Source organism: Pelmatolapia mariae, linkage group LG7, assembly GCF_036321145.2.
Source record: "Pelmatolapia mariae isolate MD_Pm_ZW linkage group LG7, Pm_UMD_F_2, whole genome shotgun sequence".
Taxonomy (NCBI): Eukaryota; Metazoa; Chordata; class Actinopteri; order Cichliformes; family Cichlidae; genus Pelmatolapia; species Pelmatolapia mariae.
The window spans coordinates 40976937-41121115 of NC_086233.1; the positions used below are offsets into that span (position 1 = coordinate 40976937).

A 144179-nucleotide genomic window follows, 5' to 3' on the forward strand; every position below is an offset into this window, starting at 1 on the left:
AAACAAAGGATGAAAAATCTCCAGCTGCTTTGATGAACAGAAAGTTTAACAGTAGGAAACATTTTCTAGCTCCTGTGCAGTCTGACTAATCTAAGGTAAGTCTATGTGATGTGATCATTCTCTTTGTATATACATGCCTGAGTCAAACCCAGGGTGTTTCCTCCTGTCATCATGTGGCTTTTTAAGTAAAATTTGGGAAAAATAAACTTTCTCAAACTTACTCTTTCCATATTCAGTCAAATAATTTAAGCAGACTTTCCAGAAGCGCCCATAATTATAGAAATGTCTCTTCAATAAAATGTCCTTTTTTATCTTATCTGTTATGTTTTTGAATGTGTTCTTGAAGCGTATTTTGACTTCAGATATTTAGTAAGATGACAACTTAATAAATATCACAAAATTCACAAACTCCGTCTGTGCAAAGTTCTATTTACAATGACCTGGCACTTAAAAAACATTATTCTCTTTATGCTTGCTCTTCTCAAATTGAAAGCTATATGGTTAAGTACTGCCTCCTAAACTTTACCTCTGTGCCATGAACACATAGCACAAAGCATCAGAAAGGAAATGTAATGTGTTGAGGGTGTAAGTGGGCCCATGGATGGTTTGGTTTTTTTTTTTACTAAGCAAATATCTATATCTATAGTATTATGGAAACAACACCAGGCTGCAGAACACAAAAAATGTACTAATTGATTAGCAATATGGGTTATCACTGTAGATCAGATTTAATTCTGCATTTAGTGAAGGGGCTGCACCCAATCTTAGGGTTCTTCCATCTGTTAAATCCCAATTTAATTGACATAAACACAAATTAAGCTTGATGTCAATGTTGATTGTCTATTAGAATATGATCTCTAGCTATATGAGAGCTTTATCCTCTCCTGATGGACTGAGAGCAGATTGAATACTGCATTTACTTACTATCACCTCCTTAAACAAAGTGCATACCTTTTTGTGCATGTTGTGGACTAGAACTGCACAACTTCCCTCTGCCTTTTGCGATAATGACTAATAAAACAGTGGTGAAGGACACACTTTTAAGATATAAAGATGCAAATGTTTCTGAACCTACATGTGCTCAAAAATGATAAAAAAAAATATATTAATCAAATTTCAGGTTTCAATAATAATCAAAACTTGAGAACTACAAAAAGTTTAAAACCATATAACTGGGGGGGGGGGGAGAAAGAAAAAAAAAACCTCCTTGAAAGAAAGTAAACCTCATTTGTAGTTTGAAAATGTTTAGCAGTAAACATCAAGTAACATTTCTCTCAGAATGCTCATAAAGAATTCATGTTTTCTGTCTGTTTTCTGCCTCAAGCTGTGAGTTCAGGATGAATAACTGTGTAATGGCTCCAAATATGCTATTGTGACTTCATGAAAGTATATGTAAGACTTAAGAATGAGAAAACAAAATGTGCATATACATTATACATGAAGTCATCTTAGTTTCCTCAGACTGTGCTTAACTTTTCATATCAATATGCATGTGCTAAGTTTCTCATTAATACTTCAGATACTTCAGTACGCATATATGTACATGTACTATTACCTCATTGTGAATGTTTTTGTTCTCTCAAGGATGTGAAAATCAAAACCCTGTTGGCCAGTAGAAAACAACACAAATTTGGTATAAATGGGGAGCATATTGGAATTTATTGTGTGAAAAAACCAAAACAACTTCTTCTATGTGGCACTGATGCTGCCATTTGGTTGATATACATACAAGAGGAGACTGAGAGTGGTGAGCCTCAGTAGAGCCATTGGTATAACTTCAGTTATGCACTGAAGTTAACTAACAATTTTGTGAAGAAGGTATGTTTTATCAATCTTAATCTGACCCCTCGCTCAGCACCAAATACCAACTGCCTGGAGTTGCTTCCAACAGCATAGCTCTAGGGATCATGCAGATACGCAAAGTCCTCAGCCATAAAAAGGTAGCTGTCTTGATGGACACGCTTCTACAGCATTGCATGGAAGTTGGGGACAGTACCTGGGTTGGCAGACTGGAAAGGTGGACACATTTTCATAAAGGAGGATGGGAGGAAATCTACCTGGCACAGACTTACATCCAGGAGGAGCAATATGTTTTCTTTCCAAGTTATGGAACACTGAACCAGTTCTTTATCTTTTTGAAGTTGTGAGAGGGTGGATGGGAATTTGCCTAACCAGTCTCCATGCCTTTTCTGCACTTGGAGAAAACCTTTATTTCATCTCTTGAGACATGCAGTTTTGTGTATTTTGGCAGTATTGGCTCACTAGCCATTCAGTCCTAGTACAACCATACTAAGAGTTGGCACTTTATGTAGTATGTCAGACCCATTGGTAGTGAGAGTTGGACTCCTATAGGGCGGTCTTTTTTCACTAATTCTGTTTATAAGTTCTATGGATAGAAAGGTTTTATTTCAGTTTAGTTTTATCACTTAAAAATCTGTTTAATTATTGATGTATATGTTGTATATTGTTGTGCATAAGTCAGACGCAAGATTTAGGAAAATCAGCAGAGGTGTCACAACAAAAACACACAACTTTTTGAAGCAGTTGACTCAGAGTCTTGTATACATCCAAAGTCTCAAACACATTCATAAATGCTGATCAGGCAAGTTGTAATAACAGTTTGTTTGTTTTTTAAACCAAACTAATTATTCTCAAAAGTCTGTTTTTATTGTCATTTTTGTTAACTGAAGGGATTTTTCAAATCTAGTTTTCGGTTTTAGTTTAGTTTTAGTTTAATATAATAACCTTGATCAGCATCTTAGAGTCTGAGATCATGGTCTTTTGCTGGAAAAGGGTTAAGTCTGGGTCAGGAATGACTCACTGACCTAAGTCTCCCTTTATGAGTGGATGCAGATGCTGTAATCAACTGTTGTAGTAAAGAGTGTTGAGTGTGGCTGATTTGGGTTCCTACCCTCACCCATAGCTCTAAGCCTTAGACAGTGACTGAAAGAACGATATTGCGGATGCAAAAGGTGGAAAAGAGCTTTCTCTAAAGTAGGGGTGCCGAACTCCAGGCCTCGAGGGCCGGTGTCCTGCAGGTTTTAGATATCACCCTGTTTCAACACACCTGAATCAAATGATTAATTCATTACCAGACTTCTGAAGAACTTCAAGACATGTTGAGCATGTAATTTAGCCATTTAAATCAGCTGTGTTGGATCAAGGACACATCTAAAATCTGCAGGAAACTGGCCCTCGAGGCCTGGAGTTTGACACCTGTGCTCTAAAGGGTGGCTGAGCCTATCTTTAGGCTATGTCCACACTAGACCGGATAGATTTGAAAACGGCGTTTTGATCTGAAAACGCTACGCGTCCACACTAGCGTTTTCAGTCGTTTTCACAGAGTTGTGCGTACACATTGAAATGGCCGAAAACGCTTACGTTCCAGTACTGCACATGCGTGAAACGCAAGAAGATTCGACCTGCCTCATTTAGTCTGCCACTTATTTTATATACTGTGCAAAACAACATACGAAGTCAAAATTGAAGGGAGGAACATTATCACTTATTTTGAAACTAAAGTTAAAAAAAATATGTGCCATTGTCAATCTTTATATCTTATTAGGGAAATACCATTTACATAAATGTAAATTTCAAAACTCAACCCCATCATTTAATTTGTTTTTGATTGAAATTGAATATTACTTAAACTCTCATAAATTAACTTCAAATAAAAAAGGTTTATCATTGATTGAAATTCATTCAGAAATTGCAAATGAGCTGTCACAGATACAACTTTCAAGTACAAAGTTGTTATGAAGTCTGTCACATCCCTCTTTTTTTTCTTTCCTTTATTTATTTACCCCTCTTATTTCATTGTACTGGTTATTGTTACTCTTATTTGCCCTGTATATCTACTGTACAAACTGAACTGGAATGACTGACTGTTCACTTTATAATTTCAAATAAAGTTTGGAGAAAAAAAAAAGTCTGCCACTTATTTACTTTCCGGCTCTTTGAAACGTCGCAGCAAAATGTTGAGGAAAAGCACCGAGTTTTTTAAATGGACTAACAATGAGGTGGAGTTGCTGCTGCGAGTAACACAGAAGTACAAAGTTGCAAAAGGGAGTGAGAATTAAAGAATTTGAAGAAAAGCTATCTGGAGCATGTACAGACTGATATTAATCTTTAATAGGGCTGTCAAAATTGAGAGCAAACAAAACAACTGCTCTATAATGCCCTCCGCTATCTTAGTTTAATTGGTCACATGACTGCATCATATGACTAACATGCGTCATGGTTTTAGCAAGTCTGCGTTTTTGCTGTCCACACTGCGACGCGAAAGCACCGTTTCCAAATGTATGCGTTTTCGAGAGCGTTTTGAAAACGCTGCGTTTTCCATCAGCGAAAACGATGGGTTTTCAAACAAAAATGCATTGGTGTGGACGTAGCCTTACTCATCAACAACGCATTAAGATTTGTTTAAAAGGATATAAGGAAATCCAAATGCAGATGAATAAAAATCTAAGCATTCACTGATGACACAATGCAAATTTTCAGGCCAAGTGAAGCATTTCATTCTGTCCTCTGTCACAGTTGTGATTTGCTAAACACTGGTGTGAAAAAAATGTCAAATGTAAAAAAGGAGCGCTGTTTGGTGGGAAACAGAGTTGCTGAAAACGTTCAGTCATCCATCACATCACATGAAAGCATTTTCTAATTTATTACTCACAATGAGTAGATGAGATCTAGACTCAGCAATCAAAAACTGCTGAATCCCACTTACTTGTGATAAGACACTCAGATTAGTTTCACATGTTCCCTGTCTACATCATAGTCTTGTCTTGGTTTTATTAGAGTTATAAATTTATGGGCACATATGGAAAACAGTAACATACAAATGGGGAAATACGTATAAACAGGAAGCCTGTGAAAATTCTGGAGGCTAAAATACGACAGACATCAGTCCAACATTTTGAGTCTACAGTTTACATGTGTGTATGCATATGAGAAAGGGCTTAATTACACTTGCATTCTCATTTTCTTTCTTCTTTAACAGCTCTGGAAAAGTGTGAGATGTCACTGGAGCTGCGATATGTTATTATTAGTTTCCCTTGTCAGTGTTGCTGTCGCACCTCTTTTAGTGAAGCTATTGGAAACAGAAACACCACCCACCTGTTACTTCATGGATACATGTGATTTCTAGTGAGAGGTCATGAAATTTGGGAGGTGGTTTAGCTGCAAGTACTGCCACTTACATGTGTGTATTACTGTGGTCAGCAATATTCCAGCAAAATTTAGAGGCTGTTTTTTGTTCTGTGCAATGGGAAAGTCAAGTCTGATGGGAAGCAAACTTTAATACACAGTAAGCATAAATTCAGATTGAAATAATGTGAGCAGATACCAAAAAAATTAAATAAATAAAACCAAATCCAGACAATAACGCCCAACACATTCACTTCCCAGGCAATGAAATACTGAACTGCTAAACTGAAGCCCTGAATGTTTGTTGCCATTACCCAAAAGAGATGAAAAATGCAAATATACAAATCAGTCATGATGACATATGACATTAAATGGTCTTTATCTTTTTAGCTCTGCCCAAGTCAGTGCAATGTCTAGTTGAGTCTATGTGAATACAAAGCAAGTAGTTGTCTGGAAAATTCACTTTCATTTCATTTGCCTCCTACAAACTCTGCCCTGCAACCACCTTGGTAGAGGTGCATGAAAAGGCCAGTTTTGGACAACTTAATTGAACGCCATTCTCCTTACATCCTCAAGAGTTCATACAACTTTAAAACAACACGTATCTAAACTCTTGTTACTGAACTGGTTCTGGAGTTTCTCAGCTGTGGCCATAAAATCTGGAGAAGCAGAATTTAAGCACAACAATGCTACATCCAAAAAGGAAAGGGAACTTAAGACGGTTGCTTTAGGAGCACAGAAGTGGCATGGCGGTTAGCACTGTTGTGTCACAGAACAAAGGTTCTGGGTGCAAATCCAACATTAACATACCCTATATATTACCACAGCAAGCATGCATATTAATGAAGTATTTGACAGTAGCCTTTATCTCTTATTAAGTAGCAATACAGGGAAATTCCAAATCCTTATTTTAGATTTACAGGAAATCCTCCTGCCTGTTCCAGTGGCACATTAAGGCTAAAGAACATTCTGCACACAGCTCAGCTTCTCGATGCAAGTAAACAGAATCTGTCACAGCCAGCAATTTCACCATGTGTATATCCACACCTGTTTGCCAGTTTTACCAGGTAGTCAGCATTAAGACTACTAAGATATACTGCTATAATTTGATTCATCATTTATGTATTGGCATGATTAAGTAGGAATCTGGTAGCTAAGCATGAATAAATGAATAAATAAAAATATTGCTTTGCGTTCTGCATTTATGCTCTTATTGTTTTTACAGCTTTTTTCACTTTTTCATATTTTTCGCACATATTATTATGATTAACAGCTTTATTTATGTAGGGTTAAGGATTTTCATGTTGTTACTATCAAGTGTTTCATGTTTTGACCAAAAATGCAAGAATATTTGATTGTTTAATCGTAAATTTAGAATTGCATTCTAAACAATCTTGACATTTTAAAGGGATATTAAAAATAAATAAATAAATAATATGAGTGAACAGTGAGTAAAAGTAATGTTGGGAACAATGAGGAGGGAGGGGACAGTGCAGAATGTATGGGTGGAAGAATAAAAATCCTGAATCAAAAGGAGAGAAGAAAGTGGATGACTGCAGAAACAGGAGGAGACACCACTCACAATGCAACATAATGTACAAGTGACGAAGGGAAAAAGAGAAAAGGAGGGGGAAGAGTTTGCTGGTGGTTGTGGGGTGGTCTGATTCATCCTCTCCCATCGGGTATTTATTTTTAGTTGGATGGAACAACAAAATCCATGAGTGAAGTTCGGAAGGCTCTGCAGGAGGACGTAAAAGGGATGTGTGTGTTTGAGAGGTGACTGGGGGGTGAGTAGTGAAGGTTTGGGGGTGGGGGTGTAGTCACAATCAAAAGTAGGCCATCGTCTTAAATTAAGGGAAACCAGCAAAGAAATTACTCATAACACAACCTTACATAAACTTGTATCTGTGTATGCTACTGGATACAATTTACAAAAAGAGAGGACACCCTGTTCTTTAAACACAGCAGTAACATATGCCATAAAATTACACAGTATCATTGTTTATTAAACAAAAAGTAATCCAAAATGCAGTTGATTGTGTGAAAAACAAAGTAGCCTCTATGATTCAGTAGTTTGCTGAATCACCTTTAACAGCAATAACTTCAGGTAATTGTCTTCTGCATAACATTATCGGTCTCTCACATCATTGTGGTGCAATTCTGGCACCCTCTTCTTTACATTGTTGCTTCAGTTCAATTGACGTTTTCAGGCATTCATTTATGTACAGCTCTTTTTTTGTACAGAGTTTAAATTGGACTTTGACTTGCCCTGTTGTGATGATGCAATGGTCCAGTCAGAGGCTACCACCTGATGAGGGCAATAGAACCACATTATCTGCAAAAAACAGAAATTATATTTTGAGACCACTAAAATTCTTTGCTACTTGGCCACTTGGAAATTCTAATCACATCCGTAAAATTCTGAACAGCATTTATGACGAAGGCAAGGTCCGGCAAAAGGACTTTTTCAAAGTAACTTGCCCACTGCCCATTTTATGCTCCCTGAAAAAGGCCTTTTTGTATAATTCTGAAACATACATTATTTTTCAGATTTGTGTAACCTTACCTTTTTTAACCTCTGGCAGTTCTGGCACTTACCTTTGTACCATTTCAAGCTATTCATTGGACTTGAATGACTTGAATTGCAATAAATAACTGGAAAAACTGGGGTGTTCTAAAACTTTTGACCACTAGTGTATGGATAGGTATATGTCTATGTATGCCTGTATGTTCAAAAATAATAACTGTCTGCTCCTTGCTATCTAAAATATAACAGAACACTGGTGTAAATTCTCGACCATCTCACACTTCTGTTTAATCAGTTTTCTGTTTGACATTTATTCAGCTGTGTGAAAACCACCCAGGGGATTAATAAAGTTTTATTTTGTCTAATCTAATAACTTTAATCTCAGCCAAACCGATTTACTCACGAACAAATAAAACACTGAAAAAGCCAAACAATAACATTTTTAGGTTGTCTAAGTGACTTATATATTACGTTTAACCTGAGTAGCGAAAGTCCGCTGTGATCTGAAAATGATGTGCCGGGAGTTTGCCGTTCTCGGCGCCTCTAGTGACCCTCGAGCTCACGGCTAGCTATCGAGCTGGTGGGTAACAGACGTCTCCGAAAACGTCGGAGCACTTTTGCAAATATGTGATATCTTGATAAACCGAGCAGATATTTGAAGTTTCCACAGCTACATTCTTGCCTGAAAATATGTTAAAAGTTTATTTTGTGACCCAGAAAGAGTAATAAGAGTAATATTAAAAACTTAGCAGCGGCGCTATGAATTCTGGGATATGGTGGGCCACGAAGGATACACCATCCTTCAAATTCGGGGAAAAGGAGGACACATTTGTCGGCTGCATTCGGAGGAGTCTACGAATTTGGACAGCCTTCGTCGCGTCGCTGTGACGTAATCAGCCTACAAATGCGACCTCAGGAGGATGCAGCCCATGAATTTGGGCACGACCATATTGTTTCTTTTATATATATGTGTATATTTCAGAAGCATGAATGAAACTTGTATCCAACCTGAAAGTTGAGCAATATTTGATACATTTAAAATGTATCAAATGAACTATGTAAATGAACTATGACAGAGTCCAAAAATACCAATATCTTTGATAAGGCCCAGTGAAAGTGCAAGTCCTCCCCATCTAACTGAGTCCAAACCTCAGTGCCTTTGTTGCATCCACACAAGATACTTTTCATCTGTGTTTTTCAGTCATTCATCTGATAAATGTCTGACTGAACACAATGACATTTAAAGAGTGATAGCCTTCTTATAATAAGATACACATACACAGGTATTATGAGGTAATAAATGCTATTAGTATTTATACAGGAGTAGATTTTGAGGAGGGCACAGTGGGTGGCTTACAAAAGCTTTTTTTGTGGGCGCTTGCTGTCAAGCAATAAGGATTCTTAGACTAGGTTATGCAAGACGTTAGTCATCGCTGTATGATTCATCCCTTGGTTCACTCGCTTTCATTCTCTCTTTCGTTCCCCCACCCTTAAACTCTTCTTCTGTTTCATATCTCTTTCCAGTGAGGTTACAGGAGGTGACATGCAATAAGATACTGGCCGCTGTGTATTTGTTATTAGGGGTGAGAAAAAAACCCCTATTTGGGTCAACCAAAAAACAAGTCATCTTAATTCAAACATGTGCTGTGAAACGAAGCACAGCAGCACTTCACAGCAAACAATTCATCACTAAAACAGAATGTGTTGCATCTCCAAAATGACTTAAAAAAGCCTAAAGAAAAAAAAGATGGGTCACTGAATAAGTTTTGGTCATACCAGTGCATAGATAATTCCACAGTTCAAGGCCAACAAAACAAAATACCCAATAAATCCCTTCTATAAGCAATTCTTGCCACCCTGCAGCCTTTTTGACAATGCATCTGGCCACTTGTACAAAATTGGCAGGTATTTTTTGATTATTTTAATCTACATATAACTTTAATTCCAGTGGTCCTCAGACATGTATAGATCGACCAGTTAAGTCAGGCAAAAACTGTTTAACCCTTCATTTAGCTAACATATAACGCTTTAAAAAATAATCTTCACCTGGAGCTCTGGACAGAAAAGCTGTAATGCCAAAGTGTATGAGACTTTAATTGATATTTAATATCTTCCGGTGTCACCTGTAGATTTCAGTTCAAGATTGTGTGAGTGCCATGCCTGTCTTTTAGGATGTGTCTTTGTCCATTTAAAACTGGATTTTGAATCAGACTTCAACAAAGTTTGGTTATAGGAAATTTGAGATTTATTTATCCTTGTGCTGATGATGTCAAAACATGGAAGATATTTTCAAATCCATTTTGCTTTGGATATTTTCTTTTACATATCTTTCAAATGAAACAATAGCAAAAGACCAGGTTAGATTACATTGTGAACACGCATGGGACTGGGAGAAATTGTATCTCCACCACCACTGCTAAAAAACAAACAAACAAAAAAAACAAAAAACAAAAAACAAAACACTGGGATACTAGGTTCCCAAACACGGTACTGTTTTCTCACATTATGTGCAAGCGCATGTGTAATTATATCTGAATGAAAAAGAAAATTCATTAATATAATATTACTTGCTTATCTTACTATTAGTCAAGTTCATAATCCATAAAGCTATGGGAGTCAGCATTTGAAACACTTTTCCGTGAGCTACCATATCACTTCTATCAGTCAAAATAATAGTTATGAAAAGCTTTTAGGAATGATTCATCATTGATGTAAGATCATGTTTGTATTGTGTGTATAAGTAAGCAAAATATGTAACACACTGATCAAGTCATGCTTGCTCTTTTAATTTGGAAATGTGGAACACATTTAAATGAGCAGTCTTTAAGATTTACTGGCTATAGAATTGTTGCAGACCTGAATACCCTGGCTACAAGCATGGCAGCACAGAGACTCAGAGAATAATGACCTGCCACTATATTTATGAAGCCAATAAAGTCAATAAATAACACTTTGAAGTTACAGATTTGTTCCACAATAATGTTTATGGAATATTACTAAAGTACATCCATAATAATCCAATAAATGGATACCCATTTTTTAGCTTAATGGAATATAGACAGACAGCTTTGTGTTTTTCACAGTTTATGCATACAGTGAAAAATCAAATTAATTTTCATTACTGCAGCACTTGTCGACACTTTCAAGAATGGCTCTGCAGGCTTCCATACTGCCATAATATTTTCCTGCTTCTGCCCTTTGTTGTCCTTTGTCAGCAAACTAAACTTAACTTCTAAAAGTAGACATCTGGACAAAAATGTGTACTGAATCTTGCTTAATTTTTGCAGCAGTTTGTACTATTTTTTTCTTCAATCCTCTCAGTTTTACTCCTCTTAAGTGCATGTTTCCTTTCATCTGAAAGAGGTACCTTACTGTGATATACCCATGTAGCTAAATCTTACAGTCTAAGCTTTGAAACGTTTATTTGAAGTACTAATTTTTGTTTTTTTCAGATTAACATAATATAACAATGGACACAGATTTCTCCTACAGTCAAACAATATAAACAACAGCTTCTGTGCTACATGTACTATGCCACTACATTACTGTAGACATCATCACAATAAATGAACTGCATTCTGATTGGCACATTAGGGTAAATGTGCCAGTAGTGAAAGGATCAGATTATTTTTGTTCTACCATCTCCATCCTCCTTTACCTGACTTAACCTCCTGTTGCCCCTCCCTTCTAACAGTTCTGCCTCTTCATCCCTTCTTCCGCTGCTTATATAATCGAGTGATCACGGCTGTCCACGGGGCTAACAGGCAATCTGAATGAAGAGGAAATTATGAATGAAAAAGCAGCCATTCTTAATCTTGTCTCTCCTTGCTGCCTTTGCATCGTTCGCATCTCTTGATCTCTTACTATAGCTGTCTTTCTTTATGATATCGCTGACTGAGTCTTGGCATTTCTCCTTTTTTTCTGTCTCATGCTTTCTTTTCCTTTCGTGTCTCCTCCATCTCTTTCACTCATTCTCCAGTTCAGCATTACAGCAGCATCTGGGGGCTATTGCTGTGCAGATTAAATGCTGTAATCCTGTAATGTAGGGATGCTGTGCGCATGCATGTCGGAGTTTTGTGTGTATGTGCACATGCGATTGTCTGGAGACAACCGGATGTTTCTGGTTGCTGTATATCATAGCAACAGCAGTGGTTTATGATGATGATGATGATGATTTCAGTGCTCATTCAGTAAAACAGCAGCTGGATGAAAGAGGGGGAAGGGAGAGCAAACCCTGGAGAGCCTAAGTGGGAGGGAAAAGCATGTCGTCATTGGGGGAAACATGCTCATTCAGAAATAAGAACAAAGGAGGGATAGCAACAGCTAGCACTGCATCAGTGGGACGAAAAGGAAGAATTTTAGTGTTATTATAAAAACAACAGACGCAAGAATAGGAGATAAGAAGAGTTTAAAATTGAAAAGTGGAACACACTTAAAATGCTAGTTTATATCCTAGGGAATTCAGCAATTTAATTATAATGATTGTGCAACACTGCTTTGGTGCAGACAAGAGAAGAGGAAGATCAAATTTGAGAAAGGAGGAGGGAATGTAAGGAGAGCTCTACATGTATTGTGATGAGAAATGCAGGGTGTACTGTACTTTTTTTTTTTTATCAGAGAGCACGAATGAACTAATACTAATAAAAGATTTTGAAGGCCTCAGCTACAGAGTGAACAGTGCCTCTTTTCTCAAAAACTGCTTCTTGGAAAAATATGTTTTTGGAAAAAAAAATTTCTGCAACCTGAGGAGTTACACCCTGCCAGACATAAATATGTTTAATAAAAAAAAAAAAAAAAAAAAAAAAAAACCTCTGGTATAAGAAAAATAACCTTTGGTTCTTAATGTTCAAATTCATAACAGCCACAAGAGTAATGAAGTCACTCATTTATATATAATAGGATATAGTAGTGGTGGAAAAAGAGAGGAAGACAGACTTAGTGCCGTAGTCATAGTTTTAGCAATACCAAGTGATAGAAACATCAGGAAGAAGGAACATGAGAAGCCCGTGAAAGCTTTACATTGTAAGGCACAGACCCTACATCGATATCATTGATGTGTCACTCTTATACAGCTTTTCTTGTTCTGCTTGTTAAAAAATGTTGCGTCAACAGTAGAGGAACTGAAGTTCACTTTAAAATGCTCATTTTATGAGGGCAATAAGCATAAGATAATCTTTGCTAAATGCCTTAAAACATCGTTGTAAACTGGGTCAGCTGAACTCACTGTGGCCTGAGGCCTTTTTTGTTGACCAATGGCTCAGTCACACTCTCACATACACACAGAGGTCAGAATAGGAGTCAGGGAGTGCATGTGATGTCTGTGTGTTTATGTCAGCGTTAGGGTTAAATTGGATAAATTGATTGTTCCCAATGGCTCATGTGCTTGTTTGCGTCAGTATTGAGTTTGTTTGTTAAAAACACAGATACAAGGAGGGCATGTTAAAATGTGTCCACCTAAGAAGAAAAAACAAATAAATAAAAGCAACATAGTGAGCAATAACAGGACACAAAGTAAACGGATTTACTCTAGGTACCTGTAAAAAGTCAGTAGCAGAGACGTGTTGTACTTATGTGCTCTAAAACTCAAAAATGAGTGTTCAGTCAGATTCACAATTACAGTTTGTTTATGAAATCCTAACTATGTGTGTAGGGTGGGGGCTTGAAATTTTACCCAAGGTGTTTGCCATAAAATGTTCTGATGCTTGGCTGGGGTCGGAAATATGCTGTAGACGTCTATGATTTATGTAAAATAATAGCTTCTTCCAAGTAATCCATAAAAACAACTGAAAAAAGAAGAAACGAAAAGAAAGACTGACTTAGGTTGTACTGCCATCTTGTGGTCAGACATGAGATTAAAGCCTTTTAAGGGGGTACGTTTCTAACTTCGCCTAATTCAATGAATCGATTAAGTTCAACACTGCATAATCATTTTTATGTGTGGATAATAGATAAAAACAAGACATATATACATACATACACAAAATAAAGATGATGTCAGGAGCTGGATGAGATGAGAAAAAAACTTACAGTGATTCACATGGTATGGTATGATGATAATCATATGCATAGAATCAAAAATAACATCACACTCATTTAATCTCAACTACGTTTGATGCACTGATTCAATATTGTGTGAAAGTGTGAAATCATTTGGTCATGAAACAAAGAACATCTGCAACTTCCTGCAGTAACCCCCAAATTGCCTTTGAGTTAATAGTGGACATTTGGTTGATTTTGCCATTTAAATGATTAAGACTCATAAGCAAAACATAAAAAGATACATAAGATGAGTGATTATAAATTATAATAATATAATAAAAATATAGCATATTAGTATGTGCAAAAAAGAGGAAAATGACAGACTGTTGTCTGGAGCTTGTTGCCTTGGTATTTTCGTTTGCATTGTTTGTTCCCTCATAAAAGGACAGCAGCTGTCCACCCTTCATTTCAGTTCATATGTTTGAATTCTACTATAGTCAGAAAGCACAGACTAATTGAGCAGAAAACAACAGAAAACATTCACTGTGATGGCAGTCATGAATTTTTTTGGCGCTGTATTTGGAGGAGCAAACATTTGATCCTCTATGAAACAACAATATGGTTTCAGTACAAAAAGATGCCTCCCTAGAGCAACATACTAAAGTATAATTAGTGGTGGAAGTATTGGGAGCTTATTTTCAGCTTGTGCATAAATCACAAAAGTAAGGAAAAAGCTGGATAAGTGTCTCTTAAGCATAACGTCTTCAGCAGCTGTGTTTAATCATCAGGGCCATCATGTGTTTTCCGTAATGTGGTAGAAACTGTAGCAGTCACAGTATTCACATTCCACTTGTGAGCATTAGCATTTCCCCTATCCCTTATGCAAAATACCAAATCAAAAAAGACACATTATTCTCTCACATAATTTACAATATTTATCAATTAAGTCACTAATTGATTAATTAAGTCTATCTCTTGGTTTCTTATAATGTTCTTTATTTTGATATTGTTTTGTCTTATCGTTCTCTACCCAGTGTTTCTATTATAGTTTGTTAACTATAGCTTGGTAATTTTTATTGGCAGTTGGCAAACAGCAAAATTGTACATTATCGCCACCAACTGGTGTGGAGTGTAATATCCCTCCACCAAAAAGACACAAATAAACCAAAGACATTAGTCTGTCTTATAAAAAACACACATGGACTGACTCAATTCTTTCGCAGCAAAGCAATAAGATCCAGTTTCATTTTCATGATACTAAGATTTTGGATCAAATGCTTTCTTAGCCTAATATTTGACAGCTAACTTGGTGTTAGCTATTAGTTAGTTGTTGTATGTTAGTATTTAGTCAGTAGTTATTCTATGTATTGTATGTTAGTTATTGTATGTTATGTGTTCCTTTTCCAAAGACTCTATACTGAATTCCCCATTTTACAAAGTTTATACATCCTACTTCATTATCTTCTCCTTTGTCATTTTAACCAGGTTTCCTCTGTACAGATATTTTCTGTTGTCCTTCCCACTTTTCTTTTTGCTTTTGCTATTGTCCCACTCTAAAATAATCACATTGTCCTCTCTTTTGGTCCTCCTGCCTTCTTATCTGCCTCAGTTCACTTATTAACTCCCAGAGCGTGTCTTTTATACAAAAATTTAATCTAATCCATTCTCAGTTTTTTCTGTTGTTCTGTTTCTGTCTTGCTGTTTGGTGTTTCAGTTGGTCCATGCAATTTATCAGTTAAGCAATCAACAAAATCATCTTCTGCAATGTAAGTGTACAATGACTTTCCTGTCAGTCATATGTCTATTTGACAAACCTTTTTTGCTATTTTTTACAGCTTCTATGCAACTTATACTGTGAACTTCTTTAACTTCTGTTTCTATTTCCATATCTTTTCTCCTAACCTCACATCCCCCATAGGTCACCCTGTGCTGCCTACCACAGTTATCTTTTGCATTATCACATTCTCCATATCTGTGCTCACCCCCACACTTAGAGCACCTCTGCTTCCATTTGCACACTGCAGTGCTCATATCTCTGACATTTGTAGCACCTGAGGGGAGGAAGCACATAAGGTCTAACCTGAAAGTTCATGCACCCCCCCTTGACTGTCTAATCTGTACCTTTGGAATTCCAAAGGCACTGATAAGCTATCAGCTCTCTCCCCATAATTGTTTTAGACAATTTCTTCAGTCAGCAATTCTCACTATCATGTATATTTTGTTTGAGTTTCTCTAGATCGCTGCCCACTGGCATTCCTGTAATCACTTCCCACATTAATTTATTCCCTCTAATATTCGAGAAGGTTGATTCTGTTCATCTGGACATAGTGTTTTCAGTGGGAGAAATGTTTCATCACTTATCCAAGTGAACACAATAAACTTTTTAGGATTTCCTAACCTGAATGACTGAGCATGCATAAAGACACCCTCTCCCATTATCTTTGACAATTTTAGTTAGTTGCCTCTCCAAACTTCTTTTTCGGTTCCCTAGGCAAAACTACTGAGTATTAATTAATCTTACTTTCTAAATTTTACATCCTTTACATCTATTTCTATTTTATCAACCACCCCTCCAGTTTCTTTGATCTGTCATTCACCTACAAAGTCATCCCATATAGTCATGTTAGTGAAATATTCAACTCTGGTCGCTTTCAAGACAGTAAATAAAATTCTTGTCCTCTCTGCTGAGTCTCCAGACATGATCACATTTTCTTTAAACTGACCTCCCCTAGCCCTAAACTTTGCATGTCTCTACTTGGCTCTCTTCTTGCTTCACCGATTTCCCTGCATGAAATCAAAACGTGTTGTACTATTTATCTTTCTTAACACTGATTACAGTATTAAGTTGCATTCTTACGCAATTTACGTGCCATTTAAATTACTGCATCCAGCTTGAAGTCTGCTGATGATCACATGCTCCTTCCTCTTAGAGCCCCTGCTTCTCTACACACATTAATGAGATGTTTTTTGCCTGTTCAGTTAAACGTGAATTATCTGATAAAAATTCATAAACCATCTCTAGGTGCTTGCTTGCTGTCCCTGTATCAATAGACAATAATGCTGACAGTGAGTGAATTACTACATTTTAGCTTCTTACTATTCCTCACACCTTCAAGCCACTGCACACAAATCCTCTACATATACACTTGAATTAGATGTTCTTCTCCCAGTGATGATCTTATGTGGAAATAACAGTTGTTGCTGTCTGTGGCTCCTTAGACCCATCTGTGAAAATCTGAATGTAATCGCTGTAATCTCTGTGCCTGTGATGTTCCCGGACCAAATCTGGTGCTTTATGGTTGTTCTTAATATTTAACAATTCAGTTTCTGTATTTCTTGCACTACCACTGCACCCTATAATACCAATTTGGCTAACGATCCATACACTACAAATTCATACTCTGACTTTTGGCCTTATCAATGTGACATATGTTCTTCAGCAGCATCTTATCAGCTCCCCAGCATAGATAATATTAATAAATGATTTAATAAAGCATTGCTTTATTACTCTGCTAAACTGATCTGTAGGTTAAAATCAAAATACAGCCACAGAAAGCAAAACTATTTTAACTGTTTGAGTCATTTCTTTAAAATTCTTTCTTCCATTTTTTTCTTGTTTTCAGAGTTCATATCTTTATTTATTTTTTTCACTAAGAATTTAAAACTTCACTCTGGTTCCCATGTTTGCTCTTGGCAATTTTCTTCCTACAACTTAACAACTTAACTGTCGACCCATCGATTTGCACTGCTTATCTTGTTCAGGGTCACTGGATATGAACAGGTCAGCAGCTTGTTGCACTGCTAACACAGACAGACAAACAACACATCACATCTACAGGCATTTTAGATCATTAGCCAATTAACCTAAACCTACTAACTGCATGTGTTTAGATTGTAAGAGGAAGCTGGAGCATGCCCTGGTCAGGACCTTCTTGTTTTGAGGGAACAGTGCTAACCACTAAACATCAGATGTTCATCGAAATTAGAAGCAACTCCCTAGCAGCAATATTTGCAAAAAATATCAGTAAAAAACAAATCTAAAAATACCAGCTATACCAGCTATACAGCTATAAATGTAAATGTAGAAAATAGATGACTGAAAAATAATAATAATAGAAATGAAATTATAATTTAAGGTAACCTTATGTTACCTTAAATTAACTGACAGTGACTCTTGTCACTGATGGATGCTTTGTTGGTAGATTATCCACCTTTTTTTCCTGTGATTTTTCACCAAGGATTTAAAAACTATATTCACTAATAAATTATATGAGTTGACCTTAGCTATGTAAGGAGCACATGCTTGTAACTTGTTTTCACTTGGATATGGGGCTACTGTGTGAATGCCTTTTGTTTGGAGGATCACAAGGATCCATGGTTAATCAAAACCTTGAAGTAAATCTCTGATCCATTCTTTTCACGTTTCATTCATTCGTCGCTGTCTGGCAGAACTGTCCTAACATTAGAATGTTTTTAACTATACTATATGTTTACCTGCAAAATATAAAATATTTTAATAGTACATTTTTATATAAAACCTGCAAGTGTGTACACTATATGAAAAATCCTTTATTCAAATTATGAAAATCAAAACAATTACAGCAACCTTAAATTTTCTTCAGCATTAAATAGTTGTGCTCTTTTGGCTTATTACACTGTTAAGTGTGAGCTGAGATACCAAAGAAGTAAGATGCACTAAAACCAGCATCAAAGGGAAAATAAATAAGTACTGAACTGGCATCTTTAAACTGTCCTGCTGACTGTTACTTCTTATCTCTCCAGACATGAATACAATTCAAGCATTATTCAGTTTTAAACACCTAGGCAAAATAGACACCATGACCAAGGAGTCTCTTTGTCTCTCTGTTTGAGTATGTTTTGTAGTTACATAAAGAAAGCCATAAATAAGTTTTAAAGTCAGCAATCCCAAGCTGTTTTACCTCCTTTCAGTCAGTGCAACATGGTGCGGTGCATACTGAGAAGAACATTAAACCAAATCCTTTCATAAAAACAGTTGCACTTTTTCTTGTCAAGCAGACTTCTAATAGCTGCGACTTGGAGACCACAACTTAAACTTCAAGGCAGATAATGGCATACGCTCTAAAATATAAAGTGATATAGAGTGATAACATTCCAAAATGAGAAAAAATAGTTTGTATAGTATGTTTTGCATACTGTGAAAAGGGATTAATTTATTAACCAATAGAGCTATGAATTGAAAAATGAATGTTGTTTCACACTTATTTTTCAATTTCTTGTGATGTGCTGTTTAAAATGCCAGAACTAAAAGCCTTAGTCATTTTGTGCTCTTTGGTCAGCAGTGCTATTTAATGTCAGTCATTAATATGACATAATCTAAAATTTCAACAGCACAAAAATTCTGTCAATTAAAAATAAACAAGAATAAAAACATAGTCTATTACACTAGATTTACACATATTAAAAAAACAAACAAACATCCATTCACCTACCCATTCCCTTCCACTTACCCTTATCAGGGTCATGGGGGAGTTGGAGCCTATCCCAGCTATCAGAGGGTGAGAGATGGGGTAAAAAATACAAAAATAAAACTATAAATATATATTTATAACCATCGATTCCTACATATCTGTCAGGGTCCTGGGTCTGAGCGACCCAGGATCCCTGAGCAGTCATGGACTTGTTATATTGTATGTATATTTGGTGTTGCTGTCCCTCTTCTCCCTGTTTGCGGATGTGTGTATGTGTTTCTGCGGGCGCCTTCAGGCCTGGTGGGTGTGGCCCTGCTGACGGACTGGCCACACCTGAAGCCACACACCTGCTGCTGATCAGGGCTCGTCGGGGGAGCTACTTAGGAGAGTCTTGGAGCTCCCACCGACGCGGGATCATTGCGTTAGACTCCCAAGTCAGTGTGTGTTTAGGAAGTGCAGATCGTGTGTGTGCCCGCGGGGGTCAGTGTTTAACGTCTGCCTCTATTGTTTTCCTACAGGAGGAACGTGGAGAGGAAGGGCAGCACGCACAGGGTGTGCACAGTCACGACAGCAGGGAGCACGAACACGGACGCCACTGGAAGACACACACGGGAGTCTTGGGGAGCACGGGGATTAATTGTGCATCAGTATTTACCACTCTGTAAATAAACGCACTGTCTACACACAGAGCTCCGCGCCTGGGTCCTCATTCCCTACATCCCCACGGTCTGCCAGCCAGACCGTGACAATATCAGACTATCGGAACAACCTTAGGTAGCCAAGTTTAACTAGCAACAACAATAAAATCTTAACCATTAGAAAAACCATTAAAAAATTCACATCAGTTCCACAGATGTCATTAATAACAGCAACATTAATGAATGGTTTATTCAGTCAGGATTTATAGTATATTATAGCACAGAAACAGCAATAGTGAAGGATATGAATGATCACTTATGGCCTCTGGCAGTGGAGTCATCTCTGTGGTTGTTCTACTAGACCTCAGGGCAACGTTCAATACTGCTGACCACAGTATACTATAGAGTTTTATTGCAGAGATTAAAACACCATTGCTACTAATGGAACTGCACTGCAATGGTTTGTATCATATCAATCTAATAGATTCCAGTATATGCATGTAAATAGAGTCTTGCTCACACACAACAGTTAGTCACAGGGTTCCACAGGGTTCAGTGGTGACATCGATGCATTTTATATTCTAAATGCTTCCCTTGGGCAATATAATTAGAAACCTGCACATATTTTCTATTGCAGGGTCATCTGATCCAGCTGTAAATATATGCTTTGTAAAATTAGAGAGGATGTTTGTCTCCCAAATCCAAGCTGGAAGCTGGATTTGAAAAAGGGCCTGAAAGCTGAAGGCTCTGCTTCCCATCCTACATTAAAAAATGTCCCGAAAAAGGGACATGGGCACACATTTCTGTAGGCCCACCACCTGCAGGAGGTGCTGTAGGGGTTGGGTGCAGTGTGTGCTGCGCACCAGCCAGGGTAAGACCCTGCTGGATTGATCCCTGCCCACCAAGATTAGCGATTGGGACATCCCTCTTGTGGGGGAAGGTATAGCTGGGTTCACCTCAATGCATGGCTTGGACTCCGGAAACAGTTTCCTGGAGAGGGGCTTTCTTTCAAGTCTGGAGTTGCCCTTAGTGAGAGGAGGTGGTTCCACGTGGTTCAGTGGTGTGTGGGTATAGTATCTCTTCGGTCTGCTGCCTGCATATTGGAGTTTTCCCTTGTGGGCAAGAGGGTTTGTTCCCTGTGCCTTAGGGTCAGGGAACAGGTCCTGCCTGTCGTCTGTGCCTATGCGCCAAACGACACTGGGGTTATGCTCCCATCTTCAAGAAGGGTGACTGGAGGGTGTGCTCCAACTATACGGGGATCATACTCCTCAGCCTCCCTGGAAAAGGCTATGCCAGGGTGCTGGAAAGGAGACTTCATCTGTTGGTCAAAACGCTGGACCAGCTTTTTACCCTCCCGAGGATACTTGAGGGTGAGCCTGCCAGGACTGCCCCTTGTCACTTATTCTGTTCACAAATTTTTTGTGAACAAAATAAGTGACAATTTTTATTGCACAATTTTAAAGCATTTCTAGGCATAGCCAAGTGGTGGGAGGCTTCCACTTTGCCAGTCTCTGAATATCCTCTCTGTTTTTCGTGGATGATGTGGTTCTGTTGGCTTCATCAGGTGGTGGCCTCCAGCTCGTACTGGAGCAGTTCGCAGCCGAGTGTGATGCGGCCGGAATGAGAATCAGCACCTCCAGGTTGGAGGCCAAGATCCTCACCAAAAAAGGGTGGTGTGCCCACTTTGGGTCAGGGATGAGTTACTGCCCCAAGTGGAGGAGTTTAAGTATCTTGGTGTCTTGTTCATGAGGGAGGGGAGATGAGAGCTGGTGCTGTGGCTGCAGTGATGCGGACATAGTACCAGTCCATCGTGGTGAAGAGAGAGCTGAGCATAAAGGCAAAGCCCCTCTACCAGTCGATTTACATCCCCAAGCTCACCTATGGTCACGAGCCTTGGGTAGCCACCAAAAAAATCAGATCATGGATACAAGCAGCTTAGCTTATTTATTAGCTTTCTCCAAAGGGTGGCTGGCCTCTCCATTAGGGAGTCTGCCAGAGTAGAGCTCAAAGTAGAGCGGCTCCGCCACATCGAAAGGAGCCAATTGAGGAGGTTCGTGCATCTGACAAGGATGCTTCTGTTCCGGGTATGTCCCACCGGGATGAGGCCCCAGGGTAGAGCCAGGACACGCTGGTGAGATTATCTCTCTTAGCTGGCCTGGGAAACCCTTGGTGTTACCCTGGACAAGCTGGAGGAGGTGGCTGGGGAGAGGGAGGTCTAGATTTCTCTGCTTAGGCTGCTGCCCCCGTGACCCAGCTCCCGATAAGTGGAAGAAGATGGATGGATGGCTGGATGGTGTGTGTTGTCTGGCTTCTGCATAGCAGTGAAAATGTATGCTTTGCCTTCTGTGCCTATGCCTTGGGGAAGAATGCATAACCTAAACAGAACTAGTCCTAGAACTCCATAATTAACCTTTGTGCATAAAGAAGACTTTGTTGCATAATATCTCAAATTGATGCTGAAAAGGTAATTCATGCATGTATGCATGCATTTATTACTTCTGGGCTGGATTGCTGTAATTCATTATTATCAGGTGCTCACAATATACACACAATATATTATTATTCTAACACAGCACTTTGCTTTAAGGTGTAAATATTACTGTAAATTGGTGATATATAAATTAAACTGGACTTAAATACTTTATGCCTTACTGTTATTAAAACAATAATCAGACAGACAGAAAATAACAAAAAATCATATCACTCTAATGGTCTACACCAGCGGTCCCCAACCTTTTTTGCGCCACAGACCGGCCTTTAAGGTGTCACGGATAAATACAACAAAATAAAACTAGTACCGGTACCGGAAAAAAAAAAGATTTATTCATAACACACGTGAAAAGACCCAGGAAAACCGAGTTAACGAAAAAAAACGATAACAAAATAACGCTGAAAACCAATAAAAACCCTGAAAACCATACATTTCACACCCGAGTCTCAACTCTCGCGGCCCGGTACCAAATGACTCACGGACCGGTACCGGTCCATGGCCCGGGGGTTGGGGACCGCTGGTCTACACAATTAATTTTGTGCAAAGCATTTTCATTACTTGACCTCACCTGTCCCTTGCTTAATACAGCCATTTCTCTTTGATTGCCACTCTCATGAGAATCACACATCTATGCCATGAGACCGAGACTGTAATTGATTTTGAGTTCCTTTAGCAAAAAAAATTTTTTTCCACTTTGGCACGCGGGACAATTATGTTAAATGTAGTATTCATGTTTTTATGAATGCATTGCATTTCAGAACAAAAAAAAGTAACTTTAGTGGTTGAATGTTATGGGTGATTAATTAATTTTCCAGTTTATTGTTTTCCCTAATAAATAACAATATTAGTTTTAGTTTTAGTTTTAAAGAAGGTTTAGACAGATTTCTAAAACGTTTAAGTTTTCTTGTTTTACGAGAGTTGGTCAAATAAATTTGTTAAGCACTGTTACAGTGAGTTGCATTTTAGTCATAAAAAGACTGGAACACCACAAAATGCAGAATCAAGTGCACAATTCTAGTTATAAGGTGTTTAGTTAAAGAAGGCAAGGTTTCTATAGGAGAAATACAGAAATCTGCATTTAATCTTCTGAAATGCTTTATTGTTGTGTGAGCACTTCATTTTTTCATGTTGGATGTAAAATGCATAATTATGTAATGTCTTTGAACTAGTTTGCTCATGATAGCACTCGAGGTCAATCTCTTTATCACTGAGCTGTTGCAAATTAATAGACCACAAAAAAATTTTCTAGGAGAAAATAAATTATATTGCTTATAAGGTAAGATTCCCCATATGATTGTGCATCACAGTAAGTTTCAAAAGTTATGTTTTAAATTAAGTTTTTGCCTCAGTGTAGTGAGCAAAGTACAATGATTTGTGATTTATTTTAATACAGCTGCAATTAGTGTCAGGTATCGTAATGTGTCAAGTGGAAACATGGTATCCATGGATCCAATCCAAAGATGAACATCAAAAGCTGAAATCTGACCACTTTCTTAAATTCCTTAAATATTTCACCTGCAAATATTTGATAACAGTATGATTCATGTGTAAATAAAGATGCATGTGACAAACTTGCTTCGCTATTCTCAATAGGTCTATCATCACACAACAGCAGGCACATGACCCAAAGTCAGAGTAACTAGAGCTCACACTCACCCAGCAGCAGCCCAGAAAGTTTTCAGAGCCAAAGAGGAGATTACAAAATAACTAAGCCGTTCTCTTTCTGACTGCAATAGTCAGCATTCCTAGCGAAACTAGGGAAATTATTAATGTTGTCCCTTTTATTTTTGTGCTCAACTAGAGATTTACTCCCACCTTGTGTGTTTTTGTATTTATGCGGAGTTTACAACACCTTGCCTGATTTACCACAATGCATCTCACGACAGAAGAAACAATAGAGCTTGGACTCAATGACCAGGGGACAGACAATCCTGCATTTGGGGTAAGTGATGTGTTGTCTTTATCTGCTCTAAAGTTTCCAGATTGACATTGTTGATTTTTTTGATGTCATAAGACTCCAACTCTGTCACAAAGACAAATGGAAAACATATAATAACACAGTCACTACTTAACATTTTGACAATGTTGTACATTTGCTTATATTAGCAGACTAAAGTGAAAAGAGCTACAGTGTGATATTCTTTCAATACAGCACTAAGAGCTAAATGTAAGCCACTCTGGAATGTGAAATCAACAAAGGGTGCATGTGTTGCCCAAAAGGAGGGATATGTAAGTGGAGCTGACTCCATGGCTGTTTGTGTATAAATGGGAAAAAAAGTTTAGACTGCATGTGGTGTTCAAGTGTACACAGCTGACTTTAAGGCTGATGTTTTCCTCTTCCTACCCATGGCAACTGACTGAAGAAAGAAAAATTAGAACATAAACTCCACTGCAGATGGGCAAGCACGTGAATCTGTCATCATCTGCAAAACTGGGCCTTATTTATCATATTTAGCTAACCTTGTATTATATATCGAAGCCTCCTCCTTTGGGGAAAATCACATCTTCATTTCACTTCTCTCTTTTAAGTTAGTTTTATTAAAGTGGATTGTACACAACACACATCTACAATTGTCAAAGTTCTGTTTAAGTCTTGTTGGAAGAATTGTCTACTTATATTTTTCTCTTAAATTTTATCCTCTGCAATAGTTCTCTCTTAAAAAAATGCTAAAAAGTAAAATTATCCACGTGGAAAACTTGCAATTAATTGTTTAATTTAATCATTTTAACTTCTTGTTTTATTGTCCTCTAAATCCAATTTTTATGTATTCCAATAGCTCTGGAGCAATAGTGGTGTGGTGTTGTATTAAAATTACCCTTTTTTGTCTGTTTAATGTGATCAAACAGTGTTGAGATTACTTTTAATGGGAGAATGAAAAATCTAACTCAATATATCAAAATCATCCATCCATCCATCTTCTTCAGCTTATCCGGGGCCAGGTCGTTGGGGCAGCAGTTTAAGCTGAGAAGCCAAGACCTCCCTCTCCCCGGCCACCTCCTCCAGCTTATTTGGCACCAAGGTGTCCCCAGGCCAGCCAAATAAGAGATATGATCTCTTCAGTGTGTCCTGGGTCTGCCCTGGGACCTCCTCCAGGTGGGACATGCCCAGAACACCTCACTCAAGAGAAGCCCAGGAGGCATCCTTATCAGATGCCCGAACCACCTCAACGGGCTCCTTTCGATGTGGAGGAGCAGCGGCTCTACTCTGAGCCCCTCCCAGATGGCTGAACCTCACACGCTATCCCTAAGGGAGTCACCCTTGGGAGGAAGCCCATTTTGGCTGCTTGTATTCGCAATTTCTCCAATCCTTCTGTCTATCTCCCGCTCCCTTCTCCTGTCACTCGCGAACAAGACCCTGAGATATTTAAACTCCTCTACTTGGGCAGGAACTCGTCCCTGACCCGGAGTGGGCACTCCACCCTCTCCGGGTGGAGGTTGGAGAGGGTATCAAAACCCAGACATGTTTTTGTAGCATATTGTTTGCCTCAGTTTTGAAAGGATGTAGCGTATAGTCATTTTATTAAGTAGCATCTTACATAATAAACAAACCTAAAAACATTATCAAATAGACTTTTGGCAGTTCACATTGAGATGTCTGTAGAGTGAAAAGCATTTTAAACATTAAAGTGAGAAATCTGACTCAGTAACTCAAAACCCAGACAAATAAAAACAACACAGCAACAACTGAAGATTATGCCGACCCTGAAGTGAACAGCTTACCCATGTCCAGTCATATGTATTTCTGTTATCTGTAGATGCTGGGTTACAGGAAGATAGCCACTAGATGGAAGCAAATAATAACTGAAGCAAATGTCTGAAGATGCTTCTTGCTGGAGAGGAAATGTGGTACAGATGGGTTTGCAACTGAGTGGTTGAGACTGTTGGAATGGTGACGTTCACACAACAAGGTGTCAACTTTGAAGAGATAAATGAGTGCAGAGCACAACCTTTGAGACACAGCAGGTTTCAAAGATAGTTGTGTTCCCCACTGTGGACCTAGGGATGAAGACTTTAGTGAATTTCAGAACCTTCTGGTTCTAATATGTGAAACATGTAGGAAGAATGCTGTTGCAATAGTATAGACCCTGTTAATACATAGTGATTAAGTACACTGACAAAGGGATGGATAGTTTAAAAATATGCCTTTACGTTTCATGAAGATTCAGCCATAACAATAGTGTCTTTTCTTTCTCTTTTTTCTTTTTTTCTCTTTTTGGGGGGTGGGGTGATGAACGTTGTATAAGGACAGATGTTGGAAATAAAATATTAACCGAATCACTGGATGATAATGAATGACATAGTGAATGAGATGAATGACATGTCCATACCTGTTTGGTCGGGGGCCAGGTTAAAAATGACTTCATCTGATAATGTTGGCCAATAGGGTGTTGTCAGAACGCAAAAGGTGAGAAGGGGGGGAAGGCATGCTAGGAGGAAGCAAGAGAGAAATAAGGCCAGAAGTGCAGAGGTGAAAGTAGTGAGATTCTAAATGAAGGGACTATGACTGGTAAAAGAAGATTGAAACTTGGCTGATATAATGGAGAGAAGGAAGCTAGAAAGATTGTATAACATGTATAACAAGGTCAGACATTTCTGTACACTCATTATGGGCATGTATGTCATGGTAGTTTGGGGTTTTTAATGCTTTCTTTGAATTCTACATCTTTCTGCATTTAAAAAAAAACAAGAATTAGGAGGACAAGTTTGAATTTATATTGGATTTCTTTAAACCATACAGGGTTAAGAACATACACACAGGCTCATATATAGACATACACTCACTTAGATGTTTTAATAAATATGCTGAAGGTTCTCAAGTGTCTTTTGATTTGGCAGGTTTGAGGACTGTTAACTTTTTATTAGTGCATCATGATTGAATAGAATTCGTAGTTTCTCTTTGCAAGCATGAAAAGGATTTCTTTGAAAGAACTCACTGGTTCAATAAATACTCAGATCAATTTGAAAATTTTAAGGAGGCGGCGTTATTCTTAGAGCTTGACTCAGTGAAGCTCTATGATCTACAGAGTTTAACATCGTCATAAACTGGGAGGATGCAGACTAAAAAGGAAGCCCCTGCTCCAGTATAAATACCTTCAAGCACAACTGAAGTGTGTGCTTTCTGGAGAAGAATTTTTAGGGTAAGGCAAGACAACAGTTGAGCTATCTCGCCAGAATGGCAAGAGGTATACTGGTGGTTTAAAGGTGAGGCTTTCAAACCTCCCAGTATCAGCTATCAAGGATGGTGTTTTTTTCACTTAATGGTGGCCTTCTTCACATGCCCCAACAACTGTTTGAACTTCATTTTGAGAGTTCAAGTGAAATGTTATCAAAAAATGAAATTCTAATCCAAAATCAAGTACCTAGGCATGCAGACTGCTTCTAGGTCGACTGCTGCTGTGGTCAACATGCTGTGTCGACCACAGCATGTTCGGCTGAAGGGCTGCCGCTCGGATAACATCCTGAGCAGCACGGGGGCGCCACAGGGGACGGTCCTATCACCCTTCCTCTTCACCCTCTACACGTCTGACTTCAGGTACAAGTCACAGTCATGCCATCTGCAGAAATTCTCTGATGACTCTGCCATTGTGGGCTGTATCAGGAGGAGGAGTACAGGAGTGTGGTGGACAGCTTTGTTGAGTGGTGTGAGCTTAACCATCTACAACTTAACATCACAAAGACAAAGGCACTGATCATGGACTTTAGGAAGCATGCTCCTCCTCCTACCCCTGTCACCATCAGAGGGGCTGATGTAGAGATCGTGGAGGACTACCGGTACCTGGGGGTACACTTGGACTGTAAACTGGACTGGACCAAGAACACCAATGCTGTCTTTAAAAAAGGGCAGAGTCGGCTTTTCCTACTGAGGCGGCTCAGGTCCTTTAATGTTTGTAGGAAAATGCTGACAATGTTCTATCACTCTGTGGTAGAGAGTGTTGTGTTCTTTGCAGCTGTGTGCTGGGGCAGTGGGGTGAAGACAGCCGATGCCAACAGGCTGAACAAACTGATTAAAAAGGCTGGTTCTGTCCTGGGTGTCAGACTGGAGAACCTAGAGGAGGTGTCCGAGAGGAGAATGCTAAAAAAGCTTCTTTGTATCATGGACAACCCCTCCCACCCCATGCACGCCTCCATGATGGACCATCGGAGCACATGCAGCAAAAGACTCATTGCCCCGAAATGCAGAACTGACTGCCACAGAAAATCCTTTGTACCGGTGGCAATAAAATTATACAACTCTTCCTCACTCTGTAGGTGATTTTCCTGAGGATTAATAACAAAGCTATTCTGTTCCCATTCAGACCGTGCAATATCATCCAACAGTTTTTTCATTGAATGTTTGATTCATCTCCCCATCATATGCTGCTACTCTTGTATCCATTTGCACAATACTATGTCACTTTTACAATCACCTGCACTGATAGCTAAGCTAAGCTATTTCTTTTTCAGGATATAGTTATACTGTTACTTGCTACAGTTACTCGATATTATATTTTGCACTTCCTACTGTATATTACTGTATACTTGTATTCTATTGTACATATTGTATATCTTATTACTCTGTTCCTCTGTCTCTCTTGCTGCATTGAGCATGTGTATGACAAAAGAATTTCCCTCGGGATAAATAAAGTTCTTCTTATCTTATCTTATCTTATTTTATCTTATCTTATCTTAGAAATGTTTGTGAAAGAATGGGTCGTTCTAAGGGGCTCAACAAATTCCAGTGTGATACTGTGATAGGATGCCCTGTGTACCAAGTCCAGTCATGGAATTTTCATACTATTATTCCACAGTCAACTGTTAGTAATATTATAACAAAGTGGAAGCGATTGGGAATGACATCCACAAAGTGGTATTCCACATTAAATCACAGAGCAGCGTCAGCTGATACTGAGGTGCATAATGGACAGAGGTCACCACTTTTCTGCAGAGTCTGTTGCTACAGACCTCCAAACTTTATGTAGCCTTTAGATTAGTTCAAGAACAGTGCATGGAGAATTTCACAGAATGGATTTCCTTGTCAGAGCAGTTCCATCTGAGCCTTACATCACCAAGTGCAATGCAAAGCATCAGATGCAGTGGTTTAAAGCATGCTGGCACTAGACTCTAGAGCTGTGGAGACATGTTCTCTGGAGTAAAAATTGTGCTTCTCCATTTGGCAATCCAATGGACAGGTCTAGCTTTGGTGGTTGCCAGGAGAATGGTATTTATCTGGCTGCATTGTGCCATGTATAAAGTTTGGTGGAAGGCGAATTATAGTGTTGAGTTGTTTCTCAAAAGCTGGGTTCAGCCCCATAGTTCCAATGAAAGGAACTCTTAATGGTTCAGCATACCAAGACATTTTGGAAAATTTCATATTCTTAACTTTGTGGGAACAGTTTGGGGATGGCCCTTCCTGTTCCAACATGACTTTGCACCAGTGCACAAAGCAAGGTCTATAAAGATATGGATGAGCAAGTTTTTTTGTGGTGTGGAAAGACTTGACTGGCCTGCAAAGAGTCCTGACCTCAACCCAAAAGAACATAGTTGTGATGGATTAGAGTGGAGACTGTAAGCCTGTCTGGCCTCATGAATTCAGTTCTGGAAGAATGGTCAGAAATTCCCATAAACACACCCCTAAACCTTGTGGAAAGGCTTCCCAAAAGAGTTGATGCTGTTATACCTGCAAAGGGTTGGGCAACACAAAATTAAATCCTATGGATTAAGAACGGAATGCCACTCAAGTTCGTACAGCTGTGAAGCCAGACGAGCAAATACATCTGGCAATATAATGTCGCTATAGCTTTGTGTTAAATGAGGTTAAACTGTGGTTTATTTCTTGTTTGAGCTGCTCCAGGTTTTCATATTATTTTATAGGACTTTGTGAATGACACTTTTCATTTTGGATTTTAGGTCTCATATGTCCATACTAATGTTCTCTAAATCCAAACAAACTTTGGCAGCATAGGTGGTTGGACCCATTCGGTCTCAGCACCCCTTTTGTTTGACCTGACTGTCTGTTGGCATTACTATGAGGGTAAATATGTTGTAAATGTGAGAGCTTGTAAAATAAAAAAGGAAAATGTGAAGAAAAAATATGAACTTGTAATTTGAAATGTTTGCGTGTAAAAAATGTTCACATACTTGTGATTTAAATTTATAGAAAAAAATATTCACAAATTCAAGGATGGATATTTTCACAAATATACCGAGAACTGCAAATTTTTGTATTGTTATTTGTTTTACTATGTACAACTGCAACTCTGTGATCAAAACCAGTCAAAAATAGAGTCTTTGTAGAAATGGTGCACAGTGGCACTGCTTCGGGATATTGTGTTGCATAATCCACCAGAAATAATAAAAAGCACTATCCGCTTGGATGCTGGTGAAATTGCTCAACGAGGTCCATGCCAATGCACTCAATGGGACCTTCATTAATGGTAGCAGGTGCAAAGACGCTAGATGCCAGGACCGTGGAGAGATATCAGAAGTGGAAGTGTGATTAAACGTTGGAGTCTGCTGGCTGCAATGGGGATGCACCACAGGGCCTCCTTGGAGCTGGGATTGGCCATCAGCTGTGGGTCCCTGCCAGCTCCCTCGGCCGTGCTGCGAAGTGATCCTTAGCTAGCATTATGGCCAGCTTGAGGCTTGCTGGCTGATGACAGCCAAACCGACTCCGCTGTTTATGCTGGGAACCCCTCCATAAGCTGCATGAGTGTCAGCATATTCAACAGCTAAGCTTCCCCCAGGCTACTCAATTGTGGAGCCTCCTAGTGTAGGCGAATGGCTAATCTCTCACCCCCATCTAGGGGTGAGAGATTAGGAGTGAACCAATAGCAGTGATGCTCATGCAAGAGCCCCAGTCGGTCCATGATGATTTGCTGGATGTTGAGAAAGCAATTCCTATCTGCCACTTAAAAGCTAAGCTCAAAACTTCCACTTCTAGAAGAGGCAGCAGCCACAGTGAACATTCATTCTCGGGCGGCCAGCACGTCTCCGCCGTGGCCTGTAAAATTTCAGGGAAGGCCTGGGGGTCCTCCCTCTTGTCCATTGGGTGGAGTGTCAATGCTCAGACTCTGGGGAGCAGGAACAGCGGCAGTGAGGAGCCAGCCCAAGCAAGCAGACATTTGAGCAGCCTTATCTGCCGCTCGGACCTTTCCTGCTGCTTATCTAGAAGATGGCGCTGTGCCCCCACCAGGTCAGTTGCTATCTTGGCTTGCACCTCCACTGGCTGAGCAGACCACGGATCCATCGTGATATGACTAAGTTTTTGGAACACTATAGCAACAACCCAGACAGTTTATCCAGTTTATATAATGCTTTTTAAACACTCTTTCTCCAGCCGACACCACAAAACTGAACACACTGGTCCATCCCTCCCCTAGAGCTGAGCCACAAACCACACGCCGCCACAAAAGTGTGATGTACTGATGCCCCTGAGTCACAATGCTGTGATACAAAGTGAGGGCTCTGAGGTGAAGTAAAATGCTCTTTTACTGCCAACAGTGGAGCAAACTGAGTAAAAAGACACGGCTGACATATGGACAGAATGTCTGTCAAATTTCAGAGCGAAAGCTAATGTCAGGGCACTGATCAGTGTATTTATGGCTAGTTAGCTAACACCTTTACCATTAACTAAAATAGTCATGAAGGAGTTTCATGTCTGTGTTGGTTTCCTCATTAATCACAATAGTGATGTACTAAATAAATCTTTGAAGGAAACTTACAGTGGCTCTCTGTGCTCTGTGGCTGTGAATCCACCATGGCAGTCAAGACAGCGGGGAATGAGACTTCTTGGTCTTCTTTTTCTTTGATTGGCTGACGCCCAATCTTGTCACACTCTTTGTGGTTTTAGTCATATTATTAAAATCTTTAATCCCTTTGTTTCTTTTCTCGCCACTTATCTTGCGTCCACACCTTTAAATATTAAGTTGTATGGGATATTTTCATGATAGGCTATCAGGGGTTCTGACCCTACACTATCTTCTCCATCATAGCATAACCAGATGTCCAGTAAGAGAGATTCTTGTGGTCTCTCCAGAAGATAAATAGCTGATCAATCCCCTCCAACCAGCGTTTGCACTTGTCTAATGGTAGCATTACACTCCCAGTATCTCACATTTCCCGACATCATATTTCCTTTCAGCAGGACACAGACGCTGGGAGAAAAAGCCACATGGGTTTAACTTACCATCTGGGACCAATCACTTAAAGGCCAGTTTAGTGAGAGTACTATTGTTTTTCATAAATTACTGGTAATAAATAGCAAAAAGAAAGCACTGATAATTGCATGGAGGATGTCTGTGCAATTTCAGAAGGAGCAGAAATGCTATTGTTTGGACATTTTTTCTGCTTTTACATAGACCAGCAAGGGCATTACTAAGACCAAATGGCATCACCAAGTATTCAAAATGTCCCAAAAGAGTGGTAAAAGTAGTTCTCCACTCATCCTTTTCTTTTATGTTTATAAGCATTACACAGATCTAATTTTGTAAAAAAAAATTATGGCGTCATGTAAAAAGGCTCAAAAGCTGAACTGAACAGAAGTAATCTGGTGATTTGGTTTAACCTCTGGTAACCCCCAGCAATCAGAAAATGGCCTAAGAGTCTTACTCTTCTTTTAGACAAAGAAAAACTTCATGGAAGGGAAAGTTTTAACACTTTTTAAGCTCTCACAATTGATACCAGTCACTGTGGAAGAAGTGAGGCGAATGGCTGTGGTGAATGGCACTGCAATGACAATGCCTGCAGCGACCCCACCAATTGGCACAGAAGTGGGAGAGGTCATGTGATGGGCACTGAGGCCAGAATTACTTGTCAGAATTACAGTGCATATTTGGTCTATAGCTGCTCCATGAATAAATGGTGCACATGCTTGTGTTGGCCCAAAGACAAACCTTGTTTAGATAAAGCTGTATATGTATGGCAGCTGAGTCTCTTGAGTCCAGTGTTTGGCCAGATAATTCTGTCATGTTTTGCAAGAAGTTGTTAGCAACAGGTAAATACTCAGGTAAGATAGGGGAGCTGTTACTGGCAGGCGAGAGGATCCCAGGGACAGTAGAGGAAGAAAGTGGTGGAGACTGGACAGGCAGTTGAATAAAAGGGGAATATGTCTTTTATAAGCAGGCAAGCAACTTAAAGAGACAGGTAAGTGAGGCAGTGAACCTGAGCTCAGTTTTCCCACAAAGCACAGGCATTGCATTTTACCAGGAAGTCACAGACAAACAAGAATTCAGGATTCATAACTGCCAAAGCAGGGGCAAAGCAAGAGGATCACAGAGCCACATTACTACCATGCATGTAGTAATGCCATCTGGCAGAGTGTGGAAGCACAATACTACTGCAAGCAGTTAAGGAAATGGAATACAAGTATGACAGAAAAACCAGAAGCTCCAACTGGAGGCAGCATCTGTAAGAAAAAAATGCGTCCCACAACTCCACCTGAGAAAGCAACACTTTCACAGCAATTTGCAGGAGCACTTATTAAAAGATTTGCGTGTATATTGGCCTTTTATGTAAATACATACATACAAGCTCAAATATATACATACATAAAAAAATTCCTAAATAAATTCAAACTTGTGCACACAATTAATTGGTATTTAAAGTAATTAAAATTTCAAAACAGTTGCTGAAATGATGCAGAGGAAGAAATGCATTGCAGTGGATTAAACTAATTATTGCTAAATTGATGACTAATTAATGACTAATGACTTTTGCTGTGCTTCTTTTAAAGGACAAAGATGGCGAACAGCCACAGCTGACAGCTGATCCTGGGGAGTCTCACACAGAGGAAACCCCAGAAGGGACAACAGGAAAAAAAATAGATTTAGTTTACTCCCTCAGTGACAGGCCACCATGGTACCTCTGCATTTTGCTTGGCTTCCAGGTAAATTTATCTGATGACTTGTTTAGCCCAGTGTCACAGCAGAAAACTGTATCTGACCTTGCTACTACTGCAGGAAAACATTCTGCTTTCATTTACTGAACATCTTTGATTGGCTGTAGCTCTGGAGGTAGAGCCGGTCATCTACTGATTGAAAGGTTGGTAGGTCAAGCCTGCCTGCTCGAGTCTGCGTGCCAAGGTATCCTTGGGCAATATAGTGAACCCCAAGTTGCTTTCCGATACATTCACTGTGAAAGTGTGACTGTTAGAAAGACACCACTTAGGTGCAGAAAAAAAAAGTGCTTGTGTGAATGGGCGAATAAGTGCTTTGAGTGCTCAAATAGAAAAGTGGTATATAAGAAACAGTCCATTTACTCTTATAATGAAGCATCTTGATGTTAGATCGATGCCAAAGCAGGGAGACAAACCTACAGCTCTGTAAAAATAAAGTTGCATTGGCTAAACCAATTCTCATTTACATCTACAGCAAATGCAAGGTCAAATTAGCAGTCATTATTCATAATCCCAAATTCCCCATCCTTCTCAATTTCTTTTTGAGACAATTAAAAACCTTCTATAACTCAGTAACTTAATGATAGATATTGCACCATCAGCTTCCTTTATCTGCAGTTTAGTGCTGGTGTAACCGGTGTGGTTCTGCGTTGTGTCTGATCCTGACGATAAAAGGTAAAAGAAAGAAAGACCTCCAAATAAATAGCTTGCCCAATCCAGCTCCTCTCCCACAGGGGAATTGTAGAAAGGGGGCTGGCATTTATTTTTTACATTAAACATAAAGTATGAATTTACAGGTAACATATTTGACATAAGATTAAAAACAACAACAACACGAAATCCGACATACCTGACGATAAAAGGTAAAAGAAAGAAAGACCTCCAAATAAATAGCTTGCCCACTCCAGCTCCTATGACCAAATACAGTGGGGAAGAGGGTTAGCTCAACCCACCACAACTTCCAAGCTAGCAAGAATTATCTATTCATGCTAGCATTCACGTTCCCTAGAACACATATGTGGCACACACATACTACACATTTATAGCATCTAACAAAAAAACAGGCATAATGATGACAATAATTGAACTAAAATTGCAATCAGAAACATAAGGGTGGCTAAATATGAATTATATGTGTGTTTTACAGTGTTGGAAAGAAATGACACCCACCTCTCCCACAGGGGAATTGTAGAAAAGGGGAGAGGCAAAAGGGGTACACTGTATTTATAGGGTTGCACCAAAGAAGAAGAACAATGAGGAGGGGCTCTAACTGATAATGAACATAACTACAGGCTTGGAGGTCCTAACAGTCAGGTATAAAGAACACATTTTGTGTAATTATAACAAGATGTGATTTATGACCCTGTTACACTGGACAGTTAGGAAAGTGGGTTTGTCAGTGTTTTCCCAGCTGTATGTTTCCAGCTTCCAGCTTTTTTAATACAGAGAAAGAGAAGTGTGACTAAAGCTGAGGTAAATGTAGTTGAAATTACAACTAGAAGATTTCCATAATCCTGACAAGTTGATGGTAATGTTTTTTTTGTTGTTGCAACATTTACAAACTAAAAAATAAACAATATTTCAAAATTCAAAAAATGACATTAATGTAGTTAAAGAAAATGTCTCACTTTAAAAATGGGTGATAATTAATGTATGTTGGCAACAGTATGTATTTACTCACAATAAGGCCTGCCAATAACCCTAACCCTGATTCTTTAGTGACTCTTTAGTGACTTTAGTGTAAAGTCGCTAGCATGTGAGTGCTTGTATGTGTGAGACGGTTCTAGACATGAGCAGAAATGACAGAGAAAGGGGGATTTTGAGTAAAAAGGGAGGGAAAGCTAAATATGACATGTAATTTTCTTTACACTTTTCGTTAAACTATTTTAAGTCGTTTCAAAACATTTTTGGAAATGGGACTTTATTTTATTAATAACATACAAGAGTGTGGGTAAGACATGCACCTAAGACTAGAATGTCAAGAGTTAATTTCATGGCTGATTAGCAACAGCATTTCAATCATTCAATAACATTATTTACAAGACCTGCAATATGGTTAAAATCCAAAGTGTGGTCATAAGTTAGTAGTTTAGATATTTTCAAGGTTATAATAATACCAGTTTTCTTTCAGGCTGAGTGACCTTGGTTGAACCAGGGACAAGGAAAATATGATCATGCTGTAAAAATATATTAAATTTAAGCTCCAAGGCTGGGATGTTGAAATGACCAAAGATATTGGTGACTTTATTTTCTCCTGTAGCACATTATTGATTTGTATTTATTTGAAAATAATCTGTTAGCATTTTAGCATATATGTATATATGACCACTCATTCAAATCTTTTAATAAGTGATGCTGAAGGTTCTATTGTGTCTTTTAACTTGGCATGGCAAAAGGCCATTTATGTTACTGATCAGGATTGACCACAAAATATGAATGTTGGGCAAAATGTAAAATCTTTTAGGTTTATACATCTGGAAAGAGTAACTTCTACCAGCCTCTCATTAAGGATGACTGGGGGATAATTGTCAGCAATCTTCCACAAGGAATCCTCACTGCCATGGAACTGATATATCCCTGATTCATGTCTAAGAGAGTTGCAGGTTTGGAAAAGGATTAAAACAAACAATCTGCCAAGTCAGATCAGAATCTTCCTTCAGTGTTTTGATGCCCGTGTTTTCCACCCCTGTGTGAAGTATAGTAAAGCCTTGAATGTCAGCTGCAAAGACATAAAAGGATATGACATTTTTGCCAATACTTGTGGCATTACCTTCTTTTGTCAGCATTGCTGAAACACTAAGGATACCCGCTCCATTGCCCATATTATTTTATTTATTTTTTTTACAAATCACTTAACATTTTTGGACGACATTGACAAACTAGGTTGTGTTGATAGGAGAATTAGCTCTGACCACACCGATGGTGTTGTCAATGACATATAATGTGTTTTGTACTTCAGGCTGAAGCCTGAGAACCAGCCTTAGTGAGTCCAGATATATGTCTGTGCATCACTCAAATTAGATTAAAGTGTGAGACATCTGAGACTGAACATATCCTGCCAGCCAGGCCGTTGTGTTTTGATGTAGCAGATACAAGATTGTTATTATTCTAGCTGACCACACTAGTTTTGAGTTACAAGAAATAGCCTTTGTCATAATGATTTAAAGCAAAGAAACACTGATATAGGGAAACTCTTATTGCTTACTGAGTAGAGAACATCAGATAAACCAGTATTACTGTTTTAGATTTAGACATTTCCTCAATTACACTTGGCATTAGCATCTGATCTGTACGCAGATATTTTGAGATAATGACATCCAGTACAGTCTGGTATGAAATTAATTCTCATCTATGTCATTGCACATTGTGACTGTTTTTCAATAAAAAAACAACAACACAGCAAGCATTAAAGTCAAATAAAAAGGAGTTTTATGAAAATAAAAACACAAATTAATCTGTATAAAAAGAAAATATGTTCAACCCTTTAAAATCTCTCTATTATTCCACTTTCTGCAGCATTACATTCTTGCTTTCGGTGGCATCATTGCAGTTCCACTGATCTTGGCTGAACCGCTCTGTATAAAGGACAACAACATTGCTAAAAGTCAGCTGATCTCCACCATATTCTTTGTGTCAGGATTGTGTACGCTGCTGCAGACGACTGTTGGAAACAGGTAACACCCTTTTATGATTTCAGTGAACCAAAGCAGACAAAGACACAAGTGTTCACACAAGACTTTCCACTTGTGTAATATCTTTTGGCACTAGCTTTGCAGTGCGTGTGTGTATGTATTCTTGTTTTAAATAGGGTTGTCAGTATGTTAAGATTTGTGGCAAGTGCAAACTGAAACAATGCCCCACCTAAGAATGAGTGAGCGTTTTATTTGTTTGGCACACCTGATATTGGGGAAGCATTTCTTTGTTCAGTGAGGATTATTGAGGATTAATATAAGTCTTCCTAAAACACATCCACAAAGGATCTAAAGTAACAGCCCAGCTCCTGTAGTGGTTCATGTGGACTTAAACTGTGGGTTAGTTTATTGTGGGGCTCTCTAGAACATCTAATGTCAGTAGTAAATAATTGCCTAGCTAGGGCACTTTCTGAAAGAGGGCACCTTCACTTTTCAACACTTTGACACACATATCACTTTTTATTATGATTATTATGATTCACAAACAAGAATAAGAACAGCAAATGATAGTTACATGTTTTGTTATTTTGCTGTTAGATATAAAAGTTACAATACCTTGCGAAGGCCAGGGGTTTCTTTTCTTCCAAGAACTCCACTGATTGGATTCCGATTTCTTTCCGAGTTTATTATGAGAGCCAGTTTTCTCATGCACATTCTTTTTCTTTAAGAATGTGGCGGTATGTGTCCTACATGTAGCATTCTCAAATCTTTTAGCGGCATCCTCTGTAGCAGAGTAGTTACTTAGTTAACAGATAATGTTAAATGATATGAAATTTATATCCAACAGGAAGAGTCTGTTAAATAAATAGCAGCATTGCCACTGGCAGAGCAATCAAATAAAACTGCTTGGGTGAAAAGGAGGATGTTTTTCATAGTGATGTGTCGGTCGCGAACGAAACGGCTCTTAGAGTCGACTCTTTGAACTGAACGACGCAAGCTGACTCCTTATTGGGAGCCGTGGGGTTTTTTTCTTTCTCTCACCCTCTCTTTCACACTTTTTTTCCGCTTCACTCAGCACGCGAGTCTTGTGCTTTGCGCTGGGAAGAGGGGGGAGGGGCGGTAGTTACACTGCAGTAGCACAGGAACAGAGCGGGAGGGAGGGAGAGAAAGAGAGCCAGGGGCAACAACGTCACATTAGAAAGGTGTAGTGATCATCCACAACTATTTTCAGTTGCGGATGATAAAGGATTCAAAGTTTATTCATGCAGGCCCATATGACAGAGAATGTGCATCTTCTTTTTGTTTTCATATTTTTTCATATTTATATTTAATTGTGTTGTGGTTTGCAGTGTTTTGTGTTGTTTCACTTTAAATTTGTTTAAAAGGAAAAAGCTGAAAATTTAAATAGTTAAAAGTTGAAATGTGAATAGTTGGTTTTTATATTGTATGATTTATTTATTACATTTTATGTGGAGTGAATAAATAAAAGTATATTTACAGTGGCCCCTAGAGACAAAGCACGTACAAACTCCAAAACATGTACAAACTCCGAAGCACGTACAAACCCCGAAGGACGTAAAAACTCCAAAACACGTAAAAACTCCATAGCGCGTACAAACTCCAAAATACGTACAAAACACAACAGAAATGCTCCAGGATGTTGAGCTTTGTTACCTAGTGGCTACACAAGCCAGGAAGTACCAACGACCGGATTTGGTGTGTGGTAGTAACAGGTCAATTAACATTTTTTTTAATTATTTGAATATATATGAGTGCCTGTGTATAAATACACAAACAATACACATATGCTTTCAATTGTGTAATTTAAGTGATCTAGGTAGCTCTGTTTTGGAAGTTCAGTTAACGCTAGAAATGTGTTTTGGAGTTTGTACGTGGTTTTTGGAGTTTGTACGTGCTTTGTCTCTAGGGGCCACCGTATATATTTATATATAAACATATATATATATAAAACCACAGGGTTTTTTTACATTAGTAATTCATTTTGTGCATAATTTTATATTGTTGTTAAAAATAAATAAATTAAAGCAACAAAACAACCTGAAGAGCCGGTTGTGAGCCGAAAGAGCCGGCTCTTTTTAGTGAGCCAAGCCGAAAGAGCCGGTTCTCTAAAAAGAGCCGGAAATCCCATCACTAGTTTTTCAGTTTCAGTTTAAGTTTCAATTTTATTTCTATAGCACATTTAAAAGACCAAGGTACATCAAAGTGCTTCACACAAGAGCAGCAATAGAGTGACGAAGAAAATACAGTTATCATTACGGAAAAGTTTCAGATAAGTGGCATGGCGCAAACGCAAACTGAGTAAAACTTTAAAATCGAATTTGCTTCAAAGGCTAGCTTGAACAGGTGGGTTTTTAAACGTGATTTGAAGGATTGAATGGATTCCGACGCATTGACAGTTTTTATTATCAGGCTACAGAAAACTTAAAATGAGCTTTTCAGGTTACTGCCAGGACTTGCTGGGAAGTCCTACCAAGGAGGGGTTAACATTAATATCGCACTACAGCCAAATCCTTTGTTTAAAGAATGAACACTATGGGTGTATTTCATTTAGTTTGAAATTTTTTCTCTGGATGTTTGAATTTTAAACACAAACTGCATTCTCACTCTTCATTATGAGCATATGGCAAGGGGAAAATAGGTACATAACTATGACACAAGTGTAGTCTAAACTAAGAGGAAAGAAATAACATTTGATTTCATTCCCAAAAAATACATTACAGGACTCTGTGATAGTCAAAGCTTGACTACCCTTTGGCAGATTACAATATAATAAAACTAATGGATTGTACACTATACTATACATTTGCACATACGTTTTACAAGCACTAACTGATTTGGAAAATGCTGTAAATTAAATTAAATCAGAAAAACACTGTTATATCATAGATAGACTAGAAAATAAACAAACGACTGATCAATACGGGCTGTCGTAAGCTCTATGCAGACAGGTACACATACCACCAAGTCAGATAACGATTGATGTGTCTAAGGGAGGAAGACAGGATGAATAAAATGTCACATATGATATTTTGACAAACTTGAAATATCAGGAAAGGGATTCCATTCGTGATAATCAACTGCCAATTCCTAAAGTGTCTAAATGAAGAATGAACCATGGTTCCTCCTCAGCTATAAATAATAAATCCACCTAATCTGTGTAGCAATTTATTTTGACAGTTAAATGATTATGTGTGGAGAAAAACATCAGCATGATTAATGTCCGTTTGCCACTTAAGGTTAAAGTTAACTTTTAGGCCAATCTTATGGATTGTTGTTTCATGAGATTGATCTATATACATACATACCTGTGTGAGAGTAAAATCAGTGTAGTTATTTTGAAATTTGATTAAAATAATCCTTTTGAAACAGAAAGACTCATTTTTATACTTTTCTTTCTTTAGTTTTATCATGTTTGTGTGGGAAGCAGTGTAGCCATATATCACAATGCAGTGTGGTGCTCCACAAGTAAGCTCAAGCTTACTATTGTAACACTAAGCCCGAGCAATTAACTAAGAGTTAAGTGTTCCTCCTACACAGTTTGGCAAAAGCTTGAACATACAACAATGGAATTTGAGAAAATACTTTAAGTGAAGTACTTCAGTACTTTAAGTTTCTTTGGTTTCATTCCCCTTTGAAAAAGAGAAATGTTTCATTGTATCATGTATCATTTTGGAAAACAAGAAAATAAAAAGTTAACAGCATAAACATCAAGGCAAAAAAAGTGCATAAAAAAGTATTACAGCATACAAAGTGGTAGCAATTGAAACAGACTCTTGAAACCATAGAACCTAGTAATAATACTGTTTTGTTTTCTAAGGAGAAAACAATCTGCTAATAAAAATTCTCTTCAGGTTTGCTTTGAGTATACAAAGATAAGCGTAATCAGAAGAGACTTTACATCATTTGGTCAAGTGACCTTTGACCTTTAACTTTAAAATTATTGACTTGCAGGTTACCAATCCTCCAGGGTGGCACATTCAGTTTCATCACTCCAACCCTGGCAATTCTTGCATTACCCAAGTGGCAGTGTCCTGTGCCAAATGCACCTGTGAAACCACTGGTGCAGTTTCATAATGGCACCAGTCCACTACAAATGGAAAATTCAGATGAGGTCTGGATGACAAGAATGCGTGAGGTATGTTCACTTGTGTGGTTAAAAAACAAGGTGGGGGGGGGTAAATAAGCAAAGAAGTGAAAAAAAATGTTGTCAAGACTTAACATTTAAATGTGAAGTTGAATTAATTTTAAGTCCCTCAACAAAAAGGAAAAAGGACAGTGTGAAGAACCCAACGAGAGAAAAGCTACATTAAACGTGGCTTAATATGTATATATATATATATATATATAAATATATATATAGATAGATAGATAGATATTTCTCATCAGAGGCCGCACAGTACATGCTATTTAGAAACTGTGACTAGCTGTCAATGTGAAGCTCTTTGTTAGCATGTGCTCAAATTACACGACTGCTTGAATTCTGCTATTTTTAAATCGCTAATAGACAGTCTGTTTCAATTTTATCTGTCCCAAATTTCAGATTTTGGGTCAAACCAGTGAAAATTTCAGACTTTTAACTTGAACAGTTTTTAGATTTTCATGTTCTAAAACTATGTTCTGCAAAAGGCCTAAAAATTAATTTTAAAAGGTTAAAGTCAAACTAAAGCATTATAATGGCAAAAGATGCACAACATTTAATTTTAGATATGAAACCTTCATGTTGGCATAGGGAATGACATTACATCCTTATTGTCTTATCTTCCACAGATCCAGGGAGCCATTCTGGTATCCTCTCTCCTTCAGCTCACACTAGGCTTATCTGGGCTGGTGGGCCTTGTGCTAAGATATATTGGTCCTCTGGCTATCGCTCCCACCATCAATCTCATTGGTCTGTCACTGTTTACTGAGGCTGGAAAGAAGTCTGGAGGCCACTGGGGAATAGCTGCTCTGTGAGTTAAAATCCTGATTAGCTTTATGTTGGAAAAGATGTTGAAAGACGTCTCTGAGCTCATCAGAAGTGTCTACCAGTCCTAATTTTGTCTTTATCATATCAAAGCATATAATTCTAACTGGACAGGAAGCCCATATTCACACGTTGCTTTACTTGCCACTTGCCTCTATGGTTGCTGTCAAAAGACATAGACTCACCATGGACCTGAATGTTTTGGTAATACTGAGCTTTCCATAATTCCTCTGAAGTGAATGCTTGCAAAGAAAGGTTTTATGTTCAAATTAGACAGAAATTAAGTTGACCATAGTTACCACAAGTATTGTTGGAGGAGTGAGGCTCAGGCATTCAACCCCAAATAAAACTATACCAGCTGTTAAGCACAGAGCTATAACAACATACTGCAGTGTACCAGTGGAAATGGTACAAAACACAGTGGACTTAATAATTACAGTGGCAGACTACTTCAGAGTTCTTCAGTATAGCTCGAAAGCATCAGTTGTAACTTAGATACAATTGGGTATTACAACAGGGCAATGACCCCAAGCACACATTAAAGCTGGTGTAATGGACTGGTTGTGAAATGGATAAACCAGGGCAATGGTAAGCTTTTGCAACACCTTTCTCAAATCTTAACCTTAAACTACAAAAATGTGAACAATGCTTGAAAGTCAGGCAAGAGCTACCAAAGCCATCTGTGAAATATGAAACTTGCTAAAGGACATTTGATCAAATATTAGATGTAAGACAGATTTAAATGCATCACACATTTATATTTGAGCACTTTTTGTGCACACGGTTCATAATTGTAAGTTTATAAGTTTGCTTTCAGGAGTGTAGTTTGCAAATATCTGTTGCTGCCATTCAGGCTGTCTCTCACTCCTTGCAATTCCATTAAATGTGCCAAGGCAGCGTTAGCTCACCTCTGAGTGAGGGGCCTCCACATTTTAGCCTATCTACATGATTGGTGGGTCAGAGTATGTGCAGAGATGCAGCTGGCTCTGTCTGTGTTAAACATCCAGGCTCTGGGTTTCTCTGTAAAATTTCAGAGGAGCTTCCTAACCCCAAGCCAGCAGAACATTTTCCTTGGGCTGGAAATATCTTTGATTTTTCCTTTTTTTGTTTGCCAGTGGCTACATTTGATTGTGACACATTTCAAAATGATCTTAAAGATGGTATCTGTCATTGTCATAGTGCCACTCACACTGTTAAAAATGATGTTACAGTTCTGTACTCTTTCTCACTGTGGGCATTGTATCACCTTTAGTTGAGGGTGACAATAACCACATCTTCTATGCTAGCTCTCTGCCCCTGAAGGGAGTCCAGGATGCTGCACCAGTGCTCTCAGACTCGGAGGATGTCACTTTCCAAGGTGGTATGCACAGATGTCTCTGTGCAATGGTGCATCCATGAGAAGAGTCTGAAATGCAGTGCAGCATGAGCCGCATACCAGTGCTTACCAGCACTCAAGCATTTTCTGTCTCTTGAGAGCCACCCATGTTACAGGCCATTTGAACCTGGGGCTCTTCTCTCTGGAAGGACTCTTTGTAGAAGCTCAGGCATGGGATATATTTGGCCAGGCGAAAGTAGATCTTATTGACTCCAGGGCGAACACTCTCTCCTTCTGTTCTCTGCCGGCAGAGAACAGAGACCTGCTCTACCTATGAGAGCAAGTCACCTACTAATCATGAGGTTGGTGGTTCGATCCCTGCCTGCTCCTTGGGCAAGATACTAACCCCAAGTTGCTCTCCGATGCATTGTGTGAATGTTAGCTAGAAAGCTCTTGTGTAGAAGAAGCATACAAAAAGAATTCTTGTATGAATGGGTGCGAATTGGTGAATGAGTCATAATGAGTGTATAGTGCTTTGAGTACTCAGAGCAGAGTAGAAAAGCACAACATAAGAACCAGTCCATGGGAAGACGTGCTCTTAAATGCATATCTGCCAGTAGAAATGATACTTCCAGTCAGTGCTTTAAGTGGCCCAAAAGAGGTGCCGGTACTCTATTTTTTTTCCGCCTCCCCTGAGGTAACAACAACTATATTGAATGGGTTTTATATACAACAGTCAACAGACAACCTTATACAAAATAATAAATCATTTTATTAGTTTGTGGATTTGCTTGAGCTAGAAAGAGCTACTGAACATAAATAAAATGTGCACAAGGTTATTGAAAAAATACCCTTAGAAAGAGCTACTAGAAAGAGCTACTGAACATAAATAAAATGTGCAAAAAGGTATTGAAATTTTTTTTTAACAAAATGTACATAAAATAAATTATAAACTAATTTGTATTTTGCTCTCTCTTGAGTCACTGCTGCTATCAGCAGCAGCACTTGTAAAGTGTTTTTTTTACACAAAATGTATATAAAATAAATTATAAAATAATTTGTATTTTGCTCTCTCTCTTGAGTCCCTGCTGGTATCAGCAGCAGCACTTGTAAAGTGTACCTGCAGAGCTTGGTAGTTCTCCCATACTGCTTTCACTGTTCTCTCACTTGAAGCAACCCAACGCACTGATAAAACACGGCCTATCACAAGGAGACGTTGTCCAACATTGTGAGCACTCTCGGTTAACTCCCTTTGGTTTTTTGGTGATGCATGGTAGAGGGAGTAAAGCTGATCTAAGAATATTTTAAAGTGGTTGATTCCTCCTACCTCCTTCAAAACATCACAAACTGCCAGTTCCAGTCTGTGATTGGAACAATGCCAGACAAACAGGTAAGGGAATTTGGAACAAAGCTGCGCAGCAACTCCTGCTTTCCTCCCAAGCATCACTGAGGCTCCATCACAAGCAAATGCCAACAAATGTTCCTGTAGGTAGTGAGGGTCAAAGCCATTATTATGAAGACATCCTAATAGTGCTTCAGTGATGTCCTTTGCTGTGGTCCCCTGCAGCTCAATCAGTTCAAAAAATATTGTGTCTGGATTTTCACTGGAAATAGCTGACCGCAGGCACACGACAAGCACAGACTTTCCACTTATTGTAGTGGATTCATCAATGAGCACACACAATTTTCTTTCATTCATCACTATGTCATTGACTACCTTCTTTTTCATTTCAGCTGCAATGTGATCGAGTATATTTGCACATGAGTTATTAGAGTGCAAAACTCTGCCCATCTTGACACCATTTAAGATTTGCAACTGGACATCTATTGGCATGTCTGTAAAGGGACGCCCATGCTTGCCAATCTTATAAGCTGTTCTAAACACATTGCAAGTTGAAGCGTAGTCAGCCTTTCTCATATCTTCAATGTGTTTTTGCATTGTATTTTGTGTTGCCTTCTCTTTTATTTCAACTGCTTTCTTGTGATAAATTGAGTCTCTGTGCTCTTTTATTTTCTTTCGTAGTGAGTTTTGTTGTGCAGCCTTGTCCCTTCCAAAAGACGAGATTAAGCACCCACTCCACTCCTGCGACACTCTCTGCCCTTGCTGCATGTCCACGCGAGCACAAACTTGACTACACACACTACAACCCAACTTTTGATTTCTGCTGATCAGCCACTTGTAATTTGTGGAGAAATACCGGACTTGTGCTTGGGACCAACATTCTGGCCACTCATGCTCGCTAACGCGGCTGTTGTCATCGGTAGAAATGGTGTCATTCTCGTCCTTGTCGTCGCCAAAAGTGCCGTCGTCCGCGGCTGCGGCACTAGTGCAGCTTTCATTAGCTTGCGTCTGACCTGCAGCGATATCATTCTGGCTTGGTGGGGTGTCAGCCAGCGAGTCCTCTGATTCTGACCTTGTTCTTTTACTACTTAGAGTCTGAAGCCAGGAGAGCATATTAAGTGTTCATTGTTTTTGTATTTTAACCGAGCAGCTGTTTGCGCGTTTTACACACCCTCTCCGGACCACGTTGAGTTGTTGACATGACAACGGCAAAAGCGACGCATGCGCTTTTCACTTGTAAAACACATTGGTGTATGGGTAATGTAGTCTCTGCTCTCGGTGGGACGAATTAGGAAGCGTGCTTGTGAAGGGCGCTCTGAAAAGCGGCAGCGCAGCCAAACGATTATAACAGATGTGCAAATGAGAGTACCGGTACGCTAAAAGCACGTTCTGGGCGCATGGAGAGGTGGCGGTACTCTCAAGAGCTATATTTAGAAGTGGCGGTACTGAGTACCAGCGCGTACCGGCCCACTTAAAGCACTGCTTCCAGTTCTAGAAATTATTTTTATAGTTGGGCGCTGTTTTGTTTTGAGGTCCTCTCTCTCCTCCAAGCTGATCATTCTGAAGCCAGTCTCCTCCTCTTTGGGTGGAGTTTTGGGTTTTGTTTTGTTCCCCCCTCAAGAAAGTCTTTCCCTCATCAAACCTAAAGTATGCCCCTTCACTCATTTGTCTACTCTCTCACCAATCTCTGTTACTGTGGATTTTGACTGAATACTTTTGTCCTCTCACTAGAGGAAATCTCCCCCCAGACCTGGAAGAACTACCTGAACAAACTCCCATGACCCCTGTGTACTTATATCCATCTTTTCTGTGTGCAAATAAAGGCTGCGAAACTTTTTGATTACCTTTTCCATTGGCTCTGCTTTCTGGTTCACCTTTGGTATTTAATCACACAAATGATGCAAACCTACAAATAAAACTACAAGAAGCCAAAAGAGCCTGACAAACATGAATGCGCACACTTTGAAATGGACACTGAGAGAAATCAAAACACCAAACCAAAATCCTAAAATAAAAATAAAAATCAAATCTTCAAATACTAGAACCACCATGAACATCAACCATTAATCAAGACTGAAATATGGGGTCAAATTCAAAAACCACAATCAGTCTCAAGCATCATGACGTTGATTCTATATTGACAAATTTACCCTTTTTTGTTTTTAAAACATAAATGCTGACTGTGTTAATCCACATCTCCAGCTAAGAATTGTGCCCTGTCCAGTGCTACCCTGTGAAATCTGTCTTCATTTAACATTTCTATCTTGAGATAATGCAGACTAATGCTGTTATATAGAGAGATATTTGTGGGTTTTAAAAGGTCAAGCACATCCACCTCCTGGTGCCATATATGGATAATAATCAGTCATATCCTTCATAACTTCAGCAGTCTCTCTGGCCCTCATCCATCAATAGAAGTGTCAGTCCATATCCTGCAGCTTGTAGAAGCAGACATAGACAGCTTATTTGTAAATCACCTCTTCACTTCTATCTGACCAGTATTCATGCACAGTATGACATCTTTCATCACATTTGAAGTGTTACAAAAACATATTATTTTCAGGTGTCAAGTACCAGCCATGCCTGTTGTGTAAAGTGACATGTTTTCACTTGCCCTGACCTCCCTGTAACTGTGAACCATGCCCTGCTAAAAAGAAATTCCACAAATAGCTGGAAGCAAGGGGCAAGCCTTCGGGGAAATTACTATGATTGACACATTTTATCCCATTTTCTTTTTTCCTATAGCACAGTGGGTCTGATTCTACTGTTCTCCCAATATCTCAGCAACATTGATGTTCCAATGGTTTCTTACAAGAATAAAAAATGGATGGTGTTCCAGTACCCACTCTTCAAGCTGTTCTCTGTGAGTTGTCAAAATTTCCAAGTCTAATATGTTTCACTTGCTTTCCGTTGTGATAAAAAAAGATCAAATGAAATGATGGGACCCAAAAAAAAACTGTTTCGAACATCCTAACCTTGCTTCATAAAAATTTAATGAAAAATAAGTTGTGAAATCATTTGGAGTCAAGTCAAAGTCTGCCGGTCAAGTTAGACTTGAAAAAACTAAATGTTGTCTATTTGTATAATAGACAACATTTGTATACTGAAAACAAGTTTACAGTTTGACTTTTTGTTAAACACTAGTATGTCGAATCTGCCTTTTATCTCTGTGTAGGGATGATATTGCTTCTACTTTTAAACATGATTATGGCAGTCTATAGTGCTGATAACATTACACTGGGAAAAAAAGTCTTTTGAAAAAATCTTTTTGAAAATAGAAAGAAAAAGAAAAAAAAAGAAAAGTAAAATAGCAATATCTGTGAATTACCTATTGTGATAATTACCTACTGATAATGTAATTTCTTTTTATGTTGTTCTTTCCTCTTTTATGTTCATGCAATGGGATACCTTGAAAGTGTCAGTGCTCAGCTGAACCACAGTCCTTTTGTGGCTCCCAAGAAGACAACAAGCATCATAACTTGGCATGCTTTCAATAAACATTTTTCTAGAATGAGATCTGTTTCATATCTGTAGCTACATCTCTGCTGCAGATAAAAGAAAATAAAAAAAAGTTTTGATGACAGCATCATCCATGGCTTTCTTTTTAAGCTACTCAACAAATAGAGATTTAAAAGAATGGCAAAACATCAAATGGTGGGTAGAAATATTTCCAGAAAAGTCTGAAAAGACCAACAACATCTAAATGCCTCTTGATATTAAAGTAAACAATGCTTAACTGCTCTAGCTATTCATCAGTATTCATTATCATAAAATACGGTATTTTTCTTTCTATCTAAGAAAAGATTCTGCTATTGTGTACACACAATGTGTACACACAAACAAAAGTACACACAATCTTCTGTCAAGTCATATTCTTTTTTAGGCTATCATTATAATGGATATGATACTCGGTAACTGAAGTCCTCTAGAATTAATTATCTCAAGTTTACCCATGAACTTTCCATGAATCCCACTCAGTTATCTTCATTCATGGATTCTACAGATCAATGTATCATGATGACTTTAAGGCAGAAATTTAGGAAATATAATCAGCACATTCTGCTTGCATGTTTGCCTGACTATGAGTTATGCGTTCACTTTCCTCGATATGTCCTAAATAAAAGCATTCATGTGCACAGTTCTTTTCTCCCATGTAATCTCTGTACAAAAGTGATGATTTAAAAAAAAAACACTGGAGTCCCAGACAAACTGTATGCACATGTATTCAGGCTCATATTTATGACAGCTGCAGAAGTACATCTACCAAATTGATCAATAATGTGATCGTGCTTACAATGACAAGCTGCCACCACCATCTTACATTCGATGAAGGGGTGTGGATGGAAAGGACTGGTTTATTGGTTTTAAGATAGATTCGCGTGTAACATCTTATCACCTCAAAGTGTTACTGAAAACAAATTCAGACTTGCATTTTTTGTATTACTTGAATTTTTTTGTTTTTGTTTTTCTGTTTTTGATAACAAATTCCAGGTTTTGTTTGGCATGTGTGGTGGCTGGCTTATCTGCTTCTTGCTGACCATTTTTGATGTCCTGCCTTCAAAGTCTGAGAAGTATGGCTTCTCAGCCAGAACCGACATAAACCTGGATGCTGTTACAAACTCTCCATGGTTCCATGTGCCTTACCCTGGTAAGTGAATAGGTATCATACTTCAAACAGTTATTGTATTATACTATATATATTTTTTGGTTTACTTTTTTAATTTTCTTGAACACCTTTCCTCATAAATCTTTAATTTTAGTAGTTGTAACACTCTTATTAGGGAAACTACTTTGCTTCATAAACATATAAAGTTGCAAAAGTCCTGTAGTAACTGCATTATTAAAGATCTGCCATTTATTGCTGTATTATAAATAAAGTAAAAATTCTTAGAAGCTATGTTTCTACAAACCATTTAGCTTGCTTGCTTCTCATTAGGCTAAGCTTGATAAACATCCAAAACTGTGGTTAGTTAAATGTTGCACAATTTCTGATTCACACATGATTAGATATGAAATTAAACCAGACATTTATTTATGATTGATTGCTTAATGCGTATCTGCTAAAACCTTGGTATGTAAGTGAAGAGTAACAGATTGATTGACTGTATCATTTAGGACATAAACACCTAGTGCCAACAGTCAGTTGGCTCTGACTGCTAAGAAGTCATGTGGGATTTGACTGTGGAATGTCTATTTTGTAGTTTGAAAGAACACATGTTTGTAGAGGAAAAGGACCTTTTTTTAAAAAACAAAAAGGAGATCAAAGCAAAACAATATCATTTTGTAACAGGAACAATATATAGTCCAGGTAAGGGTATAAAATGCATTTCCCTTTTGGAAACTCACAGGTTCAGCTTGATGTCAGTATTTTTTATTCAATAAACATGCTGGGAAAGTCAGCTGTAGGACTTTAGTTGTTTGCACGTATCATCTGCTGTTTACAGATGGTACAAAAGTATCCATATTATTGAGTTCAGGTATTCCAGTCATGGCCATAGGCATATGAAATCAAGCACCAAAGCATACAAACTGCATCTACTCCTTCTTTTCTTCTGAACGAATGGGTCACTCTCAGGAGCTCAGTGAATTCCAGCATGACACAGTTATAGGATGCGACCTGTGCAACAAGTCCAGGCTTGAAATTTCCTCGTTATTAACTATCCCACAGTCAACTGCTACTGGTATCATAACTAAGGTGAGGTGCATAGTGTATAGAATAGAATAGAATAGAATAGCCTTTATTGTCATTGTACAGGGTACAACGAAATTCGAGTGCCACTCCCATGGTGCAAAATACAATAATAAATATAAATATAAAATATAAAAAGTACAATAAAACAATCGTAAGTACTCAAACAATAGTAAGTACGATATATACAGGATAGCAGCATTAATATAATGACAGTATGAATAGCAGCATAATATTGTGACAGTGACAGTATGGTATAGTTAAGCAGGTTCAATTGTTTTTGTGCTTATTTACTACGGTGATAGCTCTGGGAAAGAAGCTATCCCTGAATCTGTTTGTCCTGGTTTTATGTGACCTGTACCGTCGGCCTGACGGTAAAAGTTCAAACAGTTGATTACTGGGGTGAGAATGGTCCTTGATGATATTGCCAGCTCTGCTGAGGTACCGAGAGTTTGCAATGACCTCCAGGCTGGGCAGAGAGCAGCCAGTGATCTTCTGGGCTGTGTTGATGACCCTCTGCAGTACTTTCCTGTCTGCAGCTGAGCACCCTGCATACCATGTTGTTATGCCGTACGTTAGGATGCTCTCTATGGTGGCTCTGTAGAATGTCACCAGCAGCCTCTCCTCCAGGTTGTTCCTCCTGAGCACTCTCAGAAAGTGGAGACGCTGCTGGGCCTTTTTTACCACCGCCGTGGTATTTGCAGTCCAGGAGAGATCATCAGAGATCTGCATGCCCAGAAACCTCATGGAGTGCACCCTCTCCACACAGTTCCCGTGAATGTAAAGTGGGGCCGGGTCTGCTCTGCCCTTCCTGAAGTCCAAGATAAGTTCTTTAGTTTTCGTGGTGTTCAGTTGGAGGTTGTTAACTGAACACCACTCAGTCAGTCTGTTGACCTCATCTCTGTAGTCCGACTCATCCCCCCTTGAGATGAGTCCAACCACTGTAGTGTCATCTGCGAACTTTATGATGGTGTTTGAGAGATGGGTAGGGGAGCAGTCGGATGTGTAGAGCGTAAACAAGAGGGGACTCAGAACACATCCTTGTGGAGACCCGGTGCTGAGTGTGATGGTGCTGGACAGGTGGGGGCCGAGTCTAACAGACTGTGGTCTATTTGTCAGGAAGTCCTTGATCCAGAGGCAGATGGGGGTGGAGAGTCCCAGGTGAGACAGTTTCTGGACCAGGATCTCCGGGATGATGTGATTGAATGCTGAGCTGAAGTCCAGGAAGAGCATTCTCACATAGCTTCCTCTGTGCTCCAGGTGACTCAGCGCAGTGTGGAGCGCTATGGTGATAGCGTCCTCGGTGGATCGATTTGTCCTGTAGGCAAATTGGTGGGGGTCCAGAGTGGGAGGCAGACCGGCCCTCATGTGCTGACAGACCAGTCTCTCAAAGCACTTCATCACTACAGGCGTAAGTGCAACAGGCCTGTAGTCATTTGGGCTGTCCACAGCTGTCTTCTTGGCGATGGGGATGATGGTGGAGGTTTTGAGGCAGGGCGGGACCGTGTTTAATGACAAGAAGATTTTAGTGAAGACTCCGGTCAGTTCGTCAGCACATGCTCTGAGAACCTTTCCATGTATTCCATCAGGACCTGCCGCCTTCCTGGGATTCACTGACCTTAGAACACACCTCACTTGATGCTCCCTAAGTGTTAGTGTGCCGGTGCTGGAGGCGGGTGGAAGTGGTGTGACAGCTGAGGGCCTGGTCGTCTCAAAGCGGGCGAAGAAACGGTTTAGATCCTCAGCCAGCGAGGCATCACTCCTAGATGTCGCCAGGTTATTGCTTCTGTAGTTGGTAATGTGATTGATCCCCTGCCACATTTTTCTGGGGTCGTTGTCAGCAAAGTGATCTTCAGTCCTCCTCCTATAGGCAGCCTTAGCTTTCCTGATGCCTCTACTCAGGTCTGCCCTGGCCGCCCTATACGCAGCCCTGTCCCCTGACTTGAAGGCAGTGTTGCGGCTTTTTAGGAGGGATTGCACTTCGCTATTCATCCAGGGTTTTTGATTTGGAAACACCCTGACCCTTTTGTTGACGGTGACATTGTCAACACAGTTCCTGATGTACGAGAGTACAGTGTCCGTGTACTCCTGGAGGTTGTGGCTGGAGAATAAATCCCATACAGTTGTTGAGAAGCAGTCCTGCAGTTGAGAGAGGGCTCCTTCAGGCCAGGTTTTTATTGTCTTTGTCTGGGGCTTTGTTTTCCTCAGCAGGGGGGTGTAGCTGGGGGTGAGGGACATGCAGAGGTGGTCAGATCCAGCCAGGTGGGGGAGGGGTGTCGCTCTGAAAGCATGCCTGATGTTTGAATAGACATGTTCCAAAGTGTGTTCTCCTCTCGCAGCAAAGTCCACAAACTGGACAAATTTAGGAAGCACAGTCTTTAGGCATGCTTTGTTAAAGTCGCCGGCGACAATAAAAACCCCATCGGGGTGGGCAAGCTGTTGTTTGTTTATGGTGTTGAGCAAGAGGCTGAGAGCCGTGCCAACGTTAGCATCCGGCGGTATATAAACAGCTATCACAATAACTACTGTAAACTCCCTCGGGATATAAAAAGGTCTGCACGAGACTGCCAGAACCTCCAAATCAGGAGAACAGTGTGTGTGAATGATCCTGCTGTTACAACACCACTCGTTATGCACGTAAACACATAGCCCCCCTCCTCTGCTTTTACCTGAGTTGCTGTTTCTGTCATGCCGGTGTAGCGTGCGGCCTGCTAACTCGACTGCAGCGTCGGCAATCAGTGGGTGAAGCCACGACTCCGTGATAAGAATAATGCTGCAGTTACGTGCAAAGCTCGTGGTGGCTATCCGTAGCTCCAATTCGTCCAATTTGTGGGTGATGGATCTGGCGTTCGATAGGAAAAGGCTCGGAAGTGCTGGCCGATGTGGTTGTTTGCGTAGCCTAGCATCTGAGCCCGACCGGCATCCCCTCTTCTGCTTTCTCTCCCTCCGTCGCCTCCTACGCTTGCTGGGCGGGCAGACCATCCACGGTGACCCTGGCGGTCTCGCTATCTCCTCCAGGATGTTGTGTGTTCGCTGATAGTCGCCAGAAACAGACAAACTATATTTGAAACCTAGGTCAATTAGGTTCTGGCGACTGTAAGAGATGGCGGCGTTGCACACATTCAAAAATATACACAGTAAAAGTAAAAACGAGCACCAAACTGGAGAGCTAAGAGCCGCTGCACCCGTGCGCGCCGCCATCTTGGAAAAAAAATAAATATATATATACGACACCAACCTTCTGCCCTCACTACAGAACTCCAAAGTTCATGTGGCCTTCAGAATAGTGCAGTGTATATAGAAGAGCAGTTTATAGAGAATGTCATGGAATTGGTCTCAATGGCCAAACAGCTGCCTCCGAGCCTCACATCACCAATCACAACGCAAAGTACAGAAGGGGACAAGGTCCTGACCTCAACCTTACACCTTTGGGATAAATTAGAGCAGAGACTGTGAGCCAGGCCTTCTCTTACAACATCAGTGTCTGACTTCACAAATGCACTTCTGGAAGAATGGTCAAAAATTCCCAGAACACTTAAAGCTGTTATAGCTGCAAACGGTGGGCCAACATCATATTAAACCCTTTGATTTAACCATGGGATGTCACTCAAGTTGATGTGTGTGTGAAGGCAGATGAGCAGATTAGCAAATACTTGCCGATACTTGCCAAACAAATAAACAAAATTGTTTGAAATGATGGCAGGAAAAACACTTGCCTTTTAACAAAGAAAACGTATGTACAATGTTTTTGACAGGTATTGTTTATTGCGAATAAATGGCTGTCAGTTGCAGGTATGTTCATTAACAATAATAACAAGATAACATATAAAAAACTGTTAGTTTCACTCTGATATCCTATTGTGAACCCAAAGAATTTTGACAGCACATGATAGTTTTTAATGTTAGAAGTTGAAGACTGAAAGCAGTATTGACTGCAATAGTGCAGACATTGATGAAGATAGTGGATGTTAAATAAGTTTAATTAGGATGTTTGGGTTTTATTGGGTTTAGCTAGTGATAATCTGAAAATTTTGGTACAGTAGAAATAGTTATATACCTTTTATACCTTTAATCAATGGAAAATTGCTCAGGAGATTGCTAAAGAAAGAGATTTTCCCAAATATCAAGGAACTGAAAACAAAGTTTTATGTTGCAAATTCTCAAAGATGCTGGGAAAATCATCTTTTCAATAGCTAAAAAAGTCTACTGGAGGGCCAGATTTAAAAATAAATGCATCCTCTAGTGCAGCGATGGGGAACTCCAGGCCTCAAGGGCCGGTGTCCTGCAGATTTTAGATATCACCCTGGACCAACACATCTGAATGAAGTGATTAGTTCATTGCTGGGCCTCTGGAGAACTTCAAGACATGTTGAGGAGGTAATTTGGTAATTTAAACCAGCTGTGTTGGATCAAGGACACATCTAAAACCTGCAGGACACCGGCCATTGAGGCCTGGAGTTCCCCACCCCTGCTTTAGTGCCTGTTGTGTTACAGTTGTGACAATGTTGTATGTAATGACAAGGATTTTAAATTTGATTCTGGATTTAACAGGGAACCCATGAAGAGAAGCCAGTGTGGGTGAAATATACTCTCTTTCTAGTCCCTGTCACTACTCTCTTTGCAGCATTATGGATCAACTGAAAACTTCTCGGAGAGCTTTTAGGACATCCGGATAATAACAAATGACAGTAGTCCAGTCTAGAAGTAATAAATGTATTTACTACTTTTTCAATATCTGAGACAGAATGTTTCTAAATATTATAGATATTGTGCAAATGGAAGAAACCACATATCTTGTCCAAAACCAACTCCAGGATTCCTGACAGTGTTACTGGAGGTAATGCCATCCAGAGTAAGCATCTGGTTGGACACCATATTTCTAAGATTTTTAGGGTCAAGTGCAATAACCCTAGTTTCATCAGAATTTAGAAGTAAAGTGAAATTAGAAGTCACCCAGGTCTTTATGTCTTTAAGACACTCCTGGAGTTGAACTAATTGGTGTATGTCATTTGGTTTTGTGGATAGATAAAGTTGGGTATCATCTACATACCCAACTTTTTCTGTATTTAAAAAAAAAGTATGCTATGCCTAATGGAATAATACTGCCTAATGGAAATATGTACATTGTAAACAGATCCAAGCACTGAACCATTGAAACTCAATAATTAACCTTTGTGTGTGAAGAGGACTTGCCACTTACATGGACAAATTAAAGTCTGTTAGATAGACATGATTCAAACCACTGTATTGCAGTACCTGTAATACCTAAAGCATGGTAAAATCTCTGTAAAAAAACATTAAGGTGAACAGTATAAAATGCTGCACTGAGGTCTAGCAGGACAAGCACACAGATGAGTCCACTGTCAGAGGGCATTAAAAGATCATTTGTAACCTTCAATAATGCTGTTTCTCTATTGTTTCATGGCTGAAACTCTTCAGTTCTCTTTACAACTACTTTTTCAATAATTTTTGATATTGGGGTAGGACTTTGAGTAGTCTTGTGGGAATGGGCTCTAAAAGACATGCTGATGGTTCAGAGGAAGTAATTACTGAAGTTAAGTAAAATAGATCAATTAGGGAAATAGTCAATATATAAATATAATCTAGTAAATAAATCAGAAGTAAGGCTACATTAAAATATGCAGATGAGATGCTGACTTAGTCTGATACTATGGTTAAATTATACATCTTGCTGAAGGCTGACGACAGCCTTCCTATTTTAGATGGAAGCGAACAGGGGTGAACCTAAAGGGGGGCATGGTGTGTATTTCAAGGTTTTCGTAACATTTTTCTGATTGAAAGTAAAATAATATAAAATACTGTCTCAATTAAATTGCATTAATAATTAAAAATATAAATATTAAAGCTTTTTTCACAAGCCAATAAATTCCACCTGTAAAATTCCACTGACCTGAGGGATTTTAGGTTGGACCATGAATTATTGTTAATATTAATTAACATCTACAGCATCATAACGTCTTGTTTTCAACAGCACAAAAACTTTGCATTGAAGCACAGGGCAAATTTCAGAATGCTGATATGCTCGTGTCTCTTCATTCACTCATTCACTTGCACACTTTAACGCATAGCAACACATGTGCAAAAACTCATAAAACCTTCCAAAATGACAGAGTAAAGACAAAAAAAAAATATGATACTTTAGTTTAGAGTACATATATATCTTATTTTATTTGGATTTGACTCTACTTGAAAGTGTTTATAAATTTTTGCATTTGAGAAAATGCTCTCTTTAAAAAATTAAATTTAAATGAAATTTAATATGACATGTGAATGCAAGTAAGCTCCAACTGACCAGGTTTCATCATTGCCAACATGATTTAAAGTATCCAGAGTGTTAAAATAAGTTAAACAATTAAAAAGCACAAAAATGGTTTGATCAAACTAAACTAATGGGCACTCAAACTACAATTTTTTACTCAGGCAAATAAATAAATCTTCATGTTTATTAAAACTGACAATGACTGATTCATCTATTAGGTACTGTAGCCACTGACATGATTTCAGTCTTGATGTTCCTATAGTTTAGGAAAGCTTAAGTATCTTGCAGAAGCTTTCCTCTCCTCAGGAATTCTCTCTGCAGGAGGGGGAGATATAGGAGAGGTGGAGGAAGATCTCAGCCTGGGCGTCTATTGTCTTGTGTAGTCTGGAAGATGAGTGGATGATGGGGTGGGTGCAGTTTTCTCTGTAGTGGGGTCGGGTGGGCTGTCCCGGGCTCTGTGGGGCCGGGCGGCGCTGCTGCACTGGGCCCTGGTCCGGATGGGCCTGGGCCCCCTTTCCCTGGCGGGTTGCAGAGCATGGGGGTGCCTACTGGGGTCAGCGGGGGAGCTGGCCCCAGGGAGGGGTCACTTGCCCCTCCCTTTCTTCCCTCCCCATCTCCAGCTGCCTCCCTCTTCCCGCTCCACCACAATCACCCACACATGCAGGGCCTTGGGGTAGGGGTGTGTCACCAGGGTGCAGAGGAGGCATCCCCCCCCTCTGTCCCCTTCTGGCTGCCTCTGCCTCAATTTTATCTCACAACTTAGACATTCACATTACTCACACTCTCATAACACATACATATAGGATCTTGGGGGTGGGCTCACAACACGGACTCCAAATTACCATCAGGGTGTACACCTCACCCCTGGCGTCGTTGCCCACCTCTCAATTTTAAATACACGTAGACATTGAGGGCTATCAGGAGGGGCTATGCGCTTACCTGCTGCTCTCTGGCAGGTAGCTCCATGCCCTCCTGGGTTTTAATTGCACCTTAGAACACATATACATCAACACTACATATGAGCGGGTAGAGGGAGGTTTGGAGTCTTCTCACACCCCCGGTCTCTGCGGCCTGCTGGAGCGGGGGGGCTAGGAGGAGGAGTTGGCCGTCCGACTGGGGTCTGGGGTGTGGGGCCTCCCTGCTAGTGCGGAGTCGGGGCAGTCTGCTTCTCCCCACTGCAGGGAAAAGGGTAACACCACCTGGGTCTGGGTGCAGTTTCCCCCTCCAGGGGCAAGGGTACCTAGACCCGGTTCTTAGAGTACGCTTGGGGAGTGTGATTGTGTGTACAGCGTCTCTTTATGTCTGTCTCCACGTTGGTTGAGTGTGGAGTAATTGCCTATGAGAGCATGAGGGTGGGAATGGATGTTTGTATTTGAGTGTGCCTGTATGTCTGTGTCTATATGTCAGGTTGGGTATCAGACGCCACCTCTCTGGGGACATCTCAGGCCCTCCAAGGTTTGGAGGCCTATCTCCCCCCACCACTTCCCCTGCCGGTGGCGGACGCCCTCAGACATCGATGCGTTGGTGGTTCTTTGTGTCCGGGGGTGGGCGTCCGGGTACACACCGGCTCACTCCTTGGTGGCTGCTTATCGGGGCCTGGAACCTGGGGCTCGCTCGGGCCACTTCGGGGGTGGGGTGCCCTCGGCCTCTCGGCCTGGGGCTCGGTCACTCAGGCACAGCTGGCTGCCGGCGGAGCTCACGGGCACGTCACTGCAACCCCCCCTGGCTTCTGCTCCGCGGCTGCTGAGTGATCCCTCATCTGGGACTCTCCTCAGCTCTTTCTGGGACAGTGGCGCGGCTGCCCCTCTGTTGGTCTTCCTTGGTCTCTTGTGTTCTGGGGGCCTCTGGATGTCTGGAGTTTTGATCTCCTCCATACCTGCTTCATGCCCTGGAGGATGGGACTGTGGCCCCCCACACCCTCTAGCAGATCATTACATTAAGGAACCTTTTAAATACAAGCGCGCTCATGCTCACAGGTGTACACACAGGTGATCACACACACAAACTACACCCTTTTTGGCTCCTACCTCAAAGCACACTGTGCGCTGTCGATCTTACGTGCTGCACAATAATGTTTAATATTAAGTATGTAGTGTTATATTCCCATATATCATTGTGATGTTGTTTATTCTATTACTCTCGTTTTCTTCTGCTTGTTTTCTTTTTTCTTTCTCAACAGGTGATCCAGGTGATCGATATATGTATTTTTTGTCTGCTTATTTTGTTGGTTTTTGTTTTTTGCCCTTTATCCCCGTCCCTCTTCTCCGCTGTTTTTTTTTTTGTTTGTTTGTTTTGTTTTTTCCCCCCTCTTTCTTTCTCCCTTTTCTTTTCCCCTGTCCCGTATCTAGCAAGTAAAAAATAAAATAAAATAAACAATAAAAGGTAAATCAAATGGACCATTACGGCAAGGCTGGGATGGTCCATTTGGTAAAGTAAATCCGTTGGGCATCTTTCTTCGCCTTTAGACAATAATTCTGATGGCAAAAGAACCAAACGGGACAGGTTTAAAAAAAAAAAAAGAAAAAAAAAAAGGAAAGCTTAAGTATGCCTCCTCTGCATCCACAGGCCAATGGGGTGTGCCCACAGTGAGTTTGTCATCAGTGCTGGGTATGATGGCCGGGGTCTTGGCATCGACCATGGAATCTATTGGTGACTACTATGCTTGTGCTCGCTTGTCTGGTGCCCCTCCACCACCCATACACGCTGTCAACCGAGGCATCGCCGTAGAGGGTATTGGCTGCATACTTGCTGCTCTGTGGGGAACTGGAAATGGCACCACTTCCTACAGCCAAAACATTGCTGCACTGGGTATTACCAAGGTATATACAATTGTTGTCTCCTATCTGGTTGTAGATCTCTTGAAGAAGGCAATTTGTAAGATTTTTAATTCAGTTGATTCAAAACATAACAAACATTTGGGGGACTTTTAAACCTTTAGTCCAAAAGAACAGTAAAGAAAAGACAGGAACGCAAGGAGGAAGACATGGGGCCTTACAGCATATGGTTTGCCTGTTAAACCCAGTGTGCTAAACTGGTACCCTCAAGTGGTTTATCAATCACACACACACTAATTCATGTGTGACAAGACAACTCTTTGTCATTCCCAAGGAAAAATGGGACATACCAATTAGTAGATGACCCTATATTTTATGCATATTTCCTGAATTTAGAATGCTCTTGTAACTCTGGCATGTCCTGTCTCGCAATTCCATCCGAGAAACATGGACTCCGACGACCATGTTCCATGCACATTCATGTTTAAATAAAGAGTAAATCTCAAATAGTACAATGGAAGTAGGAGTCTGCAAGATTGAGTCCATAACAGAACATGCTTGGTGGAAAACCAAAATCTTTTGACCTGTTAAGTAATGGGGTTTAGATGTCTTGTAATGATCGGCACTTCATTTATTCTGCTCATTTGTCCGAAGCAGAGCTACCTGTGTCACCCTCCAGTGCCGCTGACATGTGCAGAAATTGTGTTGCACAGACAGTACAGAACACTCACCTTCCACAGAGGGAAACGAGGGTGGCTGATCGCCTAGTTGCTGATGATGTCAGGGAGTTATGGGCATATTCTTCCCATGCTATCTGGGAGCTTCAGGTGGAGGGATTCATGGACACTGTGCATCAGAGGGAGGCCTCCAGCTTCTGGTTTATCCTCTCCACCTGGTCATTATGTCTGCAGGTAAAACCCAGAAGAAAGACTAACCTGGGCTCCCAGGACAGAGGAAAACTCTTTCCACACCCAGGAGGTAATTTGAGGACCATGATCCAACAAGATGTCCCAAAGAATTCTCATGCAGCCAGAACACATGATGGGTCATTACTTGGGCATCCAGTGAGGATACAGTTTGGGTAAGCTGATGAAGCAGGTGGCTTTAGAAAAGTAGTCAACAATAGTAAAGATGACTGTGTTATCTGGTTAGCGGGGAAAGGCCAGGGCTATGTGAGACCAAGGCCTCCCAGGTGTAGGAAAAGGTCAGAGGAGTCCCATGGGTGGAGAGCTGCAAGCCTTATTTTTAGCACAAACCTGGCAAGCAGACACATATTCCCGGACATCTTTCTTGAGAGAGGACCAGCAGAACAGACATTGGATGAAGGCTATCATCCAATCAGTGCTGGAATAGCAAGTGAACCAGACCATATGCCACCAATTACGAATCATGGACTCAATCTCCCACGTCAGAGACCCAGGCATCTGAGGGTGATGTACTTCTCCATGGCCTCCTGTTCCAGCTTGGACAGGCTGTACAGTCTGCTGGTGGGTAGTGGAGCTCCAGGGAGAAGGTTTGTTGCCCTGGCATATGGCCTGTGATGAGGGGGAGAGAGAGCAAGATCTTTATGGAAGATATTTGGTAGGTCATCATGATATGAAGGCTGTGAATGTTACACCAGAAGACGCCCTTGATAGGAAGAAGTGGAGGAAGGCATGCAAGATAGCGGACCCTGCGTCGCGGGATATAAACTGCTAGGAAGAAGAAGATTTGGTAGGTCATGACAGGCGGCTGGCACAGAGGACAGATGCAGTGGTTCAAAGTGGTGATCTGGCGAAGTACTGGCCCCCAGGGGCAAAGCTGATAGTAGGCAGTCCTGATGACAGGAGAGGTTCAATCCTGCAATAGTATTCTGGACCTGATGAATGTGCAGATTGTATTTACTCAACCAAAGATGTCCAAAAACAAGGGGTGTGCCAGGTGCTTCATATATAACTGAATGAGTTCGTTATGGTTACTGGAAATGATGAGGTTCACCGGGAGGGAGCGATGTGTGATGTCTGGAAGACTATTGCTGAGAGCTGTTAAGAGCCGAATCCTGAAGAAGCTCAGGTAAACGGTTCCATAGGTAAGCAAAGTTCAGTGGCTAATGATTTATCTAAAAAGTTTTGTTTGGCACCAGAGTCAATTGAAGCCTGCAGAGAGCACAAGAAAGTCTGCAACCTTCCTAAAACCAACATCCAGGGTAGGAAAGAACAATAATCAAATTTGTCCACCAATATCCCTACCTTTACTGCCAGGCTCAATCTATTATGTCCAAACTATCCCGGACAAGCCCCCATTTATTTTACGACCGGGCTCAAAAGCCACAACATAAATATGGAGACTATGGTGACACACACACAGTATCTATTGTGTACTTGCATAATTTATCACAAAGAATTTGAACATTGGGAGCTAAATAATAAGTGACTGCAATAAAGATTTCTTAAATTTTGTATTTATTTTATTTTATTCTATTATTATGCAATAAAACATTTTTAGGATACAGATGTTATTGTCATTAAAGTATCTATAAGTAACATCCATTCCTCACTTAACAATAATATGATGTCCTGCTCCCTGTATTATCTGGGCATATGATGCCCCTACCCCATAGGTAGGGGCATCATACCTATTGAGTCTCCTCAAGGAGAGGAAACTAAATTAACTTTGCAATGCACAAATAATGTTGATTCATGTCAAACAATGGTGATTCATCTGTCTGAGAGCTTTGGTGGTGATATGTGTACATAGCCATTAATATAAATACTAGCAACATATTTGTAGTTGTAAGAAGAGAGTTTGATATTAATTTAGTATTCTAAAATATTCACTGAAACAGCCTGAAAAAATAATAATAACACATACTATTAATGGCCATGTGACTGAAATATCTGTAAATATTTTTCCACACAGATGGGAGGTTGGAGCAGTTAACAGCCTTGTCAAATCCATACTATATACAGAAATAGTTCAGTAGAACTGTGATTATACAAGTAAGATTTTTTAAAAGTTATGCATTTGTATTTTAGTGGATAACTATCTTTTTAACTTTTGGATGGACTCAGTGGAAGCAGAGATAGTGAGCAGGGCAAGCAGGGTGAAATATGATTTTAATTGACCTTTAGATTATGGTCTTGTGATACAATTAATGGGAGAGGAAGGCAATAAACATGCATGATTTAGTTATATTGCGTTGTTGTTGTTTGTGAGTCTTACTGTTTGTGCTGCAGACTAAACTACATATTTAACTGACTGTCACAGCTGGGGCAACAGGCATGTGATGTATTGAAGGAGGACCCAAGTTGCAGACGCCGGTGGTGATGCGAGTGAATTTTATTTACAGTGTGGCAAGTGGCAAACAGGAAATGTGGAACAGGCTAGACAAAAACTAAACTGGGAAAACTAGAAACCAAACCTGAAATCATAATATACGGAGACACACAGGATGAGGAGCAGAGAGACATTGAGAACACCAGATTACACAGAATAACACAGACGAACCCACGAGGAGCAGAGGTAGACGCACACTATAAGTACAGACACAAGGTAATCAGGAAACAACACACAGGAGGAACACACAGCTGAACCTAATGGGCATGACACGACACAGAAGTTAAAACAGGAAATCATAAACTGTTTTACAAACAAACTCAGGAACACGAACACAGCACCGGGAAAGCACACAGGCAGGAATAACAAAACACTAAGAACCAAAACCCTAAGAACTGTTGAACAAAATACCAAAATCAGAATAAACTAGAACACCGGATAATAATAGGAACAGTAAACACAAAACGCTGGGTCTAACAACCCAGGACCATGACACTGACAACCATATACAGTCACTGTTATTTTTTTTAATTTACAGAGTCAAAGCAGCCCTCTGTTGATTCATGGCAGAAGTTAAAGCTCAGATTTTGTAAATTGCTGTTGTAAGTGCCAATATACACTCACCAGCCTCTTCGCTATGCTTAGCTGCTCATTAAGGCAAATATTTAAACACCCAATTACTTGACAGCAAGTCAATGCATTTAGTCATGTAGACATGTTAATGATAACCTGCAGAAGTTCTAGTCAAGCATCAGAATAGGGGAAAAGGGGTGATTCAAGTAATTTTTTTATGGTTGTTGGTTTCAGTATTTGAGAAATGGATGATCTACTGGGATTACTACTGAACAGTACTTATCTTGACCTTGTTGATGTCAGGTGTCAGAGGAGAATGGCCAGACTGCCTGAAGTTAATAGGAGGGCAAATGTAACTCATTAATCATTACAACCTAGTCAGAATAGTATTTCTGAATACACATGACTTCAAATCACATGGGTTAGTCAAAGTCAAAGTCAAATGTATCTATATAGCACATTTAAAACAACAGCTGTTGGGCAAAGTGGTGTATATTTAAAACAATCAAAAAAGATGACAAAATTTAAGAAAAGAAGCATAAAATGAGAAGATTTGAGTAATAAATAAGAGAAAAAGAAGTAATACAAACTCATTCTGATTTAAAAGCCAGGCAATAAAAGTGGTTTACACCACTTTTAGTGGGTTACACCAACCAAAGACTTCATGGGGTCCCCATCTTAAGTGGGATGTTTCCAGCAGGGTAATATACCATATCCCAAAGCACAAAAATATTTTAAAACTGTTCCTTGAACAACCTGACAATGAGATCAATATACTCTACAGGCACCAGATTTAAAAGAACACCCTTGGGAGATTTTCACCATTAATTGAAAGGGACCAAAACCAAGTTTACTTTTGACAACTACTGACAACATTCAAGGTGGATTTATATGTATTATGTATTTTGTTTGTGCATTGGTTAATGGTCATCTAAATCCACTTCTATTTGTGTCTTGCTTGAAGTGCAGGTTACTGTATTTTCAATAAAAAATATGGGATTAGTATGTACACACCTGTTAAAAACATGTACACCCTGTCTTATCACAGGACAATTTCAGATATAGTTATTATTTAATATTATGGCATCGAAACACTTAACCACTCTTCCTGTGTAGTCATGTCACATGTCCAGTGAGCCCCAGAGATTCTTCCAACATCCTTGCAACAATAATGATGGTTTAAGTTTTCTTGTGTACACCTTACAGTGAGTCCCTGTGCTCTGTTTTTATGTTAGGTTGGTAGCAGGCTGGTCCTCCAGACTACTGGAATTCTGATGATCATCCTGGGAATCTTTGGAAAGTTTGGAGCAATTTTTATCACTATCCCAGATCCAGTCATTGGAGGCATGTTCCTTATTATGTTTGGAATGATTGCAGCAGTTGGGATATCCAACCTCCAGGTAAACACAATTAATTTCACAGCATATCAAATTGCATTTTTCTTTTATTTGGTGCACCTTTTTTTTTATTCAGCGTAACTAGAGCATAGCTTAATAAGATGCCCTAATCCTCAACCCCTTCAAATAAAACAACACTGCTAAACAAAGCACCATCCCTATTAAGGCTTTCTTGGACTCACTGGTTCCACAGTGAGCGGTGTTGTTAAATCTATCTAGAATACAGGCAAAAACAGAAAATAAGGATCATGTGTGTAATAAAAATTTTATTTGCATTTTGTTGTCATTAACTTGTCTACCATTTGGCACTTTAAGCAACCTTTAAGAAATCTGCTGCACAAAAAAATGTAAGTACAGTAATATGTGAATTCAAGGTTAGGTTAAGTGAGTGAGGGTCAATAGTAATCACCTTTCCCATATCAAGCTATTTCAGTTTGATTACAGCAAACATATTGGGCAAACATACAGACAAGAAGATAGTAATTTAATGATATTCCAAAAAAGGTTTTTGAGTGTTTGTTTTTCAACCACAAACATATTTCTTAATGCCTAAATGACAACTGAAAACTAAACACTGTAAATTTTTAGCTGTTATAAAAGTCTCCTACTTTGAGACTAATTAATTGTTGAAAAACATAAGTGGGAGGGTGTTTAAGGAAGTACTTGCTAGAAAATACAGAAAATGCAAATACCTTAACTGAACTGTTGCACAACAATGTAATGACTGTATTACTAGTTCCACCCCTCTATGGTATTTTTTGGCTAAAGAACTTGCTCTATCAGTTTTTGTAAAGATGAAAATGACGGTGTTTTCCCAAGCTATATTTTGTAGCTATTTCGTTTTGTACTGTTGTAACAGTATTGTGTATCATGTTTCATTATTATAGGCAGGTAATATAGTCTTATACATACATCCACACACACACAGATATATATATATATATATATATATATATATATATATATATATATATACACATTGACCTCACTGTGGCCCGTGTTAACCTGTCATGACCAAATAAATGTGAATCCCATACCAAAATAGAATTTGGGTCTCTTTTTTTCCTGATTATTCCTAATCTCATTTTAGTGAAGTTCCACAGCAGAAATGTCAGCTAGCTGAAACAGATCAACAAAATAATGGCTTGCATCTGAGAGTCAATAAACCAGTTTTAGCAAATTTGTATCACATTATTTCTGTCTCTCTTTCTTTCTTTCTCACCCTATTTCACACACCATCCTCTGTCTTCTTTTCTCTCTCCAGTATGTGGATCTTAACTCTTCACGTAACCTCGTCATCCTGGGCTTCTCAACCTTCAGCGGTCTGGTTCTACCCACCTGGTTTCAATCCAATCCTGGCATCATTGACACTGGTGATTTTAACACTCACATACACTCCCTCATGCACACACACACACACACACACACACACTTTTAGGTCTTTAAAATCAGTATTTGCACCAAAGTATAGAAATACAGTTAAAATAATCCACATATTGACTGTGAAACATAGTCTGTCAAAAAAGTGTGTGTTTTTTTTAATGTCAAGTGGTGCCATCCAACCTGTGAAAACACACTCAAAGTCTTCTTTAGTTGGATTTACTGAACAAATTAATATTATTTATTTATTTATTTATTTATTGGTTTACTTTAGTTTTACTCGATTCACTTGTGTTCTTTCAATACGACACTCCGTTTTGGCAGGCTAACGTCAGGACTTTTCAAAGAGTCGGTTCAACTTTTTAAACAAAAATTAGGAGTTACTTCCACCCAGAGTTGAGTGGAGCTATTTGACATAACTTTTTAAAGTAAATCCAAAAAGCTTTTTTTAGTGCACAATATTTTGTTGAAAGAACATAAATTACTCCAGTAAACTAAAAGAAAAAAAATTGTTTGTTGAATCTAACTAAATAGTATTCCAAACCAGCCAATAGTGAGGTTTCATTTTTTGAGCTCATCCTTGAGCTCATGTGCCTGTTTGTGTTTTATTGTTTTTGTGTGTGAAGTTTAAACTACTTTAATTTCTGGATTACTGATTTATTATTTTAACATTGAGTTTGAGTCCTTGTCATATTGTTGAATCTTTGATATCTAATTCCAATATAACATGATGTTCTTATAATAAGTTTCTGTTTTGGCTCATAATTTCTTTGTTTTCCCAGCATCCTGAGCTTTTATGTTATTTTTCTGGTTCCTGTCTAGTTTCCATGCCTCATTCTGTGATTTATTGTTGTGGTTGTTTCCTGAATTGTTTCTTCTTCTGTCTCACTCCTCTGCTTTACATCACTGGAGTAACACTGCTCCTTTGTCTGTGTTTTCATGTTAATTTGACTCATCTTTTCTCTCTGTTTAGTATTTTATGTTATTTTCTTCTTTTTTTTTCTCTTGTGTCCTGTGTTAGTTCTGTGTGTTTAGTTTTACCTATGTCTTGTTCCTCTCCAGTCTGCATGTAATCAACTCTTTTTGTATATATTGTTAAAGCATTAGTTGTGTTACTCCTGTGCAGCTCTGTGTTGTCCGTTTTTCTTGCTTATTGCTTGTCTTAATTAGTGATGTGTCGGTCGCGAACGAAACGGCTCTTAGAGCCGACTCTTTGAAGTGACCGACGCAAGCCGGGGTTTTTTTTCTTTCTCTCACCCTCTCTCTCGCACTTTTTTTCCGCTTTACTCCACACGCGAGCCTTGTGCTTTGCGCTGGGAAGAGGGGGGAGGGGCGGTAGCACAGGAACAGAGCGGGAGGGAAAGAGAGAGAAAGAGAGCCAGGGACAACAACATCACATTAGAAAGGTATAGTAATCATCCACAACTATTTTCAGTTGCGGATGATAAAGGATTCAAAGTTTATTCATGCAGGCCCATATGACAGAGAATGTGCATCTTCTTTTTGTTTTCATATTTTTTCATATTTATATTTAATTGTGTTGTGGTTTGCAGTGTTTTGTGTTGTTTCACTTTAAATTTGTTTAAAAGGAAAAAGCTGAAAATTTAAATAGTTAAAAGTTGAAATGTGAATAGTTGGTTTTTATATTGTATGATTTATTTATTACATTTTATGTGGAGTGAATAAATAATGGCCCCTAGAGACAAAGGACGTAAAAACTCCAAAACACGTAAAAACTCCGAAGCACGTACAAACCCCGAAGGACGTAAAAACTCCAAAACACGTAAAAACTCCATAGCACGTACAAACTCCAAAATACGTACAAAACACAACAGAAATGCTCCAGGATGTTGAGCTTTTGTTACCTAGTGGCTACACAAGCCAGGAAGTACCAACGACCGGATTTGGTGTGTGGTAGTAACAGGTCAATTAACATTTTTTTAATTATTTGAATATATATGAGTGCCTGTGTATAAATACACAAACAATACACATATGCTTTCAATTGTGTAATTTAAGTGATCTAGGTAGCTCTGTTTTGGAAGTTCAGTTAACGCTAGAAATGTGTTTTGGAGTTTGTACGTGCTTTGTCTCTAGGGGCCACCTTATATATTTATATATAAACATATATAAATAAAACCACAGGTTTTTTTTTTACATTAGTAATTCCTTTTGTGCATAATTTTATATTGTTGTTAATAATAAATTAATTAAAGCAACAAAACAACCTGAAGAGCCGGTTGTGAGCCGAAAGAGCCTGCTCTTTTTAGTGAGCCGAGCCGAAAGAGCCGGTTCTCTAAAAAGAGCCGGAAATCCCATCACTAGTCTTAATGGACTTTGTTCTTTTGGACTTTTGTTTATAGCCAATATTAAAGACTCACCATTTGTTGCTGAAGTCAGCCTTCTATGTCCTACGTTTGGATTCTGTGTCTATACTCTGTACACCATGCTACAGTCGACCTGACTGACTGAGTCAACTGAGAAACTGTTGTCATTTATATATGTATATATGTTATTCTTAGGACATGAAAAAAAAAATCTATTTTTCAATCCTGTACATAGTACAGTCCTCCAAAATAGTACAAAGTATGGTTAGGGCCTATCAAGCTATAAGCTGCAGAACTAACCTGCTCGGAAGCAGGTTATAGCTCAGTAACGTATAAAATCGCCGCTCACGGACCAATCAATTTTCCAGAAACTAGTTTCAGATGCATAGATAGCAAGAATGTTTAAAGCTGTTTTAAGAGCAACTAATATCATTGTCTGCAACAACTGTGTCACTGCTGTATCATGTTTTTAATTTCTTTATATTTTAAATAGTTTTCCTTTCGTTTGTAAAATCGGACACATTGTTGATAAAATAAATCTGACCATGTTTCTAATGGTCATCTGGTTGGTCATATGCCACGTCTTTCATGTGAATGTGTGCATAGCTAGATTAGGAAACCTTGTGCTGTCTGAGTTGATAACCACCTTCGTGTGACTGCTTAACACAATTGGCAGGGTAAGTGAAGCCAGGTATTGAATATCATGTGTATGCTGAACTTGTTTCATAGTACATGGCCCAGCTCTGGCACCACGATGCCCAGGTATCGCATGACGAGTGCAGAGAAAAATTACCAATGTTCAAGCACAAAAGATATCTGATACCTATAGAGACAGCAAAGAATGTAGCTTGCTAACACACTGTGCTATTTTAGCTTATTCAGCCTGGTTTATAATAATTTATTTCACTGCATAATATCGACAGAATAGGTAATCAGATAAAATACAAAAGATGGCACATGGCAGTGAATTTGCACCTGCTCTTTTGTCCATTTAAGCCCACACAACCCATGTCTGTTTGTTATGGCACAGCACTAGTTTGTTACTATGCATCAATGAGCATTAAAAATCTTGGAAAGCAGCAGTTTCACGTAATTTTCTTCTCAGTTCAGTACACAGTAGCCACTGTACCATGACAAACTCTTTGTCTGTACCCACGCTGGGTGTGATCTATCATTTATTTCACCACCTCCTTTATGATTTTATCTAACAGGAATCACAATAGAAAGTGCTCTAAACACCTGGTGCATAATTGAAGAAACTAAGCTATGGTACTTTAATAACATTTATAATTGTCCAAATAGTTGTGCTGTGGGACACTTTTGTAAGATTTCTGCTTGAGATATTACACAAGTTTGACCATTTTATTTTTTATTAATCAAAACAAAATCAGTAAACAATGACAGACAAACAACAAAAAAAAAAAAAACATCCAGTGACATAGTCCTCTTACAGTGAATTCCAGGCTGTGTTCCCACAGACACTTAGAGATTACCCTTGAAAAGATGCAGTAGTTTTGCCAGCCTAAGCTCCTAATGCCAAGGTGTTCCAAAATCCCACAGGCCCAGATGGCAAACATTTTACATTTAGTCTTTAGGCTAAAGGTGGCAAATTGTCTTTTAGACTAAATGTGTTTTGGGAATCTTTGGTTTTACCTTTACATACATAGGACAGAAAAACATTCAGTTTGGAGTCCAGTCTTTTAAGGCAGGTTTTATATGGGTTGAATAGGATAAAACCAGCATTTCAGCCAGTAGGGGGCACTGATAAGGCTGTTGAGCTTGATTCTTTGTACATCCATGCATGACTTTTCTTCTTTGCACAAGAAGGAGGCTGGGTTGGAATCACATTTATTTAAAGTGTAAAACTGTGGATGTTGTCAGCAGCTTTGAGAATAGAATTTTAAGGGCTTGGCTTGGTTATATGTGACTTTAGCTTCTTTGGAAAACTACTACATCTAGGATGTGCAGATTGCAGAAAACATCAGAAAAGAACCTAATGCTTGAAATATTTTGGGGGGTTTCTTGTTTGTTAGTTTTTAACAATTAGTCTAGATTTCATTTGTAAAAATATAGTTTTTTCTATGTTATACTGGAATTTGCCGATTGCAGATATTGCCAACTGAACACTTCAATCAGGTCTCTGACAATTTTGCAAACAATTTAAAGAAAGAAAGCACCGCAACTGCATAAGTATTTGTAATATGGTAAGCCCATCACATACATCTTATAAAGGTTTCACAGTGCTTAGGTGAAACAGGTCAAATCTATAAAACATTCCAAGGGTTTAATCATAGATAACTCTAGGTTTACTTGCACCTCTGTTTATGTAATGTGCACAAATTCTTCATTGACATTATTGCCTATTGGTCAGGTAAGAGGAATGACTAAACAGGGAAAAACAATAGTGAAAAAGCAGAAACGGGAAAAATAATAATAATAAAGTTAAATGCGAAAGGTGAATAGGGTAAAATTGTTTTGTAATACTTTAAATGTTTTTCTACATTACATAAACATAATAAAATATGCATTCATATGCAACTGATAGTTCACGCTCAGCTTACACTAATGCAGTCATCAATCCAAACATTAATCCAATAGATGAAATTACACAATGTGAAGTAAATATGATCAGTCAGAGATCTTAGAAGTAAGAGAGTTATAGATCGTCACAGGTTGACAACTGATAATTACATTATTTTGATGACATTTTGATTAGCTGATTCATAGGCTTTGTGACCACCTCCTATGAAGCGCCATCAAAAGAGCAATCTTCAAGATTAAACAGCTCTTCTCTGCAGACATGAGACCTTGATCCTATGTGTCATGTGATGCTAGTGTCTCCCAAGAAAGTGCTAATCCAGAGTTCAATACTGGGCATGAGGGCTTGTCTGGTTTTCTCTGGTCTAGGCTGCTTACCTCCCAATCCTCTTGGCTTGCCCCCATGTAACTGGCTGTAATCTTCCCAGCTCAGATAAAGCACTCTTGCTCCAGAGTCTGTCCCCAGCCTCAACACTAGCTGATAGCTCCAGACAAGAGGAAACCTGTCAATGCTCTTTGTAAACAAACTCTTGCTCATCCCGACGTCTTTCGATGTGCAAGCTGTTGGATTTAAAATCAACTCAGTGGATGCCTTGAACTTTTGACTGCTGCTGTTTTGGGCAGGAAATGTGTGTGTGTTCCTTTGTGTGTATATGTTTTGGGATGGGTTATTTGAACAAGAGTTTTTTCAGAGTCAAACTACGTCAGCGCTGTTTGCAGTTCTTGATTCAATTCAATACAACTTCATTATGCAGTTTATTGCCTGAGAAGGATTATGAAAGCAGGGCCTTGGACTTGCAGGCATTTCCATTTTGAATGGCCCTCTGTATTCCACCATGTGCTCGTGGTCACACATGCCACATGAAAAGCCAACTCTGACTCAGGATTTTAGAGTATCTCAGTGGTCTCTAGTGATTAAAAAAGGTGCCCCTTGGTCAACAGAAACCTTTACAAATCCATATATCTAAACATCCGTAGCTCTTTTGTCGATGTCACAGGACACTCTTGTGAGGTGCTACAGGCAAATTGTACCTATGTTACCACTTTGTGTCACCACAGCCAGCCCTACAATGTGGCTTTTATCAAACTACCTGCAAATTTTCTCTTTTAGAATGCTACTACATATTCTGTTTCTTATTATCCGCCTCACTTAAAATGTCTCCATGTAAAAGTTTAATTTACATCAGTTCATCAGTTACAAAAATATGTGTATTTTTTACTATTGGCATCAGATAGTAGTTAGTTTTACATTGACATTGTCCCCTTCTAGGTCATCTCCTTGTGCACCTCTGCACCATGTTTCTCCAAACTGTTTCCTGGAAGTCATGTCCTTCCTCTATACCCCAATCCTAAAAAAATAAATAAGGGTTGATATGGTACAAATCTTAATAACAAAACAGTTAAAATGGGATTTGGTAGGTGGGTGAACCCTAAGGTCCAGTGTAGTGGGGCAGTGCAGCAAAAAGAAGTAATCAGTCACATATACTGTCACATATACTGTGGTTAATACATAAGCAGATTTTACATCATGGCTTTATCGTCATGACTTCCTGGCCACTATAAAGTTATTATAAAGGCAGACTTTGGAAAGTGTTGATAAAGAAAACAATCACCTTAAAGTGGACATGACAGTATCACGGCAAAATGTGCAACAGACACGGCAGTCCGCCATTTTATACTTTGCCTCTCCAAAGCATGAAATGGACACGCATGCAAAGTTGCAGTAAGCCGCAGAACCAGCAGAGTGAGATATTTTATTTCAAGCCAACATTAAAATAATCATGGGAACGCATTTAAACAGACATTATTCATATGTAAATACATATTAGCCAACTAGCTTTATCATTTCTGTCAATTAACGACCCAAGAATCAATCAAGAATATTTCTAACATTTCTAACATTTTGAGTTATTTTCCAGTGTTAGAAAATCAGCACTGCTAAGTGTTAGTCATTGTTAATCTTCAAAACTGACTAGGTTACTTTTAAAAATATAACACTGTCAAAAGTGTTCATTTAACACTCAACAGTGTTATATTTAACACTCAGAGGAGTGGACTCATATAGACACTCTCTAGTGTCAATGTAACACTGGAGTTTTTGCTGTGCACTTTTAAACCACCCCTGGCTGTAGCAATAACTTTTAAGTTAAAAAACTAATTTGTTTTACAATCAACTTTCACTCTCTGTCTCCTAAGCAGTAAGTTGTTCTTTATTGTTGGCTAGCTGCACTGTAATGGGAAGATTCTCCTGCTGACTGTAGTGTTAGAGTTTGTCGAGCGGTTTAATAAATGAGGACTATGTGCAAAAGAGCCTGTCTGAGTCAGGCTCACTGTTGATTCACCACACAGACAAATTGTCCGACACTGTCCCCTCTGTGTGTGATTTTTGTTGTTAGGTTGAGTGGACAGACTGAGCATTTCAATCAACTGGCAGATATATGTGTACAAGATGCAATCAGTGCTATTTCATGCAATAAAATAGTTTTTCTTCTCTTAAGCATATCCAACCAGTTTACTACTTATATATCACACAAGAAACTGAAGCATAACTGATAATCCTAGAGCGCATGAGCATGTCCACAGGGAGATTTTTGTTTGTTCTGTGCACATGCTCATCAAAAGGAGCGAGCTGAAGTGGTTTGCACATCTGATAAGGATGCCTCCTAGGTGTCTCCTGGTTGAGGTGTTCTGGGCATATCCCACTGAGAGGAGGCCCCAGGGCAGACTTAGGATAGGAGATAGGAGATTACATCTCTTGGCTGGCCTGGAAGTGTCTTGGTGTTATTCCCCTGGATAAGCAGAGGAGGAGGCTGAGGACAGTGAGTCTGGGCTTCTCTGCTTGGGTTTCTGCCCTCATGACCCTGCTCCTGATAGGCGAAAGAAAATGAATTCAGGAATGGATGGATAGATGAACATGCCACTGGATGGTAGGATTCCTGATCGTGCTGTGGTAAGAAACTTAGTTATGTTTGGATGTGCTTGGGTAAAGAAAGTATTTTATGGCATAAAATGGTACTGATCACATCTAGTGGACATCTGCTCTGCTAGCTAATTGCCCCTCTCAGTTTACCCACCAGACGAAGAAAAAACACAGAAAGGACAGTATCAGACCACTTTTAAGTTTGAGTTTACCTTGATTTACTTCATCTCTGGCTCTTTTCACAGTGTGCTTTTTTTTAATTCTCTCTTCCTTTCATTAAACTCAACCAGTGGTGGCAGGCAGCCACTTCCTTCTTTTCTTCCTGTTAAAAGCATTTTTTCCTTCCCACTGTTGCCAAGTGATTGCTCATTTTATTGTTGGGGTTTTCTCTCTAGTATTGTAGGGCAGTGGCTATCAAACTGAGGTCCCCAGACCTCCAGGGGTATGCAAGGTGCAGATTGGGGGTCTGTGAAAACACATAGTGTCACCTGGCGCATAGTGGCACTTAAAAACATGTGCATCATCTGAGGTTGAGCTAATTAGCACAATGGATAAATATTTAAGTCTGTCCACTTCATCAAGTAATGCAGAAGCCAAACAACCTAAAATTAGAGAGTATGACAACAGTCCCCTCGAGTTTGGCTTTATCGAGAATTTTGATGGAAGACCAAAATGCATTGTGTGTCTTCAAGTGCTAGAAAATGAAGCAATGAAGCCAGCCAAGCTAAAGTGGCATCTCATCTCAAAGCATGAGGGTTATAAGGGGGTCCTTGGAAAAATTTTACCCCCTGTATGGGGTCCCTGGCCCCTAAAAGTTTGAGAACCCCTGTTGTAGGGTCTTTACCTTACAATATAAAGCACCATGAAGCCACTTTAGTTTTATTTCTATAGAACTGAATTGAATTAAACATTTTCCATGGCGTTATTGGTTTTGTCACTAATTAGCTAACATAAACTATTGGGAATCTATTAGCAACCAACCAACCTAGTGACATCACATTCTGTACTGACCCAGATTCCTTCAAAAAGTCAGTCCATTTTTAACTGTATCTGGGAAGTGATTTGAATAGTTATTTGGAAGCATTATCTAGCTTGTCTTTGATTTCAGTGGTCAAGGGAACATACAAGTTACTTATACAAAATATCCTGTTAAATTTGATTTTTTAAAAAGTTTTAATAAGGTTTGATAAGATTTAAAAATCCTTTCTCTTGGCACTATCAAGTTTTTAGCCTAATGTGTGAATACGATTAATTAATTAATTTGAAATAGACATTTCTCGGTAAGCCATAACCAGATAATCTCACCAAGTTGATCCACTGTCCAGTTAAAAATTTTATATAAACAAGAGCACAGTGCAACTCCCAGTGAAGGGCAAGTTAAGATACTGTAGTATATTAATTTATTTGTGTCTATGTGAAGTCGAATGTTTTGAAAACCTCAAACAAAGAAAGTTTTTAACTGTCAAAAAATACCACGAACAGTTTACAGGCCACTCATAAAATATCTCAGACAAATCCATCTCAGTCAGAGATATAGGGATTCACCCGTTTGCTTCTAAGATGCTTGAATACAACCAAACACCACACAAAAAAATGTGTACGGTAAACTCAGCAACCGTGGTAAAAGTGGATACCAGGTATTCTGGCTTCCTCACACAGTAAACTGAGTAAGAGTGAATGCTGTCTGTCTCTCTGTGTTGGCCCTATGCTGGACTGGCATGTCAGCTGGGATAGGCTCCAGCGCCCTCGTGACCTAAACTGCATAAGAAGTTAAGGAAATGGGTGGATGGATGATTAGGCCTTGATTTAGTTTTAAAAAGAATGAATCCTTGCCTTCATATGGAAGAGGCAAGCGCAACGATAATCTTGTACAAGATTTATAGTTCTTTTATCTTGGGCTAATAAAGGTTAACGACTTGTTTTGTTTCTCTTGTCTCTAAAGGAATAAAAGAGCTGGACCAATTGATTGTAGTGCTTTTTACCACACATATGTTCATCGGTGGATTTTTTGGATTCATACTGGATAACACCATTCCAGGTGAATGACAGAATACTTGTGTTAAAGACAATCAATTATAAAGTAAGCTCTATCATCTAACCTCATCCCATCTTTTTCAGGTACTGACAAAGAGAGAGGTATCAAGAGCTGGCAGGACAAGGTGCAAGATGGAAGCAAAAACATGCATGACCAGTCATGCTATGATATACCTTTCTGCAACAAGGTTTTGAAAAGGTTTAGATGTTTCCAGTGCCTCCCCTTCCTCCCTTCTTACAAGACCACCCAGTAGGAGGCAACCATGTAATGATGCAGTAGCTCAGTGTGCAACATTAATGTTGGCCTGTTAGCCCCATTAGAACAAAGAAGTCTTAATTGGATGGAATATTCTCAATGACAAAATAAGTGTACATGACACTTGCCTTATTTCTTCAGTGCTATTACTGTTCATTTTAAACCTCACTGCTGACAGTGTTTTCACAGTGTCACCTTTCTGCTGCAGTTTCTGTTTCCCATTTTTGTTGATCTGGTTAATTATTTCTAAACAGTTTAATCTTTGAAACAAATAGAAGTGTTTCACATTACAGAATTTCACATTCACATTACAGTGTACATTGGCATCAATAGGCAGAGGTCAAGCTGCTGCGGCTTGAAACTGTCATCGTGCTTCTGAAACGATCTTTTAGACTGAACACCCAGTGGAGACATAAAGGCGCTGATTCTTTAACATTATTAAAATAAAATCTAGTTTAATCTCACTTACCGAAAACAAACACTGAAACAATATTTGTGCTAATTGGTTACTAGTTTGTTTTTAATATTATGTTTAATTAATTAATTATATGGATGGTTGCAATTAAAGTTGCAATTTAAAGGTAGTGCATTTATAAACATTAGGATGTTCTTTTTCCAGTATCGTTGATGTGTGTGTCCTGCTTCATTTTCACTGTTTCATTTTGTTTGAACTTTTTGTCACAGGTTGTATTAAAATGTGACGAGCTGAGATTGAGGTTGTTGCTTATTGTTTTTTATATTAGTGATTATTTTATAGCTTTTTAAGAGTAAACAGTTAATTACAATGATCACGAAGGAACAGGACCCACAAGCAGGACACCCAAAAATCCAGATCTTTAATCCAGAAAGCTGTACACAGGAAGGCAGAGGCAAACAAATCCAAATATGGCAAAAGTAAAGTCCAAAAAACAATCCAGATGTTCAGACACACAACAAACAAGGAGCAACAAGGGAAAAATTGTGGGCATACAAACAACATACTAGAAATACTAAAATATTTGCAATGTTTGACCAAATCATGGTAATGGCAACTTTAGTTATGCAGCAGATTTCATCATACTCAAATTCAATCTGCTTACTACAGAGAGTAAAAATAAACACAAATCTATATAGGTTTATGATGACAGCTGAAAAATAAATCTTATAATAGTTAAAACAGCTAACATACACATGCACACACACTCACAGACACTCAGCTTTTGACTTATTGAGTCGTTTTTTGAATGCAGGCACAGCTGTAACTTACCTCTGGTCAGCAGGCAACTTGTTACAATATAGGAGCACAGTAACAGAAACCACCCTCACCACATGTAGGTCTAATTCGGGGGACACCTGATGTTGTTTAACTGGGTTGCAGACAGTGAGCAAGGAAGCGAACGTTTAGTTCATAAAGTTTAAACTTAACTTTTTGAACTGGGAGCCAATGAAGTACTTCAGTACTTCTGGTAACATGTTCAAATTTCCATGTACGTGTAACGACTCTGGCAGCAGACCTTATTATCAAAACTGTGATCACTGTTTAAAATGATGCCAAGGTTTCTGACTTCTTTACTGTGTTTCAGAGGCAGGGAAGATAAATGTGAACTAACTGACTTTTTCAACCAACTACAAATAATTCTGTTCTAAAAAAAATTGTATAAAGTTTCTAGACATCCAGAGTTAATGTCATCAGTGCAGCTTATTAGTTTGTTAAAAAAAAAAAAAAAAAAAAGGTTAGATCATGTTAGGAAAAGGGTTCAGGTTAGGTGAAGCAGTGTCATGTGCATAAGAATGATGGGATATATTGATATTTTTTATGACAGCACCAAGCAGGACCATGTGAAGGTTAACGTGTAACAGACCGGTGATAGACCCAAAGGAAAAACCTTTGAATTTTTATTTGAGCAGTTCCAAAGCTACGAATTAAAACACAAAAACGTTTGCACTTTGGTATGATGAGTACCAGTGAAGAACATGACCTGACCAACTCTTAAACCAATTGACTTGTGAGCTGAATAAAAGGTCTGCAACATTTTCTTTCCGCCATCTTTACCTTTCCTTTGTTTCTTCCGGGAACTTTAGGTGGATTATGTATATCTACATTTCTGGCAAAATCAATATAATTAATTATTTGAGAAATTGCATCAGAGAAATTATTCAGCATTTAATCATATGTTGACAGTACTTGTAATGTGTGCTTTGAAAATTCGCTGATAAATATGTCACCTGTGATGCCATTGATGTAATGCTCGTTAATTAATCGGTTGGTATTTGTTTTGACAAGACAAATAAAACACACAATAATGACTAGAGAGAGCAACATTTTGAACATTTGTAATTGTGACATCAAGGCGTCTGGAAACAAGTAGATCAAGTGTGTGACCTTTTGTATGAATGGGTCCATTCACATGCTATTTAAAGTCAAAACATTCTAATAAAGGGATTGTCTGTTTTATATCACTTTTCATTGTTGCTGTTGTCAGTGTGAATATTTAAATCCCCTGAACTAATGATACATCAAATTATGTCAATTAGGGCAATTTATGTTGTATATTTTGAAAGAAATCCATCAATTTCCTCTGTACCATGTCTAAGGTTAAGGGGATGATATTTAGTGACGAATACAGCAGAATATAGAATAAAACCTGAATATTCAAAATCTTGAAAATGGCACAGATTACCAGTTAAAGATTCCAGTACTCCTCCTGTGCAATATTCAATATTCACAACTAATTGTGAATTAGTGGGTGATATTTTAATCAGCGCTTTATTACCAGTATCACACTAGCGGTACAACCCCCGCCAGGGGCAGAGAGGCATCCAGTCCTCACCAACTACAAAGGCCAGAGTAGGATTATAAGAATTAATGTGTAAACAGAAATATTTATTTTTTTATCCCAGATAAAAGTCAATTTCCCTCATGTCCATTGGCAGTTGGCAGGACTTTACTGCCAGGGACGAGAGTTAACAGCAATAATTGCATAGCATCTACTTTTTTAGAAATATGCTACATTATTTTTTAAATGCTAAAAAAGACATTAAACATGTTATGCTAAAATGTTAAAAACAAAGAAAATGGGTTGAACATGCATATGTGTAGCAGCATTTACAGTAACCTTTTACATGCATGTCTGTCTCACAGCATGCTGCCCAGTTACAGAGACAGGGTAACTGCTGAGGCAAAGGTTAATTGCTTTAAGATAAACATGGAGAGCTTCTGGAGCCAATGATTAAGGCAGGTTTATGCAGCATAAGAGACCCCCATCAGGGTCTCACAGTATAAACATGTGCTTAAATGCTTAAATCTTTTTGTTAGTGGATTCAAGCATAAAGCCTGAGTACTTACAGTATGTGTCTGCATGTTTTGGTATTTCTGAATTCTTTGAAGTTTATTTTTGACTGATGTTTTGTCTTCACCACTCCCTGGTCTGAACAGGAATCTTTGAAATCTCTTCCTCTTTTAGAAATACAACCTATGATACATTCTACAGTAAGGACTAGCATTTCATTGTTTTCTCGTGTTGTTTAAGACATTTTTGGAGATCTGACATTTTGTGTGATGTTTAATATTTCTGATCAGGCGCATTACAAAAAATATCGATAGTACTCAGTAAAAAGAACGAAATTCCAAAAAGCAGACACTCATTATCCAGCTCCAAGCGCTATGAACAGAGAATAGGGATGAATGACAGTTACTAGTGTAGGATCAATTAAAGGGAGCTCATGGTGTGCAATTTGTCACTTCTTTCAGAACATTGGTATCTAAGGCTACGTCCACATTAGCCTGGATAGATTTGAAAATGTGTTTTCATTTTCAGTCATTTTCACAGAGTTGTGCGTCCACATTGAAATGGCCAAAAACGCTTATGTTCCAGTACTGCGCATGCGTGAAACGCAAGAAGATTCGACCTGCCTCATTTCTGTCTGCCTTTTATTTGCTTTCCGGCTCTTTGAAATGTTGCAGCAGAATGTCGAGGAAAAGCACCAAGTATTTTTGTGTTTTTTGCTGCTGCAAGTAACACAAAAGTACAAAGTTGCAAAAGTGAGTGAGAATTAAAGAATTTGAAGAAAAGCTTTCTGGAGCATGTACAAACTGATATTAATCTTTAATAGGGCTGTCAAAATTGAGAGCAAACAAAACAACTGCTGTATAATGCCCTCCGCTATCTTAGTTTAATTGGTCACATGACTGCAACACATGACTAAAATGTGTTATAGTTTTCAAAAAGTCTCAGTTTTTGCTGTCCACAGTGCCAAAGCACTGTTTTCAAATGTATGCATTTTCTGCGTTTTCCTTTAGCGAAAACGCCGTCTCAGTGTGGACAGGAGGTCAAAACGGAGAGAAAACGATGCGTTTTCAAACAAAAAAGCATTAGTGTGGACGTAGCCTAAGACAGGTGTTAAAAGTAGTGTAATATGTGGCATAGCAAGTGCAAATCAGGTCACACACTGTGAGTACCATATGTAAAAGCCATGTGGCTAGCAAAAGTGCCAAGTTTGTCAGCAAGTCACCTGGTCAAGGAATAAGCCAGTGGCACAGATAGATATTTAAAATGGTGGTCTACCCTTGCAGCTACACTGGCGCAAAGCTAACATGATTACCAAATCCTAATCAGGATTGAGTTGAATTGACAGATGTGAGCATTCATTAAGTGAAGAGACACCTTCAGCCACAATGTTCCAAACGTGAGGCATTACAGAAAGTCTGTCAGGGCATTACCTGCCCCAGGATTTATCAACCCTTGGAAACGTGACCTGCCTTGAATGCATGCCATCTCTGAGCTCAAAGGTCTCCTAAATGCTGGAGAATAGTAAACTAAGCCTGTCTACTGTATGCAAGCTTGCGTTAGTAGTAGGGTCATTAAGAAAGTGAGATACAGGTGCTAGTTTGTGGGTTTAAATTTTTTTTTTAATGTAGGGAGGGGGGAGGGTATGTGTTTTGCTTGAATCCAACCATGGAAGTAAAAAAAAAGTAGTAAAGTAAAAGAAATATACCAGTAAAAAGTACCAAATTCTTAAATTTTATTTTATTTTTTTACAAATAATTTTGTTTTATTAAGTCCTAAAATTAAGAACATTCAGAACAGAGATTTTTAAGAATAGTTTATTTCAAACAAGAGAAAAAAAACTGAAAAATAACAAACGCTGCATGAATATGTCTACACAATGTTTATGTTCGAAAACGAGTAGGATGAACTTTACTCTTTTTTTGTTCATAACCCCAAGTTAACTACACAGACCAAAGGAAATTAATCTGCAAATATAACCAAGACCAACAGATCATGGATTAGGGCAAAAGATGGTGCAGGTTAGTTTCTCCTTAGTTAAGCTACTTTATACAGCTTTACTCTAAGGTACACCATACTGAACTAATCCAATGGAGGCCAGAAGATTGGAAGCCATTATTTATTAGTTTTTCCTGAGCCACAGTGATTTTGCAAAGACTGCAACTGGTCATTATTAATAACATGTTTGTTTCTATGTCACCCATGCACCATGCCTCGCTAATTTATTTACATGGTTTTTTATTTCACTCCCAGCACAGAAAAACATACTCGTGTTTACTTGGAGTGTTTACATAATTGCATTAAGCCTTAAAAACAAAAAGATACAGCACTAAATATAATGTAATATTAGAATAAATGCATGTTTTCTTTATTGTTTGAAACACTGTCTGATCAATTCTTTCTTTTGCAAATGACATTATCATTTGTATTGGCTATAATGTAAAAGACATGAAAAATAAAATGCTCATTAAAATTTCAATTCTGAAGTTTTGATGTTCTGTCATTTCCTGTTTAATCTGGGAACTACTTATCTTATTTTATTCATGTCAGCTCTACTTCCGCACTTTGTTCTATTTCCGAAAGTTTTCTGCCACAACAATGTCTAGTCAGACAATCCTCGCTTCAGTATATATTCAACCCTTTGACCTTCTTCCAGCTGCCAGGTTGCCTTGTTACTCTTTACAGGTAACCTGTCCATCCAGTTTTGCATTCTTTTTGTCTTTTTAGTTTGATTTTGTTTTCCCTTCAGATGTAGTTTTTATTTGTGTATTTTTTATTTGTTGCTCATGTTTCACTTGTATGACCATTGTATGATTTGTTGCCTGACAATAAAGATCTGGATTGTGGATTTTAATTGGCCTCTAATTTCCTGTGTTTAAGTGCTCCACTCATGCTGAAATCATTTTTAATAGAAGTCAACAGGTAACCTGATCCTGGTCCTGGTATAGGGATCTTCAAAAAATGAATTATAGCAATGATTGTGAATGATAGAGAATCAAAGTGGTCCATTGTCTTGACAAACAGCAGTATATTGGCTTATATTCCAGCTTTAAAACCGTTCCCTAAAACTTGTCCTTAGCATTGGTTAAGGATGCGAGTTCTGATAAATTAAATAAATAAGAACCACCTTTACCTGTTAATCAATAGTTTTTGTTGATTTAGGTAGGTGTACTTTTTTGAGCATTCAGCTAGTATTAGATATGAAGTTAGATAACTATCTCAAGCAAATCAACATGAGTAACCTATATTTGGCTTGCAGGTAACCTACATGTACTATATATTTGTTATATCGCATACATTAGTAAAAAATGCACTTGTAATGCTTGCCATTTTTCCTAGAAGATCATTTTAAATAAAAAAGGGCATTTCTCTCTTTTTCCAACACATTCCAAAGCGATGTGGAAAATGACAAAGTGATTGTCAGTTGCAATGTTGATGCTGGACATAATTATGTTAATACAGGAGCAACACCAACCCAGAGATATCAGATGCAGCAACCTGATGTCCCTTTTTCATAAAATCCTAGACAGAATCCATACAATAACACGTACCACTGGCATTGTTGTTGTTGCCAAGCAGTAGACATTACAGGGAAAAAAAATGATCTAAGTTTTTTCAAGAATGCTTTTTCCTTGACGGGGAATTTGCAAAATATTTTGGTATATTAAGTTTCTGATGGCTGATACTGCTGAGCTCAACAGCATGGTATTAGATGAATGTAAATACAAACAGAGCCCCTTTCTGAGAAAAATAACAAATGTAAACCTTGTTATTCCTTAACCATCATTAAAGTAACGTAAAGACATTATCTTATTTATTGTTAAATAATTTCATATGTGTTTTACTGCAAAGGACTACCTTCATATGTTTCCTGGCAATGTGGTGTTGCCCATTTACAGTTGTCTCCTACCTCTGCGTATTTACCCCTTTGTCAATTCCCAAATTGCTTATGCATAATTCCTCTCCTCTAATTCTCTCCTTGTGTTTAGTCCGTCCTGCTAACAGTGTGAGTGCAGGAGGCAAGGAAGGGGCACAAAGAGAGAAGAGCAGAGGCATCAGACATTTAGTGAAGTAAGACAGACTTTCACACTTGATTTCTGAGTAATGTCAGTAAAATTTAAGCTTTGACACAGTTTTACATAAATAATTTAGCCTACAGATGATCTCGTGTGTAACAGTGGTCATGACATATTTTTTTTTTCTATGTAAGGTCATTTTTAACTAAATGTGACAAGTTAATGTAACTTCTTATAAAACACAAAAAAAATTGTGAAGAAAAAGTAACCATCTTAAAAACATGAAAGACATATAAATAAAAAGGATCAAATATTGTAGTTTAATATTTTACAATGGTATTTTCAATGTGCCATGCTGGTTTAATCCACTGAAGCTAAAAGCACTTCTGGGACATCCTTCAGCAAACTTAGGCTACGTTCACACTGCAGGCGAAAGCGCATCAAATCCAACTTTTTTGACCCTATGCAACCCATATCCGATCATGGTATGACAGTGTGAACAGCACAAATCTGATATTTTCAAATCCAACCTAGGTCACTTTCCCATGTGGTACTGAATCCGATACATATCTGATGTTTTAGAAAGTGACTGCTGTTTGAATGGTCATGTCGCATTAAATCCGTCTTTTACTTCACTGACACAAGACAGACGCCAATTATCAGCGCCGGAGAACACAAACAAGACGGCCAACAATGGCGGCCATTGTTAAAGCACGGGCTCTCTATTTTCTCTGTGTCCTTCTTTCTCTAATAAATTTGTCAAAATTCTGCCGGTTACGACTGTGCAGACATTGATAGACTGCTGCAACAACACCTACTAGCTCTGTAGCCGCCATTTTTACTTCCGTAAACAGAGCGCGTTGTGTGTGACGTCTTCTTTTGCTCATGCGGGCCGCTTTGAGGGCCGTGAACCGTTCACACTAGAGCGCATTTGCTGTCACATTTTATTTGTAGTGTGAACAACCAGGCAAAAAAAATCGGATTTGATCAAAAAATGGGAATTGAGCATTAAGACCTGCAGTGTGAACATTGCCTTAAATTGGCCACATGCAGGAGAATAGAGGCCAGAGGAGACATCCTCTCCTTACTTTCTCTCTTTTAGTCTTAGTCCCTCCAGAGAGAGGTTGAGAATGGAGGAGGTGAAAAAGAGACATAAGGAGAGAGGAGTCAAGGTAACAATAAATGATGAAAATGAGACATTGCAGCTTCCTTTTTTTGAGATGGATTGAAAGTTTGATCTCATACATGGTCATTTTAAATAACTGAAAACAGCATATGAATAAAAAGAAGGTGTTTCTGTGGTGTTTCTCTCACCGTGGTTTGTACTCTCTTGCAGTTTGGACCTCCTCATTTAAGTCCCAAAGATACAAAGGATTATACCTCATCCAGCAAGCCTCTCTCCTCTTTGAGATATATTTTAAGAACCAAGATATCCTTCAACACGGCATAACAAGATTGATTTATAGGTAACAGACAGGAGGACAGAAGAAAGAGCAAACGAGGAAGCACAAAATAAAGAGGCTCTCTGTCTCTCTTTTCCTTGTACTTGATCCCTGTAGGTCTGCTACTGTTATAAAACTGCCTGTTTTCCCTGCTTCCTGCTCTACAGTCCTTCATGGATTTGTTATTTACTACATTAACACCCCGGGTGAAAAAAGATGAAGTACTGAGAATGCTTTGATGGAGCTTTAAATCCCTTATTTATATTTTATGCCTCTGCTAATTTCTGTTCATGCTAGAGCACTTTATTATTAACACATGCTTGTGTTAAAATTAATTCATGTGTGTCTGTGTCTTTTTGTTTCCTATACCAGCAAGACAATGGTATGCACTCTTACCAGTGATTTTTATTGGTGCACCACCACAGTGGTGATTGAGGGGCAGATTTTTATGTTTAATTCAAGGCTTTAATAAAAAAAAACAATGCAATAACTGTTTCAGAATTACAGACATTTTTATACACAGTCCTCCATTTTCAGAGTCACAAATATAATTGGACAGACTAACATAACTGAAGTAAAAGGGTTATTTTTAATACTTGGAAAAAAATGATTTGTTGTCAGTTTAAGTTTAAAATCCATGGACATTAACTTGTCAGTTTGCTTTGGATCATTTCCTATTCCCGTAAGGTGTTGTCTAATCGATTTTACCTCTGGCGGAATCTAAGCAAAGAACATAAATTCATCCATCGATCCTGTTCTTCCTCTCTCTTTAAATCATTGAAGGTGTCTTCAATTCAGAATTTGACAATGATACTACCTCCAGAGTGTTCTTGATTTGATTCCATGTTGTGAATGCATTTTTTTTTTATGATGATTTTCATCAGTTGTCTTTTGTGATCTTTCAGGTCTTTTGGTTTCGCTGAACTGGCCAGCAGTTCAATCCTTCTTCTTAAGCATCGTCACTGCTGTGCATAAAAATAGCTATAATTGGTAAATAGTTAATGGATTAGTTTTATCAAATTCCTTAAATTAAAACTGAAAGTCTGCCCTCCAGTCATCAGTCTTCATTGTTTGATTTAAAAGCCCCCTGTTTTAGTGTACTGAAGCGAAACTACAAAAAAATGGGTTAGGGTAACTCAGCAGTTAACCCAGAAAGCTAAGATTTGTAAGTCCACAACTTTTTTGAAACAAACCAAAGGAGACAACTTTTTACAACACTTTTCAATTCTTAGTTACTTAGAGCACTTTGAAGCACACTAAAACACTCATACAGTGCAGGGTTTTGTATGACATACAGTCTGTGCAGCCCCCTGAGGCGAATTTGTGATGGGTTTTTACACCTGCAGTTTTGATGTTGTGTGTGTGCGTGTGTGTGTGTGTGTGTGTGTGTATCTCACATTCAGAGCAATATTCTCTCAATATCAGCTTGAATAAGTCAGATAAGTGAGGATGTCTAAGATGTGAGTGAACACTTCAAAAAATGTATAGACTCTGCATTGATCATCCACAGTCTCTTAATTTGATTGAGTTTTTTTTCTAATTTTGATCGTCAACATATTCTATCACTATCAATCATAACCAGAAAACGGCTGAAAATGTTTTAGCTTTTGGAGGGATCAAAAATGAAGGCCAGATTCATTAATCATTTAAACCAATTTTAGGCCTCATAAAGTGATCTACTTTATCTAATCACTCCTGGCTCCAGAGAACTGAAATGCCTATAATGCCTTCAATTTAACCGCTACTTTGCCCTGCATCACATGCTGATCTGTCTGGCAGACTGACTACAAGGCATCAGATATGGATGCTGTTCCAAGAAATTTTTCTAAGGAATTATTTTTGTTGTGGAATTCTTGACAAGGGAGAGAGAGAGAACATTTGAATTAATTCTTCAGAAGGAATGTGGTAGTAATTGATTTTCCTGATGGGATCCTTTATGACGTCCATGTTTATGACAAAAACTATGTTTCACACTGAATATGTAGTCCACCTTCTTCATTAAAACAACATTCTGAAACTATACAATCACTGATGATGCATAATCAGGATCATGACTATAGTGTCACTGGTAAACAAGTGTACTATAGCCAGTGTTGGGAAGGTTACTTTTAAAATGTATTCCATTACAGAATACCGAATACATGCCCCAAAATGTATTCTGTAACGTATTCCGTTACGTTACTCAATGAGGGTAACGTATTCTGAATACTTAGGATTACTTAATATATTATCATGCTGTTTACAACTACGTGAATGTACTATTGCTGTGATTTATTACTGTTACTGAAGGTCCGCGGCTCCGAACCGTAGTAAAGGGACATCTGGCTAATACGGTGGGTTCCGTGTCGGGCTCGTAGCTGAAAACTAGCTTTACTTTGTTGTCTGGGTCAACTTTGCTAGCGAGAGACAGAGAGAGGCGTTGAAAGGCTGCTCCAACGGAACTTATTTTTTCCGGAGGAAAACACGAACACAGTGTACAGTTGAGTCTTAATAGCTTACTTACAAATGGGCTCGTCAGGCACTCTTCTTGGCTGCAGTGGTTATTATTATATTTACATGCTTCCAGCTCCCGTTTTTGCTCCGTGACAGCTCGGACTTTTCCTTTCTCTCCCTCCTCACGCTCACAGACACATAACGGGTATGGCAGTCCATTCTCCCTGCAGCACGGACTACACTGCCCATGAGGCTACATTCTTTAGGGCCATGCCTGTAGCATTCTGCCTTTTAGCTTAGCACAACAACAACAACAAAAAAGCGCTCTCTCACCCAGGAAACACGCAGAGAGCGAGCGCGTCACCCTGTAACCATGGCAACCGTAACGCTGCCGCCTGGAACAACAGAACATAGCTGTCAAACAAACCCAAACAGTCCAGACCCGCCACAATATAAAACAGGAAAGTACCGCCGTGTAATCCATTTATTTCAACAAAGTAACTGTATTCTGAATACCACCTTTTTAAACGGTAACTGTAACGGAATACAGTTACTCATATTTTGTATTCTAAATACGTAACGGCGGTATATGTATTCCGTTACTCCCCAACACTGACTATAGCATATAAAATACTTGCACTGGATATGCTATATCTTTGAATGTTTTTGCACGCAATAATTACTTTTTTTTAAATCAGAAACTTAAATTATTTTGTTTAACTCCTCAATATATCAATTTTCCTGGCCACTTATCCAGCTAACTCCAAATAACATCAATTAGCACAAAGGCACAAGACATATCATCAAACTGTGTTACTTAGAATACTTAGATTTCTCTTTTTTTATATCAAAGACCAGCCTGCTGGCATTTTCTGTTGCTCACGCATAGATTTAGCAACACTCTGGATAACAACATCGCATTTAATATAACACACTAAAAAGGCTTATCAACAATGTGAAAATGATCATCAAACAACAGAAATGCCTTCTGGTGTATCATTCTTCTAACAGTGCGGACTGTCTGATCACCACACACTCAAGAATCAAGCTCTGCGACAGGCGGTAAGAATCGGATGATCCCTTTTTGGAAATGGTCCAACTCTGGGTCATCGAGTTTGAAGCTCTTAGGAAGTAGAAAGTGATAATGATGGCATGCACTTTGCCACTAGTAGAGTTTCAGACCCAAAACATTATTATATAGAAGAAAAATGCAAAAATGTACAAATACAACAGCAAAAGCACCACCACCAACAACAACAACAATAATAATAATAATAATAATAATAACAGTGATAATAATGATAAGAATGATATCACAGCTTCCTTCCAGGTGCTTATCCTGGAAATGGTCCTCACTGAGCCTTAGCAAGGTTCTACAAAACACTTTGTTTCTAACACATGGACTTATACACAAGTGTCAACACTTGTGGCATTCAGGGCCCAAAGCAGTCCTTGGGAGCAACCTTATCTAGAATTTCCAAATAGTGGACAAAGTGCTCTACAACCCAAGTCGCAATTGCTTCCAATCCAGCTTTTGACTCACAGTGATTAAACAGCATTTTATTATGGTCAGTTAATCAATTTGAAAATTATTTTATGTGAATTAACTTCCCTTGTTGCCCAGATATCCCAATATCAAAGTTTACTGTATATGAACGGCTACAGTCAATTTTCCAAACTAGTTTCATTCCTTGGGGCAACTAGTCATTTAAAGTTATGTAAATTCAGCATTCTGATTTATGCATTGCACTGCATTACCAAAAGGGAAATGTGGTTACAATATGTGGTCATAGCCAATAACATATCATGACAATCTTTTGGGGAAAGTAAACACCACAAAACTGATTTTCTCACAGTCTCAGTTATTACAATTAGTTATCTGCATTCAGTCTTAGCTTCCAGAAATGTGTGTGTGTGTGTGTGGGTGCGTGTGTGTGCGTGCGTGTGTGCGTGTGTTTTACAGCAGTCTGCTGTTAGGGAAGTAAGTTACTCTCAGGAAGTTATGGGCATAGAGGCAGAGCCAGCGATGGCGTGTGGTAGCCATGGTCACCGCAGACTGAAGCGTGGCCATTCCTGATGACATAAGAGTAATCAACCAAATGCATTGACAATTTAGTCTACGGTGATTTCTCATACTGAAATAAATTAACAAAAAATCAAATAATTCAATAAATCAACCTTTTTCATTGTCACACTTTAGGACTCCCGTTTAAAAACCTTCCAGTTGACTGCCTTATGAAGATGATTTAGAGAACGCCTTATGCTGAGCACTTATTGGCTACTTTTCTCTCACTCTTTGCCTCATCTTCCTAAACTATTTCCGCTATATGATCATGGACACAGGGTCATCTTATGCAGATCAAATAAAGGTTTCAGTAAGAATGAATATCATTTTGTAACTACACGTTTACTATCCTATAAAGTCTGACATCCTTTAACAAAATACCTAAGTACCTCCAGCAGCTGAGAGCACCCACTTGAGCTCTCAGCTGTCTGTCAGACCCAGTTAACGTTTTCTGTTTTCTTAGAAATGTGATTATGCCTCCTCTCAACGTAGGTTTTTAGTGGTAAAACCTTGTTGGATTTAGACAAAACAGCTAAATCAGGATAATTTCCACTTTATCAGTAAGAGACAATACAAGATAATACTGCAAAACACTCATGCTAACATGATCCAATGCAAAATGTTTTTTATAAAATTATTTTAAAGAAGTCGTAACTTAAACCAGACAAAACAAATCTGTATGCAATCCCAGCTCAGACTTTAAATACCTAAAACCAAAGGTGGTGACTTTAACCTGCATGGACTCATCATTTAAACGGATCGGAATTGAAAAGTTCATGACCTTAAGGTTCAAGATCTCAAGAAATTAGCCACAGTGGATGAAACATACCCCATCTGCCCTCCAACAAACAGTTGCATTTACCATAATCCCTCTGAAGAACTGATCTAAGGTTAATGTCTGAGTGTCCCAGTGAAATGGTAGTTTCATACATGGCCTAAACATATATATATATATATATATATATATATATATATATATATATATATATATATATATATATATATATATATACATATATATATATATATATATATATATATATATATATTTGTGGTAAATCTATACAAAAATAAAATATGAGCATAGCCCACTTGATGTCATCTATTGGTTTATGGCCTTGTTTACAACATTGCAATTTTGTTCAGCTTAAGCAAAGATTAGTGACGTTTTTTGCAAAGAGAAAGCAAACGTTGATTCTGTTTTTTGTTAATATTTTTGGTAATTTTGGACTTTTGTGTAAGCCAAAATAAGGGCTTGTTCTTCTTTTCATTGTTGGGTTCTCACTTCCAGAATTTTGGGTCCTCTCTACAATAAACAGTTCTGACAGAAAGAAATGTTTTTCATTGTTTTACATTTTTTTCACTGGCAATACTATTAGACATGTATTTATATTTATGTACATGACATCCACCCAGAAAAAACAAATCAGCTAGTAAAACTTGACACATGTATTAAAAGCAAACAGGCCTGGATTATCTTTAAAGTCCTCCTAAAATCAAAACAAAATCATTTCATTTCGACCCAAAAACTCAGAAACACTAACCTTAACAAAAAAGTTCTCTTTTTTCTTTACTCTTACCTCCATATGCTCAATTTGCATACCATAATACTGATTATTCAGAACTAGCTGGTTATGGTTAATTCTGTCATGGTCCCACTGGGCCCTATTTATTTTCTCTTTCCTCTTTCTTCTTTTCTTTCCCGTTTCCTCTTTTCTCTCTCTATCCTGCTATTATTCTTGCTCTCAGGTGAAGTTTGGGCTGTAGCTGGTTATATACAAATAATACATAACACAACAAACTACAGATGCTTTTTCCTGTCACTGTGGTAAAGAATTGAATCTGGATAATATTACACTGCTGCGCTGGAAGAAAACAATCTAACAGCCACTTTTTCTTCACAGCATCAATAATTATACTGTGTGTAATCTTTCTAAAACTCATGAGAACCAGCTCTTTTTTGGAGTTTGCCAAAATGTATACATTCAGTCACCGTACATGTTATAAGATTTGGCACTGATCCCGAGTTGGACCTGATATAAGAAGTAGGAAATAAGTACAAATACTGTATTACTGTACTTTAGTAGAATTTTGCATGCTTTCCTTAAATGTTTAGGTTTATGATAACTAATTTTTTACTTTTACTACTAACACTTTCTATTGCTTATATTTTTAAAAGTAATGCTTTTTTAAGTAGCAGGCAGTTTCAACTGTAATGTTCGTAATAGCTCATTAAATATCAGTGAACACACAAAAATTCTGTGCAGTTTGTCACACAGTTTAACTGCTGTAGCTTAATATAGCACCATAGCCTAGCATAACATAGCAGTAGCAAGCTGCTGTGTTACATAGGGAGAGAAAAGAACATGCGATAACTTCACTCAGAGATTAAGAGTTTTTTTTCTTTTACAACATACATGTCCAAGTGAAGTGTTAGACGTAGTGTAACAAATATTATTTATGTCACAAATGTGTGTACTTTTGCCAACTCTGCATGGTGTTGTCTTAAGGTAGTATGGTTTATTTTTGTGCAGTTAATCCTGTTGCTCTACTACCACATGAGCAGTTCCACTTCCTGCTGAGAAGAGAAAGTAGGTTATAATCCAACATAAGTAAACTGTATTTGAGTGTAATGTAACCATTTTAAACTGTATTTTCTAAGGCACAATATTAAAATGTACAAAATGTATCAAATCTTATTTACTTTTAAGGGTCTAAGACAGGGAATAAAATTAGGGACAACGTCTGTTGAAAAGCAAAAGCTCTGCAACGATTTTGCTTCCTTGAGACAGCCTACAGTGTTGTATACTTTATTACCAGCTCCTTTTGAGGATTAAGAAAATCCTAACTGACTTTTGTGACAGGAGTCTGCAGCTCTAGTTTCAGTTTAGCTTTGTGTGTGTGTGTGAGAGAGAGAGCTGGATGTTGGGATTTTGAGTGCTAGCTTTTTAGTTACAACCCAACTTCACTCTACACATCTTACAGCAGATAAGAAACTCAGTATAACACACCATCTTGCTTTGATGTGTTACGACTATTAAAAGGACCAATAGAACTTTTTGAAAACACAATCGCATTACATAGATTAAGCCTACATCCACAAGTATGCTGTAATTTTTTTTTTAATTCTTAGACTTTTAAAAAAAATCTCTATCCAAAGAAATTAAGCCATGCACCTTTGCAGTTCAGAAATAAAAAACTTTGCGTCCTTGTCCACGTGTAAAGAATTGCAGAATTTGGGGGGGGGGGGGGGGGACACCCACAATGATGTTTTTGTTTTACCTAAAATACCATTTGTATGTAGACAAAAAGCAATAATGTATAGATCCAAAAAAGTGGCATTTACTTAAACACCAGCGTATGTGTTGACAGGACCAAAAAAAAAAAACCAAAAAAAGAGAAAAATAACTTAATCTAGACTCTCTTCAGAAGTCTGTATGTGATGTGGTTGAGGCCTTTAAGTTGTCATTTTTTGAGTGGTAGAACCTAGGAATAAGCGCCACCCCTTTGCAGGGCTTGGTTACTGTTAGGTTGATGTTTTTTCTCCTTTTATAAGTACAGGTGCAAGTAATTAGGATCATTTTGGTCTGAAATGGATTAAATGGATTAACAGACTTTGACTTTGGATTGCAGACTGTGGATACAGAAGCTTCTGTCTGCCATTGATTTTTTTTTCTTTTCACCATCCATGAGTCAGTTTTTGGTTATTGTCTTTCAATTTTCATTTTTTATCCCAAAATTTCAATTTTGACTTACTAACCTGAAATAAGGGCTGAGATTAGGGGTTAAGATTAAGACTTAAAGTTTTAGGGTTCCTGAGACTTACTAACTCAAAATCCTATGAAATTAAATCAAAACTGACAGAAAATTTTAGGTAATTAAGTCAAAATTTATATGACCTGAAATTGTGACTTATGGTTGGCAAATGTATTTACTTATATATTTATAGTTGGGGGATATTCTTTTTTTATTGGCAGGAAAAAACTTCCATATTTGAACTTGGCAACAGTTGGGTCAAGTAATACATTTAGTGTGGGCAGAAGGTGCCTGTATAAATCCGATAGCAATTCTCTTCATTGCTTTTTCATGAAGGCCATGGTGGGAACACCGATAGCTGCAATAGCATGGAGGTAAGTAAGGAGGCAGTGAAAAGGATAGAGAGGAAAGTAAACGGCAGCAGGCGGTGAGAGGTCAGAAGAATAAGAAGCATCCCACATAGCAAAATTGGTATGGCCTGGATCTGGCCCACACAGTGTGCTTACACATGGCCCACATACCGCAAAGAATGATGGCCCTTTGGTGGCCCAGATGTGGTTTGCCAGAGGTGGCCCACACATGGGCCAGCACAAGGCCGGTTGCAGACACACTGGTGGTCCTATGCTGGCCCAGAACAGTTTCAGCTCTGGCCTCAGATGTCAGCCTAATATGTACCTTAATCAAGCCATGTAATAACAACATGCGCCAGAACATAATAGTGCAAAAGTAACATGACAAAACTCTGTTCAGACAGTGAATGGATTGATTCTTATATAGCGCTTTTCTGCTCTCCCGGATTACTCAAAGAGCTCTATACAACATGTCATACTCACCCAATCACACACTTTCTCTTAACTGAGTGCTTCCTCACTGCATTCATACACATTCACACTCCTGACATGCAGACTTAGAACCACTAACCTTCTGATCAGTAGGTGACCTGCTCTACCTCCTGAGCTACAGCCACTCAGTGGTAAACATGAGTAAACCCTCACTAGGTTTTGGATAAAGTGTACACTCACAAACCTGTCAAACCTGCATTTCAAATGTTGGCTACCATAGCAGTATAGTATTGCAACATGGCATTTGGGTCTTCTAACTAAAATAGTAAAATAGGAACATAAATAGTGCCATCATTGCCAGACCTGGCCCACATCTGGTTGACATACAACCTGCCATGACACCGGTCAGTCAGAAGTGCCAGCTTAATGCCGGATCCAAGCAAGACCTGTTTTCTATGAGCATGGGCCACATAAACCAAACCACAATTGGACCAGATGTGGCATGCCATCACATAAACAGTGCCATCTACGCCCATATCTGGATGACATACCACTAGACTTGTAGTCAAGACCGCCTAAACCAAGACCAAGACAATACCAAGACCAGAGGGTATCGAGCCCAAGACAAGACCAAGACCAAGACAGACTGAGTCAAGACCAAGACAAAGTCGAGACGAGACCGAGACAAAAAAGTCTTTAAACTGTAGCCAGATGCTGCTTCGTTTATGGGTGTCAGGCATATTAATGTGTTTTTGCGATGCACTCGCACAGCCCTCCTCACTGCTGTTTACTGTCTCACTCACTTACTGAGAGGACAGACGCACGCTCCACTTGACTGTCGCGTCTCTCACCCTCTCTGTTTTTCACATAATGATATTATCCTATATCCTTGCATGTGATTGGCCACAATATGGAGGGATTGGAGCATAGCTGAGCCACTGTGTGAGAGCTGAGCAGCAAAAGGAAATTAAGTGAGGAGCCGGCTCTCGCTCAATGGGAGTCGACTCTTTTGAGTCACTACAAAGCACTCTCTAAGCACGGCTCTTAGAGCTGATGCTTTTCCGCATGACACATTATCGAACGTTACGTTGTGTGTCATGGATACTGTTGACTCCAAATCTCCTGACCACTATGTCAATCTGAGACAGCAAGACTGAGACAGCGAGAACAAGACAAGAGCGAGGGATCCGAGACCAAGACCAAGACCAAAGTCCGTCGAGACCAAGACAAGACCAAGACCACGTAAAAGTGGTCACGAGACCGGTCTCAAGACCAAGACCGGTCTCGAGACATCCAACTCTACATACTACTTACCATGCCAGAAGTCAGCCAGCAGTGCTGATTTGACACCAGATCATGGGCCAGACCTGTCTGTTATGTGGGATAAGGAGGCTAACTTGGAAGGATTAGACAGTGAGAGTTGTGAAGGTGAGATGAAGTCTAAAGTGGAATCCCTTCATGTTGTGGTGAGGTTGGAAGGTGATGGTGGGATAAAGATAATGGAGCTGCTAAATTTCACAACAAAAAAAAAAAATCAAAGTCAAAGTTGGTGAGGCTAAGTATCCCTGAATGTTGGAGGATGACCTGATGCTTAGGCATATCACGGACACCCAGGTCGAAACGTCAAGAAAGCTTACATTTATAGGAAAAGTCAAAGTCTTAAGTATTGTGAGTGAGCGTGAGTTGGTGAGCAGAGACCCACTGGAAGTAACAGGGTCAGGGTTAGGAGAGAAGGTTTGATGATAAAACTGCATCAGACTGAAGTCAGTGGAATTATGAACTTCCTAAGTGTAAGAACAATTCAGATTAAAATTGGGAAAAAGTGGTGAATATATAGAAAAGAGTTACAAGACAGAATCAAGTAAGGAGGGGAAAAGTGAGGTTTTACATTTTAAATAGAAAAAAGGCAATGTCATTTTTGAATAAGAAAGTTAGAGAAGGAACGGTTCTAAAGCTACATGGAAATAACCTTGAAAGCTTTTGGGTTTTCTTGGACTGCACTTTGACGGTAGAGTAGCTTGGCGCAATCGTGTCTAAACTACAGTGGCTTGCAAAAGTATTCGGTTGCAGTTATTTATTTGTAAAAAATGTTTGGAGTCATGTATGATTTTCGTTCCACTTCTCACGTGTACACCACTTTGTATTGGTCTTTCACGTGGAATTCCAATAAAATTGATTCATGTTTGTGGCTGTAATTTGACAAAATGTGGAAAAGTTCAAGGGGGCCGAATTCTTTTGCAAGCCACTGTATAGAAAAAAGGTGTGAGTCATCTACCAGTGTTATCAGGTGTTATCAGTGTTTTGTGTATGGATCAGCAACCAAATCTTTATTGACAGAGCTGAACAATATTCAATCCCTAGCTCTTATGATTTGTGTTTGCACAGCATATGTGTGATTATGTGTGTGATTGGGTGAGTGAGGCTTGTAGTAAAAAGTGCTTTGATTGCTCACTTAGAGTAGAAAGGTGCTACAAAGGTACATTCGGGAGATCTCCTCTTCAAGTGGAGGTAGGTGAAATGCCACTTTGGATTCAAAGGAGGCAGCTTGCAGCAAATTACTGGATCAGTTTAAGGGGACATAATGAAAGCCATCCTACAAAGAAGGTCTTAAAGGCTTGTTGTGGAGAGGAGAAAAGTACTGAAAATTTGTCTGGGATGATTAGACGTAGCTCAACAAATGAAAGTCTGTAAAACAGGCTGCTGTCTCTCTGCACTTTCAGTCTAGAAGTTTAAAAATGCATATGTTAACAGCCAATGATTACATATTAAAAGAAGGAACAAGAAAGCGGATCTTGTTCAGATGTATTACAGTCTCGAGGACCTTAAATCTAGGAAATGTACACAAGTTACTGATGGGTTAAAAGATACACAACCAAAGACAACAGAGGCAGCAGTGGCTATTCCCAGGCACAAGAATGTTTGATGTAAAATGACATCAAATCATCCAAGTCTATATTCTGTTGAACAGTGCGCAATTTTGCTAACTTTGAAGTGGGCAGAGCAAATGTTTATGAAATACTTTCAGTCAAGGCAATCAAGGAAAAAACATAGTATTCATGTGGGTGCTAGCTCACACATGAATTCTTAGGAAAGAGAAAACAGATAAGTTGCTAAAGAACACTATCATTGGACAAGATATAGATATTCAAGCCAAACTATTCAAAACAGGAAAAACTTTGCTGGCTGGGAAAACAGTTAAGATCAGGTTGCATTTTTGGGATGAACAAAAAGAAAACGTAATAACAACAACATGGAATTGAAAGGAGAGTTAAGGATCTGAAACTCAGACTGTAGCAGGAAAGACAATAAGTAGATTCAGAGCAGGTCACATTCATTTAAGCAGTACAGTGTTTTTCGTGGGAAAACATTCTACTGGTAATCTGTGTAACAAAATAATCAGTGGAGCATGTTTTGATTTGAGGCTTATGCTATGAGGAAGTCATTTGAGCATATTTTGATTTCATGCTTCTGGTATGAGGAAGAAAGAAGGTGGGATACACAGGGTTGGGTTAGAAAATGTCTTAGCAATGCATTCAGGTGTGGCGACCCAACAGATGACAGGAAAGTGTAGGTTTCTGAAAACTACTCGACTCTTTCTGAAAATATAGTCACGTTGGACTGTTGAGAAACTTATGACTAGCTAATGTCACAGTTAATACCCAGAGAATATCCAACATTAAGCTTCAATAAACCACAAATCTGCCTTTAATATATCATGTTACTGTTATCACAGAAGTATGTTACATGAAAGTAACAGTGTCAGATTTCAAATTCCCCTTTTATAAATCTATATATGTTTAAACACAGACTTCAAAATCCAAACTTATCAGTAATGTGGCACTTTTGCCTGTAGCTTCTTACTAATACCTTTGTAGCAAACTAGAGGCAGTATTCTTCTTTCTTACAGTTCTTCTTAGTTAGATTTTCCTTTTGCCATCACATGATCCTCCCTTTTGACATTCACACTTCTGAGTCTATTCAGTCTTTTAAATCTCGCTTCAAGACTCATCTTTTTACCTTGGCTCTGACTTAAGTTAGTTTGACTATCATTTGGCTGACTTCTAAGCTTGTCTTGTCTTGTGTTGCTGTTTGGTAAATTTGTCCTATTTTATTTATTTCCTAATTTGTGAAGCACTTTGATTGACATTGTTGTTTTTAAATGTGCTATATAAATAAATTTTGATTTGATTTTGATTTAATTTGACATGATGATCACAAATACCTGTGCACTGTGCAGATCTTCTATTAAACGTCACCTGCAGTAAGAAGTACTCAGACTAGAATGGCATAAATGCTCCCGTATGGCATAAGAAACGAAGAACATCAGCTGCAGTGACTATCATGTGCTAACAGCAGCCTTACAAATACATTTTTCTGTTAGTAACCTCTTTCATTCCTGCTGTGCAACCAAATGTAAGATGAAGTGAATGTGTTTTTCTTCAATTGTGATAAAGTAGAATGCATTCTGACCATGCTTTTAACAAGCATGCCTAACGTTATTCCACTTATTGTCTGTCATGTTTGGCCTCTTTCCAGTGTGTGTGGCCTTCATTTTTTGGATTGCATGTTCTGACTTCTCTATATGAAGGAAAATATTTTTGCTGATATTTCTGTTTATACATAATTTACTGAGCCATTGTTAAAAAAAAGACTTGCAAGGTAAACTTTGGCTACAAATGGCAAAGAGATTTGTGTTATTCACTTCTTTCATCACTGAGCAGTGACTGAAAGGAGGAAATGTTTCATTCAAATCATTAGTGTGGTAGAACTTTATAATGAATGGTTAACGTCTCTCGAATTAACTTATTTTTCCTTTTGGCTTCTTTAATGGGCTTCAGATTATTGTTAAAATGTGAGTGTGATTCTGCACAAATGTTTATCCTTGAAATTTAAGAATATGGCAAGGAGAAGCTCAACCCAAAGGTCCACTTACTAATGGCTTACCATGACCCAAAGAGGTCAGTAACCTTAACTGTCTCTACCTCCACAACATTATGTTTTTATATTCACATGAAAAAGAGTTGTCTGTTGGAAATATCAAACAACAGCCTAGGGCGTGAAGGGCAAAATATACAGAGCTATCATCTGCATTTTTTTGCACCTCCTAACTAGTTTACAAGCAAAAGATACGAGGCATTACCTGCCAAAACTTGTATGAAACTTTCCACATGATATCTTTTTGTTCACTATGATAAACATAATCAAGCAGATAAATGTAAGCAATTCATCACCAGCTATAAAAGAATGGTGATTTGTATCGGCATGTAAAAGTAGCTTGTTCAATCTACGCCAAAAAGAATTAAGGCAATTCTGAATTCATACAATGACATGCAAATCAACTTTTATATTTTCTGTTTCTCTCCAGACTGTTCTTTTTTTGTAAGTGAGAAGACTTAAATTCAGCAGGTGATCAAATAATTATTTCCCCCATTGTAAATTTATTTGAAATAACATGGGTAGTCTTACAGGTCATATTTTCCTCTGCAACAACGACGTCAAAATTGATGAACGATACAGAGTTTTGAAGTTCGAATGGTTGAAAACTTCTGAGGTACAGATGTAATTTTGTTTCTGAAACAGTTTTATGTTTGCTGTGCACTCAAGCTTGTTATTTACACTGACATTTTAAATGCTCTCCTAGCAAACAATTTATCTGTGGCATGTGTGCACCTTGTAGATTCATTCATTCAGCGTGAAAGCAAAAATGTAGCCACTGGCAGGTCTTATATTTCATTTGATGGAGTTCAAATTTTGAAAACCAATGAACTCTGGAGTCAATAAGTGGTATTTAGAGGCATTACCTGAGTAAAACAAAACAAGTATTGCTATCAAAATTAAAAAGATTACTGTGAAAAGTGAAATTAATCTCCTACATTTTTACTTTTAAAGTGGAAATTAATGGATTATATCATGACACCCTTTTACTAACACCTGTAAATAAATTCAATTATGTTACAGCAGCTTTACACTTTACTTTTGTAGCAGCAAAATCAGGATTATATGAAAATTGGGATCTTTTCTGATCTTTTGCTTTCTGACATATTCTCTATGCCTCTTGACTAGAAACTAGTTACTTGGTACTAGATATGAGACTAGCTCAGATAAAACCAAATTATCATAAAAAATGAAATGGAACTCAAGAAAGTTTGTAGAGAATAATTAGCAAATGAGCCTCATTTAGCACATTAATTTGGTTTGTATGACACATTTATGCAAAGATTCAGTCTCAGGTTCAGGTACATTAACTCTACAACATGATGACAGTGCAGGACTGTGTGTTTATGTGCTTTTTTTCCTCATCAATATTAACCAAAAATCAATTAGTACAGTCTCCAGATTGTCCAGCCATTCCACAGAAGACTTCCTGTATTTCATAAATACAGGAAATCCTGTTTCTTGCAACTGTGGATTACATTTATTGACAAATATCCATGAAGTCATGGTATTTCACAGACAGATTAGCAAAATAAGCACCTTATGTAATTATGCCTCTCAGACAGCCATTCAACATGAGAAGTAGGCGGGCTGAGTTTGTGGTTATTCAGCAAACAACAATGATTACTGATCCCATCGTATCCTTTTAATCCTCTCTGCTACTTAACATTCTGCATCTAAAAAAGATTTTGAAAGCTGACTGTGAAATATGTCTGCATTCAGTCAGTGCACAGAAGTCTCACACAGGCAGTGAAAGGGCTGAAACCTTTAAATGCGATTCTCAAGAACTGTCAGATTCTCCAGAACTGTCAAACCAGTTTGTTTATCCCTGAAGGCAGTCACTACACCTCCGACAGACTGACAGAAGTCTGTGTGCTTCAATTAGACCTTTCTCCCTATGCACAATAAATATAATTTGTCACACCAGCTCGTTTAAAGATAACATTGTCTTAACTTTTGCTTACACATATATACTCACTTATACACATATATGCATGATTACAGGATAAATTAAAAAAGTTCTTGTTCTTGTTCTTGTTTGTGTTCAGAGACGGCTGCTGAAACAAAAATTATGAAAAAAAAAAGGTGGACGGATCCACCATGACATTAGCTTATGCTTCCTGGGCTCTGCATTTTGAAGCCTCAATGAGTATTTTCCGGGCGGGGAGGGGGGGAGGGGGGGGGGGGGGGGCGTCAGAAGTGACCATATTTGGATGAAAGGGTAAAAGCTAAATTTTGGAGCTTGGTTAGCAAGCTGTGTTTATATGCTGTAAGAGTGCAGTACATGAACACTGATACTTGTTAGTTCCAACTAAAACTAGATTTGTTTTCTTCTGTTTTCTTTTGGTCCAGGAATAACCAATGGTAGCTTTTATAGACTGCAAACATTTATCGTCTGAAGTAGGGCATTTTAAACATAGGAGTCTGTGGGACTTGATTCATTTTCTGGGCTCATCTTAAGTGGCCATTAGAGGAAGAGCAGTTTTTCACATGTCCACACTGGCTTAAAACATAGCTGCCTAGGCCTCCTTTTCCTCCAACAGAGCCCTTCCATGGGGATAGCAAGGATTTTCCAGGCCAACCAGGAGACATAATCTCCCCAGGGTATCTTTTTTACATCCCATTAAATCAAAATTATTTTGGAAAAACATTGTGCCTGCATTTGCCCCAGGGTCTTCCCTGTCTTTGTCATGCGTGAAACATCTCTCTACATAGACAATCTGACACGCGTTTAGATGAACATATTTAAGGAAAATGCAGTACAACCTAAACAGACTGTTAGTGTTAGCCAAAATGTTAAGAATGAAGGCTCGAACTGATTTACCAGAGCACAGTTTTTTCTCACCTCTCCAAATACCCTTCCTTTTCATTTGACTTTTTTTATGCAATGCATTTCCACTGCAGAAAAAAAACAACTGGGAAAATATTTTAAAATAAGAAGTACATATTTTTAACTGATATTTTCTTATGTAAATTTCTCTGAAATGAGATGTACTAGAGGGCACCACGGTGGACGTGTGTCCAGTCTTTTTTTTAGAATGCTTTTATTTTTAATTAGGCAACTGATTTCAACTTTTAAAACAACCTGTGTCTTATTGTTTTATGTACTTTCTTGTCTGTCACCATGTAGGTCTAATTAAATAGTGCTATGATGAACTTTTGTCATGTCTTGAAAAGTTTAAAAACAAAGTGTACGAGGCTAGCCGCCATTTTTTAATTACTCTGGTGTTTTTTTAATAAGGTTTTGGCACTTTTCTTTTGGCAAGGACTAAGTAGACATCCAAGTTTCCCTTCAAAACACCTACAGCGACAGTTTGCACTGAAGCCACCATGAAAAAAGCCTTATTTTGCTTATTGTTAGATGAGGACAGAAAAGCATGATAAATCCAAGATTCATGAAGCTTTTTGTCAGTCTGTCAAAACAACTGAAAAAATAACAGTTTGAAATAAACTAAAATGAAAATTAATGGTCGGCTTTAAGAAGACAGTCCTAATACAGGACAAGAATGCTCTTTTGAAATAGGACAGCACACAGTTATTGTTTGTATGTTTACTGCTAAGGAAGTCATGGATAAAAATATCACAGCACTAAAACCGTCCTGAATGACCACCAGGAAAAAAACCCTCAAATAATCACAGAGGACGCCAACAGGAAATAGCATTAAACGTCAATAGGTCATTCTAAAATCACACTTAAAACAATGTAAATAACTTTGCAAAAGATCCCACCCTTGCTAATTACACAACCATTCTTACACATAAGTTTCTTATCAGACAAAATCTATGTAACAAAAGGCAGACTTTCAGTTTGACTCACTGATAAATCTCTACACAGGCATTTGGCTATTGACATTTTGATAGGCGTGACAGATAAAGAAACATACTCTAACAAAGCTTTGCTTTAAAGTACCAGCAGTAACTATTTAGAATTCCATCCTCAGTGTCATAAAAATGGCATACTAAAACCAAGTGAAAGCTGCCATGCCGTAATTGCTCACTCTGTTGATTGCTTGAGAAAATACTTTTTTTGGCACAGTCCAGTGACAATATTCCAGAGAACCCATGACAAACACTTTGACTCATTCTTGAACTGAGTCACTCCACTCATCACAGAAGGGAGAAGACTGAATTAATATGTCAAAGATTTTTTTTTTTGTTACAACGCCCATGCTTTCACTTTACAGTCTAACAGTCTGATTGCTTAAACGTGTGTCTGCTATATATAACGATGCGACGTCTGCATAGCATATGACATAGTTGAGAGCAGGAGGTAGGCTTTATTAATAAAACCGCATAGAAAAAAACGTATTAAAGTAACTCGTTTGAAGTTTTCCAATAATAATTACTATTGCCATTATATTATCAACACTGAACAGGCCAAGCACGGCTTCAAGCGTAAAAATAATTGCCATTTAGCACTCAAGAAACGCACTATTAGGAAAACACCTTACAGAAGCGCCGAGACTGTTTTCATAGCAGATATGTTTAAAGTGGCAGTAGTGGTTTGGAGAGCACCTCTTCACACTGTAACTCGTCAGAGGGCGGCTCTTGGACTCTTTTTTTACGTATCATTATAAAGGCTTAACTCCCTCCCTCTGCGCGTTGTCCCGCTCTTGTGCTGCAAGCGCTCAGTGTCTGGATCTATGTTGTAGATAGCTGGGCTATATGCCACACATTATTAGCCTAGAGGCTGCACATTTTAAAAGTTAAATATCACGTTGTTTTGCCGATCTTCTCCTTTTGGGCTTTTCCTTTTCTCCTCCACTTGGATACCGCTGACTTAGGCATTGGATATGTGCACACAGGATGATGACAACCCCTTTCCTCCCCGTAGAAGTAAAATAAAATAGGCTTTCGGACACACTGGATTTGCTCCTGTCATTCCATATGAAGAAGTCAAAAGTAAGTAGATGTTTTTTTTTTTTTGTCTGTTCGTTGGTTTTCCGGAATACATTGTTTAATCTGCGGCTTACGCAGCGGGACTTGTTTCTCCTGCTCTCGAGTAACCGGAAAACCGTATAGATCTGGCACGATTTTTATTTGTAACAAGTTTGCGTTGTATTTGAATAAACCGAGGGGACGTGTTTCCGACTAATTACAGGATATAAGTGACAGCGGGATCAAGTCGTCTGGGTCCCGCTTCTTTCCTCCCTTTGACGCTGTGATGTGGCTTGATTTGGTTGCCAAGTGGCAAACCTGATTTCCTCCTTAAAGTTATGTTTGCTAAAAATGTTCCACCTGTGCACACTGTATGATGATTGTGGCACATTTGCGTCTTCCTTATTTCGCTGGAGGAGCAGCGTCCTCACTGCACCCCGATTAGTAAGTTTAACCACACCGCCCTGTCACTTCAGCCCTCACTTCTGAGAACGGTTTGCGCCGTGCGTAACTATCCAGTGCTAACTGTTAAAATGATTGCACTGATGTGTGAAGCGCATGGTGGTTAAGTAATTTTCAACCTGTAGGTTAGAGTTTATGATTGCTGCATGCACACCTTCGTAAATGGACGGTGTTTCCGTTTGAGTTGTAGTTTATAGAGTAACACTACTTTACTCAGTGAGAATGGTGATGCTTGCAGAATTACACGGCTTGATGTTGAGGCCATATTTTATCCACCTCGCCAGGCTGACACAAATCACTAGCAGGTAAATTAAGCCGAGGTTAATAAGGTGCAATGCAGGACAGCGTGCCACTGTATTTCTTTATGTGTGCATATGTCAGTGGCTCTTTGCTTGTTTTCTGGTAATTGATATGCTCTTTTATCTGCCGTTTTTCCATGGACTGCAGGTTATTCATCAGCCTGCTTTATGTGCGCTGCGAGGCCACTTCGAGCTCCGTCTGCGAGCCTTGACACTGTAGTCTCTGACCTATGACTTGGCTGATTGAAAACTGTAGGCTACAAGCAGAAGACTAAATGCACAGTTTAACATCACCATTACATTTGGCAAATCAGTGAATTTCTATTTAATTTCGGCGTTTTACCAATCTGTCATTTTTATTCCCGCGGTGAAAGGTTTGAGCCTCCAAATCTATACCGGCAGGTCCTCACCTGAGCACAAGCAACTGCTTTAGGCAAAATGTTAAAATTTTATCTAAATTGAAGCCCGTTTCCGTCGTTGGAAACCATGCATATATCTTGACGTTAGAAAGTCTGCTGCATGAAATGGAAAGAAATTAGTTTGCGTATCTGCGTGCTGCGCCTGTTAGCTAAACTAAACATAGGAAGGTTTAACCTAAATCTCATCTCTAGGCTGTGTAACTGAACCCTGTGCATTTCAGGTTTTTGACTAATCTTAGCCTCACTCTGCTTGGCAGCTTAAGCCCATATTAATGACTAAATCAGATTAAAAAAATAAATAAATCAAAGGACATGAAACACGTCAATATGGATATACCAGGGTGTGTACGTGTATGTCCATGCATAAGGGAAGTCTTTGAAGTTTCGCAGACTAAGGCTGGGCATGTCTGCCACAGTTAATCTCATTCTGAGCAGTTTCCTTTATTCTTTTTTTTAATGAAGTTATACAGTAAGTTGTTCTGTGTGGTTGCCTGCAATAAAGGACACCTTCCATCTTTTCTTCATGTACTGATATTGCAGCAGTTTGAGGTGTGCTCCTCTGTTATCAGAAGAGGAAAATAAAATAAACATTTTATTTATTTTATTTAGATGTATCAAATCTGTTGAAAAAATGAAATATTTCTGGTATTCCTTGGCGATGGAGAGCTCCTTGTTTATTCCTCTCATAATTTTCATGAACGTTAGGGCATGTAGCAATAGATTAGTATATGTTTCAAATGCACTCTAATAAAGGTGTCATTTGTCAGAGATTTTTGAATAAACTCGAGCATTCATAAAAACAAGCTATGGCACACAAATGTGGGGAAACAAGCATGAGTGCTGGCTTGTTGCATCACACCACAGAACATTTGGCACCAGTAGGGAGCGCTAGTTTTCTGATGCCAGCCACGCAGGGCTTTGAGCTGTGTGAGGTTTAGAGAGACATCATGTATCTGGTCTCCTGTGCCCTTCCTGACACACGAAGGAATTTAGCTTTTTACTGTTAATTCAGCAGAAAGATTGAAAGATTCAAGCAAAACATTCAGACAGCTAAGATTTTGACAAGTCATCTTGTCAGCTCCCTGCTCCTCCAAAGATCCCTGTGATGTTTTACAGTCTGCTCTCTGTATACTGACTGTGTTGTTTGCCCAAATTAAACATTTCAATCCAAATAAAGTGACACAAGGCAGGTGAAGAGGCACTGGAGTATTTCAGCACCAGGATAATTTAGACACACACATGGTTTGGCTATTGGAGCCAAGTCCAGCACAGGCTGTAAATCCAAAGGCCCACAGCTCACATAATCCAGGCTCAGTTTCCTTCTACTTTATTGTTGTGGCCTCTGGCCTGCTGAGGACCAGCACGCAATCGAATCCCTCAAGTAAACTAAATTTTTCTCTTTTGTTTTTGTTTTTTTTGATGTGCAGGAAATATAAACTTGAAGGTTCTGACTTGAAGACAAATCACAAAATCGAATGACAGGCCTCTCTGAATAATTAGATTTGTGTCATGTTCCAGAAGGCATGCTGCAGGTAGGCGTTGCAGCAAAGTGGGTGTTAATGTGTCAGAATTACACTCTCCAGTAATCACAGCTGAATGAATTAGTTAACAATGAGATTATATTAACAGCAGGAAAGGAAACACAAAGCATTAAATTAGAGCCTGCATGCTGGGCTGTGTGAAACCCATTCAATGCATAACGAGGTGTTGCTGCTGTTGCATGACATATTTAGTGCTTTGAGATGCTTATGGCTTTTTAGAAACCGCACTAGACTATATTAAAGTCAACACTAGTTTCCACTGGCTCTTTCACATTCATTAACATCAGCAGCTCGAGGGAATTTATGCCACCTATGAAGATAAAGCATTAAACCAGTGAAATTCCCAGGTAGGCTGCCAGTTATGTTAGCTAATGTCTTGTTAAACACATGAGCAGCTCACGCTACTGATGAGTGTCTGTTTGTCAGTGCTACATATCAAGTCGACCCTATGACTCACATTTTAATCACAGCCCATGCGTCACTGCATATCTATCCACACGTTATTTGCTTTGTTGTGAATGAGACTCATCATTGCTGAATTTTTATTTGGCATTTTAACTGAACGTATCTAAATGCTTGGATAGTTTTTCAGATAGTCGTCCTGTCAGGTTTATTTTTTAACTGTTGCACCATTACATTGATTAGATTTATTGGCGATCATTTCCCACCTGCTCTTCTGTAACACAATCTGAATGCCTTTAAGTTTAGAATAAAGTTCTGTGTGCTGTGGTTTATTTGACAGCAAGAATTAACCAGTTTATGAGCACGCTGGTCTCTACAGTAACTTGTGATGATTGAGCCACCTAACTCGAGGTTGCATGGGATTGGAGAGGTTTATTTATCTTAAGGATCACATGTTATTGGTGAAAATGAAAATGAATCCGCTTTGGTTGTTATTTTGTTTTTATGCCCTGTGGGAAATGTTTGAATAATTGATTCTGAGTATAACTGAAATTGCTTCATATCAGAGTATTAGTGGTTAAAGATTGATATTGCAAACATGTTTAATCTCATCATAGCCCAATGAAATGAAACCTCAATCAGGGGACATTCATAGAACTGAAGGACCAATTTCAAGGTCTTTTGTGAAGAAGAGGAAATAGCCAAAAGCAGTGTTTTAGCAGACAAAGCTTGCACAGTTCAGCAACTGTGAAAATTAAAGCAGACAGAGCTGATGTTCAGTTGCAAAATGCTCACCCCATATGCACCATCCAGGTCCAAACAGGAGGAATTCAGTACTTCCTAGAATTTAAACCTTTTTTCAAGAACCAAAAACTGCTGGAGCCAAAAAAGAAATGCTTGTTCTCTCAAAATGATTTCTTCCACCTATAAAAACCATTCAGAACATCAGCAATATTGAAGGGAATGTATAGGAGCTAAACATACAGCTATTAGATGACTACCAAACCTATGTTTTATTAGCGTGTGTGTGCGTGTTTTTTCTTTGTTTGCAAAGTGCTATATTTTGCTCTACAGCTCTGTGTAATTATGGTCTTAAATGGTGACTTTGCCCTTGTGGAAAAAGATTTGTAAAGCAACACCATAAAAGCAACACTGCAAACCTGGATTGAATTACAGGATTTTCTTCTGTCACAGAGCCCAGGCCTCGTGTCTGAGCGTTTGATGTCTTATTTCTGCAGGAACAAGACATTCAGTGTCCTGTCCCAGATTCACCAAAGGCCTTGTTTTTATCCCCTGTCTAACCTAACTCTCCCATGAAGGGCACATGTCTTTGAGTGCAATATTTTGCTAGAAAGGTGCCTGTGTCTATACCTGTTTGAAAATCATTCTTGACTTCAGTGATGTTTGGGATACAGAACCGCAGAGCTCTTCTCTTCCAGTCATCTTTTATGTGTCAGATGACCTTAAGTATGTTTGTCTTTATGCAAGAGTGTAGAAGACCTTTCACAAAGTGCTCATAAAGCCAGCAAGGAGAAAGAAAACACGATTTAAGCAATTCCTGAGAGTTTAAAATCAATGTTTATAGAACTCTGATCCATTAACCACTTCATGCTGAGGTCTGTCAGTTAGGAATTCCTGCAGGCTGTTTTCTAACTGATGTGCAAGCCTGAAATGACTGGTTGGATCAGTTCAACGATTTATCAAACCTGGGTTTGGTCTCTATACAAAAGGCGCTGTGACTTGATGTCATGTGAATGCAAACATTATTGGGGAAATTACCATCACAAGGAAGAGGGTACATGACCAGAGCCAAGCAGATGGGTCTGTTCTGTAGATTGGCAAAATATTTTGAGCAGAAACCATAGGGATCTATTTGTCAGAAGCAATTAGTAGCAGTTAACATGGCCCTTTTTCATTTTCCCTCTGTAAAAGTCCAAAAATCTCAAATGATCCCTTATTTGCTGTTTAGTATAACGTATTGGACTGGTAAGTGTAGACTCGATGCACTGTGTGTGGCCTTGCAGGATTTATTCGTCTCAGAACTTTATTTCTCAACGAGAAGTTGAGTTTAAACAACTGCTTGGAGAGACATTTCTGCATCTCATTTTCTTATTTTAATGACTGCATGACTGATTTATAAACACGACCAATAAAGAGCAAGACAAAAGGTAAACAGTTGCAGCTTCCCAAAGAGGATTTTATGGGTTTTGCTGTGATTTATGTCATTAAATATGTCAAAGATTTGGTTTTGGAGTGTTTGGAGCAGAGAAATTGCAATTGAAATTTGAAAGTATTCCACAAATTTTTAGAACAGCAATCGATTTCTTTTGAAATATTAATAAATGATGAATGCTTTTGGTCTCACCACCACAGACTCTGTAATTCTGTTAAAATGTATGCCTGTTCCCACAGGGCAAAGTGTTTCAGAGTGGTTTCTGCTTTAGCCAAGAGACATAAGTGCATAGTGTGAATCAGCTATGGACCCACAGTACTTCTTATTAAAGGAACCTCTCCTTTCTTCACCTTCTTTAATCTGCTTGTTACAGTCTACAGTCAGGCAAAGTCAAAATCTGGTTGAGCTGGTGCTTTAAAGGTTTACATTTAGGGATTAAGGTTTCTCAAAGAGCATCTATAACATCATTTTAAGTACCTCCGTGAGCTTTGGATTTAACTCTTGTGCAATTTCTTTTGAAAGTAGTGAACTTCTCCTGCTGTCAGGTGACACCTCACAATTGTGAAGCTTATAATCTGTTACCTTTAAACTAGAGTTTATGTGTGGATTTAGTTGTTGCTGCGTCAAAGCAGGATTTTTAGTTAATATGGTTTCTGGGTTGTTTTTTTTCTGTTTTGTTTGTTTTTTGTTGTTGTTTTTTTGGAAAAAGCTTTCGCAGAATAAGTGAAAACACATCATCTGTTTTGTGGATTAGTTCATCTTTTCTCTGAAGAAATATCTCATATAATTAACACACTATTCATACTGTGGCTGCACATGTGTGTCCATTCTCTTTTAAGGACCTTCTTTCTTCATTTGAGAATGGCATCTTGCCTTGAACTCTTATAATTATGAGAAATTCAGTGTCCCTTATGAATACAGGCCCTTCAGATATTTTTACGAGCACAAATTATCCCATCACTGAGCATCTGTGGTATACATCTGATTCAGAACAATTGCTAGGGGGTATTAAGATGATGATGCTTTTTCACTCCCTCGTGTTTCCAATCCATTAGCTTGCAAGTTGAAGTTTCCACATGATCAGTTAGGACAACTGACACAGAATTTAAAGTCAGTGTTAGTCATCTGGGCTGTTTAAGAAACATAAATGAAATGTGTGTGGGTTTTGTCATATCCATTTTACTTTAAGGCTGACATGTTCTGTGGTGAACTTAAATTGTGGTTCAGGGAATGTCACTTTCAATTGCTGTCAGCTTTAATGTGACTAGTTTTGTGAATTTAACATTACATCCAAAACCCTTTTAAACCCCAAACTATTTGTTAAATTCCCACTTAACAAAGCTCAGTTTCTTTATTCTAAGGACTAAAATTAACAACCTTGAAAATATACAGCGACACCTAACATTTATACTTCTCCCATAAAATACTGTAAGCTGGAGAATGAATAAATCTTTTGAAGTCAAAAACCAACTGTTACTGATCCTGCCCTAAAGATCTGCAACTTCAACTCTGTTGAATGTAATCTAACACAAATAAAGTATAAAAATTGTGATCCATTAAGTCATAGCTTAAATCTTTAATGAATTAATTTGTCCCGTCCTTCTCTCCTCACCCCATGGGAGATGGATTCTCCTCCCTTAGCCTAATTCTGCCTGTTTTTCCTGTTAAAAAGGAGTTTTTCCTTCCCACTGTCACCAAGTGCTTGCTCATAGAGGGCAATCTGATTGTTCATTCTTTCTCTGTATTAATGTAGAATCTTTTCCTTACAATATAAGGCGCCTTGAGGCAACTGTTGTAGTGATTTTGGTTATATAAAATGAATTTAACCGAACTTAATATACCCTCAAAGGGTTGCGATTTACCAATAGATTCAGTCTGGACCAGGTTCAGCAGCCCCCAAGGATAACAGTAGCAACAAGATATCGATATGGCAAATATTCTCTTTTGAAGTCCAATTTTTAACTTTAATCTTAACTTTAAAGTTGCATTTCTGGTCATTAAGCATGTAAATAAAAATATCTGGATTCACCTCTTGTTTAGCAAAAGGAGATACAGTTGTGCAATCTCCAAGAAAGTTTATAATTCTTCAAGTTGTTGCCGAAATTTATTTCTGCAATTTCTCTACTATCGGGAAATTCCACGTTCGTACAACACAGACCCTTGCCTCCAGCTCATTTGCATTTGTGGTATTTGCCACAGGATTGCCAGTGCATTAACACTGAAAGATGCATGAGCAGCCCAATGCAGACTAGGGCCCGGCCACAAGGCGATCATTTTTTGGCACGTTGTGTTCAGTGGTTAGCAACAAAACCAAAAGCTAAACTACACTGGAATTTTTTTTTAAAACAAAAGGAGCCAACATACTTTCCCACTTTCCCAAATAATAAAGTAAGAATAAACTACAATTGGAAACCTAAATCTTTTGTTAAAAATCTATTTCTTTTAATTGAAGAATTGTATACTGTCTGTAATTCATACTGTCAGCTGAACATTTCTGTCTGTGCAGTTCAGTATGCAACAGTCATAATGTCTGAGGAGAGAGCATTTGTTATCTTTTAGTCATTGGAAAATATGTCTGTACCTCTATCTCAGTCATGGTTGAATTCTCTGCCTCACACTGTAATCGAAATATACTTCCTTGTTCCTGTTAGACTGCTTTTTAACAGCATCAAGTACAGGGCACCCTTCAACGAAGCTGTTGATCTACTTGCGTGAAAGTATCTGAATCTGATAAACTGATCTACCATAAACCGGTTACCATAAGACTAACAACTATGGACCACCAATACACATATTCGAGAATGAACCACAAGTTCAAAATATTATGATTGTTTTTTTTATGAGGAAAATGTTGTACAAATTTAGCAAAGCTTTTGGTGAGAAGGTGCGAAATATATCACCTACATCTGTAAGATGATCTGAAAAAATGCACAGTTGCACAACTCAAGATTCTTCCCTGTTGGCCAGGAAAAATTCCCCTTCTTCAGTAAGTGCATATTAACCAGATCTGTCTAACCCCTTGTTTGTTGATAAGCGGCTATATAAAGGGATTGTAAGAGTATCATAAAACACATTTTTTTCCCACTCTTTTCCTTTCCAACAAAAACATTGTAGAGTACACAGCACCATTTTATCCTTTTCCTCCCTTTTTGAATTTTTTTTCACAGTAGCAAGATGCAATTTCCTGCTGGACACAAACGGTGCACTATAATTGCAATTAAAAGTATGCATTGTTTAGTTCAACATCTCCTCTATTAAGCATGTAGCATTCAAGGAATGTCCTATTTAGTCAATTAACAAGCCTGTTTTGACATTTAAAATTATAGCTTTGACTGTAAAATAAATAAACAATAAATAAATTGTGTGATCAGTAAGTTACCATAATGGGAGCCTTAATTCTTCATGCACATGCTCGTATGTTTGGACAAGTCTTAGCGACAGTAGTCTGATTTGGCCACTGCTCTGTCGTGTCATACCACAATAAGTCTGGATAGACTTTTGCCCTAAAAATGACATTAACAGCAGACACTTAACTGTCTCCAAAAGACACCTGCGGATTGGCTTTTCCTCTGTGTTACCTTTTAATTTCCTAGCAAGATCATTATTTGTGTTTTCACCATTAAAGCATTTAATCTGCTCCAGATCAATCATACGTTGATGCTATTTGGTTAAAAGGACTGAAACATTTGGTGCACTCTCATCTCTGAAACCTACTGTTTAACGCAGCAGGGGATGTCTAATTTCTACCTAAATGTTGGCAAGGTGTGATCTCATTAGACATTTGAATAGGTTTGTTTGTTTCCTGTTTTTCTCAACAACATATGCTTCATGGCACACACAACAAAACAAATTGTTTTCATGTTGTATTAAATGAGCCATTTCTCTGAAAATCTGTCATTAGCTATCGCTACTTGTTTGTTGTGGCCATAGTAGTTTAATTGATCTCAGCTGCTGGTAATAAATTGGCCTCTGGAGACCACCTTTCTGTGTGAGATTATTGTATGTTTTTAATTAAAAAGTAAGCCATCAGACATAGTTAACAGATCGAGTAATTTTTTATCTTCTAAGCTATTCAAAGTATTTAGCTGTTAGCTGTTAGCTGTTTATTTGTAGGGCTATACCAGTCAAGTCAACTGGGTTAATAGCCCTATATAACAAATTAGGGTTTTTATAGATCCACATTAAATCAGTGTCAATAAAATTCACCGTTTACTCAACAAGTTATGTCTCTTCGTGTATAGGATACAGTTTCATTTTGTGACAAAATAGCTATACTTTATTTAGCGGATTGTGCACTAGCCATAATCTTTGATATATTTTTCTTTTTCTTTTTTTCTTTTTAAATTTAATCTTTAAATCATTCTGCTTCTCATTTCAACAGTGTAGCTGATATTTAATTATAGGAAAAGAGTTTATCTGAATGGGTACCGAGACAAAAATGTAGAGTACTTTGGGCTGTCAAGTTGAACAGGAAGGAAAATATTCCCCGAAACCCAGATGTCTGACAGTTATCCACTCAAGACAAATGTCGCTTGTAAATGTGTCAGACTTAGTTAAGGAAACAGTTTTTACTCTTTATACCTTAAGGTGAATTTATAAATTTATTAGTTCCATTTGTACAGCAGTTAGAATTTCTCAATGAATCTCTAAAGTCGTATCTGTTTTTTGAGGTCAAAAAAACCAGAGCTCCAGAATAATGAACTCTCTCTTTTGTGCACTAAGAGCTTAAATATTAACATGGAAATTTGACTACACTACTTCCTGATGAGTTGAATCAGGAAGAGAACGAGCTGGTAGTAATTAACATATTCTTTGACAAAAAGACAAGAAAAAAAACACAAAACACATTTAAAGGTTTAAAAAATTCCAGGGTATTCATTGGAAACCCTCAGTTAACTTGAACCTGGATCAACTCAAGAACATCTGGACAGAAACAGCAGCCTGGTGTTTTCCCTCCCCATCCTTCATCATCTGGTCTGTTTTAATCCTCATTGAAAAACATGGGAACTAATGACTAATGGCAAAATTCAAAACAGTGATGTAGGCAAAAGATTATGAGAAATGTCCATCTATCTGACACAACAGGCTGCATGTTGCCATGGTAGACTAATGTCATGCAAGGTACTGTGCTCTGCTTTTATGAGATTACGTGGATAAGAGGGCCACGAGCCCGGCAGTCTGGAGAGCCTGTTCAGCTAATTAGGCATCGGGTTCAAAGTGGTGATGGAAAATCAGACGGGATAATCATTATCTGCATCATTATAATGAAAACAGAAAACAGGCTTTCAGCAGGCCTCAAGAACTGTGATGCACCTGATGATGGAGAACAGGGCTTTAGTTTGGAGGCTTGTGAACTAATATTCAATGATTTTGGTTCTGATAATGCTACTATTACTACTACTGGTTGTAAAGTGTCAGACAGAAAAATGCAATTTTGTGCATGGGAGACACTTTCATCTCCTGTTAGCGCAGCTGTGTCCTCTGTCTGAAAGTCATTCAGAAAGCATCAGGGAAATGTTCAGATGACCGAGTTCGAGTAAGTCAAAGTGCTGTCGGTACTGAAGCCTTGTTGTTTATTGATATGTTTGGCCTGAGCTGTGTTGGGAATCCCGGAGCCTTTCTGGAACTTTTAGAAACAAGATCTGTTTGTTTTTTTGATGTGTATTATTTTAACAAGATAGTTCCCATATATTTTTATTGTTGAAATTAGACAGCTCACGATAAGATACAGTTGTGTAAAAATATGGTGTATATGCTATCATGTGACAACATGATACTATTTACATTTACATTTTACATGGATGTCAAATTACACTGATAGTCTTAGGAATGTTTCCACTATCATGCACTGTAAAAATAACTTTTGGTCAGAGTGCATAAATTACAGTCACTCTCTTTGCAAATTGTACATTTAGAGGACTTAGATTTCCATAACTGTACCGTCTTCAAGTAAAATAGAACTTATTGCAGCAGTATTGTGCACCAACTGATTTCTACACACAGCTTTACAAATTCCCAGTATCTTTATATTATTTTCTTCAAAGTACCCATATAGTAGCAATAATTGTTGCAATGTTGTCCCACACAGTTGCTACTTGGTGAAATAAATGATTTCTATGTTTTACAAAACAAGGTTTTAACAGTGAAAATTGTTGAAAAGTGAAGCTAAAACTCAGTGTCGTTCTTGTCGCACAGCATTTCTTCAATTGTGTTTTTTTTTTAACATTGTGTCCTTGCGTAAGTCTGTACCTCCTTCCTGTGTTGCCAACACACAAAAGTAAGTCAACAGCTGTTTTGATCCAACAGCAGAAATCTAAACAGGTTTGCGTCCGTTGTTATTTTTTGTTTGAAATGTTTAATGGTAGGTCTGCTCTTAAACCTCTGCTGAATAAAAATCAAAATGATAGAGAATTATACAACAAATATGAATGGGAATTCTAAACTACAGTTTGGGTTCTTTTTTTCTCCTGTCAGTACAGAAGTAACATATGAATGGTTTTCCTAATCCAGGAAGACAGATCAGCCTTGGAGCAAAGAAACAATTAATTATACTTTGGTAGTAATCCAGATCTAGGAGTCCTGCCATTTGATTTTTTTCTTCTTCTTTTTTTTTCTTTTTTCCTTTTAACCAATTACATAATCTGATTATACTGACTCAGTCAATAAAAGAAAATGTTAAATAATGTTTTGTTTTAATACTTAAATTCTGTATTTTCTGGCCACTCTCAAAAGGCCATCATCATATTCTATTTCAAGTATTCAATTTCTATGTTAAGTAAACCTTTTCATAGAATAATATGATATAAAACTAAAAACCTCTTGGATAGTGATAGGATCTGCACTAATTATACAGAAATGTCAGGTCTCTACCTAAAATTGAAGCAGTTGTCCTATTCCCCTCATCAGCCCAATCTAACCATAAATCTTATGAAGATTTGTTTCAGAAAGACACTTAACTTGCCAGCACCAAGAAGTTAATCGAGTTCTTTAACATGTTATACCCAGTCTAACATTGGTTGATTGGTTGTGCTCAGCTAATTTATTTCATGGGTTATGAATCTGTCTCATAAGGATCCTGGAATGGTGACTACATCCCCACCTGATGTGTTTTGCTGATGTTTTGTTTGTTTGTTTTCTGTTTTTTGTTGTATTTATTTATTATTATTTAGTTTTATTTGTTAGTATATTTGCATTTGCAAACATTCAGAAATTATAATGTTGATAATAGCAAACCAGTCACAGGAGGTCCACATGTGCACAACAGTTTAGCTGTTTACTAGCTTGATAGTGAAATGATAACATGTCTTCTGAATGTCCTTAATGACCAAACATAATTAGCACATTTTTTCTTAATAATCTTTCCACTGACTTAAATTTGATGGGATGCTTTCTAGTCTGTGTGAAGTCTCAGGGGTTTTTTTTTAATTACAGCATGAGCAACAACTGCACACTTGACACTCTGAATCATCTTTTAAAAAAATGTTTTTATATAGTGAGCATGTCCATTAAGCTATGTAAGCTTAAGCTATGTAAGAAATGTAAACAGACGGATATGGTGGCTTGAAGAGGAATTGTAAGGATTCTAGCCTGCTGAATTCATTGTAAGCCTGTAACTCCATACACTCAGGTACTGTAGCAAGTTTCTGCATGTAATCCATACTAAAGAAATTAGGGGCAGCCTGGACACTGGACATTAACCTAAAGGAGACAACAGATACACTTGTTTCTCGTTCATGAGCATCACTGTGCACACATTCTGTACAGACAGTATGTTAAAGACAAAAAACAAGAGTATTGGAGTGGTTTGAGATGTTGTGTGATAAACATCAGGTTTTGCTTTGCTGAAAAATCCCGACATTGTACTTTAGTTGTAGATAGGGAACTCTGTTTTTATTATCCCTCATTTGTTATACAAATATGGTTAGAGGTTAAAGATTGAGGCATAACTCATGAATTTAAGTGTCCAACAAACTTGCTTGTTTTTTATCCCCGACTTCCATTTAAAGACAATAGTTAGATGATACAAGCTACAAGGAATTGAATTACATTCCATCTGCCCTTTGCTGGCTCTTTTCCTTTAGCATTTCCTGATGTAGATGGATCATTGTTCCACTGGCTTCCTGTTGTGGCTTATTGTGACTTACATATAGTAACAGGAGGAACACTGGTGGCTTTGAAGATTTGAAAATTACTGATCTCAACCCCAGGCTGGCAGGGAAATGTAGATGGTCCAGGTCTGTGCCGCAGTTAGTTGTTGCAAAATAGTATGATCATCATTAACAATAGAACAAAATCTTGTTATAAAGGTTGCCAGATTAGACATGGCATAGTTCGCCTTGTGAAACACTTAAAATTTTATCCACCAAACAGCAAGTTCACATTGAAGGTTACTAATGTGTTTTTGGGCTCTCCTCCTTTTGGCCCCCATCTTTACTGAGAGGAGAATTAGGGATCCATTGCATAAGAAGCAGGTCAGCCAAAAGACTGCAAGCTGTCTCTTCACGAGCCTGAGAGTAACTTTGAGAAGCTATGCGAGACATATGTTTTTAAGAACAAATATCTCCTTTAAATGGCAGCACTCTGTTTCTAATCACTTTAACACTTGGCAAGTAGCAATATGACAAAAAGGGATATTATCCAAAGGATGTAAATTTTAAAGGGTTAACGTATGGCATCTGATATCTTCTATTTAAGTACACAAATTTAATATAATTAATCACAGTCAGACCTGATATAAGTGTTCTGATGCTTGTTGGGGTTTTTTGGTGTGTGTGTGTGTGTGTGTCTTTTTTAATAACACCAGATCAAATGTTACAACACAATATTGGGTATGATATTCAGGAAATGTAATACATTTACATTTACTTGTTTCTTGCATGGAATCAGAAGTAATTCATTGTGTTATTTGTTATGTAGCTGTTATCTTTTACAATTTTGCCTTAAACAGCCTCAAAATAATACTTCAAGACTTTTAAAGTAGCTCTTTCTCTCATTTCTGGCTACCCATATGATCTACCTCGACCTGACGAGACCATAAAAATATTAAAACATGTAGTAAGACAATGACAACAAAAATCCCTTGTCATTGAAAAATAAAAATAACATCTAGTACTGTGTCATTACCCAACTCTGTTCCAGCATGGCAGAGAATCTACTTCTTTTTTTCACTTCACTAGAAGTTAAAGCAGAGCCAGGAACTAAAATACTCTTACAACTGAAGCAACTGCCAGTTAAAACAGAAGGCAAGTGGAAACTGAAAGCAGTCCTCTGAGTAAGGATTCTGTTAGTCATCTTATCAGACTCTTTATTGCATTCTTTAAGACCTTTGCGTAGATTTAAGACATAACTTGAATTGGTTTTCCAGAACAAAGACAGTACTGATAATTTATCCAACATTGCAGGTGTGACATTACACGTCCTTGTAAAATGCTTTGATGTGTCTCCACCATAAAGACTAGCCAGTAAGAATAGTACTCAACACAGCATTGGCAATACACATTTATTATATGGCTGTAAAATTGTCCTATTTCATTGCCAATTGTATTTCTTGCTGACTTCTATAACAGAAAACGCATCTTTGTGCAAGTAATGGCCAAAGGCTTGGGAGGCCGGGTTCTTAAGCATGGAAACACCAACAACTCTAAATCTTGGAAAGTTGCAGGAACAGCTGCAAAATCCACTCTTTATGTTCTTAATCTGATTTAGTGTGACTTTTTTTCTTTTGTTTTTTAGGTGCAGTGAAACTCTAATCTAATGTCTCACATGGGATTCTGATCATAAATGGCTTTTTATGTTGAAGATGTAACTAATTGCCAAAACATGTTTGTCCCTTCTGACCTGCAGAGTTGGATACACGTCTGTGTCCATTTCCTGCTGTTCATTACGCTTGGGGTGCATTCAGATAGACTTAACGTCAACCCAGTGACCAATGACATCGCTAAACTCTCCACTTTGGTAAGAGAAACACTGCAATTAAATTGTATTGAAAAATTCTAAATTAAATGTCTATTCTGGTATGTTATACATGGCAGGCTACCACTGAACAATCTACAGCTATTATAGCTATTAAAATATAGTCAAATGAACACACAAAGCACAATGCATAAGCATTAGAACGGTATTCAAACCAATGGCAGATCTTGAAAGTCTTAGGTCAAACACCTGCAAACACTGTATTTTTCCAGAGAGCCATATTTGATCACTGCTATCACTTAACCGTGTAATGTAAAAACTACCTGTTTATCTTTCTAGAATACATATTTTAAATAACTACTCGGCAACAGAGGAGAAAAAAGAAAGTTAGCACCTGAACACAGGTCTAACAGTAACAAAAAAGAAAGCTGTGTAGTTGTTTCACCAAGTCTTTGTGTTCATGGTTTCAATAATAGTAAATTCACAAATTTTCAAACTGAATGAAAATTCATGTTTTTATGATGTTGCCTGCAGTTTAATGTTATTGTACTTTCTTTTTTACAGAGACAAAATATTCCTAAAGATTACCTAATTCCTCTAGAGTACATTCCTAAAGAAGAGGTAAGATATTGTGACATCTTTCAATGAACAGGCAGTAACCAAATTTATGACAAATCTAGCAAACTGATAAGCACAAAAAAATGCTTTAATTGTCCTTGCATTTGACATTGTTACTTCAAAGAGGTGAACCAGGTTTATGGCCACTCTGAGTCATTTGGCATATTTGGATTGATTTTGGTGCGTCAGGATGGTGATAAAACAGCAATAAGATGGAACCAGTCTGCTATCAATTTGCAATTGGATTGGTTCAAATTGTTAATAACATAGAATCCTTTGTGATAATACAGCAATTAACTTTGATATGTGAACAAAAAGTGCAAAGTCTAGTCCCCTATTGCCACAGACTGCACTCAACGCCACACACTGACTCAGATTAATTGCAGTGCGTTAACAATCTGTGTTTATAAATTAGGCAGCAATTACTGGCAAACTTTCAACAGTCTGTCTGAGAATGATTACAGTCAGTTGGACCACAACTGTTTTGACATTGGTTGCTTCTTACCTATGTAATTACCTTCCCTTTGAAAGTGGTTACTCAGAGATTGAACGTGATGCATGCTCAACCTCTGGGTGACCAGCTGGTAACCGCAACTGCCACTTTTTCCTAGTTCCAAGGCTGCCATTTACGTTAGTATGACTGAGCCATAAGACGATGAACTCACTGACAATGATTACCTTTTTTGAGCTACATCCCCATGTCAAACTATCAGTAAACACATCAGCTATGCTGCTATGTTATGCCATGTATGTATCACACAGTTCATGCATTTCATATTGCATATGTGTTCCTTTTTTTCCAGGCTGGGATGTGTTGGATGAAATTAAATATCTTCTATTTGGAGGAAAGCTTAGTAAGGTTATCAGAAAAGTTTGGAAACGTTTCATCCAATAAAGAGAACATTAGCATATTCATCCAGATACTCCAAGAACAAAGGGTCCATATGCAGGATCTGGTAAGTTCATTGTTTACTGGTTATCTTTTGCATCACAGATCTAGCATCCATGACAAACAGTGTTGAAATGTGCATTATATATATTTGGATAATGTATATGAAAAACACATAATCAAAATATATAGTGGCCTAATTATTTAAATCTGAATGATTTTGAATGAAGTTATTTTTGGACTGCAAAAAAGAAAGAAAGAACGAAAGCATGCAAGCCTCAGGTATGCATTCAGTCACATGATTTTCATTTAATATGGGTAGAAATGGGTTTTCAACATTTTGAAAAAGTTACCTATTCTCACAGGTATTACGCAGCATATAGTCTGTTTCAAATACGTGGTCGCTACTGGTTTAGGTTCAGAAAGTAGGAGTCATGATGCTTACTCTGTTAATTCACAAGCTATTCTCACACCAGCTTTGCAAGCGAGACATGACAGGCTGAAGAACACTGAATGTCTGAAATACATGAAGCATTTGCATAGTCATGCACTTTCATGTGATAATATGTAGAAAAGCGAAGATTGCATGTGTGTAGCAAATTAGAGATTTTTTTGGAAGGAAAAAAGAAATGAAATCAATGTATTTAATGAAAATTGTGTCTCTGTATTTCCAGAATGACATCATGCTTGATTTTGAGTGCCACTATAGAGAAGAGAGGTTTGACACCAACCAATACTTTGACTTCATCGAAGATTTACTCAGAGCTGCACAGAATAAAGAAGATGCACACGACTGTGATGTTCCTCCCTGTCCCACCTCACCATACCCACCATTAATAGACGAGTATTCAGAAGGTGAGTACTCTATATAACACTTTTATGTTGTTAGACATGTTCGTGTAATTTCATTAGTTTAAATGAAGAAAAACTAAATGGTTAATTGAGGTGTGAGATGTGTGAGATTTGTTGCTTTATTGCTGGATTCTTGTGCAAAGGTTGTATTGATTGCAGCATGTTTGTAGCTACTGTGCACTGGGTTTTGCAGAAAATTTACTATAAGGCCATTTGTGATATATAAATGTTTGCTCATTTGTGTTTGCCTTTAATTCGTGTTACAAAAAAAGGGTAGATCTTTTTTTGAGCCAGTGGTCAAATGTAAAGTCAGCATTTCCTCTTATAGATTCTTATTGATTAAAATAAAACAGAAGATTTAAAAAAAAAAAAAAGCACTGGGTCGAACTATTTGAACTAATATATCTCAGGTGTTTCTGCAAAAGTTCAGTTGTAACGCCTCCACAACAAGCTGCATGTTGCACACTCGTGTTCACTCCATCTGGAGTGTGATGCTTTAAGCCAAAGCACACTACAATAAATGACAAGACTGGCGAAATATCTATCAATCAGTCCAGCTTTTGTTGGACAAAGCTGATGTTTTTTAGGTAGTCTGGATTTCGCAATCTGAATTTGAATTCATCTTTTTTGCATTCTGCATGAAAAGAGTCAGCAAGGAAACAAAAAACAAAAAAATCTCAGGAGAGGATAATCATATTTTTCACATTTTAGTTTCACAGTTAAGATCACTTTGTAATGCACCTGATATTCTACATGTACCCTGAAAGATATGAATTTAAGATTTGCACAACATTTTTTATTTTATGAAGTTACCACTTTCTCTGTATCAACAATTTGCATTCATTAATGTTGAGAAAAATTTAAGAAGGTATAATCACTTGAAAGTAAAGAACACTGTTTAGTACTCATAAGTCAGGTAACAATAATAAAGAATAACAGAATAGGATTGCTTTTAATGATGATCAGTAACAAGCAGAAAGATTGTTTAATCACATTTTCATATAAGATATATTACGGTATATCATGATATATTGTGAAGTCAGTTTAATACTTAGCAACCAAAGGGCTACACAGCACGAGCGCGTCTAGAGGGGGAGGAGGGGGTGCCCACTGCCACTAAATAGGACCAGTGGTGGAATTGACATTTAATCAAGTGCTTATGTATTATTTTAGTGTACTTCATTTTGCCAAATCGAATATACAGAGCTGCACGCTGTGATGACTCCTTATGAATAAGGGAGCAGCTGAAAGAAGCATACAATTTAAATACTTCTATGTTATTCTCCCTTCGTCTTATACGTCACTGTATTTCTGGTACAATTGTACTTCATACAAATTATTCCAAAACTTTAGTTAAATATATATTACCTAAAATGAATAATTATCTAGTAATATATGGTACTATGTTAATATAGAGCTATCCAGCAGTGTATAAGTAATGAAAATTTGGACATTTATTCATTGCAGATGATTCAAAATATATGCAGATTAATCAGTCAGAAGATGGAATCAGTTCCACTTTATAATTACTTATATTGTAAATCTGTTTCTTGGACATATAATTCTATAATGTGGATCTTTGTTCTTACTAGAAAGCTGTCAAAGTAAGAAGACAGATATGAGCAGCAACAGAAGAAGCTGAGCGAAGTGGTTATAAAGTCATTTGCAGTCATTTCAAGTCTGCCGATTCTGACAGGAATGGAGTGACAACCTGTTTAAATTAATGAGTGAACCCTTCAAGTTTCATAGTCTGGCTGTTATTGCAAAATTATTTTCTTTGGACGTTGTTCAAAGAAGACAGTTTAAAACGTGTACTCTGACTTGTGTAACGTCTACTATTTCTTATAATCAAAGTAAATTTTTACAATTTTTTTACTGCAGAGAACTGTGAATTAAATAATTGACAGCTGCAGAGTACTTTAAAAAAATGTTTTTACACAGCCAGTTTAATGACTTAAAAAATGTCACAGTAAATGAATCCAGATAAGGGAAAGAGACCCTGGGTATGCTGAAGTTGCTTTGTAGTATAGGGCCCAGGAGAAAAGAAAGAATGACAGACGTCACAGCAGAGGACAAGAGGAGACTTGGGCTATTTATACTGCATGGCACACTAGGGCTGATCAGGAAAATAGGGAATAGCTTGGTACACAGGTAAGTCAAGGATAGCCAGGAAGGAAAACTAAATTCAAAACAAAAAAAAACTGCCAAAATAAAATACAAAGTAACAAAACAAGGAAACGTCTAACACAGAGAAGGAGACTTAACAGCAGATATAGGGAACACAGGGGAAGTGGGATAAACCCAAACTCAAGCACTTAAATCTACACAGACACTAGGAAACTACGAAGAACTAATACCAGATTACTCAGAGAAGTTTACACAAAATTAAAACTAAGCCTTGTCAAAGCCACAGGTGGAAATGAAACTTTAAAACTCTGAGAAATAATCCAAAAAAACGTTAATGTTATAACTATACTAACAAGAATATAAATTCACAAAAGAATCTAAACTAAGGACTGAGAACAATAAAACACACAAACCCGAGGCATAAGTTAAAGCTGTGGGAAAGCAGGCAGCTTTCAGAAACTAACCTTAACTCTTGAAAACGCCCTCCCAAAAAAATACATTTAAACCCTGAACATTTCCGTCACAAGTTCATTCCTGCTTGTAAAACTACAGCCACCCTCTTAGGAATATAGTGAAAAGGCTTTATTTGGGACAGACCTCTTGTGGCTGTTTGGAGAAGCTTTTAATCCACAAACCATTATTTCTTCACAAGAACTTTGCAAGATAAGAGCTGAAAAATGTTCTCAGCGGTCAGATGGCCCATAGAGACACGGCTGAGTCACAGGACCGAGGGAAGATGTCCCAAGGTAGCACATGTGAAAAGGAAGAAAAGAGCCGAAACCTGATTGTCTACACATTGAATACAGAGCAATCTTCCCAAGCGCTTGGCTTTTCTTTTGCGGAGTGGTCGGATGAGCTCTATTGTGCGTGTTTGAGGGGAGAGTAGAAAAAGTGGTGTTGAGGTGCCTTTTTAACACCTGACAATAAAATGTTGACACTCCTCTCTTCCCTTAATTTCCATCCCTTTATGTCACTTTTTCATTTGTCTTGTTGTGTTTTCTGGCAACTCTGAATCCATCTCTTTTGTGTTTTTCTGTTTATCCTTCAGAGTCCCCCACTCCCAGCAGTAATGGCCCACTGTGTCCAAATGACTGCAAAACAAGTAAGTCTGTGGATATTTCAGAGAAAAAAATGGGCTGCAAAACCAGTCCAGCTGGTGTGCCAAATGGGCAACAGTGTTTTTTCACTTTTGATATCAAGTAAGCCAGTGTCCTCAGAATGCTGTCACTTGACAAGCAGTGCTCTTTGGGGCAAATTCCTCATCATGTGCCTCATCTTGTCCTTTTAAATGTTTACCTGCCTACTCAGTTAAAACCCCTGCAGGGCTTTGCATCTTCACAAGTTGTCAGTGTTTTGAGTGACTGCATGTGGAAATGCACACAGAATGTACATTTCATTAAATACTGATTCATAAACATTCATTACAGTGTGAAGTGTAAGTGAATTGCAGAGTGGTTGTAGTAACACAACAGAAACACTGAAGTGTGTGTGTGTGTGTTTGGGGGGGGGGGGGGGGGGGAATCAAGAACATGGTGATATAATAAGTTTCTTTTTGTTTACTGTTGCTTTCCTAATAACCACATTAACCTCCAGAGAGATTAAATTTTAGTATTTTATTTGAATGGATGCTAAGAAAATCTTTGCACATTATCAGTAGTTTGTGCAGCAAAATGCTCTTTATGTTAAAGATAGTAAGAACTAAGAAATAAGGTGTGGTATAATATTTATTTGGTGATGATCTTTACTTTTCACAGTAAAAACAAAGAAAATTTAATTATCAAAAAAAGAGAAATCACTGAAGAAAAAGTCATAGTTTATTTATTAATATTTAATCATAGTTTAAGTAATTTTCAAGAGAATTTGTCCTTTTAATCCTAGGTCAGCAACAAAGACTCCTGCCTGAGGTGGTGGAGAGAAGCCTTCTCTCCTTACTCTTCATTCCACTTTTAGCCATCGTGTTCTTGCTTGTATGGAAGGTGAGCCAACCTTTGACCTCAAACACTAAGCAGAAGTACCTAAGAGATATGAGCCCATGAAAATGTCGAGAGATACAATAGTGCTTTGTTCTATTGAGTTTATGAGAGCTGGCGGCAGCCTTTCAACTTTGTGCCATTGTTCTACACACCTCGTTGATCCTTGTGGTGAACTTTGGAATTAAGAGGAATTTTTTAACCTGGCACAGGTCAGATCACGGAGGAACCAGGACGGTGTTCAACAGAATCCTGCAGAAGAAGGACTCACAGGAACAGAAGGGACTGCACCACTAGATACTGAAATATCAGAAAAGTGAGCTTTTTTTGTTTGTTTGTTTTTAATTTACAGGCAATGCAAATTTTCAGCAGTAAAATAATGCTCTGACTTCTTACTACAGCTGGATTAGTTGCTTAAAACTGATTGAGCAAGCAGTGTGTTAATTATGTACTATTTATTCACCTTTTTAATGGGAAAACAAAAGATCAACAGAGAAAAAAATATAAACAGAGATCAAAGGTATTACTTCAGGCATGAAAACTCTAAAATAGCAAATTTGCAGTGAAATATTGGAGGTGTGAGTTTTGTTAAAATTGTGAATTTAGTAGTAGAAAATGTTTTGTGTGTTTATCATTACAGTATTTTTAGGCCTAGGCTTTAGACTCGTATCAAATTCTGCTGCTACTTTACTTTTTACATTTCCTTCATATTCTCTCTTTTGTAAGTCCCCTGATTTCATAGAAATATTTCATAGAATATCATCACTGTGCAGTCAAGACTCTTTAAAGAAGGTCAATAGCCTAACTTTTGCCCAATGGCAAGAAACAAAAAATAATAAGTTATTATTTTAAATTAAAAAATAAATAACAAGGTAATTTTTCACCTAACTGTAGGGTGTCTTCCTCTCTCTTGTGCTCATATATATAGCCCCCATATTGCCACCCATATTAAAAAGTGTAGGAGACACCTCTGTGCTAGTCCTGAGTTGGCGTCACAACAATGTACTAAACATTCCACAGAGATTTTGGTTCATGACAGCACTGACATGACTGACACAGCACTGTTACTGCAAATATCCTGATTGCATTCCCATGATGAAAATCTCCACATCTCAAAGGTGCTCTATTGGATTGAGATCTGGTGGATATGGAGGCCATTTGAGTACACTGAACTCAGTGTCATGTTCATGCAACCAGCTTGAGACAATCTGAGCTTTGTGACATGGCGCATTATCCTGTTGGAAGCAGGCATCACAAGATGGGCACACTGTGGTTATAAAGGGATGAACATGGTCGCCAACAACACTCATGTAGACTGTTGTGTTTAAACAATGCTTAGTTGATACTAAGGGGCTCAAAGTGTGACAAGGAAATATGCTCCGCACCGGCAGTCCCCAACCTTTTTTGCGCTACAAACCGGTTTATGTCAATATTTTGACGGCCTTTAAGGTATCAGGGATAAATACAGCAAAATAAAACCAGTACCGGTACCAAAATAAAGATTTATTCATAATACACAGGAAAAGACCCAGGGAAACTGAGCTAACGATAAAAATTATTTTAAAAAATCAATAAAAATTCATAAAAACTCCGAAAACCATAAATTTCACACCCAAGCCTCAACTCTTGCGGCCCGGTTCAAACGACTCCGGTACGGGTCCGTGACCTGGGGTTTGGGGACCGCTGCTCCACACCATTGCACCGACACTTGTCTGAAACGCTCATACAAAGTCGGATGGATGCACACTTTCATGGTGATGAACCCAACTTCTGACTCTACCATCTTATTGTCTTATTGCCAAACCATCAGACAAGGAAACAATTTTCCTTGCGCTTTCCAGTTTTCGCCTGTGTGAATTGTGGCAGTTTGTTGTTCTTAGCTGACAGAAGATATGATCTTTGCAGGCCTCTGCTGCTGTAGCCATCTTCTTCAAATATGATGCTTCCTTGTTGTAACCTACCTAGCAACTGAAAGCAATCAGACCAATCTCCTCTGACTTCAACAAAACATTTTAACCAAGAGGACTGCCACTCACTGGATATTTTCTTTTCTCTTATTTTTGGACCATTTTCTGTAAACCCTAGAAGTGGTGGTTGTGTGGGGAAAATCCCAGCCAGCATGGCACCAACAAACATGCCACTTTCAAACTCATTTAAATCACCTTTTATTCTTATGCTTGGTTTAGCTTTCAGCAGGTCACCGTGACTGTGTCTAAATGCTTAAATGCATTAATTTGTTTCCATGTGATTGATTAATTTCCATTAGTTAACTTTGCCTGATAAAGTAGCTAGGAGGCGTATATATTCACATCATAGAAAAAGGTTTGAAGATATATATTTACTGCCAGGACTAGTAAAAAAAAATGACAAAAGTAGTTTTCCTACACTTTTCAAGCGTCTTGATTGCATTGCTCACGTTGTCCTACTGTACGAACCTTGACTCCTGTCATGTGAAAGCCATCTCTGTTGTTCTTGATGTCTTTTCTTGTTTGTTCTTCTGCTTCTTCTTTTTCTTTCACTGAAAGATAATGTCTGTCTGTTCAACTGCAGGAACATGCTGAACGTCATTGAAATAGTGTAAGGCTTCTGCATTTGGTGTTCTTCGGTGTATTTGGTAAGATTTTTGACATTGCTGTAAATAAGAGCAACTAACATTAGAGCAAATACATTTCAAAAAGCTCTAAAACCTCATCTCACTCTACTTTCTCACAGGGTTCTACCCTTTTCTCCTGTTGGTGTCCAAGGGTGAAAAGAAAACACGAAGCTGAATTCCATTGTGAGACCGTAGAGGCGAAAGGCCTGTTCATGACTGCTCTCCAGATTCACGATGGCATATTACATCACCAAGACTGTTCTGGTTTAATCACACACTTATATCATGTGGATAAGCTTGCCTTTCTTCTAAGACTGCATGCTTTTGAGAAAAAAGTGAGATATTTGCTGTTATAAACTCCTGTTCCACACTCATCCTTGGACTCTATGGCTCCGACTAATCATTCATCAGAATCTGCTGGATCGACAGATCTTTGGGGGAAAGCTATGTCTTTTTACCAGCGTGTCATTCAGTCTGGCTGTGTTTTTGGGCCTGCCGCTTCATTTTCAAGGAACATACCACAAGGTGACCAGTGTTATGCTGGTTATGTCTTGTATGAACTTAAGCCTGAATTACTACCTCCGGTGACCCTCATGTTAACCACACCTTCAACAGCTCCACAGTTTCCTCTGCCTCCAAGGTTTCCTTAAGATTAATAATGTTAATCTTTGTTGTTCCAAGATGTAGTCACATTATCTGCTTTAAGTACAGTATGTACCCATGGGGATATATGATGTATTTATTTATTGGTGGCAGCACTCAGTGGCTGCTGTTCATGCAACTATAATGTCTGAAGTTAAGTCATTTAAGAGCACCATTACTAAAGGGCCACACATTTAAAAAAGAAAAGAAAAAAGGTTCTGTATACTAACACATCGCAAACCCCAAAACATATTCCTCCTAAACAAGTGTCATTTTCTTATTGGTGTTGTTGTTGTTGTGCGTATATATAACTCGGGTGATTTAGAATGTGTGAGAACACATGTATACAGAATATGCTGCTTTGACTAACTTAGATCTAGACTGTTAAAATCTGCAATGACATTCTGCTAACAAGTATCAGGGATGACGTCTGTGGATTAATATTATTTGTTTTTTAATTTAAAGGTGAGTTTTTCAGAACATAGAAGACAGGCACATATAAGACAGCAATCGGCCTCCCTTAGCAAATGTTTTAGTTCAACAATGCCTTTATTTTTTACTTTACACACATCTATGTTTGCAAGGCAAAAACTGTTACATAAGAGATTTCTTGATGGCCATTCCTCAAAGGAAAAAAACACTAAATTGTTTGAGACAGAAACAGAAATATTCAACAAAGACCTTAGCATTTAGATTTTTATGATAAACTATCTTTCTTTTAAACTGTTCGTTCAAGGACCAAATGTAATCGTAAATCAGGCTCATCAAGTGTAGACTGTTCACTCATAAGGTTTCATCTGTTCTTGCTTACTTTGCCTTTCAATACTGCCAGAATTAGTGATGCACAGGAAAAGCACTCGTAGAAAATCTGATGAAATAGTAAGTGTATTTATCAAAATTAAAATGCTAATAAAGGTCAACAGATGATATGAGTTTTTAAAAATTGACAAAAATGCCCCTTACCTTTATAATCCACAAAGTTCTCCACATATTGAATTTTTTGCCTTAAAGTTGCGCCAACTTATCACAGTATTGAGGAAACGGGCAGCAGGGTTAAACTATTTAAAAAGGAAACTAATCTTCACAGCCTTGCCCAAAGACAAAGTAGGGAATCCAATAAATTATGATGGGTTGTAGTCAAGTAATTATGAATATTTTTAATGACAATCAATAAAGAGGTAGCAGTGTGATTAGGACACACTGACTGTGACCTTTCCCATCAGACACATACCTGACAATGACATAACTGGCAGGACACAAACATCAGTATCTATATCTAGTTTGAGTGTTTCTCTTACATATGTGGTCTTACATTGTCCATTCATGTTTTTGTGCCTTGTTTGGTTGGTGTGAGTGACTCGTGTGGAAATGTAAAAGCCCGTCCATGTTTCCGTGTTTTAGCAGAGTGGCGAGATCATTACAGGGCAGAGAAAAATAACAGACAGGAGTTCCAGTCTCTCTTCTTCTTTTATTTTTAACTGAGAGTTAAGTTCGTTTGACTTGTGCCCAGTAAAGATTTGGATCTAGGAAAGCAGTGTTTCAGAATGTGAAAACTAAAATGGCTGAACAAACTGCAGTGGTTTTAACTTTTCTGTCCACGTTACATTTTATCCTTTATATCCTATAGGAAACTTTTAATCTGGTAACTGCTTGTTTCCTGTGTATTTGGGACTATATGTTGGGAATTTTTTCATATAGGAGTAAAGAGTATATTGTGCAAAATTAAATATATGTTTTGTTTTGCTTTTTTTGTTTTTGTTTTTTTATGTATACCACATTGGTGTTCATATAGTTCAGATCAACTTTACCTTTCAGCATCAATAGCTGGAATTTTTTCGTGTGGTATTGTTTTTAGTGTTGAACTGCAAGAAAATGTTCAAAAATGCATTTTTGAGGAATGCTTTTGATCATGACAAATTTCCTGTGACATGTTCTTTATGGCGAGCCGAGTCTGTGTTAGGAAAAAGTATAACACTTTGGTGTCCGTGTAGTCTACACCAACAGTACTTTTTGAGGAAATATCTAAACTTGTGGTATGACAAAGTATTGCAATTTCAAAGTTTTCAGTCAGTTGCTTCCTTTCAAGGATGCATTTTTGAACCGTATTGAAGTATAATATCTATGGCAGTTTAGACCTGAGACTTTCTCTACAGTTACCTTTAGGTTGTGCTTCTCCACATGAAGACTATTACATGCAGTTTCCCATATTCTGACAGAGATACGGGCTTCTCTAGCCACAAATGAGCAAACAAGGTATACTATGTCAAAAGTTGCTTTTATACATGGTCTTTGAATATAATGAGCTGCAACAGGTCTAAGCTGTGAACAAAAAAAATAGGAAAAAAAAAAAAAAACATGGTCTCCCATTTTCCTGTCTATGCAAGAGCCAGAAGCAGCAGTATGTCTAATGCGGAGAAGCCAGAAAGTAAGCAATTTCTTGCATTAGTCAAGAGAATGACTGCCCTTTAATACTGTTCCTATGTGAGTCGTAATGTGTTCTGATGCATCCTGAACAGTCCTTTTGAGTGTGCGAGTCATTCAATCCATCTATCTTCAGTGAGTGAGTCAAATGGCTCTAGGCAGGAAATAAGTCTGGGTGCCAAAAAGCAAATGTTATTAATGCCTGGTTGGTATTCTGGGTGAAAACTCTACTGTATTCTGTATTTTTGTATAATTGTAAACAAACATATATGAAATATGAATAAAGTACATGTACCCAGCTGTTATCTGTTGTTTGTTCAAGAATTTTAATTTAGAATCTGCTTGATTAGGAATCCACATGTCATGTGAATCCACACATCACATTTTGAGTACTTGAGTGAAAGAGCTTTAGGTACTTTGGAAGAAAGTCGATTTTTCTAAAATTTCTAAAATATTCTTGAAGAAAAGCTTGGGCAATCTGATTTTTATGGCAATGTTCTATACTTCCATACTGTTTGCATTTGTGTTATTAGCCTGTAAAATGTTATTGTCTGATTTAAACTGCGTTCCAATGATATCTTGAGAAAAAGCCTACAATAATGTGTTATGAATCCAGCTGATAAGATAAAGCAAACTATGTCCTCGCTTAAAACCTAGTAAATCACCTCTCTTGTCTTGCAAGACATTTCTCCCAGAAGAGTACAAGCATAAAATAGTTAAACACAATTTTTTCCTGCTCCTTTTCACCATATTTTATTTCATTAACGCACTTACACCAGAGGGAGTACTATATATAGACAGCCTTCTGTCTATATATATGCTTCAGTGTGCCAATATCTCGTGGTTTAACATGGTCTTGAGAACATTTACTGTAGCACACTCCACAGAGACAAACATAACAGCTTTCCTTTGATAATCTGTTTTCGCTATTAAAGAGAGATTATTTGCCCATTCATAAAAGTACAAATGTTGAAATGCTTTTCTAAGTCTAATCTACTTAAACCATGTGATTTGCAAAATTACTTCTCAATTAATTAATTATAAAAAGAGTGCATATCAGGAAAAGAACTTCAGAGAGAATGATTCTACTGTCTGATATAAAGTGGTATTATTCAGTGTATCACACCATGTGATCATTATCTGTCACACAGTGAAACATGATGATGGAAATATTCAAGTCTTAGAGTGTTTTACCAACTTCAGAGGTAGATGCCATCATCAAATCAACATTTTCCTGGTGTTATGCAGGTTTTCTCCATCGTACCATGTCAGTTTAAGGTCTACCACTATAGCGAATGACGTGTTCAAATAATACTTCGATTTCCATGACTGCATTTTGTTTGCAAACTTCAAGTTTTTCCCATGTCTGATTGCTGATTCTGATTAGGATTTGAACTACTTTAAAGTACAGACAAGCAATATTCCCTCTAATTTTTCATGTGTCTGAGCGAACACACAAACTCCCTGAGCGATCCCTTGGACCACTGTGAGCAACATTAGACGTGTGCACTGTGGTCACTCCAGCATCAAATCCATCCAAGTTACATGGTTTATTAAAATAATCAAATTACAGCATTTACATTTATGTTAGACTACTTTTAATTAACTGCTTTAGCCCACTTACAATGAAAATTTTAAAGAAAATCTTGTTCATGACCTGTGTGGTATGTTAACACTATTGGAAGTAAAAATAACTTGAACTCCAATTTTGAAAACACAACTTTCTTTTTTTTCTTTTTCTTTTTTTTTTAAATAAAGCCCTGACTTGTATTATGAGTATGAGTCTGTGGTTTGGGAGAGAGTCCTGTAACTCTCTGTCTGCAAAATACAGTAAATAATGACCAATGTTGGGCAATTAATTATATAGTTACTTCTTCAAAAAAGTAACTGAGTTATGCAAACAACAAAGTTTTTTGCAGCTGTTTACCTAAAAATGCAGCCAATGCGTTTTTTTAAATAAACATTTCAAACTATTTACAGAACAATCAGCTGTTCTGCATCAAATTTGATGCCACACAAATTATTTGTGCCACTCCAAAAAATAATTTCTGTCCACTATGAGATAAAGGAGAACAACAGCCTGATACCTGCAGGCCTGACAACAGGAGATGTATCACTCCTGTAACACCTGTAACATTCAGCAGTCGCCTCATTGTTCTGACACACACAACAAAACTATTGACTACACTACACACTAACTACACAAGATTTGTACTAAACGTCTCAAATCTCTCACATCTCAAAACACCGCCGTCACTCCTAAAACTTCCCCCTTCCTAAACAACTAAATGCCATGTTGCCATATCATTTTTTGATTGGTCGACATGGTACATTTTTCAACCAATAGGAAAGGCTGGGGGTGGCGGGTTGGCTTCGTTTTTCCTCACAGGCGGAGAGTGCTTTCGAGCGTTTTACTTATAAAACGCCGATTTTACCATTTCTTCCTGCAGTAAATATAAACAACGATAGTATTCAGGAAGAAAACCAAACATTGCATATATTTTTATCATAACTCTGGTTTTACGTGGCCTATCAACACAATTTAAAAACTGGTATAAAGTCCACACTTTTTCCGTCAATTGTTCCGTCTGTCCTGCTCACATCTCCAACAGTTGTACACGTTGTCATTAACGTGGCTTCGCTCCTCATCAGCCACGCTGCTTTGCTAGCTAAAACACCGATGTCGGCACATAAGGACGCTGTCATAGCCTGTCAACGAAGTTGATTAGCTGCGTATATACGAATGTGAGTCGCATCATTGGAGGAGCAGCCAGTCACTTACTGACTAACACTGCAAAACAGAATTGTCAAAATATTAATTTAATTTCAATTCAGGTTAGATTTTTTTTTGTGCGCAACGCAGATTTTCTGTGCGCAGAGACCGTGCCAGCAGTGCGCAATTGCGCACGCGCGCAGCTTAGAGGGAACATTGCAGACAAGAATTTTTGATGACATTTGTGATTAAATGAATGTCGGTGTCCAGAATATGCTTGTGCAATATTTCAATACTTGGTACTACTGGGTTGACTTACCAGAATGTATGTTTCTTTCTTTCTTTTACTTTGAGGTGCTGTTTAGTCAACTTTCTGCATGTCTGACCAGACATTATCTGACTATACACTTTGCTCCCTCTGTCCTCTTTCACATCAACAATAAACATCATGCCAACATCAGATCAGATCAACATCAACATCAGATTCAAGATTCAAGAACTTTATTGTCAGTACAACGGTATACACAGTATACAGAGTACCAAAATGCTGTTTCACCCCAGACCCCCCATAGTGCATTTATAAGAATATAAAAGATATATCTCCAAGAGATATAAAACTAGGAGTTACAAATAAATAACTTTGGGTAAAATTAAGGGATAAAAAGGCACTAATTACTAACTATACAGTACTATAATAATAACTATACAATACCAGCTGTACAATAAAGAAAGACAGGACGGAGACAATATGAAGTGGATTGTGTTGTAGGTATTGAATACCAGGTTAAAGTTATGATCAGGATTTTGTAGACAAGACAGAACGAAGACATGTGCAAGATGCAAAATGTGCAAATATAGTATAAATATAGTATAATTTTGATGTGTGTTCAGTAACTATGTGACTGAGTGTGCAAATAGGCATATTGTTCCCAGGTCCAGTTTGTAGAGGATTTGTGGAAGTTTTTGTTGTTTTTGAGTCTTTTGGTGAGTATTGTAAGGTGCTAGTAAAAGTGTTTGTGTATATCAGCCTTTTATGTTACACCCCAAAAACATGTGTTTTAGAGGTGGCATATTTCTGTGCTGTATTGCAAGTGATTTCAAGCCCATTTTACACATCTTTGTCATCATACCCCATTCTGGTGGCTCTTAGTTGAATCTGTCAGAGCAGACATATGCATACTTTGTCTTATGAAGTTTTCACTTTATGGTAGATATAAGAATGTCTACCTGCTAAATGTGTTGAAAAGATGTAAGGAGAGGAGCTCAAGTATGTAGAAATTAAAAGCAAGACTTTTTACTTGATTCATTGCTCAGTTCTGGTAAAAGAATTGCTCTAAGCAAATTAAACATCCATGTAGATCTCGGAAGTCTTTGAGATCTTGACAGCCTCAAAAATTCATTTAATTTTTTATTAGACTAAGTTAGCTTCTCTAAAAAAATAACCACAGTTTTATACTCTGAGTCTTGTCCTGACATAGAGCATAGAAACTGAACATTTAACAGTATTTCCTCTTTTGTCAGACTTTTTTATTACAATTAATTGTACGATAATTGATTACACATCACTGATTACTGTAGGTCCTCTGAAACAGGAGGCTGCAAATTAGAGGCATAACACTATGACATTTACTTCAAAGCAGATAGCATGTAATTAAAATGAAATTGGGGTGCAGCCATTAAGCAGATCTGCATTTGGTCTGGAAAAAGAGTTTGTTACTCTGTACAAAAAGCTCTTTGGAAATCTATGGCATCTTTCTACTGTGTTCAGCACACACAAAGGAAAACAGGAACAACCCCAGATTTCTTTTCAGTACTGTAACCAGGCTTACAAAGAGTCAGAGCTCAGTTGAGATGTATTTCTTTAACCATAACTAATAATGACTTTGTGAATTTTTCACAAGTAAATTTCTAACTATTAGAGAAAAGAATAGCTATCCCAGTTAATCCCAAACATTGTCCAAGCTTTTCTTCTCAGCCATCCCACAGATGTGCTATAGAGCACTGCAGCATCTCTGATCTTCAGTATTTTCTTCCTCCAAACCATCAATGTGCCTTTTAAACCCCATTCTAAGAATCCTTCACTTTTAAATGAGATAAAGCAATCTTTGCAGTTGGGCTATGTGAATTTTAAAAGTGGCACTATGGGACCTTAGGCAATGCATACATTTTTATTACTCTGCAGATGATGCCCAGTTTTATTCATCCAATTGACAGAAATCTGCAGGCATTTTGAAAAGATGTTACGGCCTAAATAAACTCTAATTTCCTAGTTCTAAGTAAAAAAAAGAGGTTCCTAAAATTGTAGAAACATGATGTCTAACTAGATAGTTACTCTATATTACATTACTCTTGCCTCAGTAACACTGTGAGGAATATTTAAGTCATTTTTGATCAGGGTATGTCATTCAGTGAGCACATTAAACAAATATGTGGGACTGCCTTTAGTCATTTGTGTAGTATCACTAAAATGAGAAACATCCTGTCTCAGAGTGCTGCTGAGTTCATGCATTTATTACTTCTAGGAGGTTTTTTACTGTGAAAAGCAAAATTTTCCTTCCCAGAGTCATCAAATGCTAGCTCATAGGGGGTTATGTTATTTGTTTCTTTCTAAAATGTAGCTTCTTTGCATTACAATTGAAAGTATCTTGTGACAACTGTTGTTGTAAATCAGTGCTATATAAATTGAATTGAACTGGACCACAGGCTTCTGTTACAGAATATACTTCCTCTTCACAATCATCCAATTTACTGGCTCCTCTACAACACTCACTAGTGAAGCTGCTTTGGCCTGCACAAGTCTGACTGGTTATAGGATGTTTGTTTTGAGAGTGTTGATAGAGAAGTACAGAGAAGGGCAGAAGGAGTTGCATTGTGTCTTTGTAGATTGAGAGAAAGCATATGATAGAGTGCCAAGAGAAGAACTGTGATGCTGCATGACGAAGCAAAGAGTGGCAGAGAAGTATGTGAGGCTTGTGCAGGACATGTACAAGACCACCGAGACAGTGGTAGGTGTACAGTAGGAGTCACCCCTCCCTCAGCCGGGTGGGAGGGTGTCCATCTGCCAGGACTGGTTAGGGTTAGGGGAGGAAGACAGGACAAAAGACACACCGTGGAAGAGAGAGGTAATGACTAATAAGCAAGATGGAAGAGTAAAAGGGAAAGTTTGCAAGATAGTTGTGAGACCGGCTACTGTGATGTATGGTATGGAATGGTGAGTCTGACGAAAAGGCAGACTGAGCCATACAGAGGGCATATTATACAACGAATATTGAATACGGAGCTGCCAGGCAGGAGGAAAATAGGAAGACAGCAGAGAATATTCCTGGATATAGTGACAGTGGACATGCAGATGGTTGGTGTGAGATTCCTAGGAATAGGCTGAGACGCAGGCAGATGATCTGTGGCAGCCACTTAAAGGGAGCAGCTAAAAGAAGAAGTGTCTACCTCCTGCAGAGTGTTCGGCACTTTGTTAGATATTGTGAAAGGATTTTCTCTAACATGGGAAGGGTTCTGTGAACATACACTATTTTCCCATCAATGGACTTTGCTGGGTGGCTGTAGCTCAGGTGATAGAGCAGGTCACCTACTAATAAAGTCTTTCATTTTCACTTTTTCCCTTCTGAAGTCCATTGTGGTGGCTCACAGAGCCCAGTATATGAAAATTGTGTCACTGTTGGAATTTCTGGGTCGACTTGTAAAGACTGAGGCCAATGCTTCCATGAAGAAAATAAACTAATTCCACAGACAACTCCTGTGAAAATAGTTTTCCCATTTCTCAACACTAGCTTTCATAACCTCACTGATTTCTGCCTCACTGCCAGGAGCTTCCGCTTTCCCATCCTTCCCCTTAGATGACTCCCAGATGCACGAATGGAAGAAGGAAGTGCATTTAGCAATGAGACCTTTTCTCTTTTTTTTCTTTTGTGACTGTAAGCCAGTTGAACTTGGACCACAGTGTGCTGGCTCTTTGTATGAGCACACTTGATGGATCAGTCCCTTATGCACCCTTCAATGGGACTTGGATACATGTTCAATTTTTTTTTTTTTTTAAATTTGTCTTCGGTTGTGTTTGGTCTCAGGAAAAGATAGATGTGAGTCAGTGTTTCTCCACAAGTTCTGGTTTAATAACAGTTTTGAAAAACAACTGAGCGCAAATGACTATGACAAACAGCGTTTAAGTGGATGCACTTTGGAGAGGGCTATAACTGTGGGACTTATCCAAAAATAACAATGCTTGCAACTGTACTGTGGTAGCAACAGCTTGAAATCCTTCACAGCCAACACTCTGAGCCAGTGCATAGTAAACACAATAAAACAACATCATGCTGCTCAGCTTCGGCTCAAATACACAGTAGATGTGTTCCTGGAATACTCACATGATATCAAAGTGATTACTGAGTAAATGGATTTGGGTCAACATTTATATGACAAAATGACTAAATCTGGGATAATATGTTACAGTCTGTCAGTATTTGTCTGTGTGATTTTTATATTCATTGGCTATGAAAGTCACATGGGTCTTTTTCAGACTTTAAACTTGTCACTTAATTCCAGAGTTTAGCACAATTGGATGGGCGTGTAATTATTCAAAACTGAACAAAACAAACCCACATGGTTTTAGCAAAGAATTCATTCAGTGTGAATAAATGTTTTGTTTAAGAGCAATTATTCCCATTTAGCCATGAAATAGCCATGATATGAGGAAAAAGTCATATATTTCAAGTATTTTTTTTCCCAGGACTTGATGTAGCATCGATTCAATGACATGCGCCACAATGCAGTGACAATACAATCCTACAAATTATTATGCTTCTTTTGAATAGTATAAAAGTTCATTAAATTCTACCAAAGAAAACAAATCTAACTTACTAAGTAACAGCACTAAATAGTTCTGGCTTGGTATAAATCTTTCTGGATATCTGCCACCTAAAGTAAATTCATTTGATAAGGTAAGGTTAAAAATATTTAAACAAGCTTGACAGGCTAAGACATGCCACTAAAAGGAACTTGTGATGCGGTTACAGGTTTAACATGTTCACTTTTGGGAACACATTTTCAAAAGTCACACAAAAGAACAGGAAGAAAAAAATGGAACTGCCTATCTACCTAACAGAGATATAGTTTTCTTTTTGATTAGGAACAAACATGATTATCATCAATCTTTCTGTGCAAGGTCACCAAGCAGACAAATCTGATATGAGTAAATATCAGGCATACCAACCACCGAGCCTCACCAAAATCTGCCTGACAGGATTATTCAAGGTTATTTGATGTAAGACAGTGTGATTTGTCATATGTGTTCTTCAGTCGAGAAAAAATGCAAAGTAAATATGTGAAGAGCTAGGAAGGTTTTCTTTTATTCTGATTGCATGTAGGCTTCCTGGCATTTTCTTTCTTTTTTCCAACATGTACATTTTTGTCCCCATGAATCATTCTGGTGAGGGTGGTATGTGTGCATGAGATTTTTGTGTGTGAGTCCAGGTGTGTGGAGGCACAGGAAAGAGCATGTGTGGGAGGACACAACTGAATCCCTGTAGTCATTAAGGTAATTTTGTGAATGCTATGCCCCTAGCTCTCCATATATTTGTGAAAATAAAGCATATTTTTTCAAAATAAAGCATGTTTTCTGTGCAGGTCCTCTCCCTGTGAGTGTGTGTGTGGGAATCAGCACAGGCCTCTAGTCACAAGTCAGACGCTCTAATGTTACTAATAACCCACACCAATAGACTTGTGATTCACATCTTGCCCTTTATGGCGCTCTTCCCTGTGGCCAGAGCAGAATGCCTTCCCCCCAGGTGGGAAGCACAGGCCTGGCAAGCCCCGTCCCGAGAGGACGTAACACGAGGCTTATCAGAGTGCTGGGCTGTGCTGTAATACTCCTGTGAAAGGTCTTTCAGACCGCCTCCCAATATTGATTTTTTCTGGGCAGGAGGGAAACTGAGAAGGCCCCCCTCAGTCGCGCTGGACCTGGGGAGGAGGAAGAGGAGACAGGTAGAGATAGAAGGTTAGGAATGGCAGGGTCAGCACACCCATGCATCGCCTATGCTAATGTGTTATTCACATCTGTTTACATAAAGGAAGTACTTACATAACCTTTTCACCACAGACTGTGTTCTACTAGTGGACTAGTTGCAGGTGACAGACTAAAAAACAGTCTCATCAGTTTCATGATTTACAAACACTGAGTAGTTACTGCTCGTGTGGTCTGAATTTTTTTATGTCTATTTTTTTGTCCAGGCAACACCCGCTGTGTTTTAAACTTCAGTGTCCTGAAACTGGATCTTATTGTTCCCATAAATGAACCAGACTGAAATGTTTCCTCACTACCTCAGACGGAGTTCTTTATAGCTGGAATGTGATTTGGAAAAAACATATGAAAATAGAAAAATATATACAATGAATAGATAGAAAATATATAAATTGCATATGAATGAAAAAAGGGAAAACGTGATTTTTTTCACCAAAGACTTTTTGAAAAGGGCTGCAAACCACTCTTTCAAAAAGTTTTGTGTGTTTTGCAACCAGTCAGGAAAAAAGTATATTTTTATGTAGCACTAACCCACCCAAATCAGTGAGCTGTGACATTGACGATTCAGGTTAACTGCCCTATGGCCTACACACCACACACCAACATTAGTGACTTGTTTCGAGTAAGTGTAATAAATTCAAAAGCAGGAAACGACATATTTGCCAGTAGGTCAGGTCACGCACACTTTGTCTTATTTATCTGTCATCTTCTTCTTTTTGGCTAGTTCCTTTAGGGGTAGACACAGCGGCCACACCAAGCCTCTGCATCTCCTCCTTCAGTGCAACCATGAATCTAATCCTAGTTTCTTCTCCTCCCTCTTTCCTCCTGTCAGGCAGCTCCATATTCGGCATCTCTTGCCCAGTATATCCTCTTCGCATGTCCAAACCCTCTAAACTGTGCCTCTCTGACTTCTCCAAAAATGACTGTCCCTTTGATATATTCATTTTTATTCTTGTCCATCCAGGTCAATTACAATGAAAATCTTAACATCTTGACCTCTACCACCTCCAGCTCTGCCTCCTGTCTTTTTGTTAGTCACACCATCTTGTGAACATTCCCTTTCATTCCTGCTACATTCAGACTAGCATATAAACAGATCACAATGTCCTCTGCGGACATCACATAGTACACTGGTGTGTGATCCCCTTGTGTTAGATTTATATTTGACAAGCTAAAGTATAGTTTCGTCAAAACTGGTTATACCGGACGAAGTAAGCTTCTGTTGGAAAACCCCTTTGACGTAACTGAAATGGGGGAAGGTCATTTTAATTAAATGTGACTTTAATGTTTTTGTTGTAAGAGGCAGTCTGTGTTATTCATTAAGGTATAAAGGAAGTTATAAAGTTTCTTATATAAGTATATAAGCAGTTCCTGTGTCTTGTTGAAGTATTAAAGCCATGCAAAAGTGACACTGCCAATGTACTTTCAATTTGGCATCAGCCAACAGAATGTCTTTGTCTTAGTTTCTATTGTAAATAGGGGTAGCTGCCATTCAATCCTAAGATTTGATTCAGAAAGAGATGCTGGTAAACAAAGTGCGGACCACAATTTCACATGGAAATTTAAAACTTTATTTTCGAAAAAAAAAACAGCTTAATGTTGAAATTTAATGGAATAAGCGTGCGGTTTTAGTCGTAAAGCCGTAGGTAAGGGTACAAAAAAGGGTTTTTTTGTTTTTAATATTGACCACATGATAACAAGGGATAAGAAGTCAAAAAATTATCCTGCAGTGCCTGATTATGATGTTCTTTCTTTCTGTGGCTGTCTATTGATTTTGTGTCAGAAACATTTGACCCCATCCTCTTTGTGTTGTTGCAGTGTTCCCCAACAGTTGATGTTTTTGTGGTGTTATTGTTTATTCATAGTCTAGGTCTTCTGTAGTTTGGATTGTCCCAACTCTTTATGACCTAAGGACTAGGCTTTCCAAGAGTGCATGGTGTATGATACGATTTATTTAAGCTGGATGTGTCTGAAAACTGACAGAATTATTTGTTCAGTTATTTGTTATTGTTGTATAAAGACTGCATAACAGTGGAGAGCGATTTGCAACACATTGTATGTCTAAGAGTACAGTGATACCAGAAAAATGTCAGTTAAATGTGAGCTGAATGAATCTAATGACAGGACAGAGAGAGCAAGAGCAAAAGGTGAGCCAGACAGTGATGAAGGGAGCTGGATCACCTCTGTGGGATGAAGCATCAGAGGAGAGATGGGGGCGTGCATGCAGATGAATCGGAGACCTTGAGAGCACTTGTTCAGTGTCACCTTAGTGCAGAGTGAGGGTGTGCAACAGCTCAAACCCCTGTCATCTGATCTAAGATTACCTCTCCGCACACTGTGACTCAGTGGCTCCTGAATGCTTCTTTCAGGCCTGCTTTCAGGGCCAGCTCTCACTTGATGATGAATCACTTAACTTAAGCCTTTTATTTCTGGAGAGGATCCCGTTACTAGGCACCCATGTTTCCACTCCACGGAGAACATTGGTCAGCATCTCACCCCCACACGAGAGCTGCTGTAGGTTTCATCAGACCATCTGGAGAGCAGTTATTTTAATCAGAGTCAGATAAGTGAACCACGCTGTGCTACAATATGCTGTGAGCTGGCTTTTTCCTGTTTCCCCTTATAAAAGCATCTTTGGTATGTTATGTCAGTCTATTTTAAAAAAAACACACACGCACAACTCTATTTTCTAAGAGTAATTAATTAATACTGGCAAGTCTCCCTTGAGGCTGTTTATTTGCAAATGCATCAACAAAAGAAGTTGAATGGGTGTTGCCTTATTGTCTACACCTGAATAACGCACCGCTTCCCTATTGAGTCTTCCTTTTGACTGATTTCAAAGGGGAAACATGATAATTTTGAAAGCTAGCTGACATTAAATGCAAACAAAAGCCGTCTCCCACTTTTAGTATTATGACATGAAATACACCTGTTCTTTCTCTGATGTGGCACAGAAAATATGTAATGAATACTCCAGATAGGTACGTTTCCTGGCAGATGGACGTAGACATGTTAACATCTACAATACAGAACGTTCAGCCTCTATAGGATCCAAGGCGATACAACATTTGTTATCAACCAATTCAACTTAACCCTTTCTAACCCACATAAAGAGTGGGTCCTCATCCGTTTCTCATGTCCCAAGCTGCATACTTTTAATTCCATATTGGAGCATCATTTTAAAGCAATGTCAGTTAAATGACCTACAGCACACCTTAAATAAGTGAATCAACACATGAATGCAAAGAATGTTATTTCAAGAGTTCTCCACTTGCCACGGTTCATATATTCCAGCTGTGTCACATTCTCTTTTATAAACTCAAGGTAAAAACACTTCTGCAAAGGAGCACTTGATTACAACTCCTTGAGGTCTCTTCTCATGTCTGTCCTCCATGCATTTTCGGAACTGAGACATCCTTTCTGCATAGTATGCTGAGCACATTTCTAGGTCACAGGCAGGAGTACATGGTCCTCACAGCCTGGGTTTGTTTTTCTTCCTCTCTCTTTTCTGTCTCTCGCTCTATCCTCTGAGGTGGAGCAGTGAACTTGTTCTTGAGGCATGCTTGCCTGCAGATGGGCCCTCCAGTTTCCTGAACCCTGTACTACAAAGCAGGTTCAACATACCCTCGGTATCTTTTCATTATCTGCATTCACTTACCCCAATACTGACAATCAGGATAAGCCACT

The 144179-nt window shown here is 38.4% G+C and overlaps 2 protein-coding genes across 2 annotated transcripts; both read left to right on the plus strand.

Moving 5' to 3' along the window:
• The first annotated feature begins 23955 nt into the window (after nt 1-23955).
• si:dkey-106n21.1 (solute carrier family 23 member 2) lies at nt 23956-78941 on the plus strand. The gene is made up of 12 exons (XM_063480937.1): nt 23956-24172; nt 33941-34093; nt 37619-37776; nt 41707-41890; nt 42523-42704; nt 48121-48238; nt 49867-50023; nt 59910-60163; nt 65242-65406; nt 66668-66776; nt 76511-76606; nt 76687-78941. Exons 1-12 carry the CDS (start codon nt 24101-24103, stop codon nt 76854-76856), a joined length of 1818 nt encoding a protein of 605 aa, XP_063337007.1. The 5' UTR covers nt 23956-24100; the 3' UTR covers nt 76857-78941.
• A 25223-nt stretch (nt 78942-104164) lies between these two features.
• Nucleotides 104165-132044, plus strand: kitlga (kit ligand a). Its single transcript, XM_063479110.1, has 10 exons — nt 104165-104455; nt 119571-119681; nt 120204-120260; nt 121061-121213; nt 121821-122001; nt 125174-125227; nt 126004-126101; nt 126308-126411; nt 128646-128709; nt 128808-132044. The coding sequence occupies exons 1-9, from the start codon at nt 104441-104443 to the stop codon at nt 128674-128676; spliced, it is 804 nt and encodes a 267-aa protein (XP_063335180.1). The 5' UTR covers nt 104165-104440; the 3' UTR covers nt 128677-128709; nt 128808-132044.
• The last annotated feature ends 12135 nt before the right edge of the window (nt 132045-144179 follow it).

Excerpts from the sequence above, each read along its gene's own strand:
- si:dkey-106n21.1 (XM_063480937.1), top strand. The coding sequence starts at position 24,101 with ATGCATCTCACGACAGAAGAAACAATAGAGCTTGGACTCAATGACCAG. Across the intron at positions 34,094-37,618 it reads GCATTTTGCTTGGCTTCCAG|CATTACATTCTTGCTTTCGG; the intron begins GTAAATTTATCT and ends CACTTTCTGCAG. Across the intron at positions 42,705-48,120 it reads CACTGGGGAATAGCTGCTCT|CACAGTGGGTCTGATTCTAC; the intron begins GTGAGTTAAAAT and ends TTTTTCCTATAG.
- kitlga (XM_063479110.1), top strand. Across the intron at positions 121,214-121,820 it reads GGGTCCATATGCAGGATCTG|AATGACATCATGCTTGATTT; the intron begins GTAAGTTCATTG and ends CTGTATTTCCAG. Across the intron at positions 125,228-126,003 it reads TCCAAATGACTGCAAAACAA|GTCAGCAACAAAGACTCCTG; the intron begins GTAAGTCTGTGG and ends TTTTAATCCTAG.